We start from the raw sequence: 133,471 nt of genomic DNA, 5'->3' as shown, positions 1-133,471 counted from the left end.
TATACGCTTTCGCAGCCCGGAGCACCGACAAGCTGAGCGTAACCGCCAGGGACAAACTGCACGTCCTCAGAGAGGAGGGCGAGTGTGTCCTGGCCAGGAGGCTGCTGGGGGGACCGGCCACGGGCTACGTGCCTGCGAGCTGCGTGGCCAGTCTCAGCCCGGGAGCCTCCGCTCGCCGGCTGTAAGTACCCGGGCTCGGTGTGTTTGCATTTGCACGGGAAGGTGGGTTTCCAAGAGCAGCTCTGCACCGCGCTCCTCCGCTTGCTGCAGCCGGGAGCATCAGCTTCAGCCTGATGCAGCACCAAGCATCAGTGTGACCTGTCTCCGAGTTTCCTTGCTGGGGAGCGCCTGGGCTCGTGGTTATGAAAGGCAGCCTCCCCCCGCCATCCAGCCCCCGTGGCCGGGAGGCAGTGGCTGGGATTGCAGCCGGCAGTATCAGAGCCCCCTCACCCCCCCCCCCCCCCCCCCCCCTTTCCACGCGCTTTGGAGCAGGGCAGATGCAGGCGCGTTTCGGCAGGCTGGTTATCAGCCACTTTCGCAGACGCTCTGGTGGTTTATGAAGCTGCAGCAGCTCCATCACGTATAATTCCCTGTGCGGCTGCTTGGAAGCCTGAGATCCCGGCTAACGAGGGAACCTGACGGCCTGGCCCGCGCTGGGCTGCTGGGGCTGAGCAAAACGGGGCTCCCGCCCGGCGCGTGTGCGTCATGCTGGTGTCAGCGCTGAGCAGCCAAACCTGCCCTTTCTCACCGGGGACTCGGTGGGAAATCCTGGCATGGGAGCAGCACCGGCAGTGCCCTGGCCCCTTCCTTTGCTCTGGGTACCGCAGAGCTGCCGCGGGTGCACACTGCTGCTCCCCATTCTTCAGTGCTCCAAACCGGCGCCCACGGGCTCGGCTACCCCAGCACGGGCTGAGACCTGGCCAGCTCGAGTCAACAGTGACTGCACCCTGCCTCTCCCTGTGCCCCGTCTGCCCTTCCCTGCCCAGGCCAGCAGCCCAGCTCCTTTTTTTCGCCTCCCGTGGTGGAGATGGACTCGCTCGCCCACAGCGATGGCTTCAGGAGCCCCAGGGCTCATCCTCGCGCGGTTCGATGGCAAATGCCGGTCCTGGACCCTGCTCCAGAGACCTGGAACAGCCCGAGGAGTTGGCAGCAGGCAGGTGGAGCAGGTCTCAGCTGGCCGCGGCCACTCAGTCCGACAGCGGTGCTGGCCGCCCTCGTTAGAAAAAAACGAGGCAACGGGTTGCACGGAGGAAGCTGCAACAAGAGGCCATGTGTGCAAAGAGGCAAAACGGTCAACGCACCGTCCCCGAGCACCGGGGGGGGGGGGGGGGGGGGGGGGCGGGGGGGGCAAGGGGCTCCGGCACGGGGACTCCGGCACGGCAGCACTGGGGATGTTCCCCGGGATGTTGTTGCATCTCCCCCTTCCCCGCGGGTGGTTCCCACGGCCGTGGCCCGTCCCCGGACCCGCCGGCTCTGCCGGCCTCCGCTCTCCCCTCGCAGCTGGTACTTCAGCAAGCTCAGCCGCAGCGAGGCCGAGCCCTCCTCCTCTCCGCCCCACCAGCACGGCTCCTTCCTCGCGCGCGACAGCCAGAGCAGCAGGGGCGAATACTCCCGCGCAGGTAACGCGCTGCCGTTCCCCCAGCGAGAACGAGCACAGGAGAAGGAACCGGGCGATGCCTTAGGAGCAGCCTAAGGGATTCGGGCAGCACGAGGCGGGGGGGGAAAAAAAACAACTGCATTTTGAGGGTTTTGCAGCATCTTGTTGAAATGAATTACCAGCGGAAAGCTCAGCGATGCTGCCGCACGCAGAGCCTGAGCCTTCGTCCCCGCTGCACTCCTCTTCGCAGCGTGCCGCCACGCCGGCACCTCCAGACGGGACGGCCGCTCGCCAGCACGGAGCAGCTCCTCGCCTCTACGCGGCCGAGCGGAGCGTCCCGCGGAGCCCCGCGCCCCGGCGGTGGCAACTGGTTTCCTTCTTCGAAGACGCCCAGTTAAAGAGGAATGAGGGAAAACTCAAAAAGCAAAATTAGGAGTGCTTTAGTTCTCCCTTAAAAAAAAAAAAAAAAAAGGTGGGGGAACGGGGGTACGGACTCTGTCCTAAAAGATGAAAATCATTTGGTATTTTTTACAAGAAATGGGATTCTAATTAGTCTATCCATCTTCTTAAACCGGTCTTTCTTAAACCGAAAGTTAAAATGCACTGTTGGTAAAACTGCCAGCCTTTCCCTTAACCAGCCGTGCTGGGGCTGGGCACGGTGTCCTCCGGGTTGGGGCAGCTCTCTGCTCCTGCTTTTTGCCCAGTTGTCCTTCCCAGGACAAAATGCACGGGCTTTTCTGCAACGTTCGCTCTGTATCAAAGACTGGAAATCGTTTTTATTGCAGAGCCCTTCGACTCTGGAAATACCTGAGCTTCTAAATTTGTCCTAGGGTATAATAAGAACACATTGCTTTTATATACTTTTAGTGCCAATTAATGTAGCACACATAAATCCAATTAGAGTATTAATCCCAAATTGCCAGCTCGCTTCCTGATTAGAATGTCGTTCACCAGTTATGACCTAGAAATAACAATTAAACACATGAATAATTCAAAAGTGAAATTGAAAGGCATAAGATAAAAGAAATGCTTAAAGAACTGAACTCTAAATCAGCCATAACCTGCAACTGTATTTATTTACTTTTTTTGTCTAATTGGTGGAAGCACATGTCTGTGGGAAATGGAGAACAGCTATCTTTGGGGCTGATTTGGAATGAATTAGAACTTGAATCTCTCCTGAATGGCAAAGGCAGGTTTTAACCAGCTCCCTGGCTTGCAGAAGCAAATGAAATGGCCGCTCCTAGGTGGGTGACTTTGAAGCAAAAGCTCCATTGCAGCAACATCTGCTTTGCCTTTGTGCTTCTTATATGGCCCAAATCTTTCCCAAGAAAAAGCTAAGGCTGCCTAAATTCCTCATATTTCATGCAGCCTCCAAAAGCTCTTCCTTCGTGCACTCTCGGCTCTGAGATGTTTCCAACAAGTGGCCACTGCAGAGAGTTCCCCACGTCTTCTGCACCTCAAATGAAAATTTTAGGTGAGGGGAAGGCGGTGCCCACCTTGCAACGCAAGTGCAGCTCAAGCGGTGGGGCACCGTGCTCTGGTCGCTCCTCCGTGACACCTGGGTATTGGCTACCGTCTTCCCCGGCCGAGCACCAGCCCTGCCGAGAGCTACATCGTCATGCTGGAGAGCTGGAAGGGCAACGCGGAGGAAGGGCCCACCTCCTTGACGCTGCGCGAGAGGCTCGGCTTCTTTTACAGACGGGTGCTCGGTTCTCTCTCCGGAGGGTAACCTCCTCCCACCACCCTTCTTCCAAAATCACCCACGGGCCAGCTCATGCCAAATGGCTCCCTCCTCCTGGTTTGCCCTCAGACACGGCTCCAGGACTGCACGTCTCCGGAACGAGCCCACGGCCCCTCTTGGGGAGGATGCGGGGAGGTGGCTGCGGGGAAACGCAATGGGTTTCGCAGAAGTCCTGCTGTCACCTGGCTGAGTAGCAGTCTTGAAAGCAGCGTGTTAGCCAAGGCGTCATTCCGAGTTTACAACTTCCTTCAGCCGGTCGGGTGGGAGCTCCCCTGCCATCACCACATCCAACGTGAAGGTTTGCGGTCTGTGTCCACTTGTGGCTCCGCTGGATTTACTTACAGTGTGTCCTGTGTATTTATCAATAAATGCGTGTGCCTCCATCCGCACGCCGCACGCAGCCCTCGTCATGCTCCTGTACATTGCCACCATCGCTGACACTGGTCCTCGAGGCCTCGCGAGGCGTTGCACTGGTTTGGGTGGTGGTGGAGCCTCTGAGCTGCTTGGTGCTCTGCTCTCTCCTCTCTGCCCTGAATGCAATAATTTGCAGCAAATCCCACTTTTGCAGCCCTTTTGCAAGCACACAGATTTCTGTCGCTGTCACTGCCCTCTTCCCCGGCAGCTAAAGGCTCTGCAGCAGCAGCTCCCTGCCCCAGGCCGGCAGCTCAGCTCCGTGTCTGTGCCACCACCTCGTGGCTATGCCAGGTAGAGCTGGGTGGGATGAGCTAAAAGGTCTATGTCTTGCTTCAAATACTCAGGCGGATGCCCGTGTTTCCTTCAAGAAGCCGTCTCGGGAAGGCTGGGAGGTTTTCCACAGGTTCCTGCTGGAATTTGTACCCTCTTTTAATACAAAAACCTCAAATATAGGGAAAGGCAAGTAAGTTTTGCCCGTAGCTGCTGCTCATGGGGGCTCCGAGGGGTCGGGGTGGTGGGTAGCAGGCTGTGGAGCCCCGTGGGGATGCTGGGGAGAGCCGTGGGCATGGGCAGCCCGGAAGCCCCCTGAGCCGGGAGCCTCAGCTGGGGGTTGCACCCCGGGGAGATCTTGTGTCAAAGGGCTGACATGGAAATATCTCTGTCGGGGCTCATTGCCTGGATCCCGTTCTGCTCAGTGCACGGACAGGGCATGCAACCTCCCAGCCCAAGGTGGACATCTAAAACAGATGAGGTGATGTGGCCCGGAGGAACCTGCTTCTTGACCAGGGGCCGTGCAGAGCCCTGGCAGCTCTCGCTGGTGGGACACGTAGGTGGCCAAAGGCCGCTGAGGCACCCGCTCAGCTTGCTTTTGCCCCAGTGCTTGGACACAGCTGTGATGGGAACCCCTCGTCTTGCAAAGCGTTTCGCAGCCTGGTCAAGCGCCCGGCCGAGAGCGTGCTGCAGGGCTGTGCACGCGCGTGGGCACGTCCCAGGTCTCCTCCGACGAGGGACTGGAGACCTCAGCAGCACCGGCATAGTGCGTGCCGAGAAGCGGCTCGGACACGGAGGAAGGACAGCAGATTTGCAGGTCCTGCTGCCACCGGATGGTGCTGGGAGGTCTCCGTGCTGCATCCCGGCTGCGGCTCTGCAGGAGGAACAGCCTGGCCAGCGGCCACGCGAGCATCTCGCCTCGCCGTGCCAGCGGATACCCGACCTGGAAAAGGCAGCTCAGCTCTGCGGCAGCAGTTCGTGCTGCTGGTGACAGGGACCTCCCTTCGCGCGCCCTCCCGTGCACCAGCACCAAGCACAGCGATTGCACGCCGAAGCTAGATATAATGAAAGAAATTGGCCCTGCCGCGATTCCGGGTTTTTCCCGTGATCCGGCCTCCAGGCGAGCAGCCCGAGGCTGTTTACGCGGTTGCTCCCGGGGCGGCTACAGTGAACACGTGCTCTGAGAGGCATTTCCACACCCTCGTTTCAGTCTCATCTGTGCCGTGTTTGTGGATCAAACTTGGCCTGCCGACATTAGAAAACAGCATCAGTCTAATGCAGCGTATTTCAGCTGCAGAGCTGGGGTCTATTTTTAACACTGGCCTTTGCAAAGGTGGGAGGAAGCAGAGCTCCTGGAAGAAAAAAATCCCAGAGCAGCAAGACGCAGGAAATAAAAGCAAGGATTTTATCGGCTCAGGCTGCCGGCGAGAGCTCCTCCTCCGGCAAAGCAGCGGCATGAGCGCTGCTGCGGCGGCCAAGACCCAACAGAGAGCACGAGCCGTGTTTGCCCAAATACTGAGTTAATCAACAGTCAAAGCCTTGGCAACGGGCAGGAGGCGGCTGCTCCGGGAGCGGAAAGGAGGGCATTTGCCCCCGGAGTGCAAGCACAGCTCTGGTGGATGATTGTGCGTGCTGCAAGCCTGCACACGTGTGTGCATGCACATGTCTGTGCACACGCATGTGTGTGTGTGCATGCATGCACATGTGTGCACAAGCGTGTGTGTGCAGGGAGCCCCTTTGCTTCTCTCGCCTCTGCTGCCTAATCAGCCCCTTGCTCACCACCCCAGGGCTGCTCTACGCTCTGCCTAGGGCGCCTCAGCTTTTTGCCCTTTTTTTGGCTTGTTTTTAAACAACGGGAGCCTCCGGACCCGCCGGCCATGCCCAGCTCGGCTGTCTGCCTCGGTTTGGCCAGCTTTCGGTGGCTATTAGCTTTATCCTTGTCCCTTGCACATATCTGTGCCTCTGAAAACTGGGACTTTCTGCTAGGAATCAACAGCAGGTAAAACCCGCTGCTTCGCTCCCATCCCGGGGCAGGGGGGGCCGCGACGGAAGACCCAAATGAGAGAGCAGCACCGGGAACCTGCTGCTTGCTGCCCCCAGGCTCCCGGTCGGCATCGCAGCGGCCTCAGCCCCGTCTTGGTGCTAAGGAGGACAGAGCAAAGCTGGGGAGCCCCGTCACTGCGCTAAAACAGGGGCAAATTTTGCAAACTACATATGCAGGTTTTCACTAAAAAATAAGGAGGAGGAGGGCCGGAGGAGTGACGACTCACAGGCAGGACACCCCGTCTCAGGGCAAAGCTTGCAAAAGGCGTTTTTGCTGGCAGAAATGAGCTGCAAAGCCACAAGTGACCCCGGAGGCATCTGCAGCGCAGGCAGAAGCAGAACCGCCCCCGCCAGCTCTTCCTTTGGCCCGAAAGTCTGATGGGAGCTGCGTTAATGTTCAACCTCGCCCTGCGCCTGCTGCCCCGGCGTGATGTCACGGGTGCAAAGTCACCGCTCCGGGTGACCCCAGCCTCCCGTCAGCCACGGGCACAGCGCCAGGGTCAGGCACGCTCCCCGTGCCTGGGGGGCACGCAGCTCCCACGCAGACCACGTCACCGCATCACCACGCTGCAACCCGCCCTTGCACCCGGGCCAAGCGTGCACTGTCCTGCTCGGATGCGTTTGCCTCCTGCAGAAAGGAGATGGAGGGTGGATGCAGACGGCCGGAGCCCAGCTGCCCCCGTGCCGGGTGAAGAACAACTCAGGGCATTTTAAAAGGCTGCTCGAGTTTATTAGTTGCCGTTGTACAAATAAACAAACGCGTTACCGAGTCTGCACGGAAAGAACACAGCGTTACAAAACAGTAAAAAGGCTGGTGTAGAAACTTTTTTTGGTTTTTCTTGCTTTTTCCTCAGGAGGCGGCGCGGGGCTGGCTGGGCTCGCTGGCGTGGCGCTTCCTCCCGGCCGCCGGCACCGCGCCGCAGACCGGCCCGTCGCCCGCCGCCTGCACGGCTCCCGGGCTGCAAGAGAGCGGGCACCCGGTGAGGCCACCCCCAGGGTCTGCCCCCCGCCACGGCGGCGCTCCCCGTCCCCGAGCCCCACTCACCGCTCCGGGGACTCCGCCACCGTGGTCATGGCGGGGTGAGCGGTCTTCCCGAAGAAGAAGCTGGCCCACCAGTGCCCGGGGTCCGCCTTGGGGAGACCTAGGGCGCAGGAGGCGGCAGGTCGGGTGAGATTTGCAATTCGTTGAAAATGCAATGCAAAATAACGCTCAGCGCCTGGCACCTCCGTCGGGGTTTTTATATAACCCACGGGGATTTTTCCCGCTGCGATCTCCTGGGGAGGCAGCTCATCGCGGCTGCTAGACCAGCGTCATCCCAAGCTCCCGCGCGGGAAAAGCGCGGCGGCGGCACTCACCCGGCGGGTGCGGGATCACCTCCCCGGCGTAGTCCGAGCTGCCGCAGGAGCTGCTGCTGGACGTCGAGCTCAGGCGCCCTGGGGGCGAGAGCGGGGCCGTCAGAGCCACCCCCAGGTACCAGCAATGCAGGAGAGCAGGGAAAAACACGTCCACCCCAAGGATGCTACTTAATGGCCTCGCGTTTGCATGCGACGCTTGGGAAGCCACTGCCGATGCCCCGAGGCCAAGAGGACGCAGATTGCCGCACGTAATCTGCATGTAATCCAGGCAGTTGAGTCCGACTGCCAGCTCCCCCTCGAGGGAATATTTTCCTCCCTCCCTCCCGGCTTCGGCGACTGGTTAAAGCGGAAAGTCTCTCTCTCCCCGGAGAGACTCCGGGAGCTGCCGCTCCCCAGACCGGTTCTGCAGCCTCTCCGGAGGCCTTGCTTCCCCAGCGACAGCGTTTTCGGCTGCCCCCTCCCCGCACCCCTGACCTCGACACGGAGCAGTGGAGCAAACCGCCCCCGTCCCCATCCCCGTGCGGCCCCAGCTCGGTGCCCCCGGCCCCGCAGCCCTCGCTCTCACTTCGGTAGTAGTTGTGCGTGGCCATGAGCGAGCCGCTCGACGGGATCGCGGCCATGCTCCCGGGCTCCGGGCCGGTGCCGACCTAAAGCCTGCAAGCGAAGGGACAGCGGTCAGGGTTGCGCCCGCTCGCTTCGGTGCCGGCCCGGCAAAACCCACCGCCCCCGAGGTGCGGCACCCCGAGAAAGCTGCAAGATGCTTTAAGCAGCACCAGCGTGACTCTGCTGGGAGAGGTTTGGTGTTCGGGACCGCCATTGCAATGCTGCGCAACCCCCAGCACGTGCCCGGCAGCCCCTCTGTCCCCGTCCCCAGTCCAGCTGGACCCGTTCACAGCGCCCAGGAAGGCCCAGCCTGCGCCGGAGCTGCGCGTAGGGACTGTCCCGGCAGAAAGGCTTTGCTCTCTCTGCTGCTGACCCGCTTTGGGGGTCCCGCTGCTCAGCGCCTCCCACGCACGTGGGTCCCCACCGGCCGCCACCTGGGTCCCCCTGGCCTTAAGCGAGGTGGGAAACTGAAGCACGGGCTTGTCCCCCACCAAGGGAGCCCGCGGCAAGGCAGGCCCTAACCCAAAGGGCAGCCGAGCCCAGCGCTGCGGTCAAACCCCCAGACTCACGGGGTGCCCCGAGCCGCCCAAACCACGGCGGGACAAGAGCCCCCACCCCTTCGGGGTGCCCCGAAGGCCTGCTCGGCATGGAGCCACCCACACGCAACCAAACCCCGCGGAGGGGGAGGAAGCAGGGGGTGCTACCGCTCCCTGGACCGCGCACGGCGCTGCCTGCATTGCACGGGCGAGATGTGCAGCGCCGAGCACCACGAATGGCGTCCAGCACCGCGTGCAGCGCCGAGCACCGCGTGCAGCGCCCAGCAACCTGCGCAGCACCGAGCACCCCCGGCAGCGCCCAGCACCCCCAAGCAGCGCCCCGGCCCCCCGCGCACCTGGGTGGGAAGGAGGCGGCGGCGCTAGGGCCGCGGGGCCCTCGGCGGCGGCGCCGCCCGGGGAGCGCTGGCGTGCGCGGCCGCTCCGCACGGCCCGGGACGCGGCGCTGCCGGCCCCGCCCCCGCCCCGCCCCTTATATCCCCTCGGGCCCCGCCCACGCAGCGCGCCGCCGCCAATGGGGATCCGGGACGCGAGGCTCCGCCCCTTCCCTGGGAGGGGCGGGACCGCGGGGCTCCGCCCCCTGCCCCTACTCCCACCCGCGCGGAGCCTGTGCGCAGCGCCGAGCACCCGCGAGGAGCGGCAGTAATGAGAAAAAAACAGCAAAAAACCCCAAAACAAACAAGAGGAAGGAAAAGAAAAAGAAAAACATGTATACATATATATATATATATGCACACATATGCAAAAAAATAAACAGTAAAACTTGAACTGTTGAAATTTAGCATTTAAAGTTAAACGCTAAAATGCAGCCTAAAAATAGCGCCATCCCTAGGAAGTTTGAGAATTTAAATATGTGATGCCGTTTTGGCACTTTGTCGATATTTAGTGAAAATACAGTGCCGACAATGAACACGCTATCTGATGACCGTTTTATATAATGTTCGGGGCGGAGGACGGCGCGCAGAGGGACATGGCTCCGCATCTGTGTCTAATCAGCAAAGCAGGGTGCCTGTCCGGGAAAACCGGAAAATTGTCCTGCAGAAACCAGCCAAGGAGGACTGGAGGAGCTGACCAGGACTCATCTTCTACAGAGACCTCCTAGGCCAGCGCCTCCTTTATGGGAGGACGGGGGCGGTTTTGCTACCCATCGGTGATACAAAACATGAAAACACATCAGTGTCTAATGTAACTCCACAGGTTTTGATGAGGGTCAGTTCAGCAGTGAATTTGCTCATTAATTTCTCCCTCTGGATGCAGCTGGAGCTTGTGTTGTTGGCCAGATACGTCCATCAACAGCCCTTCACCCACGGTGATCAGAAGACACAGGCAGACAGGGCTCTTTTAGCTCGGTGGCCATAATTTAAAGCTGTCCCCTGGATCACCAGGGCCTTTTTCTGCCCCGCAGATGTGCACATCTGCCCAACACACTGCTGTGCAGCAGCTGGATACAGCCCTGGACTCCCTTGCTGTGTAAACGGCCCAGTCCAGCGCTGTGCAGCATCCTGAAAGCAGGACCGGAGCGCAGGGCTCTTGCCCTACCTGAGGAACGAAGCAGTGCATCAGGATGGGATCTCCTCCCGTCTCGGCACATGCTGAGGTTTACGGGATCGGCCCCCGGCTGCTGCAGGCGCGACGCCCCCCGCCCGCCCAGACACCCAAGCTGCCTGGTGTCCCTAAAGAGGCGCAGGGGGGTCCCGGCCCCCGCATGGCGTTTTGGGCAGAGCAGGCTCGGGGCGAGCCCGGTGCCCAGCTCCGCTCTGCTCTGCAATGACGCGGCCGGGAGCCGGGAGCCGCTGGGTGCCAGATGAGCCGGCAAGGCTGGGCCCCCCCCAGGACCACCCCGACCGTCAGTGTAAGCATGCACTAAAATCCGCTGGGCATTACGCCCCAAAACCCATGCCCTCACAGCTGATTTTTTACTCCATCGTGCCTGCTGCGTACGGGGGTGCAGAAAGAGCCCGAGCCCCTGCGTTTCTGCTTTTCAAGGCAAACATCTCTATTGCTTTGAAAGGCAAGGAGGAGGAGAAGAGCTTTGCCCTCGAGGGATGCTTGAAGGGGTCATCTGCTGCGGCCGGGCAGCGAGATTTTCTGGTCCAGGCCACAGAGACGGTTTGCTGCCAGAAACGCAGCAGCTCAGCGAGCCGAGCGCGTTGCTCGCGGGGAAAAAAACCCTGGAGGGAAGGCGAACGCGGGCAGCCTGGGCGCTCGCAGCCCGGTTACATCCCAGTGACATCCCGAATCATTCGGCTTTTTGCTCGGCTGGAAGGAGGGTGGCGGTACCGGCGGCTGCACGGGAACGGCTTCGCCCGCCACCGGCAGCCGCTCCCGAGCCAGATGGCTGGAGACAAGGCGCGAAACTTCCCGCCGCCCCCGGATTCGGGCTGTCCGGCTTCATCTTTTTGTGCAGAGCTGAGCGTTTGCAGACAGATTAGCAATATTTTCAGGTGCTCGGTCAAGCACTGCGGGGAAGCGGTTCCCCTCCAGCACGGAAATACCGCCAAGTGCTTGATGGATCAAATGCGTTTGATCCAAACTCTTTTCCTGGAGCCAGGAGGCTGGCGGGATGCCGCGGGCCTCGCAGACTGCTGTCGCTTTAAGCCTCGCAGGGGCTGGGCGTCTTGCGGCTCAACCTAGCCCGGCTTAGCCAGGTCTGACTGTACTCTCCTTTCCCAGCCCCGACTATTTATAGCCTGACGGCTTCATCGCAGGAATAAAACGCAGGCTGCGGGCGGGCGCTGGCCCGGTTTCCGCCGTGCGGGCGATTGCCAGCGAGGCAGGTTGGACGCCGCGGTGCACGGCCCGGCTGGCCGGAGCGGACGCGGAACCGCAAAGCAGCGTTCCCGACGGGCAAGGGTGCTGCACCGCGCTCCCTGTGGCACCGGGACCACTGCCCGTCTCGGTCCCGTGGCTCCCAACGGGCCTGAGGCTCCCCGCGCTCGTGGATGCGTCCTGCACGGTTGCATGCCTTGCTATTTTTGATGTACTCGCTCTGTCTCTTTCCCCTGTCTGGGGAAAAGGGTAAAAATTCACACCAGCTACTGGAGAAAGGAAGGACAGAAAGGAGGACTGTCACCCGCCTCCGTCTCCCCAGGCTTTTGCTCTGTCCTGTGACTGCAGCGAAGGCCGCAGACTCCATCAGCAGACCCAGCCCGGCTCCCACCTGGGGCAATTCCCAGGCTGGCCGCAGTCGTTGCATAGAAAGGGGAGATTATTCCTGGCCAAGCACTAAAATGGGGGCAGAAGAACAAGGGGCGCAGAGGCACGGAGCAGGCGGTGGCCCCCGGGTGTCCCCACGCAGGATGGTCCCCCGGCTCCAGGCAGCACGAAGGGGCTGGAGGAGCCGCAGTGGGTATTTGACCGGGAACGGCTCCAAGTCAGTCCCTCTAAACACTGCCTTAAGCCTTCCTCGAGGATGTTTCTTTTTACCTTTCTGGACTGTCAGTGCATTATATTTGCACAAGGAATGCTGCATAAAACCAAAGGATATCTTCCCTATCCCATTATATTTCTAAAAAAATGCCATGTTCAGAAAAAAACTGAGTCTCCCTTTAAACATTAATGAGAGGTTAATACGTGATGTGAAGTTTTCAGCTCCTAAACTAGGCTTTAGCTAGATTTAGCTGCTAAGGTCACCGAAAGCTGGTCTAGACCATAACATTTTTCTGGACTATTACACAGCTTAATTCCAAGTTACCTTTCTTTTGACCTATACTTGGCCTCGGGACACAGCAGATTCTGCATTAGCCTTTTAATTGCACAGCTGACACAGGGCTTGAGTTTTCTGACCATTGCATGATCCATTTTTATGCAAAGGAAGCATCATGGCACTGCAGAGGAGAAGGTTACTTCTGGTTCCCTCGTTCCCCTAGAAGGTGAACCCCATCTCACGCCAGCTGAACTGGTGTTAACAAGCCCCGGGTACTCGAGCAACCGATGCACACGCTGAGCGAACCCAGATGTGGAAACATGCTTCGATGTATTTGTTCCTTGCATGGCTGTTTGCTCCTGTGCACATTTGTGCCATTTTTTAAACAACAGATGGGGAATTTCATCATTCTGCTTTTTGCCTAACCAACCTGGGGGGGTTGTGGCGTTAGTTAAACCCAAGTCGGCTTTGCCCTCTAGGTGAACGGAGGCCCAGGGGAGGAGGACGACCTGCCCGGGGTTAGGTGGCTAAGGAGAGGCAGGGAGCGAGAGGGCAGAGCCCTGGGGCCAGGCCCCCCCCGCTCTAACATGGAGGGGGGGATGCAAACGCCAGCCTGCATCGGCCAGCGCGGAGCCCCCCTCCTCCCGGCACAGCCGGCGAGCACAGCCCTCGCACCTGGCCTCGCTGCGGGATGGAGCAAGGGCCGCCCTGGCCCCTGCTCCCACACCAGCCCCTTCCCTCCACCCCCTGCTGTCGTAGGGGGTCCAAGCCCGCTTGGCCTCCATCTGCCCCATTTTACCTTCATCCTTTCCCCTCCCCCGCCACAGCCCTTCCCTCCATCTCCCTCCCATGCCATGATCTTCCAGCCTTCCAGCTCCACCATCCCTTCATTTTCCTCCCATCCCTCCACTTTCCATCCTTCCACCTTCTTCCCATTCCCATCTTCAGTCCCTCCATCTCCCTCCCATCCCTTGATCTTCCATCCCTATATGTCTCTCCCAGCCCTCCATCTCTGCTGTCCCTCCATCTCCCCCATCCAGCTCCCTCCCATCCCTCCATCTTCCATCCCTCCGTTTCTGCTATCACTCATCTCCCGCCCATGCCTCCATCTTCTATCCCTATATCTCCCTCCCATCCCTCCATCTTCCATCCCTCCACCTCCACTATACCTCCATTTTCCTCCCATCCCTCCATCTTCCACCCCTCCGCCTCCCTCCCGTGCCTCCCTTTTCCATCCCGCTATCTCTCCCCATCCCTCCATCCTCCAGCCCTCCGTCCTCCCAGCCGCGCTGCCGCCGCTCCCGCTCGCCCCCAGCCCTCTCCCCTCCGCCTCGCCCTGCTCCCATCCCTCCCTCCCTCCCTGCCTCCCTCCTCCTCCTCCTCCTCCTCCTCCTCCTCCCCCCCGGTACCGCATTGCCGTAGTGCGGGGGGGTCACTGCATTGCGCTGCCGCCGTCAATAGGTGGACCCCCTCCCGGGGAGATAAAACCGCCGGAGCCCAAGCTGGCAGCCTCTGCCGCCCCGACCGCCGCTCCGGTAAGAGCTCCGGGCCCCCCCGCGCCCCCCCGCGCCCCCCCGGGCCTCGGCTCCCCCGGCGCCGCGCCGCGGGGCGCACACCGGGCTGCTCCTTAGCGGGGGGATCGGGGCTTGGGGGGGGCCCGCAGAGCTCCCCCCCACGGCCGGGGGGTGCGGGGCTGGGGGGGGCAATACGACACCCCGACACGCAGCCCCCCCCCGGGGTGGGGGGACCCCGCAGCAGCGCTGGGGCCGAGCCCCCGCACCCAGCAGGTGCCTGTCGCCGCCGGCCGGGAATAACCTGCCTCCCCCCCCACCCCAAAACCCAGCCTTTTTGCAAAAAAAAAAAAATATCCCCCCCCCGGATCCGCGGCGCCCAAAGCGGAGCCCCCGGGGCCGCCGGACCCTGCCCGGGTTCCCGGAGCGGCGGCGCTCGGCTGCGGTCGGAGCCGCCGGAGCCTCCGGGGCGACGGCGGGGGCTGCGCTCGCTGCCGGGGCCGCTGCTGCAGCAGCAAACTTTGCCTGCCCTCCTCCGCTTTTCTGGGCAGATCGGCGAAATCGGATTTTATTCGGTGTCAGACTGCAGCGCCCGGTTGCGCCCGGCTTGCGTAGCCGCCGCAGAGCCATGGTAACGGCGGGAGATGCCGGCGCAGCTCCCGGATATACTGATTTTCGTTTTAAGCCTCCTCCCTCTGTTTCGTCCCCATCGTGGAAGCAAAATGCAAGGAAATCCCCCACGGCAGGCTCCGCCGGCCCCCCGCCGCCCCCCGCCACGCTCCGGCCCCGGGCAGGGCTCAGCGGGGGCTATTTTTGCCCGGCCCGTTGTGCGGGCACCATGTTGTCATCGGAGTCGCGAGCAGCCGGGGCGATGCGCTGAGCCGCCACGAGCCCCGGGGGACGGGCGCCCGCGGCTCCTCCCAGGGCGAAGCGCAGGGAGATCCTCCAGGTCTGGAAAGACCGAGAAGGTCTCGGCAGCAGCCCCCTGCCCACGAGGTCAGGGAGCGCTCTGGGAGGGTTTTTTGGGGGGAAAAAAGGCCCTTTCGAAGCGTGGATGATGTAGCGTTGGGAATGGGGGTCTCCGGGGGGGTGGCGGAGGGGGGACACCTCGCCGTGGCCGAAAACGCGGCGTCTCGCCAAGCTTTGGAGGCTGGACGTGGTGGCCAGAAATAGCCCGGGCAGCTCGCGCGGGGGTGGGCTGGCTCCCTCCCAGCGCCGGGCAGCCGCGGCCGGTGCCCCCCGCCGCCACCGCGGGAAAGCCGCCGGGGCCGGGGTGGGGGGGGTCCGCGGGGAGGTGGGCCGCGGGGACGCCTTTGATGGGTCCGGCTCTTCCTCCGCAGCCCCCCCCGAACCCGCAGCCGCGCTCCCCCAGCCCTCCCCGCCGCCGCCAGCGCCCGCCCGCCCGCCGCCATGGGCAAGGAGAAGACGCACATCAACATCGTGGTCATCGGGCATGTGGACTCGGGCAAATCCACCACCACCGGGCACCTCATCTACAAATGCGGCGGCATCGACAAAAGGACCATCGAGAAATTTGAGAAGGAGGCTGCCGAGGTGAGGCGTCCGTCCGTCTGTCCGTCCCCGAGCGTGCCCTGCCCTCCTCCTCCTCCTCCTCCTCCTCCTCCTCCTCCTCCTCCCGGCTCCCCAGCCGCTGCCTTCCCCTGCCAACACAACCGTCCCCTTGGGAGTATTCTCTTTTCTCCTGCACCTTCCATTTCTCCCTTGGCTCCCTTCCGTTCCCATCCCTCCGCTCTCCTCCCCTGCGCCGGGGCCTTCCCCTCTCCTCTGGCCTGGGGAAAGGGGCCGTTTGGGCGCTTGTCACCCCCTTGCCCGGATTTTAGCTCTGGACTTGCGGGACTCGTTGCCGCAGGCTGCTAACGAGGGCAGGGGCGTAACGAGGTCTGGGAGACGGATTAGGTAACCACCTGCAGTCGCAGGGATTGTGGGAGAGCGAGGGGCCGTCGTGCTTCGGGGCATCATGTTCTCCCTAAATATTGCGGATGCGGAGAAAACCTCGGTAATCCTTCGCTGCCCGGGCAGGACTTGCTGCCTTTCACCCCAAACCATCGGCTTCCAGCACCTGCTGGGAAAAAGCTATAGGCACAGCTGCACTGCCGATTTGATCCACTTTATTGAAACCCGTGTTCCCGTTTTTCCCAAGCTTGCAGCCGGCTCTGTGGCTTGCCTGGCAGCCTGTGCTGCAGAAAAGCTGGCACGCAGCACGAGCGTTTAGCTTAAATTCTTTTGTTCAGCTTTTATTAGGAGGGTAATCGCCACAATATACTCGGGCACGCGTTTACCAGGCTGTCACACGGCAAAACGCTCCCCGACACGTAAAACGGCAAGCAGAGATTAAGGAGGAAGACATAATCTGGGGATGGATAGGAAAACGCTGCGAATTAGCAGCTCTCGGGAAGCAACAATGGTAAATTCTAGAGAAGCGAGTGCAGAGGAGCCATGATGCATTATTTATAGGGCGGATCTGGTCTCCTAAAAGGCGCCTTGTCGTCATCGTTCTAGGAATCTTTGCATATAGCCCTTGATTTTTGTGCATAAGATCCCACATTTATGAACAACAACAAAAAAATGACGAGGTTTTCAGAGCTGCCGGTCCTGATGAGACGTTTTGCCGTCTGTCTGTCTTAACCCCAGGGATTTGCTGCGATAAATCATCTCTTTTCCTACCGCATTGTCAGTCCCTTTCTGCAGCTCTCAGGTGACGGGCTTCTTCCTAAAGCTAAAGCGATGCTTCTCCCTCGTTCTTTCGAAACAATCGTTGATGCTTTTCAATATATTCCCCCCCCTTTACCTCCAGATGCGATACGGTGGCATTAGCTTTTTCTCGAGGTGATTGCAGCTATTTTAATTGCAGAGACACTTTCCCTGACTTGCCAGAAACGCGGGGACGGAGGCTGCTATTAATAGCCTATTGACGGAGCTTACAGCCTCCATTTTCTGGTGCAGGGCTGGGGAAGGGTTTGCTTCCATTAGGCAGCATTCGCAGGAAATGGAGGCCTGCGTGCGCCCAAAAAGCCCACAAAAACCAGGCCCTGATTTTTGGATATTTTTTTTTAAAGGGCCGAGAGAAAGGAGAAGGATTTATTTCTTTTGACTTGAGGGCAGAGGTAGCAGTATCTCCGAAAGAAGAGGGGGTTTTTGTTTTGGTTTGTTTTTAAGCGTTATTTGTGGGCTACAAATAGGAAGCTGTCCCTCTGCTGGGGTTTGAGCGAGAGAAAACAGGCAGTTTCTGGCATGAAACAGTGGAGGTATTGTGCAAAGCTAGATAATACCGTGTTTTTCCAACAGCAGCTCGGGGTAGCGGAGTATACCCGGTGAAAGGAGGGAAACTGTTTGCTAAATAAAGGATCTCGTTTGTCCCCGAGTTACGCCGGGCACCGAGTCCCGGGGCGATTCGCACCAGCCGAGCGGCTTCCCGCGCTCCTGCTGCGGGGTGGCCGGGAGCTGCTCCCCGGCTTTGCCCCGCGGCCCCGCTCCGTGCCTCAGTTTCCCTATCCGCAGCCAAGGGACGGGGCTGGGGATGACTGTGTGGTTGCTCATCGAGGTCCGGCTCGAGCATCACTGGGTATTTTTGCATCGCGCGGGATGAGCTGGTTTTTCCCGCACGCGGTAAATGGGCTCGCGCTGCCGAGGCCCTTCGCTTTCCCGCGGCGAGGCAGGGAGCGCGTGCTGGAAGGGGTTAACCCCCGCCCAGCTCCCTGGGAAGAGCAGGGATTTGCCTCTGGAATTTTCCCCCTGCCTTTTCCAGGCGGAGGAGCAGGGCAGGCGCTGGCCCGCGCACCGGGGTGGCCTGCCCGCGCTTCCCGGATTTTCCCCATAATCCTCCGCAGCAAGCTGCAAAGTCATCGCAGCGCTAAAGCACTTACGTAAACGACCCGACGCCGTTAATTGCCTGCGCGGCCCGGGCAGGCGCGTGGGGATGGCAGGGCTCGTCCGGGAGGAGCGCGGGAATCTGGGGCGGGATGCAGGGCTCCGGGGCGCATCCCGGCCGGCTGCAGCAGGGTCGGACCCGGCCCGTCCGGTGGAAGCCTGGACAGGCTGAATTCGGATGCGAGGCTGGTATTACCTTCTCACCGTGCAGCATCGCTGAGCCATTAGCTGGCTGCAATTAGGGAACGTTTCCCTCTGGACAAGGCATTTGTAATTGCCCATTATGAATTTTCTGTGCCAGCCTTTGGCACTGCAGAAGAAATTGCTGTCACAGAGAACGCTGGGCGAGGGGAACGCGGTGCAGCATCTCCTCCTTGCGCATTGAAGCACATTAAGTCATTGGCAAATGACCTATTTCTGTAGCTAAATTCAGCTTTTGATTCTAAAAGCTTGCAGTTCAGGCCGAGACGTGATGCTCAATGCAGACTAACCCCTTCCTGCGCCGTCAGCAGCCCCGGGGCCAGGCACGGCCGTGAAGGGGTGGTTTGCTTCTCTCCTCCTGCCTCGTTTCATCCTCACCTTCAGGAGCCACGTGCGGACCGGGTGCTCAGGCCTCCGGTCGCGGGGTGAAAGCCAGCATCTCCCGTTGGCAGCACTTCAAAGGACACCGGCGCAAAGCAGAAACTGGTTCAGGAACCGCATCCTGCTTTTACCAAGGAGTGTGCTTAATCACTATACTTAAATACTGTGCTTAATCTCGCCCAGCATGAGTTTATGCATCACGTTTTGTGTTGAAACACAATTTTGGCTGTGATTTTGGCCATTTGGCAACGACAGTTGGTCAGACTGTAGCTAACAGTAGCTTTTCCTGAGAATTCACACACTCGGTGGCAAAAAAATCAATCACACTTTTATTCTGATCTTAGCAACCATCTCGCATTTCGTTTTCTTTTAACCCATTCTCCTGCTACACGCCTGTCAGCTACGGATTCACTCACCAAGCAATACCCTTTTCTATTAGCCAGCTGTCTCACAGCTTCAGCTAATAAATTAAAATGGTATCATAAGTTTTCCAGCATTGTGCTTCGGTTCTTTAGCAGCATGATTTCGTAGCAGTAACAGCCAGCCAGAAGGCAGGGCTGGTGATGTTTCATGGAGACCTCTTGATCCATTGAGGCCAGCTCCTTGCCAGGCGGTCCCACTTATAAATTCATTTAAGAGCTTTTCTTCCAGCCTGTTCTTCTCCCCTTGAGGAATTTGTTGAGGACAGTAAAATCTCCTTTCACCTGAGTTTAGTAGCGTATAGACCATGGATGCCACTGAATTCAGAGTGGTTGCGCTTAACATTTGCCATGGGACCCTCTGTTTTCATCTGAGCTTGTGACCTGCCTGGCCCAGGGAAGGCGGGTTACCGGGCCGACTGGGCCCCAGCACCGATGCTGGTGCTCGGGTTTCTCATGAGGCTTTTGCCGTTGTGTCGCTCACCAGATGGGGAAGGGTTCCTTCAAATATGCCTGGGTGCTGGACAAGCTGAAAGCCGAGCGCGAGCGTGGCATCACCATCGACATCTCGCTGTGGAAATTCGAGACCACCAAGTACTACATCACCATCATCGATGCGCCTGGCCACCGGGACTTCATCAAGAACATGATCACTGGGACATCCCAGGTGAGCGAGCAGGGTGAGGAGAGCAGGGGGGAGGCGGAGCAGGCTTGCCAGCAAGCCCAGTGTCACATAGATTCTCTTGGAGTCCTTTCTGAGGTGGGTAGTTAAGACACCAAATAGCCATTGAGCATCCTTGAGAAGGGTCCACACGAGACACCACGTGGCACTGGGTCCTGGCTTGCTGCAGGGGTCCCACATGTCTCACTGGTGCCAGGGCATCCACGCCCTGCTCTTCCCCAGCCATCTGGGGGCTTTCTCAGGCACGAAGAGTCACTTCTCCATCCCATCTCCCCTCACCTGGATGAGGTGGGGATGGATATCCCTGGGAGGCCCTGGGGGGGATGCCTTTGTGTCAGGCTACCTCCCACGTTGTTCTGGTCTCAGCCAACTCAGATATGGAAGAAATGTCCCACAGTCCCTTAGGTTTTATTGGCCAAATGAGATTGCAAGGGTCTTTCCATCTTCCTTTTTCTCAAGACATTGGAAATATGAGGTGGTTTCTGGGACAAACTCCATGGTCTACCCCTCCAGGGCAGGGTGGCTTTCCCTCCTCACGCTGCAGAACATGCCTGCATCTCATTGCAGCTGCTGGGTGCAGGATGAGCCTCATTGCATGCTCAGAGAGGGCCCGTTGCAGTACCAGCTGGGGCTGAGCATTGCCGTCTATCCAACCCAGGCTACTTCTACTGTGGCCCCTGAGAACAGGAAAAATAAACTGGGGGAAACAGTTTGCATCGCTGGAGCGTGATCCAGTATGCAGGGAGACTATCTGAAAGACTCCCAAGGCTTCGCTGGGGTTTTAGATGAGGCCCTTGCTGTGCCTCCCTGAGTGGTCAGGATCAGGCCCTGCTTGCAGTCCACAGCCGGCAGGAACCCACCCTGCTTTCCAGTCCGTGCTGCAAAGCCGCGCAGCTGGCATGTCCGGAACAGCACAGTTAGCCCAGGTGAGGACTGAGGTGGATCAGCTGGGTTGTGTGGGCAGCAGCTGGCATGGACTCTGCCCAAGCCGTGCTTATTCCTGAGTAATGTTCATCTGGGGCTTATTCAGACCTCTCAAGGATGTCAACCGGAGCAGAGCCCTCTGGGAACAGGAGGAACTCATTAGTTATCGTCTTTCTTCCCAGGCTGACTGTGCGGTCCTGATCGTCGCTGCTGGCGTAGGCGAATTTGAAGCCGGCATCTCCAAGAACGGGCAGACTCGTGAGCATGCCCTGCTGGCTTATACCCTGGGGGTGAAGCAGCTCATCGTGGGCATCAACAAGATGGATTCCACAGAGCCCCCCTACAGCGAGAAACGCTACGATGAGATCGTCAAGGAGGTCAGCGCCTATATCAAGAAGATCGGCTACAACCCAGCCACAGTTCCCTTCGTGCCCATCTCGGGCTGGCATGGAGACAACATGCTGGAACCCTCTCCCAATGTAAGTGTGTGTGTTGCGCTAGACTTTTTTTAATTTCCCCCCCAACTATCTTGATCCAGGCAGAAGCCGACCTTCGTGCCACGAAATTTGCAGGCACATTTCACACACCGTTGTGCGTAATGACCCGTGCTGCCAACATAGATGGGTTTGTCACGTAGCTCTGGTTGAGCTGAACAAGTATGAATGGCCGCACTGTTCACGGCCCCGATTGCTGCTGTACCGTGGCCAGACACGACAGCAGCTAAACATGAACATTTTCAGGAGAAGATCCATAGGACTTTGCTTCTGGGATGTAATTTGAAGGTTTTGCATCTTCAGACCCATGGTGATGTTAGTCACCCACAGCGACTGTCACACTCGGCAGGAACATAATGCGTGTTTTAGTGCGTTGTTTTTCGAGGCGATTAACACAATCTGGTCGTAGGCTTGGAACGGCTCCCGCCGCACAGCCTAGTCCCCGTGTGTTAAGCACCAGGTGCAGTTTCCCAGCAGTACCTCGTGCCAGCGCGGCAGCCACACCTCCGGTTCAGCGCTGGCAGCCTCCTAATTAACGTGCCCTTTGCCTGGGGAGATAGCACGTTTCTCAAAGCTAGTTATGAGAAACCTGGCTTGCTTGAGCATCCATTTTGGGTTGCTCCTTGTCCAGTTGATTTGGAAATGATCTCCGCACTGTGCATCGTGATGAGGGCTATAGGGATACAGAGGCAGGGGCCTCTGGGTAGGCACTTGCCGTTACTTTGACAGCAGCAGAGAAAGAAGAGCCTGAGGGGTGCTGCAGTGCAAGGCCACAGCTACGGGAACCGCGGCTCACAGCCTGCCGTAGGAGAGGAGACCCGGGACTAGGTTGGAAGGGAGAATTTTTTCGGTGTTGGGGAGATTCCTGTCCCCTGCAGAGCAGAGCTGGGACAGAGGTCAGCCCTGGCCATGCCAAACCGAGCACCATAGTTTTTGGGTGCCTTCAAATCAGCCAGGCTCCAAATGTCAGCAGCTGCTGGGCTGGGAAGATGATCCCGAACAATTCTCCTATTAATAGGCTGGGGAGTGGAGGCACTGAGCAGGACGGGCCTGGCTGGCCTCGTCCATCCGGATGGACCTCGGAGCATGTTCTCAATGTGACCTGCTGCCCGTATGGAGGTGGGGGCAGAAATAACCCCCCCGCGCCGTGGTGAGGCAGCTGTCTCCGGGGTGACTCCGGGGAGCTGCGTAAGCAGCGGCCAAGGCTCGGGTGTCAGGAGGAAAACCCCCCAGGAGCGCTGGGCAGACCACAGGGGTTCAGGGGGTTTTTGGGGGGGTGCAGAGACCTCCCCATGCTGGGTGAGGGATTGCTGGGGTGAAAGTGCCACCTCCTGCCTTTGCTGGGACCCCGACTGGGGACAGATCCCCGCTTCCCTCCCTGCTTTTCCCTCCTGGGAAAGCTCGTGCAGGGATCTGGTGCAGATCTCTCTCCTCTCATTCCTTGCCCTAAAGAGCACTGGTTTTTTCACTCGCATTCCCTGGCTGGGTTTCATTAGAGCACAAGGCAGTCAAGTGACTTGTCTGTCTGTCGAGGGACTTGTCAAAGTCCTGCGGCTCGGTCAGGATTACCAGCCGTGGCGTCACCGCAACGTGCAGCGGCTTCTCTCGCCTCCGTGCACGGACGCGTTTCGTCTGGCAGGAACAGGATACGGCACGACTGCGTGTCACGCCGGGAGGAGAACCAGAACGCAGAAAATAGGGAGTCTGAACACAAAGGATGGGGCTGGATGCTTTCCAGCAGCGCCCAGCAGCTCCCTGCGGATCCAGGGTCTCCGGTGTCTCAGGGGCTGCATGTGCCGGGTGGGAGCCAGTCTCTGCTCCCGGAGCTTCCCACCCCAGTGGGCAATGGGCGAAGGGAATATTCCCCTTTATTGAAGGGAAACTGAGGCACTGAGCGATTTGTCCATGTTCACATAGGAGGTTGTAGAGCAAGAGGAATTGTTGAGTCCTCGTCCAGAGGCTGAAGTGGAAGGTCTCTTTTTTAAGAGCGATATGGAGAAACACAACACATAGCCAATGTGAATCCGTCCGTCAGGCTGTCAGGGCTGTAACCAAAACTGCAGCAGAGCCTCCGGGCCGGGTCCCCGTTGGGCCGGCGTGTAAGGCCAGCCGAAGCATGACTGCCAGGCTGCGCTCAAATCAAAGCCGGGCTTCTGAGAGCTTTTTGGCAAATGAGGTTTTATGTTAAGCCAGCTTTTCGTTGCGGCAGCTGACAGAACGAGGCCGCTGGATGTCAGTTTTGGAGAATTTTACTCCTTGGGACGTTGTGACCCAAATGGCAAAGATGTGGGGGTGGGAGAGGGCTGTGACCTGGGGGCTGCGCAGAGGCGCAGGGGACCGGCTGTGCCAGCCGTGCGTGGGATGGGTGCACGCGTGTGCGTGCATGCGTGTGCATGCGTGTGCGTGTTGGGGTGCTCACAGTCAGCTCTCTCACGGGACTCTCAGGCTGGGTAAAATCAGAGAAATGCAACTGCCCTGCAAAATGCCCGTGGTGTTCGTTAGGAGGCAGAGCCCATTCGTTAATTATGGGGGCTCTGAGCCTGCAGCGCCCAGGGCAGGTAGTGCAGGGTTCACAGGTAACCTTGGGGGTTTCGGTCAGACCCCGCTTCTGTCATGGGAGCGGTGAAATAGGAATTGCTCTTCGGGAAGCAGATACAGGGAACAAATAGCGGAGTTTTTGCTTGGACGGCCCTAGGAGGCAGCGCAAGCCTATTTTTGCCGATTCCTTTCAATCTCAGGCCGTGAGGTTTTGCAGAATGGATTTTCTCCTGGGATGTGTCAACGTGCTTCCGTATTAGTCTCTTGGGATGTCACACTGTGGCTGGGAGGATAACGAAGTTCCCAGTCCAACGGGCAGCATCGAAAGGGAGTGGGATGGCGCGGAAAGGCAGGCGTCGCGGGGGCAGAAATTGCCGTTTCTCCGCGTCTCTGAGCCGTGCTGGAAGGTGCTGCCGGCCGGCGGCGGGGGCTGAGGGCCGGGGAGCCCCCGGGGACACGAGTGACAGCTGCCGCCATGGGCGGCTGCCCGGCATTTGGGGCGGCGCGGCAGCAGGTTGCGAGGGAAGGTCTGAGTCACCCCGTGCATCACATGCAGCTCCGTCACCGGCTGCAGGGGTTTATAATTTCATCAGGCTCCTCGAGCCCCGGCGCTGGGCTCGGCGGGGGGCGGCCGGCTGCCTGGAAAGAGCCGCGGGTCGCCCCGGGAGGGAAGGCTCTCGCTGCAGACATGTCCCCCGGGCTCCCCCCACCATCACCGCCGGGGAGGACAGCTCGTGACAGATGTGTGTCTCGGAGGACGGCAAAGCCGGACACAGCTAATGCCGGCCCCGCCAAGCCCAGGCAGCCGAGCTGCCCCGCTGTCCCCTTCCCGGCCGTCCCAGCAAACAGTGTCCTCTGCTGAGCAGGCTTCCTATCCTCCTATTTTTTTTCCCTGCCCAATTTTTTTAGCCTCAAGGGTCACGTTAGGGCAGAGGCAGGGAAGCTGAAAGCATGGGTGCCAAGCGCTGCTGCCCCTCCTAACCCCGCTTTTCCAGCACCCAAACCATGAAGGCAAAACCCTGGAGGGTTGCGATGAGGAGCGAGCGGTGGGAAGGGTCTGTCCGCAGCTCCCCTCAAAGCAACCGGTTCCCAGGGCCGAACGTTGGGCTCTTTGTAGCCGGGACTTGGCCGGGGGCCCTGCCGCATCCGTGCCGCAGTCCGGAGGCCGCCGCGCCGGGGGCAGGAGCTGTGCTGCTGGCACGGGAAGGCAGCACTGGGATGTGCATTGGGAACAGGAGCGGCGGGTTTCCGGGAAGGGCGCTGAGCGTTGCTAGGAGCCGGGGGGTGGCTGCGGCGGGGCTGGGGGGGACGCCGCGGCGGCCGCGGAGCCATTTAACCACTTTCCTCCTTTGCCTTCTGTTGGGAGTGGTGGAGGGATTTAACCACTTACCTCCCTTTCCTCCTCCTGTTGATTTGCACATTTCTTGGGGAAAGGGGAGAACTGGGGTGGGGTTGGACCAAGCGGGTGTAGATAAGCCTGCAGGGACGATGGGGTGGGAGACCTCCTCAGCCCCCAGGTAAAACCAGGATGGGGCTGGACTGGCTCCATTAAGGCTGGGTGAGTGGGTCAGCAGCTGATGGGGCCCTCATGGAAATAGCTGCAGGAGTGGTCCAGGAGCAAACCACCACCTCTGCAAGAGGGTGGGCCAGGGTCGCTCTGGCATAGCCCCCAGGCTGTCCTCCCTCCTGGCAGGACACCTTGGTGGCATCAGTAGGGTCGGGCTGCTGAGGAGTGGACACTCAGCGCATCTTTTTGTGGCTCTGTTCTCCAGATGCCTTGGTTCAAAGGCTGGAAGGTGGAGCGCAAGGAAGGCAACGCCAGCGGGGTGTCCCTCCTGGAAGCCCTGGACACCATCCTGCCTCCCACCCGCCCCACAGACAAACCCCTGCGTCTGCCCCTCCAGGACGTCTACAAGATTGGAGGTGAGCAAAAGCCCTCTCAACTTCTCTCTGCCCTCTGCTTCAGCGGGAGACTTTGTTCCATAGGCATTTGGGAATGGCATTTCCAGATATTGTGAAAGTGGAAGGACTGGACTCCTCTGACTGGAGATACATTGGGGCAGAGGGATATTAGCTGCAGGGCAAGGACCCTATTTGGCCTTGTGTTGTCCTGGGTTGGAGGGAGATGTGCCAGAAGGTGCCCGGGGGCTGGAGAGGACCAGCAGGCATGTGAGTGCTCCCCAGGGAACCTACGATGCCACGACCCAGCTGCCAATTTGGACATCCCAGAGGTTAAGGCTGGAGAGACAAAGTGGGTCTTGCCGGGAATGAGGTCCGATGACAAAAACCTGCTGGGGCCCGGAATGGGGGCAAGGCAGCTCGGAGGCCACCAGAGCAGTGCTCGGGGACACTGCCCATGACGCGCCGGGGCTGGGATGAGCTGAATCCATGGGACAAGCGCCCGCGGCCCGCACCTGGCAGCAGCTGTGCCCGTGCTGTGCCCTCCAAATGCTGGTGTCAGTCACCAGCACCTCCGTCCGCTGAGCTGTACCGTGGCGCGAGCCATGTATGGAGGGCATCAGCCCGACCATCTCCTCTTCCCTGCTGAGGTGGCGATGGGGACACTTCTCTGAGCTATAAATACCGAGGGTGACCACCAGCCCACGCTTAGCTCTGTGCTGCCTCCCCACGGGCCGCGGCAGGAAGGCGCGAGGCCTTCCCAGCCTTTCTCCTCCCCTTCCCACGGACACGTGCCCTGCCGAAACCAGGCGGGGGGGATGTCGGTCCCTTGCTCTTTCCACAAGCGTTTTAACAGCGTCTGTTGTTTGCAAAGGCAGATCACGTGCTCCCAACGGGGAGCAGGTCTGTCCCCTGTGCTGGAAGGGAAGGCAGATAGCATCGCATCATGGGACCAGACAAGTCCTTAGAGAGAAGAGGCACCATGGGAAGGGGGGTAGCAGAGGCGCAAGGGATGATGCAAAGCAGCCGATCCAACCAAGCTCCCCAACCTCTTCTCATGGATGTGTCTCTTGATGCTTCTTTCCCCAACCCTGGGCTTCCCCAAAGTCTCCTGAAGACCCTGGGTGTAAAAGGTCCCCTTCATCTAATTAGCCACCCTAATGGCAGCATGTGTTTCTTGGTCTTTGGTGCAAACTGTCAGACTTATCTTGCCTGTACATCCAGCCAGACTGGCTGGGCTCCCAAGCAACGTGCAAGCCGGTTATGGTTTGCTCTGCTCTCTCCCCGTCCCCCACAGGGATCGGCACGGTCCCCGTGGGCCGCGTGGAGACCGGCATCCTGCGGCCCGGCATGGTGGTCACCTTCGCGCCTGTGAACATCACCACCGAGGTGAAGTCTGTGGAGATGCACCACGAGGCCCTGAGTGAGGCCCTGCCCGGCGACAACGTGGGCTTCAACGTGAAGAACGTCTCCGTCAAAGACATCCGCCGCGGCAACGTCTGCGGCGACAGCAAGTCGGACCCGCCGCAGGAGGCGGCTCAGTTCACGTCTCAGGTTGGCACGGGTGGTTTCGGGGGGTGCGTGGGCTGCCGGCCGTCGGGTCTTCCAGCATCCCGCATCACGGGGCTGAGCCGGAGGGGATCAGTCTCAGGGGCATATCCGTGAGGGCTGGACGTTTTAGGTTTCCCTGGCAGCTTTCCCGGGGTTTAAGCAGCAGGCTTGCAGTCTGTCACACGTGTGCATGTACAAATTGCTTCTTCTCTGCCAAAATGCAGCCACCTCCGGGATGGAGCAGGACACAGTAACCTCCAGGAACTGAGGACATGAACCCATGTCCTTCTGCTCATGGCGTAAATAAATAATAGCTTAAATAAAGCTTTAAATTGAGACTTCTGACATGAAAGCCGGTTTGCTTGCTTTTCAGTGTGTCTGCCGCGAGAGGGCATTGATGCACACCGCAGCAATCCGGGCAGTGCCAGACCCTGGGACAAGTCCCTCAGGGTGGTTGCCCCATGCGGGGTCTCGGTGGCCCGCAGCCCGCTCTCACGCCGCTGTGTCCCCTAGGTGATCATCCTGAACCACCCTGGCCAGATCAGCGCCGGCTACTCGCCCGTCATTGACTGCCACACCGCACACATCGCCTGCAAGTTCGCTGAGCTGAAGGAGAAGATCGACCGACGCTCCGGCAAGAAGCTGGAGGACAACCCCAAGTCCCTGAAGTCCGGCGACGCAGCCATCGTGGAGATGATCCCTGGCAAGCCGATGTGTGTGGAGAGCTTCTCCCAGTACCCTCCCCTCGGTAAGCGAGTGGCTCCTTGCTGGTGCAGGTGGGACGCACCAAAGCGTTTCGCTGCACGGGCGCAGATTTCACCGCGAACTTGCTGTGAGCATCTCCCAGTCCATCCCACTGGGTCGACTGGGGAGCCCAGTGCGTTCCTGCCTTCATCGCTCCTCCATGTGCCGTGGGTCCAAAATCCGGTCCATTAACTGTGCTAGGTCACCGAGGATCAGGCAGCCTTGCTGTTGAGCTGAGTAGCTATTTTCAAAGGCAGGGTCGGGTTTTCCTCTGGGAATAGCTGGAGCTGCGTGTAGGGCACCTCCCTCAAGGTTGCTAAACTCCGTGGTTGCTATGCAGTGACGTTTCCCCTGCAGGCTTTCACCTTCCCTGCCTCTGCCCGAAAACAAAATCGGTCAGGAAAAAAAATAAGGAAATCTGCTCAGCAGAGGGCACCTTTTGATGCAAATAACCCCAATCCTTCCTTTGGATGATGTTGCCCTCCTGGAAGCTTTAGCAATGCCTGGAGCTTGCAGAGAACAGATATGATTTAAATTTAATGAACAGCCATTTAAACAGAGGGGGACATCAGGGCTAGCTTGATGGTCAGAACAAGTGTTGATGGCTCAGAAAGCACTAATTCCTGCAGAAACCTGCTCCGAGGTGAGCGATGACAGTAGTGCCACTAGTGCTGCATGAGCTGGGCTTAGCTACGCCGTGCCGGAGGGATGAAAATCCCACCTTCGCCTGCCCAAAAGAGATGAGAGCTCAGTCTTAGGGAGGGCGAGGTGACATCGTCTCCCTCATCACCCCGCTCTCTGCCCCACAGGTCGCTTCGCTGTGCGTGACATGCGGCAGACCGTGGCCGTGGGCGTCATCAAGAACGTGGAGAAGAAGAGCGGTGGAGCCGGCAAAGTCACCAAGTCCGCCCAGAAGGCCCAGAAGGCTGGCAAATGAATCGTAGGCTCCCCGTGCGTAGCGCAGAAACCATCCCTGACACCAGGACGCTGCCACCGTCTCCCCCGGGCGCATGTGTGCACATCAGCTTGTAAGAGTTTATATGTCAACGACTGGATGCTCACCATTAAGGTCCAGTGGAAATTCTTTAAAAGGAAAAGCATGTTCCAGCGTTTGTGAGGCTTCATGTCAATTTTACCAATAAAACTGGTACAACATCCACAGTGGAAAAAAAAAAACCAACCAACCAACCCAAACGGTGTGGAGCTCTGTGTGCGTGTGTGTCATTGAGAGGGACAGGCTGGCTGGGGTTCGTGTGGTCCCGCGTACGGCAGACTTTGGTTGTGGGCAGCAGCAGGGCTGGGAAGGGCGTCTGGAGGCAGGAGAGCTGGAGACCCATATTTCGGTGCCGCAGGGTCATGTGGGCACCCAGGGCCCAGGCGTTCCCGAGCTCTTGCTTCTCGACCAGTGCAGGTGTCTGGACTGGTTGCCCCGGCCTAATGCAGAGGCTGCTCTTGTGGCAGCCAGGTCTTGGTGCTCTCGCTGACTCGTTAACAACTGAGCCCTTTAACACCAATTATACAGCCCTTTAATATCAATTTTTCCATGCAGAATAAGCTTGAGTTAACCCTCTAAAAATATATCATTCGAAGAGAGAAAATAGCACAGCCCAGAGCTCCTGGAAAGGTAGCAGCATCTCTTTTACTCTCGGTAATAACCCATAGTCCTGGGAGAAGTGGCCGGAGGATGCCGTCTCCCGGCACGGGAATATCCACCGCGGGGCGGGGGGGGGGGAGCGGGAGTGACCCAGCAGGGCGGTGGGGAGGGAGGATGGCTCAGGCTCCCCCAGCACATCCCCGGGCTGCCACGTACCCCCACCACGACGGTCCGCGGCCGGGGGGACATCTCCTCCCCAAAGGTGGGTTTAGCAGCGTGTTGGAGCATCTTGGGGCTCATAAATCCGTGCTCAGGAAAAGTGCCGGTGCCGGGAGCTGCAGAGCAGGGGACGTCGTGTGGGGGCTCCGGGGAGGACGTGGTCGTACGAGGTCCTTCCAGGGGAGCTTTGGCGATGTGCCTTTGTCATGCAACAGGCTGGATGTAGGACATGGGTGTCCCAGCACGCGGTGGCTGCTTGGCCGAACCGGCCCAGGCTGGCACGGTGCAGCGTGGCCGCGACGGAGGAGGGCAGCTCGTCTTGGGAAAGCTTGTCCCAAGCCGGGCTTATGCTGCGGGGAGCAATGCCCTGCTCCCACCGGGGCCTTGAGTCACCGCAGAAACCGCAAGGCTGAAACTCGAGCTCTGGGCGCCGCGAGAGGGAGTTCATGCCTCTGTTTATGCCCATCTGCCACGCTGCATGGTGATCCGAGAGGCTGTTTTCCCACTGATGGTTTAATCTCGTGTTCCAGCCTCCTCCTCCGTTTCCCAGCTTGCTTGGCTGACTGTCCCTGCGCCAAGCACGGGAGATTTTGCACCATCCTGGGTTTCTCCAAACAGGAAAACATCGCGGTGTGCAGGTTTCTCCTCTGTCACTAGCAGCAGGAGATGGCATTTCCATGGGGAACGTCCTCCCCGGCGCCTGTTCTCGGGTCCCCGAATGAGGGACCGGCCCTGGCTCAGCCGGACCAGGGACACAGCGCGCGCTTTGCTTCCCCGTGCAGGGGGGCACCAGGCACAAAGTTCCCCCCCCTTGTTTTGCTGCTTGGCTCTTGCAAACACAAGTCTGACAAAACCACGGTGACGTTGCCATAGAAATATGCCAGGGGAGCTCTGCGAGGTGCCTGGGGAGCGAGGTGCCTGTGGCGTGGTAATTAATGGTGCAGCTTCAGAAAAGGAAAAATTAAAGCCCCTGAGGATTTAATTCCAACTCGCTTACGGCTCAGGGCAGATCCTATTTACTCAGCCCGATCTCAGCGCAGTTCGTACCCCGAGTAACCTATAGGGCTGGGAAGGAGAGCTGGGGCCTGGCCAGAGGCATCTGCAATGGCGCGTCCCCCCAGTTTGGGAGGTCTGGGCTGGGCTCTGCAGGGAGCCAGAACAAACCAAAATGCTCTGATTTAGACCCATTTCAGAACTCGAGGTTCAAAGAGAATCAAGCAATCCCCCATGTATGCCAAATTCTCAGGATTTCAAATAAAAATCAAATGAAGCCGTGACCTAATTCCAGCCAAAATCTTTGGTCTGAAGACTCATTTGGGACCCAGCCAGATTTTTGTGCCAGGCCATTGATCTGTGATGTGCAAATCACTGCGTGACCCCACAGGGCTCGGGAGGTACGTCGAGGGCAATGCTTGCTTTGGTGGGGGGAGGTGACCTATTCTGGGTTTCCACCAAAACTGTAAGCACCCAACACCCCTCTGAACTGGGCCACAGATGGCTTTCGGGGAACCTCGCAGCAAACCTGAAAGGAGCCGAAAACCGTCAACGCGGTGCGAACGCAGGCGGTGCTGCACGGCTTGGCGCTTGCAGCAGGTGAGATACAGGGTGTGCTGGCGAGATGCACCTTAAAACGACGGCTTCTCCTCCGGTTTCTCCCTGCCACGACCCGGTGTCCTGGGACCTTGCAACTCCAGAGTTAAACAGGCATTTTTATCCTAGAGATTTTTTCCTTTTTTTTTTTTTTTTTTGGAGACACTTTCCCTGTCCTCTCTGCACACCACTTTTGCTCTGTATCAGTCTCAGGGATGCCACCTCGTGGAAGCAGGCACCAAGTCCCTCGGCCGCCCGGTGCTCCCTCCCCAACGCCCTGCCCGAGCACCCAGTGCACCCACACCGAGCCCTGCCACTGCTTCCCACTCTCCGAAGCTGGTGGCCCCGCGCTCCGCTGTGCCGGCCGTCCCGCATCGCCCGAGCCCAGGCACGCGTTGCCGCTGCGCAGGGCACCGACGCTGAAAGCCTGACCCGCGACAGCAGCCGCGGGAGCGGAGCGAAGGGCAGAGCCTCGGAGGCTGCCAAGTGCTTATTAGCGTCTCCTCGGGGAGCGGAGTTTGCAAACTTGGTTACGTTACATGACATTTAAAGCGCAGGGGGGGAAATTACTGGAGGTTACAGGGAAGTCGGAGAGCGCTGGGCCTGGCTTTCCCTCCCTATTCCCAATCAGCTTTTTAAGAGGGGGCTCAAGAAACTTATGGGCCTGGGAAGAGGGCAGGAGAGGCAGTGGGAGAGGGGAGGAAGGCAGAGAGGCAGCGGAGGGGCAGATTTCCCAGGATGGAGGACGTCTGTGGTCACTTCTGCACCTCCTGGCTGGCTCCCACCTATGATGGGGTCCAGGGGGGAACATCAGCTGTGAGATGAGTTCTGGCCCGTCCTTTGCTTTGGGGAACCTCGGGCACAGCCTCGGTGCTGGCGAGGGAGCAGGAGCCGAGGCCGCGGCACCTCCGGGCAGCTGGCGCTGGGCTCCCTCGCGGCGTTCACTGCAGAAGGGGAAACGAGTAGCTTTGCCTTTCCCACCTCCACCCTCCGGCCCCGTGTGGTTAATAATTTAAAGTAAGTTTCATTACTCTCCCGGCGCTGATTGGCCGACTCAGCAGGCACTTCGGGCTGCTCTGAAAAATTTATGAAGCTTTTGAAAGGCTGCAAGAGGAATCCACGCTGCAGCTGCTGAGCTGGGTGAATTCGAGCTGCCTCCTGCCCTTCCGTGCGCGGAGCAAGCGAAGGCGGCAGCCGCAAAATCCCCCGTCCGCTGGGCACGTCCCGGCGAAAGCCCAGCGCGGGGCAGCACGTGGCCTGGGAGGCTGCTGGTCCCCTGCACGCCGGCTCCGCGGCCGCTCGGCAGCGCGAGAAAACCTCTCCGGGTCGGCAGGAGTAGGAAATAGGGCAGTGGTCCTGCGCAAATCCACGCGGCTCTTCCAGAGACGATCCGTTGCCTCCTTGCTGCAGGGAAGGGATGTGGGGCACGTCTGGAGGCTGCGTGTCGGGGGCGAGGAGAAGGACACGTGGAGATGCGCTGCACCGCTTCCAGGCTGAGCTCAGCATCGAACTCGTTCCAGGGATGCCGGGAACAGCAACGCTTCCCGTTGCTTCCATCGATTACCGAGCTCCCCCGCACGCCTGGCTGAACCTTAACCCCATGTGGCCAGGGAGGTCCTGCGCATCTCATGTTGCCTCAAAAGGCATGGTGATGCCTGGATCATTTTGGTAGCCTTTGGAGCTGCACCCTGCTATGGATGAAGACCAAGTGAAGGTCTCTTGGCCTTCCATCCCATTCCTGTTCCCTTCAAAGTCAATGAACACATGGCCACTGACTACCGGGGAGGCTAAGTTATGCCTCCAGCCACTTGAAAGCCAGCACCGTCGTGGGACGTCACCCAGGCTGGTCCTGCCATCACCGGCTGCCAGCAGCACTGACCCAGCTGTCTGTGGTAGGTGCAGGAGTGATGCAGCACAAAGTCCGTGATGTGATCTTGGAAAGCGGGTTCAGCACTGACCAAGATCTTTGTCCTGGGGTCTGCACCTCCTGACAGCACCCTTCTGCCTTCCTTTTGGGCTGCTTCACCGCACACGGCACGTTTCGCCTTGCAAAGCCTTTCCAGCAGTAGGTAGCTCTCCATCTAACGCAGGCTTATAAATCACCACCAGACCCGGGCTGCAATCATTAGCCTGCCCAGACAACGCACTTCCAGATGATCCATCAAATACAGTTCCAGAGCGTCTCCAGAATTGAGCCGTGCTGCCGAGGGCAGCGCTCCGTTACCTGCCTGGCCCCAGCTGGCAGGGGTGGATAAGGGAGGCAGGGTGGGAAACTCGGTGCCTCGACTCCCTTCACCCGGCCGCGGGAACGGAGCCGCGCTAGCGTCTTGGTTAAATCAGTGCGGAGCTCTGCACACTTCCAGATGACGAAGCTGCCTGTGCTCAGCTCCAGCAAGGGCCTGGGGCACGTCTGGAGACGCCTCTCTCTCCCTAGAGGTGAATCTAGACCCTCCCGTCCTCGGCAGCGTGTCCCTCGCATCCCCCGCGGAGGGAGGGGAGGGAAGCAAGGGGCTGCTCGTCTCCTGGGACCACGCAGCCAGGCACTGCCTCCCTCAGAGCAGAGCCATGGGGTGCAAAGTGCCCCGAGTCTGAGCAGAGGGGTTGGGGCTCCCACCTTGTACAGCCCCCGGCACAGCGAGGATGAAGAAGAGCCGAAGGCAGGAGCTCTGCTCGCCCTGGTCTCTTTGTCCTTGGGACGGGTTTTCTGCACAGCAAGCTAGTAATGCAAAACCCTCAGGATAAACCTCCTTGGGGAACAGATGAGAGGCTGGATCAGAAGGGGGAAAAAAGGCTGGTCGGGGCAGAAAGAGAGAAAAGCCATCCCTGCCTGAGCATGCCTCGCCCCTCCACCTCTCCCTCCTGCTTTCACTCGCTGTTTGCAAAGCAGGCACCCCCGGGTGTTTTGCAGAGCACCAAGGACCACACCTGGGAGGGCATCAGCAGGTGCGTTTGAATCATTTCCTTCAGCCACCCGCCTCTGCATTCCCCCCATTTGAGACCTGCATTTTTCGAGCGAGTGCACAGCCGAGAGCCCCGGCCAGGGCTCGGCACCGCGCCCCGTTTTCCTCCGGGCCTGTGGTTTAGCCCCTGTGCTAAGATCCCATGGATGCGAGGGAGGGAGAGGAGCCGTGCCGCAGCCCGGTGCCCTCTCCTGCCCATGCACCCTCCGAAACCTCCTCCCCGAGCCAAGGGCTCGGAAACCCCCTCGCCGCACTCCAATGTCTCACGCGGAGACATTGCTGCAGCTTCAAATAATTCGTTTCAGCTTCGGTCCCAAACGCTCCCGCCGCGGGCCGGGCTGCCTGCGCGTTGAGGGTGGCCAGGTTTTGCCTAGTCTAAACGATTTCTAATCACCCCTTGCCTGGCACTGTTTTCCAGCCTCATATCCTCTAAACGCTCTCTGCCGTCCCTCCCAGCTGCGGTGGACGCCTGCCCGGCGAGCACTTAGGGGCGACGAGCCCGGGCGTGGGCGGCCCACGGCCAGGGCATCCTGCAGGCCCTGCTGGCAGGGGTGCCACAGTGAGCAGCGTCCCCTGAGGAGCTCAACCGCACGACAGCCGTTTCTTAGCGAACGCTGCAGATTTCTGAGCCCTTATTTTTAGGCAGCGGTCTCCGGGAGGAGAGGGATGCGGGCTGCCGTCGCTCCTGGCCTCGTCGCAGTGACAGAGCAATCGTCGCCGTGGGAAGATCCCCACCAGCACTGGGCAGTGACACGCGCCAGCTGCAAGGACGCGCCGTAGACTTGTCCCCCGGGACCGGACTGAAGGATCTCGGGGACGAGGGAGGGCATCCCGTGCCAGGCGGAGGCGGGGATGATTAATGAGCTTTGCCTGGATGCTCTGAACGACTCCCATTAGAGCGATTGCTGCAAGCGAGGTGTGCCGCTGCAGATCGATACGCTTCGGTGTCCCAGGACATCTCCCGCTATCAATCTCCACGTGGACCAGAGGGACCTGCAGGAGAGGGGAAACGTGGAGGGGGTGAGACAGGCTGCAAATTCGGGTGGAGGCAAAGCCCCTCTTGCAGCACAGCCCCGGTAACTGAGCCATTGCCGGAGCGACAGCCCATGGTCAGGCACAAACGCAGCTTGTTTAAAGCCCACCCTCCCTGTTCTGCCTAAGGGCTGCACACACAGGTGAGGACACGGAGACGCTGAAGGAGACATTTTGCAGGCAGAGCCAAGCGGCCGGGTGCCCAAAGGACAGTGAGATCTCTTGGACTCGTGTGTGCAAGACGGAGTTGCGAGAACGAAACAGAGGCTGCATGAAAATCAGGCTGGGGATCAGGAGATGCCGCCCGGCAGACGCAGCCTCGACGTGGCCCGCGGAGGGTCTGTGCCACCAGCTCTGCCCTGCTGCTGAGGCACTGGACAGACGCGCTCAGCACCTCCCTGGTACTCCCTGCATGAGCTCCAAAGTGAGTCAGCAAGGAAGGAAGGAGCAGCATGAGCAGCAGGACCAGGGGAGTCCAATTCTCTATGGATCTGGGTTTGGAGGTGGCAGGCATGTGTGGATTCTCTGATGTCTAATAAGGTTGTGCACCTCAGTCATCATCTCCCTCCCTGGAAGGACATCAAGGTCTCTGCCCTCTACCCGACTACATATTCTCACAAAACCTGCAGCAATTTGTGGCATCCCCCCTACCCTTAATGAGCTTCAGTAAAAATTGCCCATAGGTTCCACGATAGAGGAGGGAAGAGAGATAGATACAGAGTCTGATCACATGCAGCAGCTTTCCTTAGGACTTCAGGTTAAAAAAATAAATAAATCATAAATCCTTTTCCCTTTGTGTTCTTTTTATTTCCTGCATGTCCAGGCTGAAAGATTGAAAAAGGCCTGCAGCAAAAGCTCGTGGTGCAGAGAAACTACAAATTAAATTACTTCAGGGGCTCATGTTCACAGGTGACATCTGGGTTTGTGCTGCAGCAGAGGCAGCCCGGGAATACGGAGGCAGCTAGGTCTGTTTGGGAGTTTCCCCAACAAAATATGTATTTTTAAGTTTTGTTGCTATGTGACAGTTTTCACATCTGAAACTTGTATCAAAAGTGACCCTGTCAGTTTACACCAAAATTGCACTTTCAACATTTTGGAAAAGAAAAAGAGGTCAGAAAACAGGAGATATTTTTATATTTGGAAGGCTTTCTTTATCTCTGTTTCAATAACAAAGAGATAAAATTATTAGTTTTAAGGCTCCTCAGTACGTTAGTGATTGGATTTGGAAGTCTTGCCTGCAGAACCTGGAGATTTTATGCTCTGCCTCTCGTCATCCCACCCTCAATGTGCACAACCCCTGCACCCCCTCAAGCACCCAGCATGGGCCAGGTCTAAGCTCTCCTGCCAAAGGACCCCCGAAACCCAGCAGGCTGCTTGCCTTCCCCAAGGATGGACCCATTCTGCAGCCTCATCTCTAGAAGAGGATGCACTCTTCCTCTCCAAACACACAGCATTTCCCCTGCAATCCCTTACCAATACCCCAGGAGCTGTATGGCAAGCATCCTGCCAGCACCAACATCTCTCCCACCAGCTCCTAAATCTCCTAGATTCCCCCACCAGCTGTCTGCAGCTCTTTTATGTCCTCAGCAGCAAGCAGCTGCCTGCCAACGAGGGGCAGCTCCAGCTCTGCAAGCTCCTGCCCTGCTTAACCCATGACACCTGGGGCCATTCGAAGCTTACTTTTTGTTTCTCCCTCTCTCTCTCTTTTTTTTTTTTTTTTTGGACTTCATTGCCAAATAAAACGCAGAAATCTGATGCACTTCTGCACTGTTCATTTCTCAGAGAAAGAGATGTGTCAGAGCTGTTAGCTCTTGCAGCACAGGCTTTCTCTTCCCATGACAACCTCCAGGCCCTAAATAATCATGCAGGTTTCGCTTCAGCATTGCCTGACGAGGTGCAAAGCATTTAATGGTCTCTGTGAAGCTGGGCCCTAGCCAGGAGGCAGTTAAAGGCAGCTGTTTTACTCTTGTCCTCACTAGGAGCAAAGTTAATCCTGTGCTAGACTCTGTGCTAGCAAGGCTAGAAGAGCTACCAGGCAAAACCAGATTGGTTCTACTGCTGGAGAGCTGTAAGTTGGCTCTCCAGGGGTTATGGAGAGGTGGCCACGTGAAGGGATGGTGGTGAGACCATGGGCTCCAGAGAGGATGTCATGGAGCCGCCCCATCCCCAGGGACGGGGTCCAGAGCGCAGAGGGGACTGTGGCTGGAGCTGGCTGCCGTGGGGCTCTGGCCCTCCTGGTATGGGAGGAGGCAGTAAAGCAAGGAGGTCAGGAGGAGCAACGCGAGTGCTGTCAGACATGAGGAATGACTAAGAGAGTTAAATTTATAGAGTCTAGGAAAAGGAAGACTCAGGGGCGACGTGGTCACAGGCTAAAAATACCTTCAAGGTAACAATATAAATGAAGAAAGGGAATTGTATGTGGTCTCAAAGGAGGCTAGGGAAAGAGCCAGAGCTGGAGGCTAATGAAGGAAAAATAGAGGCTAGAGTTTGGGAAAGAGACCTGAGCGGTGGGGAATAGGTTGGGGAAGGGGCTGTGGTGGGGAGCTGAGCTGGGCAAAGGGGACAGTGCTGGCTGGGGGCAGGGGGACCAAGGTGGATGCAGGTCCCTGTGTGACTGAGGGGCCCTATGGTGGGCTGCCCGGCAAGTGCTGGGAGGGGTTCCCCAAGCCATAGCTAACTGGGTCCTTGCTGGGGGACAGGGGGTATTTTCAGCTCTGCGGATGCTCTGAGTGGGACCCTTCTTCCAGCTGCAGGTCTAGCCAATCTCATAGAGCACTATTTTGTCCCGATATTTGTTGGAGCAGGCTCCAACAAGCTAGGAGATAAGAACAGGATAGAAAGAAGGACAGTGGCAAAGAAACTTGCATCCAGTAAATATATAATATAAAAAAAATAGCTCTGCCAGCACCAACACTAATTACGCATGGCTTCTTATTAATGTGCTGAACATGAATTCCAGTTGAAGCATTTTAATGGCAGGGGGTATTTTCTCATGATTGCCTTTTCTGGTGTCTAGTGAAGATGAGTTCATACTTCAGGATCCCCTTGGAAGGAGAGGAGGAATTGCTTTTCTTTCCCATGAAAATTGACACATTTAATTAGCTTTGAGGCTGCTGTCTGTCAAATGTGATTGAAACTGGACAACAGTCTGGTATCCCTTCATTTTAGGCTGGCAAAAAAGCACTGATGTGGTGGCTGGAAGTGAGCACCAAGAAAGGCCTTTGCTCTGTGCCTAGTGCCCAACTCGAAACCTGCTTTCCCATGGTGATCCTCCCACGCCAGTGTGCATGTCTCATCCCACGGGAATCGCCCTCGCTGCCGCAGCCTGACCAGCGGCATGGGCTGGAGTGACCGTCCCCTCTGGGCCTGCAAGGGGTTGCAAACCCCACGTTCACCCACAGCAGAAGGCTCAGGCCGAACCGTCACTAGCTACAGGAGAGAAATTTTTCAGAGCTGAGAGACGATGCTACTGCACCTGCCATTAACCCTGTGTCCTTAGCAACTACAGATTTATAATGTGCTTTTAATCCCTTCCTCAATCCAATAAACAGGGCATGGATCTTCAATCTAATTTAAGCTTGTTCAGCCAATTTCTGTCTCTCACTGAAGGCCCATTTCCTTATGGCTCAATTAACAGCAGTGATAAGCAGGCTCTCTGCTAATTTACTTTACCATGTGCTCATCTTAACGCTTCCTTCTCCGCCACGCTCCAGGTACTCTGCAGCTGCCTCCAAATCTCCCCCTCGCACAGGATGAAACCGCTGAGCATTGGCTTATGCTCCAGCCAGCAGTACGTATCCCCCTTGTTATGGTCGTCTTTGCCATGAGTTACGCTTATTCCACCCCAGTGCTGCTCTACTCCAAAGACGGCAGATTTTGTAATGTGAATTCATCCAGACGTTCCTGGTGGGCTTTTGCATAGTCTGATGACCTCTGGTATTGATCACTTCCCTCCTTCAGGGAAAGGACGGTCCGTTGCTGTTAGGTGTCTGAAGCATGATGCCCTCTCAAGACGTGCCTGCCTCAGGGCTTTTGGAAGAGCCGTTGCCCTGCTTGAGGCAGTACGCTCCAGCAGGGAGAAGGGACTGCGACCATCTGTCTCCTTCGTGCCTAAATGAAGAAATCTGCAGATGACCCAAGAACTTCTCCCTTACACACGGTGGAATGGTAGAGGCATCTTCTGAAGTGGTGAAGTGTTTTCCCCTGCAGTCTCGAACCCTACCCCTTGGAAGCCACACTTCCCAGGGTGGGTCCCTCTGTATGAACTGAGCTTTCTTTTAGGTCAGGCTTCCTGGCTGCAAAGCCAAAAACGGTTTGGCATGGGTTGGCAAAAATCATTGTTAGCCCAAAAGTCAGCTCTATTGATCATCACAAGACACAGGTCTAATCAATAAACCTGGGTTCCAGGGGGCTGTTTGTCACTCGGAGAAGAGGGATGTGGCTGTGAGAGGTAGCTGAGGTGGAGAAGGGAGATGGGTGCATGTGGGGTGCGAAATGACTGATCTGTTTGCACCTTTGCTCTTGTGGGTTAGTGTTGCTAAGGTGGTATAGCCATCAGTGAGCCAAGCAAGGTGAGATGAAGCCATCTGCTTTGGGTTTTGGAAATAGCTCCAGGAGCAAGCTGTGAGTTAGCAAACCCAGGTTACGTTTGCACAGTTTGTGCAGATCTCCAATTGTTGTGCAGGCTTGAAGAAAGGGCATCAATTATGTATTTCAAATAGGAATATATCCCTGGAGTCATTCCACACATTTCACACTAGTCATTTCTTACTGTGTCTCAAAAACTGCCCAAGGAGAGAGCATGAACTTCCTCTATCTTCATATAGCTTGGTAGATTTCGTCGCACCTTCAGGGCCTGAGCTATCTGCCATGATATTCATGTTTTAAAGCTATCAGTAGCGTTGAAAGTAAAGAACTGACTCAATAATTCTGTTTGTTTGTGGTGACGTAATGTCCTTGGATCAGATAAAAGCACCTTCCCAGCACTGCTTTTATATGCTTCATTAATTCACGCAACGTTAGTAGCCGTGTCTTGTCTTCTGTGCCCCAGCAGAAGCTAACAACGTAACAGACCTCATCTTCAAAACTGCTCTGCTCCAGAGGCTGGGGCAGGACATCTCAGCGCTGTGAGTATTTGTATTCCGGTCATTCCCAATGGACCGCTGCTCCTCCTGGGGTGGTGACGTGCTCGGTGCTGGGCAAGCACGCGTTGAGGGTGTGCTCTTAAAAGCTCGCAGGCTGGAGGAGGGGGGAGGAAAGTGGGCAGTGATGTGGTCAGGCCCAGAGCGCTTTGATGGAGGGACCAAGGAGCAGCTCTCCTGCCGCCCCAGGCAAAGCCTCTTCCACTCAGCCAAGCTGCTTCTAAACACACCACTGTTCTACTCAGTGTTAAGCCATGAAGTATCTCTGGAGAAGGAGTCAGGGATACCTGAAGCACCCAAGGTGAAGCAGGGGGAAGGAGCAAGGCTACAGTGGGTCTTCATCTACAGTTTCAGGCCGTTTTCACCTCCCCAAGGATTGCTCTGTTTGTGTTTCCACCATCCAGGGGAACATCCTTGGTGCCAGTTGCTCACAGGGCCTCGCTTGTCTTTGCCTGAGGTCTTATCTCCCTCCCACGCGAAGCGACAACCCCTGAGAGCTGGTACAACCTCGCTCTTTCTTTTTTGGCATCTTGCTCAGCCCATCTAGGGCTCAAGAGGGAAGAAATCCCATCCCCTCCCTTGGCCCATCCCTATTTTTGTGATGGTCTCAGAGATAGGCAACCCTGAAAGCTGCACCGCAGTGCAACGTTGCAAACGACCAACTAATTAGACAAAGAGGAGCGAGATGAATTTAGATTCTTCTTTAGGGCTCACAGACTACTTGTAATCTTGAATTTGTTAATTGAAAATCGCTTCCTCTGTTTGTTGTTGGCCTTTTTGTGGAGGGGGATATTTCCTGCTTTTGGACTGTGTAGCTGGATCTATAATAATGCACTTTGTACATTAGTGCCAGGCACATTTGTAATTGGCTACCCTATTAAAGAACAATAATGATCTTACAAGTGTTCACAAATAATGAATAGAATGGCCCCTCGCTGAATTGAGTAATTTATTCACTGACATACTTGCAGATCTGTTTTTCTATTATTTAACCCAGCTTTAGTTTTCTGCCTGACTTGCAGAGATGACTTCTCTTTTAGCTCCGTGTTGGAGAGAATGTGGGTCACAGGAAACACACTGCTCATAAAAATGTAGGGCTGCTCCATGCCGACTCTTCTCTTAATGTGCAGGATCGGATTTGGAGAGTAAGTGGTGGGAATTTAAGTCTCAATGCTCCTCTAATCCATTAGATGTTGGCTTTCTCCTTAGGCATAAGAAGAGAACCAAAAGCCAAAACCAGGACTTGGGAAATGCACTCTGAAAGGTTTTGTTGATATTTTCATTTAAATATGAAAGTCACAGAAAAGCTATCAACAAGACAGTGGCAGGACTGGTTTTCCAGCTACTGCCCCAGCAACAGAGGGGCTGAACCACAGCTCTGCACTCCTCCTGCGCTTGAGGAAATCTTGGGCAGCTGTTTTGATGCTTCCCAAATAACCAGATTGTGACAAGGTACTTTGTGTTGACAGAAGAGGCTCATCTGGGCTTGTAACTTTATTTACGTATAGAAAGCCTTGTCCTGAAGCATCATTTGCTTATGAAGAAGAGATCATCTGTGGTTTGTTGGCTTGTAAGTGATAGAACCCCCCGCCCTGCAGCAAGTGTTGATCATCTTGGGCTTGATTCTGGCTGCAGGTCATCCCATTGCACTGCAATCATCACTTTTTGTGCAGTATAGTTCTGTGCTGCACATATATCTGCATTATCTCAGGCTTCTCCAGGCTAAATGTTGTCTTCTGACTCTTGTGAAGGTGCATGAGGAAATACTCCTTGGGGGCATGAAGCCAGCCATATTGTATGGGGGGAAATGGTAAAGCTGGACCATAACCAAAAGGCTACATTAAAGAGCTGATTTTGGTCAGTGTATCTGGAAACGGACTCCCTAAGTTGGAAGCTTGGTCCTCTGTCCAGCCTGGTGGCCACATCAGGACGGAGTTTCAGTGCATGAAATAAGCTGAATTTGAGCTTGAACCCTGGGGAAGTGTGCGCGAAGGGAATGGTTTGGGACCTGGAAATTTGGCTGTGTGGTTAAGAGGGCCTGGTGCCTGTGTGGTGATGCAGAGAGGGAGCATGGACCCAGGTCCCTCCTGCAAATCCACCCCATCATCTTCCAATGGGACCATGTCGGAGCCCTGGGGACGGGCTCCCCATCCCAGGGTGCACCCGGCTCGCACTGCACAGAGTGGAAAATAACTCACACGTGTTACCCAGCCCTTCTCCTGGGGGGCTTCCCTGAAGGAGCACGCCTGTGAGAATTTGGGGATGGGGATGTGGGGTCCTGATTTGGGGGGGGGGGAGATGATGAAGTGTGATTTTGGGGGAGGATGCTGGAGACGTCAAAACCTGATTTTTGGGGGGAAGAGGGAATTCCTGAGCCTGATTTTGGAGGAGGATGCCAGACTTTGATTTTAGGGGGCAATGCTGGATCCTGATTTGGAGGAAGATGATGGAGCCTGACTAGGCATGTGTGTGGGGAGAGATTTCAAAGCCTGTGGTTTTTTTTTTTTTTTTTTTTTTTTTGGGGGGGGGGGGGGAAGATTCCTGAGCCTGATTTCTGGGGAGGGAGTCAGACTTTTGGGGGGGGATGCTGGAGCCTGATTTGATGGGGGCAGGTCACAGTCCGATTTGGGAGTGGGATGCCAGCTCCCCATCTCGGGAGAATGGCATAGCCTGATCTTGGGGGAAGGATGCTAGAGCCTGACTTTGGGGGAAGGATGCTAGAGCCTGATTTCGGGGGGCGGATGCCGGAGCCTGATGGGTGGCTGAGGGCGGGGGGTGGGGGGAGCCGCCTCCCCCGCCTGGGGCCGGCGAGGGCCGCAAAGGGTTACGGGCGGGCGGAGCTGCGGCGGGGCCGGCGGTGGGCTGAGCACATTGCAGCGGCTGCTGCGGCGGCGGCGGCTGCGCCGGGCGCGGAGCGGCGGCGGGGAGCGGGCGGAGCCGCCCTGCCGCCCCCGGCCCTGCCCGCGGCCCCGGCCCCGGCCCCGGCCGCGACCCCCGCCCGCCCGCCGCCGCCATGGTGCAGAAATCCCGCAACGGCGGCGTCTACCCGGGGCCCGCCGCCGAGAAGAAGCTCAAGGTGGGCTTCGTGGGGCTGGACCCGGGCGCCCCGGACTCCAGCCGGGACGGGGCGCTGCTCATCGCCGGCTCCGAGAGCACCAAGCGCGGCAGCATCCTCAGCAAGCCGCGCTCCGGGGTCTCGGGCAGCGGCAAGCCCCCCAAAAGGAATGCTTTTTACCGCAAGCTGCAGAATTTCCTCTACAACGTGCTCGAGAGACCGCGGGGCTGGGCTTTCATTTACCACGCATACGTGTGAGTAAGGGGATGGGGGGCAGCGCGGCCGGGAGCCCCCTTCCCCCGGTGCCCGGCGGGGGCTCGGCCGTGGGGAGCAGCGGGGAAGGGGGCTGCTCCCCCCCCCCCGGTACCCTGCACCGTCCCTGGGCCGGGCTGCACCGTCCGGGGAAGGGGCGTGTGGTGGTGGGGGGGATGAAGGAAACCCCGGGGGCCCCCGCGGTGCCTTCCCCAGGGTCCCTGCAGCCCCCGGGGAGGGGCCGGGCACCTGCCCGGGTGCCCCCCCTGCCCGCCCCAGCTCGCGGGGGAAGGGGAGGCCCCTGCGGTCGGTGCAGGGGGCTGGAGCAGCGGCAGTGATGGGTAGCGCCGGTTCCTCCGTCTTGCTTGAGATCACCATAGCAATGCTGCGAGGAACAAAAAGCGCCGCTCAGGCACCGTCTCTCCTTCCCTCCCCCCCCTCCAGCGCTCCTTCTCCCCGTCCCCATCTTTGGCTGCGGAGGGGTTGGGGCTGGGGCTGGTTTTTGGCTCTGCGCTGGCTCCTGGAGGTACCTCTTGTCCCCCTGTGCGAAGCGGCTGCACTGGAGATGTGTCTAGAAAGAAATGTTAATCAGTGTCTGGGGCTGGGGCGGTAAACAAAGGAGCAGTCCCGGGGTGCACGTCTCCCCCCGCCACCCCCCTTTTTTTTTAAATTTTTTTTAAGCCAGAAACGGCTACATCTGACCCATCATTTGGCAGCCAAACGCTCCTATCTGAAGGCATTACTGCATGAGGAGCGCGTTGCCTTGCTGTTGTTTAGGGGATTGCAAAGGGAGGGTCAAGATGAATTGCTGTGTTACTGCAACTCCCTTCCCGCTGGGACTTCCCCCGGTCCCACCAGGCTCTCCTGCAGGCCTGGGCGCGACGGAGGCACCGGCTCGGGCGCTCGCTTCCTCCGTGCAGACGGTTTTTTTGTGTGCGTGGTTTTCAACCTGGCTAGGGCCTCTGTCAGCCCTGACAAGAGGATTTTTTGGCCTTTGTTGTTTTTTTTTTTCCCCTTTTGCATAACGATAGTCTCAGGAAAGGTGGTGGGAGATGTTTTCTGGTGCTCAGCCATTTTGTACATTGAGGCCTTCCAGGGAGGTCTTGAGGAGCCCAGGCTGAGAGGTGAAACACTGCCTGGGTTGAAGGGAGGTAGGAGCCTTGCCGTCCCCTCCGAAGGGCTTGGGGTATTGCAGGAGCTCGTCCTCCCCGAGAAGATGGGAGAGGATGAAAGGGAGCAGCTTGGTTGCTGCTACAATTAGTCCTAAGTCCAGCACCAGGAGTCCGGAGCGGCCTCCGTGCTCAGGGGCATCCTCTGGAGTTGTGGGTGGTTTGTGTTGTGAAATCCTGCAGGATTTTGCAGACGGGTGGAGAGTCTGCGTTGCTTGCTGGTGGTTGCACCAGGGATGGAGCCGTCCTTGTGTGCGACACGGGCTGTGTGCTATCAAACACAGGTGAAACCCCAGCTGGGGTGGCAACGAGAGAAGTGCAGAGGGCTGAAAGCAAAACAGCAGGCGTAGCCCAGGACTGCCTGGGCTTTATCAGCTTCTCCGGTGTCTTCAGCAACCCCGTCTCGACTTCTGACGCGTTCTGCGGTCTGGAGTGGCAGCTGGCAGTCGCTCGGGCCCGCTCCCCGGCAGAGCTGTCGCAGCAAGTCAGGCTCGCGAGGCAGGACCGGTCACCCCGGCTGCCTCCCGCCAGCGCTCGCTTTCCCGCACGAGCCCTCGCCTTCCTGCTGCGCTCGTGATGCCACGCGGAGCTGTGCCCTCCGCTTGGAGACCGCTGGCCGGAGCTGTGCCGGGAGCTGGGGCTGCCTCCTGCGTTCCCGTACTGGGGCAGAGTAACTGCTGCAAAACCCTCCCCTTACCCCCGCCCCGAGCACCCGTCGGGAAATGGAGGCTGAACTGCACCAGCCTGTGAAGCATCGGCGGCATGAATAGTTTTGATGGCATATGGGGAAGTTACGTGGACCTCAGTCTTCTGAACTGTTCATGTGATAGGTTTAGCCTCGGCAGTTTGCTAATATATTACTTAAAGAGGTGAAGAACATGATAAACAGCATGCAAAATTATTGGAATAAAGCGTATGCACCCGTTTTCCCCTTTTGCTGAGCACCAGGATTGCCCAGGTGAGTCTGGCACTGCTGGTGCCAGGTTTGGATGGGGGGGGGAGGCACAGTGTCCTGGGTTTCTGTTCCCAAAGGTCTGTAATCTGGACAGACAGGACAGGCAAAAGGCTTTAGTGACTGCTCACCCACCCATGCACATGCACACCAAAAAAGGAGGGTGAAGCGACTGGCTCAAGGTCATGAAGTTTATGTCTGGGAGAGCTGGAGTCAACCTGGGCGTCCTCGGTGCCAGTGCAGTGTCCCAGCCGTAGGGACCTACTGTCCCTGCAGTAGGTCACCCTGTCTTCTCCTGCCTGAAACCCCATTTTGTGCCAAAGCCTTGGACACGGACGCGTGTTAGCCTTGATACCGGGCGCTCGGGTACAGGGATCTTGAGGGAGACTCTGAATCTGGGAGCCCCGTCGTGCTGGCTGCCTCGGACGTTGCACCGCTTAATCCCTCCGTAACTGGTCCCAGTCTAAAAACAACCCAGTTCCTCTGCTCCCGCTACTCACGGGGACTTTTTCTGCACTAAGAGTTAGGAAGCGTTTCCAGCATGAATGAGTCCCTGACCCTGCAATGCTGGATTACAGCTTGTACAGACGGCTGTCTATAGACCCAGCTGTGTTTCCAGATGTGGACCTGTCTCCTCCTGGCCCCCGCTGCCCAGAGGCCTCCGTCCGCGGGCGTTGCCGCTCCCCGCGTTTCCCCGGGGCTCGCGGGCGCTGGGGAGCTGCCTTGGCCGTTGTGAGCATGCAGCAGAGCAGAGGCAGCTGCCTCCTTTGATCAGCAGCCGCTCGAGCAGCCTCCCTACATCCGAACGCTAAAGCACAAACAATAGAGACTCTTCCAGCAGAGACATGCTTTAATAAACACGAGAGGTGCCCTCTGGAAGTGCCTCCGTTGCATGCATGCCTGCAGAGGCCCATCGCCCGGGCTGACAGTGCGCGGCGCGTTTGGTGCGCTACCTTGGGATCCGGGTGCAAGTCGCATTTGTTCCCATTGCTGCATCTTGGCTCCAATTTGTCTGACTCCCCCCCGCTTCTTTCTGTTGCCCCTTTGCACCATTTCATGCATGAGAAAATAGGGAAATTCCATGCAACTGCCCCCCATGGCCCCAAATTCACCAACGCAGCCTCATCCCAGACATCACCTCTGTGAGCAAAACCAGTATTTTGTGTTCCCATGTTGTGATTCATTTTTATACCTCGCAGCTCCTCCCACGCTGGCACTCTCAGGTGACCTGCTCATGGTATGTGTGTGTGTGCACATATATATTTATATATTTGTATTTATATATGTACGCTAGGCCTGCGTGTCCTCGCCAGCTCTGCCTGCTCAGCCGCAGTTCTGCGCTGCCCCGTGGCTACAGGGGCGGCTGAGCCCGGCGGGGCCCCGTTTTTGAGCGTGGCTGGAGGTGGACCCCCATCGCAGAGGTCTGGGCCTCCTGTATCCCAGGGAGCCGGGGAAGATGGGAATCTTCCCTCCTTCTCTCAGAACCATTTTTTTCTTTCCTTTTTTTTTTTTTTATGGGCAGAGCCTTAGCAATGCAGCACGTGGCCTCATTCTGTCCAAGATGCAGCTGAAATTTGAAAAGTTAAGCCCTGCCTAAAGAGTAGCCCAGGCTTTTAGAGGGGGATAGTAGCACTTAGACCCTGAGGTAGCTCTCTGCACAGGGAGGCATTTTACCTCCAAAATCATTCCATTTTACTTCTTTTGATAGTCCAATATTTTTTTTTTCTCCTCGTCCTTGTACCTTGCTTATTGTAACCTGTTCTGTGTTTCATGGTGCTGAGCTCCCAGGGCTCCAACGCCTGGAAGTGATTTTTTTTTTCTTCCTTTTTTCCCTACCACCCATCTTATTTCAGGAGAGACTGTTAAGCCAGGTACTTATTTTGGCACCCACCTAACCTAAATGCGTCTGGAGATGCGTTTTCTGACCCTCTGGGTGAGCTGCTCCCGTTCAGCTCCTGAGCTGCAGGCAGGGCCGGGCTCGGGGCAGTGATAACAGAACAGAACATGTTCACGTGCTTAAACACTTCCAAAGCTGTATGCGCAGGGCAAATGCAATTCTTGCACTTCCTGGTTTCCCACTTTAAATTTACAACCTGAATGTGTCTTTTAGCTGAGTTAAAAATAGTTTGGGTGCATTTTTTAGCTGCATAGCGTGCACCATACATTCGGTCAATTAAGCATGGGCAGGGACTTAAATTCTAATGAAGAAGAAGGAGGTTTCCTCTCTGTCTGCCTAATTCTATTATAATTTTCTTATGCCATCTCCCTACCGCTTTGTCTTTTGCATTTGAGCCCGACGCTGGGTCTGTCTCCCGAAAGCCCCCTCGTCGCGGGCACCAGCGGCAGCGGCGAGAGAAGGAGGGAGAGGGTTCGCTTGCTGGAAGGTGCGGTGCAAAGGTGGCCTCTGTCATTGCTCCTTCTGTCCCCCAGGGCCTGATGAGAGTGGTTTTATTTCATGCAGATCCCTTTCTCAAGTGATTTTTTTGCACAGGCTTCAATTGAAAGATGCTGAGAATCTCCAGCTGTTTTTCTGCTGCCTTGGTTGGGTTTCTTGTCAGCTCTCACAGTTTTTTGCACTTGATTTTTTTTTTTATACTTGTTTTAAAGCATGCTCTAATTATGGGTAAATGTAATTTGACTCTGGCTCCTCATTACTCAGGCCCAGAGGGGTCATGGCTCGTGCCAAGCGCTCGCCCAAAGTGAGTTACGCTGCTTATAGTCGCAGTGGCGCCAACCTCTCGGCCTGTCCCTCGGTGACCGGCAGGGCCACCCTCGTCCCAGTGCCGCGCTCATTTGTGCGAGTGTGGTCTGCTTGCATGGGCCGCCGCCGCCGGCTAAAACATGCTGATGCTGAGCATGCGAGCTTGTAAGGAGAAAGGAAAATCAGTGCCAGGCTTGTGAAGGGCTCTGGGAGCTGGGATGCTGTTCTGCACAGGCTGAAAGGCTGTGCCGAGTGATCGGAGGCTCCTTCTTATTCCTGCCTAGCAGCGCCTGGGATAAATCTGCTTCCTGCAGGAGAGACGGACCCAGCCTGGGCTCCATCTGCATCTCCTTCCAGCCTGTCTCCTTGCCCTTTAGTGGCATTGTTTTCCCTCTTGACAGCGGGTGACAGAGAAGGTTGCAAGGCAGCATGCAGATCTATGGTAGAGCGTGAACTACAGTCATCCTCATTTTTATTTCGTTGCAATAGGCATGTATATTCCCTTGGTTGTACCTTCTCCTCCAGCACCAACCCTTGTATTTGCTTTTCTGTCAGGGAGAAGGAGACCTAGCTGAGACCACCTCAAAAGTGGGCAAACTCCTAGGAGGAGGCTGAGGCCAATTCAGAGCATCCTGGCTACTGGCTCCCTCGGAGCGCTTCCCCTCGGTCGCGTTCACCCCGTTTGGAGGCTGCGTTGTTGCTGCGGTAGGACAGGGTGGGCAGGCAGAGCCAGGGACAGGCCTTGTCGTTTGGGAATGAATCTTGAAGTCCTTAAATTGGTTGGTAGTAGCATCTGCGTGTTGGTCTGGCTCCCTGCAAAATTGTGCAGCACTGGCAAAATTCAGGGCTGAATCCACAGATCTCTCCCCCAGAGCTGGGAAATATTCCCATCTTGGACAGTGGGGTAGTTTCAATGAAATCTTGCTCTATTGAGTCCAAATTTGGGAAGTTATCTTATTTCTCTTTCTTTGACCGCAGCTATAATGATTATTTCCTCCTTGATCCAGAGAGCCCTGTTAAGCACATGGGACAGAGTTGCCCATAGAGACTCCTGCGTGCGTTGAGTTTAGTGGACCTGCAGGGCTGTTACCACCGTAGGGCTTTGGCCTCCAGCCCTGATGCCCTCAGCCTTGGCAGCGTGTCAGCCCCAGAGCCGTGCAACCCTGGGGAGCAGGGAGAGCTCCAGGGTATGATGTCTCACGACCTCCTCTCCTGCTGCTTAGTCAGAGCTTGGTGGGAGCAGCCTGATTTCACTTGCTTTAATGTGTCATCTTCCAGTCATCACATTCACCCTACACCGACTTGAGCAAAATGAAGAAACAAGCCAATCCTCCAAACGACCTCCTTTGTGTTGCAACACACCTAAGCGAGATGAGTCTTCCTTTGGCTCTGCTTATCACAAGAAGGAATAACCCCCAAAACAGGTCTCAAATTGTATACTTAAGGGAGGATGGGCATTTGCTTAAACAAAGAGATACAGCTGAAGAAAATCAGTGGTGTGTAGGGTTTTTTTTTGTTTTGCTTTGCATTGCATTGCATTGCATTGCATTGCAGCAGAGGGCAGGGGCGTAGCTCAGCATGCCACTGGTGTTGCTTTGGCCAGGCAGGGGAAGTCGAGTAGAGGGTTAGCCTGTCAGTTAGACGTCAGTTAGACGTCAGTGGGGCTTACCAGGATAACAAAGCGTGGAAGTTTCTATCTTGCATTTTGTGATTTAAGCGGCAAACACTTAGCCTTGCATAATCCCTTTTAAGGTAGCCCAAATGCTGAGCTGGTTTCTCTGTTGGTTCTTGAGGGACAGATTCCTCTCTGAAATTGTGGCGGCAGGGAGATGTGCCATTCTCTTTTTCTTCTATGTAATCTCCTATAGAGTAGATACAGGAGAAGCTGAGAGGAGTTCCTATAAAGAATTTAATTTTGTTTATGGCATGCTTTTCATGCAAATCTGAGCGTGATCTCACCTGGCATGAATGCCCCTGATTTCCAACGCATCAAAGAGAGATGAGGTCTTCAGCACTGAGCAGGATAAGCCCTTTCTTTCCGTAGTGATTCACATTGCTATAGGATAATGCAATGGCTTTTAGCCCCCAACAGTCAAAAAGGAATAACATTTCAAAACCAGATTATTGCCGTGGCCTTAACTGAGTTTCCTGAATGTATTTAGAAATGAGCTGTATTGCAAGGTGATTTGACTTGTGAGCGCACTATGGCAAAACTGGGTAGCACAGAAAGGTGGCCGGGTGCGATGCCGGTGGATCGACGCACAGTCCAGCCAGGGCAGCTGGGTCCTCCACCGCCATCTATTTAAATGACTCCTAACTGTGTTCCAGGTCCGAAACATTTGGGCTGCTCCAGCACTCACCTATGGCAAAGGATGTCCCCACCAGGACTGCAGGAATAGTTATTTAAATGTAGCCCCTTGGTGGATGTTCCCATCCACCCAGGTTAAAAGCAAAACGTCATGTTTCTCTAGTAAGAGTGAGTTATGTGATCAACTTGCTGAAGCTGCCCGGTGACCTCAGCTCCCCGCACAATCCTCTCGGCCTTACCCTGGGTAAACTGTGAATGCAGCATCCTATGATATATAATTTGAAGATGCTTCTGGAGGTCATGTGCCTTCTAAAGCACTGAATTAATTAAATATAGGGCTGTCTGATGGGGAATATCTCACGCGGAAGTCAGTGGCTGGGATGGAGGAGAGCTGCTTTATTAGTCTCTGGGCTTTTTAACTGTCTAGCTGCCAATAACCGAGGAAAGCTGAAGCATTCCTCCATCTATCTGTGATCCATCTTCAGTATCATTTCAACCTCTAATGTGCTTTTTGGACATCTCTTGGGTGGTTGGCTTATTTCCTTATGATTCTTCTGAACCAACTTTACCCATGCGTCAAAGCCCCACGTAATGCGTTCCTCGTTAGCGCCTCGTGCACGGTCCCACGGGAGGCAGGGGAGCAGCAGAGCGGAGCGAGGGAGACGGGTCGGCAGACCTGTGCTGTCCTGCGCTATGACGCGACGGGGGACAGCATTTGCGATGGAAGTGTGCGGAGGATGGAGGTCGGGGTGTGCTTGCCTTTCTAGACTTAAGGGAGGTGTTTGGAAAGGCTGGAATCATCCTGTAAAGCTCTGCTGCTGTTCAGCATCAGCACAGTGACTTCTTTTGGGTGGATGGGTGTATTGGGTGTCAGGCAAAGGACAGCCTTTTCCAAGGCATGAGGAATGGAAGAGAAGACCTGTGAGATCTCACCTGTCACTTCTGCTGCTGTAGGTAGGTGATTTAAAGTTACATCAGGCTCTTTGGGACTAGTGGGTGCAGCATCAGCCTCGGCTTTGCGAGTCCTGTGCCATAGCAGTCACTTCATTTGATTTTATACTGTAGTGTCCAGGCATTGCAGGCGGAATGGGCTTTCAGCTTGCATTCAGCGCCGAGTCGGAGATGCTCAGATACCTGCTGGGTGGAGCACTGACTTCTGGGATACTCACAGAAATCCCAGAGGAGGTTCAGGTCATAGGTGGGCAGATCTGCCTTCTGGGGATGCCCGTTTCTCTCTCTCGATGATGGCGGGGATCTAAGTTCCCTCATGTACTTCAGTCTTGTAGTGAAAGCGGGGTCAGATGAGCCCAGCCAACAAAAAGAGAAGACAGAGCCCGGCCTCAGTTTTCAAACTGAAAACCAGGGTGAGCTGAGGGGACTCTAAGCATCTCCCACCTTCTGCCATGGTCTGTAGGAACTGCGACACTCAGAGCCAGGACTGCAGCTTGGAAATCCCAATAGGTAAGGTCAAGATGAGAGATGGGTCAGATTCTCATTGAAACAGGCTGTCCAGGAGCTGGAAGGTCCACATTTACGCAGCAACATTTGAGAAACAGTTTTGAGAAAGGGGCCTCTATAGTAACCCCCAATCAACGAGTGGACCTTGCAACCTGAGCACCAGGGGAAGTCAGATGATAATCAAGCCTCCTAAACGTTGATTGCTGTTACTAAGTAACTACAGTTGTGCGTAGGCTTTCAGAAGTGTCCAGTGGGATGGTCAGTCTTCATTCAAAGATCTTCCTGTCCTAATGCATCCCCCGGGGGGATGGAACCGGGCAAAGGGACATGAGGACAGACAAGGTCAGAGGGAACAACTGCTCTGCCTGGTGCAGGGGAGCAATTGCTGCCCAGCTGCCTGCTGTAGGACTGCTGGCACTTGGTCTCCTTGGGACAAGCAGATCTGCAGTCGGTTGAAAGAGGCAGAGATTTTGCCTTTCGGACCTTCATTCCTAGGGATTCACAAATGCTTCGTTTGTAAACAAATGCTGATTTGCCTGGAAGTTCTGCGTTGTGGCTGTAGAGCTCCGCCAGCCTGGGGAGCTGGCAGCGTCGAAGCAAAACACAGCCGAGGCGATAGCTGGAGCTGCTGTCGCACACCGCAGCAGAGCAGCGCAGCAGGGCAGGCGATCCCAGTGCGGATTTTACGGAGACGCTGTCACTCCCTGGAGAGTTGTTATGGTACCCACAAAAAAATCCTGACTCAAGGGTGACTCACGTACACCTCTTCCCCATCTCTTGTATGAATGCAGTAGCTTGGGTCTAGGTACCTGCTGCGTGCGTGTGTGTGTTGCAACTTATGTTTGCTGTGGTTAGAAAACGAATGCATGGTGCAAAAGAGAAATAAAAATTTCAGTCAAATAATTGTTAAAATGAATACCAAAAGGAAAACAATATTAATATTACAGTGGTGTGCAAGCACCCCTAATGGAAACAGAAGTCTGCAAGCTTATGTTCTGTACTTCAAGCCAAAAGGAGACAGTCCCTGTTGTAAAGATGTTATTGTATTGCACAGACAAGGTGGATGAAAGGCATAAAGTAGTTGTTGGGGGACTGCTAGTGAATGTTATCTTTGTTCTACTTTTCTTTTTAATGGTATTCGCCCAGTTTCTTATTTGCTTTTCAGTTGGTGGGTTGGTTTCTTTCTGTTCATGTTCACCGGGTTTGCAAAAGAAAGCGGGGATTAGAGAGGCTAGTGGATGGGGGAAGAAAAGCCCAGGCAAGTGGTAAAAAGACCATGGAGTAACCTTTTAGATTTTCCAAACTCTGTGGAAATCATTGCCAAAAGATCCTACGTACCCTGCTTAGGAGCAATGTCACTGCAAAGCTTATGCCTGTGCCCTCTTGTTGCCCCAAGTGAAAGACGCTGGACCCGAGACAGACTGGCTGGTCCTCCCAGGGGAAACCTGCAGCCAGCTGGGCTCCCTCCAGAGTCCACATCTGCAGGACATCTGCCCTCACTGGATTCCCTTGCCGGAGAGAGCAGAGCTGTTCTGGGGTCGTCCCGGCTGCATCTCGTGAGCCTGGCGAACACAGCGCCCAAGACATGCACAAAGCTGGTAGCTGCCAGCTCTCCACCCTCTGTCCAGGCCTGGCAATCGCCGCTTCTCCCCACGGCAGCCTCGCTTGTCCTCTAGCATTTTCCAAGCTAAATGCCCAACCTGCAGGAATTGCCTGGTATCCTGGATGACCTCTTAGACCTTGCAGATGTCACTGGAAAGAGCATCTTAGGTCGGGGTTGGTTTTTCCTCTAACTGATCCCAGCTGGCCCAGATTTTGAGGCTGCAGCAAGGAGAGGCTTTGCACAAGAACACAGGTTGGAAGGAGAATTTGAGCATGGAAGATGGAAGGTTTTAGGCATGCCCTTGTGAAATATCCCGCTTTGAGGAGTGATGGGCCTCAAGCAGCACTGATAAAAGTTGGCACTGGGTGCATGTTTACAGACCCGGATGTCTTGAGTTTCCCTGGGAATTCTGAGGGACTAGGAGAAGCAGGTGTGTTTGGTCCATCCGGTGCAGGATAAGTAAACCGCTGCTTAATCTACCTGTCCGTTGGTATGTCTGTGTGTGAGGCAAGGCAGAGATGCCATCAACAGTTGGAGCAAACATGCCTTCAGTTTCTCCATCTTAGAACAGAAATACTGGGGAACCTACTGACGGTTTGGCTTTGGTTAGAGCAGGCTGTCAGAGACACGGACCCGCCTATCTGTTTTCTTAGCAAGAAATCCTGTATACTGAAGACCTCAGCAGAGCTAACTTCAGGCCTGCAGCAGAAAGGGGCCATTTCGCTGGGATATGGATCCTCCCATACGGTGGAGACTTGTCTGTTTGCTGTAATCTCACTGTTCATCACAAATACAGTGTGCAGAGGGCTGTGAATTAGGCTTATCGGTTTTCTCTCTGTTAAAGTGTTGTATGTGGCAAACAAATGACAACACAGGGAGACTTTTTCTCCTGCATGTTTATGGACCTTGGGCCTTTGCGCAACTCAGGGTCTCAAAGTGGCCATTAATTGAGTTTATGCTTGCTCAGAGGTTCTTTATCTGGCCCAAGTAATGTAATAAGGGTTATAAGAGTGTTCCATCTTTCACTCCAAAGGAGAGCCAAGGAGTTTAATATAAATATCTCTGTATTATAGCTGGACAAACAGAGTGAGGCCATTTTGCCTCCTCACCTCGAACCACACACTGGTTAAGACTGAATACTTGCAGGAGAGGCAGTGAAAGACAAAACCTCTCCCAAACAACGAGCACCGTTCTTTGCTCTTGGAGCAGGTAGGCTGCAGGAGAGCTCAGGCTGACGTGGCTTCTGCTTTGCTGGGCATTGGTTCAGTTCTGCTGCCGCTCATCCTTCTGCTTCCCACGTGTCTGGCAAGGCTGGAAGTGCCGTGCGTTGTCCAGCTAACCTCTCACTGGGCCTTCCTCCAGCTTTCCTTGGGTTTATTAGCACCGATTTGTGTTTTAAGATCCAGTGAGACTCCTGAGTCATCTCCTTAGGCAGGCAGCGATTTATTTCAGTATGTGTGTTGCACTCCCTGGGAGTGGGTGTCTCTCTTCCGCTTTCGGATCCTGTCCTGACTCTTTATATAGACTCCAGGCTTGAATCGGCAGTGAAACCAACCCTAAAACTGGCTCCATCGTTTGGGAGATTCCTGCTTCTGGCCCTGTCTCCCCTAGCTGAAGGGGCATGGCAGTATGGAGCAAGGGTAGCAGTTTGCACGGGATGTCTGTCCGCCTCAGGGCCACTGAGCTGCTAGGACAGACTGCTGGGAAGAGCTTGCTGGCTGGCTGGGTCCAGGAGCAGTCCTTGCTCTGCGGTGGCTCATGATCAAGGCAGGAGCATGGTTTGTATCTCAGGGCAGTATCTCAGGGCTGAGAAGCCCTGGTGCATCTCTTCGAGTTGAGTTTTTGGTTGGTGGGACTTTTCTTCTTTAGGAAAGATGAGATACATGAGTGGCTCTAGTTCTCTGTTGGCATCACGGCAGAGACCAGAGGTGCCATGGGCAAATGCAGACAGGCTCCTCAGAGATGTTTACAGCACAGGAGCTGCCTGGTTAGGAGGAACTTTGCTGCGTATCAGGCTCATTTCCCCCAGGTTGGCCCTTTCCAGACACATCCCACGTTTGCTTGCTGGCCCCACAGAAAGCTGCCTTGCTGTGTGTGAGTCTGGGAGTTTGGAGGAGCAGGGAAAGTTGCCCTCACATAGCAGCTTGCTGAAGAGCTGTGAAGAAGCCATAAAGCGTCCGTAAAGAGGACAGGCTAATAACAGTGTGCTTATCCTAAAGCTGTCTTCACACCCTGTTAAGCATCATCCTGAGCCACAGGGACAAGTCCTCATGTCATTATGTCTTAAAACTAAATTGCCAGCACTTTGCAAGGGCTCTGCCTCCAAAGCCTGAGGGATCCATGCATTTAATACATATCCAGCCCTAAACAAATTTTGTTAATGTGACTTCGTGGTTTGGTCCTTGTGGCTAGTGGATGCACATCACTGTGGTCTTCTCTTTTGTAGTTGTGGCTGTTCCAATATGGAAGGAAGAGACCTAGACAGAAAGAGAATTTCCTGAGCTCTTTAAGTTGTGCGACATGACATGCAGTCACATAGTCTTTTGTGCTGAATTTTCCTTGTTTTTCATGTTTCTCCCTTTAGCAGCTAGAGGTTTTTAATGCTGTTCTTGTTTAGCAGCTTTTCTCTTAACATACCAGCTAATGAAGAGTGGGAAGAATTCCTGCACTGACCTTTTGCTGCTGCTGCTGTTTTTCTTTTCTGCAACAGAAATCAGATATAATTTGAAATCTCTTCTGAGCTGCTCCTCTAGGCCCTGAGCCTGCACTCCCTCCCGTAAGGAACATTTGCAGGAGGTGGGAGCAGCCTGGGTTATCTCAGTGGTGCAAAACGAGCTGATGAGGCTCAGTCTGTGAATCAGTAATCTCACGTCTGGGATAAATAGCACCGTGTAAGTCTGAAGCTTGGTTTTAAGTCAATGGTGGCTTAATCTGGCTTAACGCTGGGGGGAATGATCTAAGATCGTGTCTATGCGGCAAGGTAAAGAGAGCATCTACACAGGACAGATGAACGGGACTTGCATGGTGTCTCTGTCTCTCCCGTGGCTCTGCAGGGAGATGGGGCTTCCTTAGCCCTCTACTCCAGATGTTGATATCTAAAAGCAGGCGACGTGTATCCCAACCTCAGGTCTCCACCTTGTGCTTAGGAATAGCCAAATTCCGGAGATGCACTAGTAAATCGGGCTTGACGTTGCCTGGGCTTGACCCATTCATGTGCAAGAACTTCAGCACCTGTGACGGGGCTGAGCATGCTGCAGGCCCCCTCTGCAGAGCTGGGGGCTCTGGCTCCCCCACCATCCAAGTGCTCGTATTTGCAGGGTGCTCGGTGGACAGGACTGGTCCTGTCGGGGGTTTCTCCCACCCCTGTTGTCTCAGGTTTCATTGTTTTCTTCCCTGGGGCTCTGCTGGTGAGGACTGGTACATCTCTGTCATCTTCGATTGCACATGGCCGTTAGGATCCCCTGGCTTTGCTGCCAAAGCCGCCTCCTCTCCTTGCTCTAGGCAGGTGTATCGCTATCGCAGCCGTCGAGATAAAACAGGCCCATGCAAGCTTCCCTTGTGAGCACAGATGTCGCTTTTGGTTTGCTCTGGTTGTTCCTGTGCACATAGATTTTCCTCCTTCCCTCTACCGTTTCACAAAAAAGATGATGAGAAGCGTAACTGCTGCCCCGAGCTTCTCGTGCTGCAGACGTGGGAAGGGGTAACGCCCCTGCGGGGGCTCTCGTCGCCCCCGGAGAGCACGTCCAGCTCCATGCCTGCCTCGCGGGGACAGGGGTGTTGCTTTGGGTTTGGAGACCCATGGGGACAGGGGACACCCGGATGAGCAGCCCTTTGGGAACCCCTGGGTTCCCTTCGAGGGTTTGTGGTGGGGGGAAAGCTCACGCCAGCACCGAGGGTTTGTTCACTCCCTGCTGTGTTGTGACCTGAGGTTAGTTCCCTGGCGTGGATGGGACGGAGCTGCTCCGACTCCGGTCGGTTCACGCCCCGACGCCTTGCTGCCGTCACGCTTCTCGGGGAGGTTTCATCATCTCCGTACCGGGAACATACGGATAGGGATGCTTCCCCCGACGGACCTGTTTCTCTTTCCTTGTAGAACTCTAGGTTGCAGGTGAATGTCTGTGGACCCTTCAAACAACCCCAGTTCAGTGCGGATGGCAGGAGACCTGCCTGCTCTGCCAGCCCTCGCCTTTGCACCCTCCCAGCTGGGAAATGGCAAGTTCTTGCGCATAAATCTGATTAATTGCCTGTGCAGAAACCTGCATGGAAGGGTAGAGTTAAAAAGCGCTGCGCTGGCTTGCTTTTCTGACCAGGCCTCGGCAGGTTGTCTCCTGGCTGGAGCTGGGAGGAAGATTCCCAGGAAGCACTTGCGTTGCATTTGCCCTCTTTGCCCCCCCTCTCCACAAATGCGCTGCAGAGGGGGACAGCGCGGGGCTGGCGGGACGAGCACCGTGCACCGTGTGCTGTGCACCGCTGCCCGGGGAGGGCAGAGCGTGAGTCAGCAGCCCTGCCGAGGGGCCGGCTCCGTGCAAACCTGATGGCACGGCTGTTATTTTTCATTTGCTGCAAGCGCAGCAGAAATTAAGTGAAGTTTAATTAAACCTTTTTTTTTTTTTTTCTCCTCCTTCCCTGCTTCCTCTTGCTGCTTTTTGAGGGAAGGCTGGAGGACTGGAAAACGTGATGGAGAGGCAGCTAAACTCTGCGCATCCTCTCGTGAGTGCGGAGCAGAGCCCCTGGGACTGCGGGAAGGGCCCCGTGATCCCGGCAGCCTCCTGCGAGGCCGGGTTGCACGGATGATGCTGTAACTCGGAATACTACCTGGCTCTTATCCATGCGTTGCTTTTATCCCTGTCGGTGTCCCCAGCACACAGCACAGACCGCTAGCGTGGCTCCGAGCCAAGAAGCAGCTAGGAAGGAGAGCGCGCAGGATCCTGAAAAGGGCATTTGATATTTACGGAGCCTGGTGGTGACACAATTCCCGGGCACGTATCGGGCTGGCGGACGGGTCGCCGAGGAGCTCTGGCTGCTCCGTCCTGGCGCAGCCGGGAGCAAAGAGGCAGCAAGCCCCGGCGGGGAAGGGTTGCGTTGCGGAGCGCTCGTGCCCTTTGCACGGGCTTTTCCGTGTGGGTTAAACCAGACCAGCCGAGTTAAAGCTGGGAAAGGGATTTAGTTCTGCAGTATCAAGTGCCCCGGTGGGAGAGGGAGGGTCCAGCACTGGTGCACAGACCTCAGCTGCGGATGGTGTCATGCGCGGGGGAATCGGTCCTGCTTGCTCTTGCTCGTCTCTGTGCTGTCCCATAAGATGCATTTTTTTGCCCTTTGGTCTAAGCAAGCCTCGGTTATTATCGTCCTGTGCAGGGCCTTCACGTAGGCTCGAGGTAGCTACTGTCAGAGGATTTATGTGCTCAGTGAGGGCTCTGAGTGTCTCGAGTTATGTCTGGACTGAGCAGCTGTGCCCCTGCGTGGTAGGGGAGAATCGTTATCCTCATTTTCCAGTTTGGGACCTGCGGTATGGAGGAATTGGGTGATCCTGTGGCATAGGATGCTGAACGCCGCGATGCTGCCCTCCCTCCTCCAGCAATGGTGATGGTCTCCCGCACGGACGGGGGGAACGTCAGCGCGTTCCTGTGTCCCATCAGACCTGCCAGGGTTGGAATTACTAAATAATGTCTCTGATCTCCATTATAAAATTGTGTATTTCCCTACTTTAACAGTTGGCTTCATCTGCTTGCGGGATTTACAATAAATGGAAAGAGTTTAAAAAACATATATCATCCAGAGAGACTGGGGTCAAAAGTAAATGTGTAGAAATAACGTAGGGCATCTTTGCAAATGGATGTTGAGTTTTCTGTCCTTGTACCAACGTGGTGGCTGGTCTGTATCCTCTACCTAACGCAAAGTGAGATGCCAAAAGCAGACGCTGGCGTGGCTCGTGTTAGCGGGAGGCTGCAGGTCTCGCGGCTGCTGAGGCCAGTGAGGGATTTAGGATTATTTCTGAGAGCAGGAAGCGGTGGCTGCGGGTTGCTGTGATTCCCGGGGTCGGATGTTTGCTCGCTCCCTGCGAGAAATCTGATGGCACCTGCTGGCTGGCAGGAGACGGGATTTTCGCAGGAGCAGCCCGGGCTGTCACTCTGCTGTTCGCTGTTCTCTCCGTTTGGAAACGGCTTTTCTGCATCGGCACCCGGCTGTGCGCAGCCTGTTTCACAGCCCACGGCATCCCCGAGTGGAGGGGAGGGAATAAACCACAGAAACTGGCTTCAAGATGAGCTGGAAATTGGGAATAGGGTCCCGCTTTGGCCAGGTCGGTTCCTCCCGGCGGAGGAGGCTCCGTGCCCTCTCCCTGGAGTGGCGACGGCAGAGCCCGGGGAGGCTCTTGCAGGGTGCTGGGCCAGCTGCCTGGGGACTCGGATCGTGCTGAGGAAAGGGGGTTAAAGCAGGTTTGTGCCAGCCTTTGCCTGCCATTTTAAAAGGGAAGGATGTTTCCTTGGCAACGAGATGGATGCTTCCCAGCAGAGCATATGGCTTCCATCGACTTTGATTTACCGGAGTGTTGAAATGGCAGCTCGATAAGCTCTCCGCAGCTTTTATGTGTCCGTGCCCCGTGTCCCTATTGCTCGCGAGCTTTAGACCGTGGCTCTGCCCCTGCCACCCTGGTCTTGCTCCCAGCCAGTCCTGGGCTGGAGCTGGGATGATCCTGGGCTCGGGGCTGTGCCGTGGCCTCTCTTGGAAGGTGGGAGCCGGCACAGGGGACCCCGGCACAGCATCGCCCGGAGCCAAGGAGTCACCGGGGTGGGCTAGGAAAACCCGCCCTGCCTCGGTCGCCAGCTGAACGGCTCCGTGCCGGAGGGCACGAATAACCCGCAGCCCTCTCATCCTCTGCTCCTCCCCATTTTAAATCTTTAGATGTTTTCCACCTTTCACCAGCCGGTGACCTGCCTCCTGCAGCTTGCTATTTATTGTGTTTACAGGCACAGGGAGATGAGGCCAGGGAACAAATGTGGTGGTTTCTGAGCAGGGCAGTTTTGGGGAGCTCGTTTCCATGGCTCATTTTTGCTCTCCGGCATCTGCCGGCGCTGCCGAGCTCACGCTGCAGCCACCTCTCCGAGGAGGGAAACCTGGCGTCTCTCCTCCTTGCTGCTGCTCCTCCAGCAGCTGCATCTCTGTCCTGTGTCAGATCGGATCAAAACGGGCCAGCAGGTCCCAATACTAGGTGAGGACAGACGGAGACGGACAGACAGGGCGATCACGTGCGCCTCATTGCCTTAGGAACCGGGCTAAAAATAGCGGGAGCGCTTCCTTCGCGCGGCGGGTGCTGGGGCTGGTGCGCGGCACTTCGGAGCCAGCATGTTCGAGCAGCAGCTTGTGCGAGGCCCGGGCCTTGGAAAGCAGCCGCTTCGGCTGCCTTAAAGGAGCTTAAATCACGGTGCCAGCCTGCGAATCCCTGCGCTGCGGGGATCGGCGATGACGGGGGCTGTTGCTCCACGTGCCATCGATGCTGCCTGGGGTTTTAGGGAGCTAAAGGTGATGCAAAGCCGCGATAACACCTCCCTCTCCGTATGTGTCCAGGTGAGCCCCAAAGCCCCTGTTTGCACACCCAGCGTTAGCCCTTTTGCAGCTCTGATTGCAACCAGCCCCCGAAGCCGGCCAACGTGGAAGGCTTTAAAAATGAGGCTTCCTTGCGCCTGAGGTCCCCGTACTTTCCTTGGGTGGGACAGCGGCTTTAGCCTTGGCTGCCCGGCTCTCCATGCATCCCCTTGCCCGAGAGCAGCTCTCGCTGAGCCGGGGTGTCCCCTCGTCTCGCTTCTGCGCCTGGTCACCCGCTTGCTGCGCTCGCGTTACGCCGGGGGGAGAGGAGATGCTCGCAGAAGCGGTTAACCACCCGCCGGGGCTTCGCTTCCAGCGCGGTGCCAGGAGGCTGCTCCGGCGCCCCACGGACCCAGCACCCCTCCGCGGGTGCAGCCGTCCCGACCTCCTTCGGAAAAGTGGCTGTAAATCCCCGTGGGCCGGTGGGTTCTCGTTTTTGGTGCTTTTGTGCTGAGCTTGGAGAGTTGAGGACCGGCCTCTGGAAGGTGCTGAGCACTTCAAATCAAAGGGAAGGCAGCAAGGACTCAGCACCTCTGGGGTCCAGAAAGGTGTTGAGATGAACCAAAGTGCCCGCTCCGGTACCCACAGTTAAGGCAGGCCCAGAGCCCCTGCAGTTGGGTTTTCCGCCCAGGCAAGAAGAGGCTGTGCCGGGGCTCAGCACCGTGTGCGGCCTCGAGCCCTCATCGCTCTTGTGCACCGAGGTATCCCGGTAAGGTCAGGTCTGGTTTAGGGGCTGTAAAGCTAGCGGAGGTTTGGGCTTTAAGGAGGCATCGGAAGTCCAAGGGATGCTTCTGATCCTTGTGCTTTTTTGCCCGTGTCCATCAGCCTGTGCGCCATGCACACCAGGACACCGGGAACACCCCCGGGCTCTCTGTGTGCAACTCTACCTGGGCATTGTGTGGATTTGGAAGGTTAAAGGTGTTATGGAAGAGCTAAGTTGTTGAATTTTACTGGCGGCTTCTTGCCAAGGAAGAGGCAATGTTATGGCCCGACCATCACCCTTGCAAAGCGGAGGGGAGATCTTGCTGCAGCTCATGGAAAACACTTCCAGCTGGAGAAGGCAGAGACTGATGGTGAAGGACTTCCTAGAGTCATGTCTCCCAGAAGACATGAAATAGTGATATTAGCGGATGAGGATAAACAGAGCTTGACAGGCTGTTGTGATGCTCCTTCCTCCCCGAGGCATACGGGCTGTGTCAGCAGTTTTTCCAGGGCTAAAGGGCGCTGCCCGGTTCGGTGTCAGCTCTCCGGAGGTCTCGGTTTGCTCTGCAGCCTGTCACTTAGCTGCTCCTCGGGGCTGCCTGTCCGTGCGGCTGCTGCCCTGGTCACGCTGGGGCATTCCCCAGCATCATTCCCGCTCTCCGGAGCGGTGTGATGGCCCCGGGGCCGTGTTGGGCCCCCATCCTGGGGAGGAGCACGCGGTCCCGCTATTCCTGGACCAACCTAATCACGTAACCATGTTGGTGGGGGAGAACAGGGTAGAGGGAATGTGGTCCTGCAGATTGCAGTGCACTTATTATCCTCTCTATCCCAAAGCCATCGCTGGGTCATCGTCTTCGGGGCACTAAAATCAATAGACTTCGAAGCAGCTCTCCTGCTTGTTGCCTCTGGGCTTCCTCCTAATTGCCTAGCTGCGACAAGAGAAGTAAAATCAAATGCGTGGAGAAATTACCAACCCTGAGACGTTATACAGGAGGCTTGCAAATACTTCTTTATTTCTTTTCCCCAAGACTCAGTTCATTAAGTAAACTCTCTGATGAGCAAATGAAATTAGCAGTTTGGGAAGGTTTGCGTTTGACACTTGGGTGCTATCTGTTAGCCCTGGCCTGGAGGTGCCACTTTCTTGTTCCCTCATTATCGAGGCACGGGGTGGGGACGGATGGACACCGGGAAGCGGCTGGAGCAGCCGCGGTCCTTCCCAAGGCACCCCGGCTCTGCAAAGCGTTGCCTTGCTGAGCATGGGGCGAGGTGCAAGGTGGAGAAGCAGCTTCCCGCGGCAGCAGAGCAAGCTGGAGGCACTGCCGGGAATCGAGCCCGTTTCCCGAGTCGGAGCCTGCTACATGGGGGCTCCAGAAGTTGCCTTCGGTGCAGCCTCGGACTAACTGCTTAATAGTCATTTGTAGCCTCCAGACACTGGTGTTTGCTGTTCTGCTATTAAATAATATCATTCTCTGAGCAAGCATGCATCTTTGGTAGAGCTTACACCGCTTTGCAGAAGGGAGCTCAGCTCTGCCAGCCCGCCTTTAAGGCAGCATAAGCCATGGGCTGAGGCGCATAGAAGCAGGGATTTTAAAGTTAACACGAGGATTTTGAGCCACTTAGTTGCCTGTCGTGGGTCTGGGAGGTTTAACACAGCTTCCGAGGCTGGGGGAGCCGTTGCAGTGCCTGCGCCTCCGCGGGAGCCGTGTCGGCCCTTCCCCGGGGATGCTCGTTTTTGAGGTGCAGGAATTCTTGTTGCTGTCAAAGTAGCACAAAGTCAAGCAGCGGGAAGTGATGCTAAAGGGGATCCAAGGGAAAGACCTTGTCCTTCATGGGGAGTAAACCTCAGGCTTGAGTTGCATAGTTGATTCTGGGGCAGATATTTGAAAAATCGGCTACTATTCCTGTCTGCAGCAGGAACCAGCCCTGCGTATTTTGAGACAATCTTCCTATCTGCAATTAGACCAGAGCCTTCGGAGACCCTATTTTTATATATTCCCTTTCCCTGGAGGAATGTTTAGATGAGATGCAGCATTACATTTTACAGGGCGATCTTGCTTTTAACCCAGTTTTAGAGGGCAGTTAAGTCAGGTCAAGTGCCTTGTCCAGGCCTCTCAAAGAAGCTTGACCTCAGCAGGATGATTCTTATGCCGTGTTCTCAAACCGCGTAGCACAGCTTGCGGTTTCTTAAATTTATTCACTTTTTTTTCCCTTATGAACCTTTCTGACAAAGCACTGCAGAAAAACAGGGCTTTGCTCTTAAGAAACAGAAATAACTTTATCCTCATATAACGATAAAGGTTTGATTAAGAAGGCTCGTATTCCTCTACTTGCTGCTAATACCTCCTCAGAGGGAGGGAGGGAGCAGAGATTTTGGGGAATGCCCTGTGGGATCAAACACGGGCAGCGCTCAGATTTCAATCTGAATAATACTGGTATTGCATGAGACAGCAACTTTCCCTTACATCAAAATCAATGAGCATGCTCTGAGTAAATGCCTGCACAGACATTTTAAGAATTACTTAAATATTGGATATTTTATACTCTTAATTTACCTCCTGATGCACCACAATTGCACCGTGGTCTTTAGGGTTCTCTCGTATGAACTATTTATTCAGTTGCGCGAATATATTTCTCCCCACAAAGTTCTTAAAAGAAAATCTCTGCCCGGCGGTGCTGAGTTGCAGCAGCGGCAGGCTCTTTTGGCAGGTGCGCTGCCTTGATTAATACTGAGGGTTTTCCTCCAGACAGCCGGCTCCTCTGAGGCTGCGTGCAGAGTGCACGGTGAATGCGGAGACAGGCATTACCCAGTGATTCATGGTAGCTGAGGACAAAGAGGAACATTTGAGCTAGAACTTTGCATACATTGATTATTATTAATAAGGCTTTTATTCCGAGTTGAGTTGCCTTGAGTAAGTTAAACGATTAGAGCCAGGCAAGCCTTTCATAAGGCTTTCCTTAAATTTAACCCCTTTCCCTGCTGTAGATGTTCAGATCTCCATTATCCTTCTTCTCCAGCTTGCTTTTGTTCTTTGAGGCTTCAATCCAGGAAAGCTCTTAAGCTCGCTCTTGCTTATAAGTGTGGAGACACGTAATACTTTGCTGGATCGGAGTCAAAATGTGTCATGCAAAACCATTTCTGCTCAAATTCCCGCAGACTGTGAATTCAGCTTGGCTCTGTCTTTGGGCGGTCAGGGCGTATGATGCCGTTTCTGCTCTCCGACTGGGTTAGAAGCAGGAGGGAAAGGCTGAGAAGCTCTTGTGGGAACCGAGCTCAGTGGTGATGGACACTGAAGAAAACGTGTGAGCCTACATACTGCCATTTTTCTAACTGAGAAAAGCTTAAGGTGAGGAACCGTGAATGCTCCTTATCTGCACATAAAACAGAACGGAAACTTCTCAAAACTCTGCGCAAATGAAATCTCATTCTCCCCTCGATTCCCCGGGGACATAAACGTGCAGGCGTGTTTCAATGGATGCAAGGAGATCTACTGCTACACAGAAGAAAGACTTTGTGCTTGGGCATCAACATTCCTGTTTCTGGTCGTGTTTTTGTGGAAGACCCTAGAAAACCCAAACTGCTTCAAAATATCCTCCCATCGTTGCCACAGGCTGCCGTCGCACAGCAAGGAGGGCAGGTCTGTTCTTAGTCTCTGCAAACCTGATCCAGGGGCACAGCCCTGAGCTCGCAGGTGGCAGTGGTGGGATGTGGGATAGGGAGTAGGGCCAGCGTGGGCTGGTCGGAAGAGCAAACCCTCTCCTTTTCCTTCCCATCCCCGTGCCATCCCTAAAACACCGCTTGGACTCTACAAACCAATGTATTCCCTGTATTACCTTACTGCACCTCCCGGGCCTCCCTTGCTGTCCATGCCAGACCTCCTCTGGGGACACCTGCTTTCAGCCTTAGCGATGCTTCATTGCACGCTTTGCCCTGCTGTCCTAAATACAGTTTATGGCACTGTGCGAACAGAGTGCTCCTTATCGAAGATGTTCAGCTGGCAGGATGCACAGCGTGCCAAGAAGGCACAGAAAATTATTAACGTTGTCCCAGAGAGGTCTTGGCTGAAGATTTATTTAAGAGTTTATAGACCATGAAAGTTCTTGCCCCAGAGCCAGCCTTTGTATTGCCCGTAAGCAACGTTTTCTGCCCTCCTCGGTGCCTGGGGGGACTGCAGGGGTTCAGAGGAGCGATGTCTCGGCTGGGGGTTACGCAGCCTTTCCTCGCCACCCAGCTGGGCTACGGCAATGGGAAAGAGCTGGGCGCACTTAAAACTGTCATAAATGAGACACAATCAGGAGCTATATTTGGAAAGGAGAGCGTATATTAAGGCACAGGACTGAAAGCCAGGACTCCCAGCTTCTATTTTCAGCTTTGCTAGTGACAGAAGTCGCCTTGGGAGATGGTTTTGGCTGAGACTGAGGAATGTGGAAACCCAGAATGAGGCATCAAGGCTCATATTTAGCCTTGTAAATAAATAGCTGGGTTGCAAATCATGTCGAGATTGCTTACTTGAATAAAGATGATGGGTGCTCCTGGTTAGGAAGAGGTGCAACACAGCGTCCCCTTTACCCCTTGTAAGATCATGGCATTATCGGTGTTTCCCACTCTGGCACGTGTGTTTAAGATTCATTAGAGATTTAAATTTAGCCATACATACCTCAGTTCTGATTATGATGCTTTCTGAGTGCTAAAAGGCACTTTACAGTCTCTGTTCGTCTTCAGTATAGATGTCCTTTCACCTTGGTTTATTGTCATTGCTGCATTTTCACGGTGTCTAATTTACACTGAAGTTTAAGATAGTTGGAAACCAGCATTTCGTAGCAGCCACAGCAAATGGGTTGCTGGGGTTACAGATGGATTGCCCGTAAGCATTTGGGTTTTATTTTAGCAGAATTATCAATGCCTTATTTATGTGCCCAAAGTCATTTTCAAGTGTTTAAAATGTTTTAAGTTGTTTTCTATTGTGCAGATTTCAAATGCCTGTAGTAAAATACTCCTTCCCTTCCAGCTTTGCTCTTTCTAATTAAACGAAGCATTAATTGCTTTCCCTTTTCCAGTGAAATCCGACGAAGCTTGTAATGAGTGTGGTGGCTTGTGCTACTTCCTTCTGTCATATCCATCCTCATTATGTCCAGGAATTCAATTGCTAATTGTTCATTATCCCATTGGTGCTCTGTCAGAGGAAGGCCAGTATTTCTGCATGTCAACAGACATTATTTGAAAATATTTCAGGAATAAATTAAAGGGTTTTTCTATTATTATTCATATGTAAATGGACAGGTAGATTCCAAGGGTGTTTCTTCTGGAAGGCAAATTAGATATTAGCCTCAAAAGCTTTAAAATGATTCTATCATATACTTTTACCAAAAACAAACAAAAACCAACCAACCTTTCCCATTGACAAGTGATTTCAAGTATTTATTTTTGAGGGGGAGTTCAGTAATTTCTCTTCTTCCTTTGCTGACATGGAGCACAGTGGGTGTGAAATCTGAATATGCAGACTTTGTGCCTGGATTTATAATCGTAATAGGAAGCTTGCATGAGTGTCTTAAGTCAACGTAACCTTTGGTCGTAAAGCCAGACTTTGGAGGACTTTGGATTTATTCGTATTAGCTGTAGTCAGATTTGCACAGATGAGTCTTGCCTGAGCTTAAATGTCTAGGCGAGAGGCACCGGGAGGTCTGGAGCAGCAGCGGATGCCCGGTGCCCTTTACAGCCTCGCGCAGGAGCGGGTGGTGGGCGAGAAAAGGCAGCATCACGAAGTGTCCTGCCAAGACCTCCCAGCTTCCTCCGTGCTGCTCGTCTGCGTAGGAGACAGCGGTCCGTAACTGCGCTCTGGGCTTTGCATCCAGCCCAGGGTTTGAGAGAGGCCGGTGCTGTTTGCAGCCGTACATCACGTAGGACCGCGCTGTGTCTGCTCTGGAGGAGGATATTGTCTTCTCCAAAGCTCTAAGCAGAATTGGCATCTTTAATGTAAAAATCATTAGATGGGACATAATTAATGTTCCTCATTGCACATTAACATTACCCAGAGTCAGGCTGTAGACATAATTTGCTTTAATTAGATATGTAGCTTTAAAAATTAGATTCCTCCCAACCTCTACATTATTTATTGGCCTGTTTCCCTTTCCCTAGCTATCCGTTATTATTTGGAGCCCTTTCCTGCACTGTCTGGGTGCATTAGGGAAAATCAAAGCAGATTCGGCCTTTCTGTTACCGCTGCCCTGCTCCGTGGGAGTGCAGCGGAGGACATGGCATCCCCAGTGTGGACATACCTCTCATGGCTTCCTCCTTCCGCTCCACCTCGACGGGATCTGAAGCTCCTGCAAAGCTTTCCAGGGGACATGCAGCCTCCAGCTCTGTGGATTCAGTTTCCTTGCAAAAAGGCTTCATTTTCTTAGTCTCCTTTTCAAGCCTCCCAGGGGTTCGTGGCCCACAGGGCTCAACGCAGCAGCTGTACGTCGCTGAGGAGCTCTTTTGGGATACTTGGGCAGACAACCTTGCGAGGAGCCAGCATCTGCGTTCCTCCTTGGCAGGACAGCTGGCCGCGCATCCCCATCAGGCCTGAGGCAGAGTGAGCAAGCGGGGGGACATTTCTGCCCCACGTGGGGCTTGGTCCTGGAGCTCCAGTGGTCAATTGAAGTGCGGGAGCTGGGAATAGGAGACGGCACTTCCCAACTACCTGCCCGTGGAGCCAGGAGCCGGTGCCTTCGCCGGCACCTCCCACACTCGTCAGCACTGTAATTAATGTTGGACCCACGAGCGCAATCTGCATCAGGTCTTAATTGGGCTCCCCAGCAATGGGGGCCCTGGGGAACGTGGAGCCCAAAGCACCCGGGGCTGGAGCTCGCCTCAATTACAGCAGCACCGAGGTGGCCCAGGGGACACCCAGGAACGGGGCTGCTGGTTCGCACTGGGGGAAGAAAGCAAGTGGCCAAGTCTGGACTGCAGAGAGCCAGTTGGAGGTGATGACTCTGCTTTTCCCTCGTTCCAGTGCTACTTTGTGCTGAGTCCGTCCGAGGGGATCCCCTTAGCAAACGCTTTGTGCAAGTTGGTGTTAACCCTGGCACTTGGCTTTCAGGATGTCTCTGAGCGTTTTAGCTTTTGGTCCCAAGAACACAACCCATGTTCTATTGCGTTAATCAGAATATGTAGGCTTTTCTTTTCTCCCGATCCTTTTCCAGTATCTAATTTTTTTTCCCTTCTCTTTCTTCTTTCATTGATTATTCATTTGTTTCTCACTTCGAAGTAGGACTTTGCAGCAAAATCTGGGCCATGCTGAGAGCAGGGCTGGCTGACCCAGTTGCAGCTCCTCTCCGTCAGCAGGCACAGGCTTCACTCCCCTCTGCAATGGTTCGGGCAGCAGCTTTTGCTGCTCCCGGAGTGGAAGGGCACTAACCCACACGAGTTGCATGGAGGGATGGATGGAGTCCATTCAGCTGCAGGGCACTTTGTGGTGGGGCTTGTGTATGGCAAGGTCTTTAAAATGGAAATATCACCTTAATTTCACTCGCACCAAACTCAGGGGTCCCCTGGTAACAGGACCGCCAGACAACTTGTCACCTTGGGTAGTTTAGGGGAGAAAAACTGCTTTTGATGAGACCACAGATGACAAGACCAGGGCATCGTGGATGAAATCGCAAGGGACATTTTATTACTCTTTTGGAGTTGTCCTAAGTGCCCGGGTACCAAAGCAGTGCGAGAAGAGGAACTTGCTCTGAAGTGAGCAAGGAGGGACCTGTCCTTGTCTTGTCTGCGCAGAATTTGGCTTCTTACTGGCAAAGTGCAGCCTGCGTCGCGATTCATCTGAAAGTGCTCTTCCCTCCGCAAGGCCGGGAGCTTTCAGCCTTGCCTGTGGTTCAAATGAAATGCTGCAAATCCCTCTCCTTTTGCTTGTTACCGTGAGGTTAATGGTCATTGCGAAGCCACAAACGCGAGCCGGTGGTGTGAAACGCCTCCGTCTAAAGCAAAGGAGCAGCAGCCGCCAGCTCAACCGTGCCTTATAAATATTCAAAATCCAGTCTGTAGGAATGTGAGGCAAAGCCAGACAGCTGAATTATTTAATGCTTTTAAAGAATGCAGCTTTTAGTTTCTCCCTGCGCTGGCCTACTTTATTGTATCAGTAAATCGATCTTTAGTAAATTAATTTCCCTCCTTTTGTTTGAGCGTGTGGTGGTCGCTGCCGGTGGATGGAAACCGCCTCCGTGCACAGATGCCAGGACACCTCCGGAGCAGGGGCTCAGGCATCAAATGTCAGAGCAGAATCAAACTCGTGTCATTCATTTTGTGGCTCTTGATTTGTGTTGGTGCATCCGACATTTGTGAAAAGTGCAGAATGAGCAGTTTTGATGGGGGATAGCCTGGCTGTAGCTGCAGATCCGTGACCGATGGGGTGGCCCAGCGCTGCAGGGAGTGTTTTGGGGCCATCCCGCTGGGAAAGTGGGCTGGGGATGTGTTGATACCTGCTTCGGACCTGGGGTCATCCAAGACTCACTGTGCTTATACAGCTTCAGATGGGGAATGCGAGTAGTTAAATGTACTTTATCTGAGATCCACCTTTATTTAGTCCCTCTGTCATGTAACCTGTACTTGGAAAGTGCCTGGCTGAGTTAGGGGCGCAGGTCCCTGGAGGAGCAGAGAGTGACGGGACCTGGAGTAGAATCGTAGGGGGCTTTTGGGAATCTCCTCCATCGTTTCCATGGCAAACACAGGAGAGGCTGAGCGAGCGGGCATCGGAGCGGGATCCCCCAAGACCCCTTCTGGCAGGGTGGTCTGTGTGGCAGCTGCAGAGCCAAGCGGTCGCTTGCGCCCAGCTATTTCACACCCAGCCCAGTGCTAAGAAAACATCTCCTGGACTTGAGCAGAGCCCTGCTGCGTCCTGTGCCTGTGTAGCTACGCAAGAGCCACCCACCTCTCGCAGTTGCACTAGAGCAAATGTTAAAGCTTGCCAGCCCTTCCAGGCGATAAAGTGTTAGTCTGGTACCTGCCTAAGGAAGGAGCATTAAATCCCTCCGAGAAGGTCCCACCCTGGCAAGGGCACCTGGCTGGGAAGCGGAGTCTTGCCCCGTGCAGCCTTCCGTGGATGAGGAGGTACAAGCAGAGCAGGAGAGGTGTTATCTGCGTTCCTGTTCAGCCTGCGTTCTCGCTCTCCTTAGCCACTCTGCTCACCTGTTACGGTGTTAATAAATGAGTATTTCCCTGCTTGTCTGCATGCCTGTTGAAAGCATATTGCAGGGAGAGCTGACAGTTCCTCAGTTACTAGTCGTCTGCTGGCAGGGGAAGTGGATCAGTATTGGTGAAGCTGGGAACAGTCCTGTGGGCCCTTCCACTCACAACCATTCCAGTTAGGAAAATCACAGACCTTGTTTTCCCTTTTTACACTCAAGTTCTCCCTGGAGATTGAAAATCACATGTGAAATGATGCAGACTTTGAATTAACTGAGAGTAATAAACCCAAAAGATGTGGCGAATGTATGGCCGTGATAAAATGGACTGAATCAGCCTCGAATGCAGAGCAGTGATTGATGCAGCTTCAGCCGCTACCCAGAAGTTTCTGTCACACCCTGCAAGAGCTCAGAGTGGCCGAGTGCCATGGAGGAGCAGTGGCTGTTGCCTTTCTCAGGGATGTCCAGAAATGCTCTCTGGGTTAGTTTGATCAAGCGTGCAGAATTTCTGCTCTGGAGACTGACGTTCTCTCTTTCCTTTCTTTCCTTTTCTTTTTTTTTTTTTGTGTGTGTGTTATATAGTTTTCTACTAGTTTTCTCCTGCCTGGTGCTGTCAGTCTTTTCAACCATTGATGAGTACCAGAACAGCTCTGAAGGGGCCCTTTACATTCTGGTAAGTTGGGATTTGCAAATGAAACCATCAGTAAGACATTAAAAGAAAGTCAAAAGCAAACACACAAATAGCTGAGGTTGAGGGTCTGTAACTGGGGTGAGAATTTAAACTGTTGCATGTTTGCAGGGGTCCGTTGGGAGCCACAGCTGAGGAGTAGGAAAAATGGAAGAAAGAGAGGAATTTTATCAGGATGCACAGGAATAATTTGAGCATAGTTTTTAAAGGATTCTTTAAAAACTCTCTTCCTGACGTTTTTCTTTTTTTTTCCCCCCAATTTATCTCCAATTGCACAGTGCAGTAGCAAGACGGATCCAAACTGGAAAGCAGTTTGATGTCCATTTAGCAGTTCCTAGCATTTAAAGCTGCCAACACGCCGCAGTGGAAGCAGCCAGCGTCGTTACCTCGTCTCCCACACGACACGTTTCCGCAACTATTTCATCTGACATAAAGCTGGAGAGTTTTATTCCTTAAATAGCCCGGCATCCCTCGCGCTGACAGTTCGGCTCCCGCTGAGCGAGAGCCTGCCGAGTCCCTCCACGCGCAGCTACGGTGCGGGGCTTCCCGAATTCACCACGTTGCCTTTTCTTTGGCCCTTTCTTCCTCTCCCCCTAGTCCCTACCCTACACAGGTATCAAAGGACAGCTCAGCCTCATTGGGGCTTGTCAGGCCAGAAAAGGCTGTAACGGCGGGGGGGAAAAACCAAACAGCTTCATTATTAGGAGCTTTTCCAAGGCACTCAAGCTTTTGCATTGAACGGTGAAGCCCGTTCCCCAGCTGGCCGCTTGCTAGCCTAACCGCCTCGTCCCCTTCGCAGGAGATCGTCACCATCGTGGTGTTCGGCGTGGAGTACTTCGTGCGCATCTGGGCGGCCGGCTGCTGCTGCCGGTACCGGGGCTGGAGGGGAAGGTTAAAATTCGCCCGCAAACCCTTCTGCGTCATCGGTAAGCTCTGCCGCGCCGCCCGGGACCGGGCAAAGCAAACCGGCTATTGCAGAGAGGAGCGGGAGAGCCCACGGGAGCGGCCGGTCGGAGAGCAGCACCTTCCCCGCGGGGGGAACGTGCCGGGCTCCTCTGCGGGAGAGCCGTGCGAGGGGACAGGGGCTGCACGCGGAGCTCTGCCTCTCGTCGGCACTTTGAGCGTTGGTTCTCAGCTACTTCGTGGTCACCTCGAGGAGGGGAAAGAGTGCGAGGGCAGAAGCGGCTCTAACTCACTGCCGTGGTTTTCCGTATCTTGAAGCTGCACGGGGCCCAGCCTGTCTCTGCGGACCTGGGGGACGTCCCCGGTGCTCGAGTAGCCCAGGCATCGCTCGGAGCCCGCCGCAGCGGTGTGCCGGGAGTGGGAAAGGGGTTTAGCCACGAAGAGCCGGGTGTAGCGCTGGGCTGCTGTGTCCAACTTTGACACCGAGTTGCTCACAAGTCGTTTGAAACCTGTGTCTCAGTTTGCCTTCCCTTGTGTTAATGAGATGCCTCACGAGGGAGCTGCGAGATTTAATTAATTCTTGTTTGCAAAGTGCTTTGCGATCCTCTTGTGAAAGGGGCCGTCTGTGCACGGCAGCTATTTTTAGTGGCGTAGGGAGTGGGCAGAGAGGCCGTGCCGTTTGGTGTGCAGCCTGCTTTTAAATGTCCAGGGAGTAGGAATGGCTATACGCAGGATTTTAGCTTATTCCACGGAAAAGCACTCCTATAAAACTTGGATAGAAAGGCAGGAAAGATGGGGGTTTTAAGGATCCTCAGATTTGGGATATATAGAGAAAGGCTTTTTTTTCTTGGCCTCTTTTTTGGACTTTCTCTGTCCATGAGCATCCTATGATTACCACGTTGGACCTCTAGCTCTTCATTAGGCAATGGGAGTTCACACCTCCAGGCAGTGCTGCATAACAGGCAGCTCTGGTGGGTTGAAAAAGGTGTCCACTTTGGAAGAACTTAATCCAGTTTAGCAATGTTACTACTGCATCATATCAAAATTCAGGCTTTGGAGTACTGGGCATGTTTCCTCTCAGAAGGGCTTTTGTGGAGGAGAATAGGAAGTTTCCATAAGCTGCACAGGTTAAGATTTGTGCTGTGTCTTTGCACCACAGGATATGGGTGATACAACACCACTTTCACGCATGTCCTTCTGCTGCCAGTGGCAGTAGGAATGCCATCATATTCGATGGTAGTTCAGCAGCTGGAGCTCAAATCCAAAGAGGAGGGCTATAGGATAAGTGGAGCTGAAGGCACTGGTGGGATAGATGGGTCAGAGGAAGAGATGGTCCTTCAAAGGTTGTGGTCGAGGGGATATCTCGTGCATGGAGAAAGGAGACTCCCTTTCTCTGATGACCCCAATGTGCCCTGTTCTTGCAGACATCATGGTGCTGATTGCTTCCATCGCCGTGCTGGCGGCCGGGTCCCAAGGGAACGTCTTTGCCACCTCGGCGCTCAGGAGCTTGCGGTTCCTGCAGATCCTGCGCATGATACGGATGGACCGGAGGGGAGGCACCTGGAAGCTCCTGGGCTCGGTGGTCTACGCACACAGTAAGGTGAGCAAGTCCTGAGCAAAGAAACGGAGTCACTCTTCACATCTCCCCCCATCAGAAACACTGCTTCGGTTCCCCCTTCTTTCCCCCAAACATTTCCCGGGCGGGGAAGGGTGCAAAGACATGGTACGCTCAATGTGGAGTTAGAGAGACAACGTCCAATGGGCTTCTCCGACCATCAGAGAGAAGGGAAGGATGTTTCGATGCACATTGGGTCTCTGTTTGCAGGAAATAACTTTAATATAGTGACTATCTGCACACTGATGCAGCTTATTGCAAGGGGTTAGAAACTAGCCAGCAACTTCGTTAAGTGGAGGTGTTGTCCAGGATGTGCACGTCCAAGAGGATGCGTTTCTGTAAACGTGCCCCCCAGCACCAGCTGTTAGTGGACGTTACTCCTCTGCCAGTTTCCTCGTCCAAACATGAGATCACGTACCAGTGGCAGAACTGATCCCTAGTGTAAGTCGGTTGGGCCTTCCTCCAGTTTTTGTTGATCACTTTCCTGTTTCCTGCTGTTGAATTTATGACAACATTTCTCCTGATTCCTGTACTTCTCCCCATGAAAACTTTAACTTGTCCAAAGTCCTATAAAAATCTCAGAAAAACTGTGGGTCTCTTGCACCCGCCCTTGTATGAATTTGATCTAAAACTAAGACCTCCTGTGAACTGCAAGTTAAAACTTTCCTGAAATTGGGAAATACAAGATTCGGATTGCAACTTTGTAGCTCCTCCCTATTTGGTAGGAGGGACCAGTTCTAAGCAAGATTCTGAGCATCCTGAGTTCACATTTCGGTTTCAGCCCCAGGTCCTGGTGTGATCTGGGGAAACCACTCGCCTGACAGTTCTGTATCTTTAAAAAATGGAGCCAATAATACTTCCTTTCCTTCTCCATTTAATGTGTCTGCGTACATAATTGGCTCTTCAGAACAGGGTTGCCTTACGTGCTTTGTAGGAGCACCACCGAGACGTGGTCCCACCTCAGAGGGCTCCTTTCTGCTTCAGGTTCAAAGTAACACTGCTAATCTCAAAACCAGACCCCGAAGCTAAATGTGTACAAAACGCTGGGAAAACTCAGATCTGAGGCCGACCGCAAGCAAGCAACTCTGTGCTTTCGGAGATGCACAACAGGATTGCAATTATTCTCTTCTGTCCTTTAATGATCTTGCAGGAGCTGATTACTGCCTGGTATATTGGCTTCCTGTGCCTCATTCTGGCCTCTTTCCTGGTATACTTGGCCGAGAAAGGAGAAAATGAGCACTTTGATACGTACGCAGATGCACTCTGGTGGGGTCTGGTAAGTAGTTTTCATAGAACAGCTGCTGGTTATTAATATAAAATGTCCATTAACCCTCCATCTTCTATCACTTAGGTGAGGAATTGACTTACGGAGTGCTTAGTTAACATTGTTGTTCAGTGGTTTCGGGCTACTCTACCTAGCTGTTTTTTTCTTAAATAATCCTTGTAGAAAATTTTATAGAATTGCATTTTTTGAATTAACCAGAGTTGCAAGGCAACCACGAACTTTCACGCTTTTAATCATAGTATTTAGCTCCATCGCAACAATTGAGCTAGATCTAATAAAGACCCCACACTGCTGCGTGCTTTGATCATCATTTTGACAAGTATTGCTGGCTTTAAATTATTTATAATCATGCTTGGATAGTGTGCTTTTAGACACACTGGAATATATTTTATAAAATTAATGCGGTCTAAGTAGCCAAAAGACTTTGCTGCTGAAAGCACTCCTCTTTTAAATCTTTGCTGACAAAGAAAGAAAGGGCAATACTTGTAGTTTGCTCTGCCTGTGCGCGCGCATGTGAATTATTGGATTACCAGATTAACAAAGGGAGAATTAATGACGTTCTAATCTTCTTGGGTTATTGTTCCTCTGCTCCGACGCTGCGCAAGCTAGTTTGGCCTTGATTACAAAGCATGTAATGAAAATCCCCGATCTGATCAAATCCCAGTAACAGGCTTGGGGAGGAATCGGCCGATCAAGCAGCTCCTCCGTTCCGACAAAAGCGCGGAAACAATGTGAAGGCAGTAAATTGCTTTTCAAGCCCCTTGGTTATGACAGAGAATAAAAACAAAGCGCAATTTGACATAACTAGAAAATAAACAATGAGGTAGAATTGACAGCCAAGATCAGAGCTCTGGCTTGAGAAAGCCGTGCTCAGGTTTATCCTCCCTGCTTCGCCGCCCCGGGAAGCCCTGGGTGGGGAGTTACCTGCCCCGTCGCGGGAAGTGGAGGTGCACCGCACTGATCTGCTGCTCTCAGCAAAGTTTCAGCTTTGTTCAAATCAACAGGTTTTGTCACTACCCAGCTCTTGGGGCTGGTGCAAGCCGATGCTAAGAGATGGGCAAGAGAAATCAAATTCCATGTTCAGAAACTCCTCCTGGATCTGAGCTTGGTGACTCCAATCCTTGTAATGAGCAATAGAAATCATAAAAAGTTATAAATCAACTTTGCAGCGGTTATGGGGAGATTATTGTTTCAGGTTTGTGTTTCAGTAAGGAATAGCCGTTTAGATGCCTTTTGCTAAATGCATTGCGAAAGTGGCATCTAATTGATAGTGCTTTTAGTGCGTCCAATTAAACAGCGCTTTGGGATCGAATGTCCATTTGTTTAAAGATGATTTTGCTCGATGCCGAGCGTGCAATGTTTCCAAAGCCGCAGCAGGGCGGCGGCGGGGAGGCACTGCCCTCCCTTGGAGGCCGCAGAGGCTACGGCGGGGGGGGACAACCCCCTATTTTTTAGGGGATCATAGGGATCCTTTGGGCAGACATCTCAAAAAAAGGCATTCTTAATTGGACCGTATGAAGCAGCCGTAATTCATACTGTCAGGCTAATGCGCTGGTTTTAAATAGGAAGGGAAAACAGTTAACAGGCACTGCTGGGAAGACTAGGAATATCCAGCACCAGATCTTTATGCACGCAAATAACCCTGCCTTCTTTGAAGAAGCGCCGAAAGTGAATTTCGGGGAACTCTGCCCGAGCGTTCCCCATGCCGAAGGAGCAAGGCCATCTCCCGCGGGGAGCACGGAGCTGACGCAGGCGCCTGTACCAGATGGCAGCTCTGGCTGCGTCAGCCCGTTGGCACGAAGACCCTCCTTCTGCCTGGGGAATGTCAAGACTCCCAGCGCCGAGCGGGAGGCTGGAAAGGGCATCGGCCCCGGGAAAACGGAGGCTCCCGGCACGTCCGTCCCTAGCAGCCTGGCGTGCTGATGTGGTGGCCAAATCGTGCGTTGGAGTACGTCACCTCGGGCGCCAAGCCGCGGCCACCCAGCTGCAGCGTCGCGGGAGTTTCGGTTGCGTTATCCGAGTTTTGGGGACAGGGCTGAGCGAAGGGCGAGCGACTGAGGGGCTCGCGGTGCTCCTCTCCCTGCAGATCACTCTCACCACCATCGGCTACGGCGACAAGTACCCGCAGACCTGGAACGGGCGGCTCCTCGCGGCTACGTTCACGCTCATCGGGGTCTCCTTCTTTGCCCTTCCTGCCGTAAGTAAAGGCCGCAACACGTCGCTGAGAGTCGGGCTTGGGTTTGCCGATGGCAAGGCGACAGCTACGTCCACGGCTTAACGCACCCAAAGGCTCCCCGAGTCAACAGGAGGGAGATGAGGGAAATCCCTGTTGCACGTCCGCAGCTCGGGCACTATGAGTGTGGGAGATCAGGGGCACGGTGGGAACAGAAAACTCAATTTAGCTTGACATAAATGCAGGGTAAATAGTTACTGAAGTGAAACTGTATTTTTCCGCAAAGTGCTGATTCTCTGTTCTTGGGGTGAATAAGCCATTTAGCCACTGTCCCTTTTGCAATGTGTTTCGGTGCATTGCATCAATCTGTTTTTTTGGTTTTTTTGTTTTTTTTTTTTAAGGGAAAATCTTGAACACCAGCACAGCGTGACTCTTTTGTGTTTTATCACCCAACTGGTTTGGGAAAACCAGCCATTCCAGTGACTTCCAGCAAAGTCCTCCCACCAGTGCTGCCCCTTCCCTGGGAATTTGCCCTCCGGGGCTGCCTCGGACGGAGGTTCCTCCTTCCTTCCCCACTTACCTTTGAAGCCAGAAGTGGGGCAGAAACTGAGGAGGGAACAAACCATTGGAGGCAAAGCTGGCTCCAACTTTTTAGTGGAAGCTTAGCCTAACACCCTGCTAACTGCAAATATCCCGTTCTTCCTCCCAGGGCATCTTGGGTTCAGGGTTTGCTCTGAAGGTTCAAGAGCAGCATCGGCAGAAACACTTTGAGAAGAGGCGAAACCCGGCAGCGGGCCTGATTCAGGTTAGCAAGCTAGCCCTGGGGCCTGGTAGCGACGGGAGCGGTGGGCTGGAGGTCCTCCTGGGCCTGGAGGTCCTCCCCGGGCTCCGGGGAATCTCAGAGATGGGAGATCCTTGCTCGGGACCACGAGAGGGTGTTTTTTAGACTATATACGGAGATACTCCAGTTCTGGTTCCCACTTTTGCTATGGGTTTGATTCAGCTGCCTTCAAAGCCTAAGGGAGCCTTTCCCCTGGCTTAATTGGATGTAATTAGCTTGGGCCATAAGGGCCCCATGATGAGCCTCACGATTTACAGAGTCTTCTGGTTCTCACAGTGAAGAAATCCCACGGAGGGATCAGAGTGCAAAATGGATGGAAATGATTTTGACTGAGTTTTACAGACATTGCAGAAGACCGGCTTCACAACCAAGGAGGCTCGGTGTTATATCTTTCCCTTTTGGGGGGTCTTAGACTTTGAGAAACCGAGGAGGAGAAGGGAAGGTGAAAAATGTGGCAGTGTGTGGAAGGTGTGAGACAGCAGCTGGTAACTGGTCTTGTCTGGAAATAAATGCCAGGAAATCAGCCATGGGAAAATAGCATATGTGGTAGGCAGTCTGGGGGAGAAAAGGAACAAAATGCAGCCCGACTCAGTAAGACAAATACATTAGGACAGTTTGTTTTCACCATTTTTTCTTTCTTTTTTTTCTTTTTTTTTCCCAAAGGGAATATTTATACTGATATAATGTTACAGTTGGGAGCATTTTCTTAAAGATAGCAGATGTCAGCACAGAAGGCTGGCCTTAGCGTGTGTCTTAAAGATTTGAAGGATCAGAGGCGTTTAGCATTCCCCAGATCCTCTCCCTCCAAATTTTTTCGCTCCCGAACACACGTTCGCCGCGTGCCGCCCTCCTGGCAGCGAGGGGCCGGTCCCCGGCGCGGTCTTCGCTGGTGCACGCGGCCAGGCTGCGGGAGGGTCGTGTCACCATCGCCACTTTGTCACGTATTAAATCAAGCGAAGGCAGAGCAGACGGAGGCCTCTGCGTGGGCTGCGGATTACAAAACCGTGCTCAGCCCAGGGAGGAAGGGGGAGACCCTGTATTTGCAGAGCGATAGCTTAAGCACGGGACTGCGGCTTCAGGGGAATAAAAGACCTTTATCTGTAAATAGGCAATACCTTTTGTGATCGGGTTAAAAAGGCACAGGGTAAAGAGAGCCTAGGACTTCTTTGTGTGAGGTGGTTTCGCTCGCTTGGGAACACAACCTTGGCCGAAGTAGACGTGCATCAGCATATTAATTGCATTTTACAAAACTCGGAGCAGATCGGCTGTAGAAATCCTTCCTGTGTATTTTTGAGGCTTGTTGCCGGGAGTAAATCCCACATCACCTTTTATTAAGCATGTTTGTGGCAGCCTTCAAGGAGCTCAGCCTTTTCCAGGCCGGGCAGCACGTGCTCCCCGTTGGAGACGGCCGGTGCCGGCGTCCGCCCAGCCCGCTCCCGTCTCCTCCGCAGGCGGCCTGGAGGTTTTACGCCACCAACCTCTCCCGCACGGACCTGCACTCCACCTGGCAGTACTACGAGCGCACGGTCACCGTCCCCATGTACAGGTACCTCCGCCTCCAGCGCCGTCTGCCACTGCCTGCTCCGTGGTGCTGCTGTTTCCATATTTATTTTCGTTACCTGGATACCTAGTTTGGTTTAGTTGCTTTTTTTTTTTCTTTTTATTTTAGCTTAAAAACATTGATTTCAAGAGCTCTTAAGGGCTGGTGTATGCTTTTTATTTTGAAGCTTTTTGGTTTTTTCCTGTGTGTTTCTTTTTGACTCGATTTTAATTTCCTCATTATGTTTTCTTTCCGTGTCCATGTGTGTACGTGTTCTTGTTTTCACCTTGATTTCTCCACGTCCGTTGGTAGTTGCGTTGTGTTGTGACAGTGGCCGGGCCAAAGCGTGAAGACCTCCCTCCCGAGCTGCCCCGGATCGTAGGTAAATGCCTCCCTCGCCCGGCGTGCAGGGCCTCGCTCCAGCTCGTGCTGTCTTTGCTGGTGTAACTGGTTTCTAATGGTTCTTCTGCCTTTCAGCAAAGTGCTGTCCCTTCCTTAGCTGGCCCGACGCTCACCCCAAATGCAGCATTTAGTCCTCAGACAGCTGCCGGCACGTGGCCCGGGGCCCCCTTTCCCAATCTTGGCATCGCCTTTGTTTTCTCCTAAAGGAGAAAAGTCAAACCAGGATTCAGCGAGGATTTTCCTCGCTCTCTTGCATTTCATTTATCCATCACAAACTGTTAATGCAAGTAGGGAAGGGTGGATTTCTCAGCCTCGGTCCAGCTCTGCTGAAGCTGAGGTGACTTGTTGTTGTGCCCGGGTTGTCCCCCTGGGCGGGAGCGATGCCGGTCAGAGCAGGGATGCAGGAATTCCCTGCCCTCCGGCGTGGGGAAGCCCCACTGCCGCTGTCCCCGGGGCTGGCAGCATCGCGGAGGGACTTCCCGGGATGCTGAAGTGCACAGCGTTCCCGTCCATCCTCCGCTCTAGGGCTCAGGCCGCGCGGTGCATCCCTGCGCGGGGTCGTGCATCCCTGGCCTTCCCGGGGGCTACCGGGGCGCGCTGGCTCGGCGCCCGACTCGGCCGTGGTGGCTTCGCAGGGTTTTGCTGTGTGCGGTGGGGTTCCCCGCGGCCCCGGCTCCCGAACGGGCAGAGCTGCTGTCCCGTGCCGCGTTGGGATGCTGCAGGGGTGTTACCTGGCAGCAGGCGCGATCCGTGCTGGGAATCCAAATCCCACTGTTTTTTTCCTCATTATTGGTGCGTTTTAGACCTCTGGAAGTTGAGCTGAATGTATTTCCTAGGGTAAGCGTCAGATCGTGTTCAAAATCCAGCAGCCAGTCTCGTAATCCATCCTAAAAGCCCCTGGAAGTCCCGTTGCCCTGGTCAGTAGGTTTTCATTGGATTCATCCCCAGTGTGTGTCTGATTGGTTGCTCTTTCCCCCAGAGATAAACCGGCTTCAAGGTTTTGTTTAAAAAACAAAAAAAACAGAACAAAACTGTTTCCCAATAGCATCAAACCCACTCATCGAAGCTCTGCCTCAGCATTTGACCTTGCTGCTTGCACTCACTGCGGATACGTGATGCTGGCTGAGATCAACTGCTGCAGAGGACGAGGAGCGGCGCCTGACCGAAAGCCCGCTGCAAAACCCAGCAAGGCAGATGCTGGTTTCAGCGGGCTTTGTCAGGTCTCACCGCTGTTTGAAAGATTAAACGTGCCACACAGCCAGACATGCAGTGACACCCTTTTACGCGAGGACCTTCCAGGGTAACGTCTTGCTAGAGGAGTTGACTTGTGAGAACCTGGGTTCACAGGGAGCTGATGTGCAGGAAGAAAACTCGGCTAAAGAGCTCCAGAGGGAGCTGGATAGAGATTTTGGGGAAGGCAAAGAGCAAAATACCTAGCTCATATAGAGCTGAGCTACTCTGAATAAAAAGGCAGGACAAGGCGCGTGGTTTGGCTGGCTGATGCTGGTCCCAAGCAGCAGCGTCGCCTCTGACCTTCCCCTGGGCCGGAGGTGCCGCAAAGTTTCTCTCTTTCCTCTTAAATCCCGACTTCTCTCTGTGCGTGGGGAAAGGGGACGTCACCCGGGAGAGTGAGTCCTACCGAAAGAAATCCACGGCACACCAATAGGTTAAGCCATTGGTCAAAAAGGAAAGTTTTTATTGAGAAAGCAGTGAACCCTTTTTGTGTATATATTGGATTTGCTCAGCTAAATTAATTGTAACTGAGATGTTTTCCTCTCGGAAAAAGAAAAAAAAATAAAAAAGAAGGGGGTAACTCTATGTTCTGGCTGTAGCTTCCATCTCCCACACCGCCCATCTCTCCGTTTCTACCCACTTCGCTAAGCCAGCTGGCCGGGCTCTCGCCACGCGTGCTGCTGCCGTGAGCCACGTTCGCGTCGCAAGAGCCAAAACCCATCAGGTGACGGCTTGCTTAGGAGGCGGGCAGGAGGAAGACGGTGTTTCCGTCTGCCTCGCCGGTGCCCAGGTGATCTGCAGCCCCGGCACCGCTCGGCTTCGGACTGCTTGTTCCCCCGAGCTGGCCATCAGCAGGAGCCCTGTGACGTGAGCTTACGTGTCTTCCCAAGGCATTTCCCACGGGACCGGCTGGTCACGCATGCCTTGGAGAAGCTCCTGTTTCTCCAGAGCATCACTCGGATCGCTGCAGTAGAGCTGGTCTCACTCTGTTGGGGAAAATGTGTTGGCCTCTCAGAGAATCCAGTGTTTCATGTTTAAATTGAAATCATGGTGGAACCGAATCTGAAATGCGCAGGAGAGTCCTGTGTGCACAGGTGCGTTTGGGCTCGCGCTGGCAGCTCGTGGCCGTTCGCGCTGGAGCGGCCACCCGAGGCCAGGAGCCGTCTCCGGCTGACGGAGCCGAGGGCCGGGGGTGCCTCACCAAAGGCTGCCTGGCGGCCCCCACGCTTTCCCCGCGCAGTGATGCCCATCTGCTTTTGGAGCAAGGTGCCAGTGGTCTGTCACCGAAGGCGGCAGAGGCACGCGGTGATTCCTAAGCCTACTGCAGCGGAGAAAAGCTGAGCCAGCGGTCCGGTGCCGGTGGTCCGTAAGCCTGGGTCACAGCGCGTCTGCGAACTGGAGTACACGTAGTTCATGTGCTAATTTTCTTTACTCTGTTTCTTTTCTCCTTTCCTTCCCCCCCCCCCCATTTTTCTTTCTTTTATCCGTTTGGTTTTCTTTGGTGAAAACACTTGAAAAGCACGCAAACGCAAACGTACGGTGCCTCCAGGTATGAAGTGCATGTGACTCTGAAAGTGTGTGTCATGTCACTCCTTGTGCTTCATTTGGGACTGTAACATGCAAAGCCTCTAATTAAAAAAGAAAAAAAGGAACCTCTGAAGATCGGTTTTTTCAAAGGAATGAACGAAAGCCCAAACCAGGTTCCCCATCCTGCTGCCTGCAGACTAACTCCATGCACCCTCATTAACAGTTTAGCTATTGGTACACACAAGTTTTGGGAAACTGTCTGCCAAAAATGACAATTTAAGGAAAGAGAACGGGAGAGTGCTTAATAAGCTTGCTTTCTTAAGGATGATTTCTTGATGGTCTAACAAACCTGCACCAAGTCATGCACCACTTAACAAGAAAATTTCCCCTTTCCTACTTCCATTTTCCCATTCCTGTCCCTCATCCGTGCTCCTCTTCCTCCAGTCCCCTTTCTCATCCATCAGTTCATCATTTATCTCATTTCACTCCATGCTGTAGGAACTGTGCCCACCAGCAAACACTAAATATGCTGGATTTGCTGGTGTAAGAGGCAGCGTAGTGTGGTGGCACCTTGGGAAACACATCAGCGGTAGTGTGGAGTAAAATCACAAGAGCAGCCAGGCCTGCTTGGGAAGAGAGATCTGAAGGAGGGAGAGATCAAATGCAAATCTGGTATGCAAAACTGAAATAATCGGTGAGGATTTCACCTAGTAATCCAGTCTGATTTTTGGAAGAGAGGAGTCCCATCTCAGCATCATTTTAACATTTCAGCTTTTCCTTCAAAGACTGATCCAGAGCTAAGCAAGAAGTTATTAACACCAGTTATTCACTCTGTGACTTAACCTTTTGGGATAGTTCGAATTGAAAAGTCCTATATACGGTCAGGTAAGACTTACTATAAATAATATTACCCCAGGTTCTACAGAATAGAATAGACTTTCAAATCTCAGGCATATTTTATGAGGTGGGTACCTCAAGCTGTAATGAAGTCAATATTTTAAGAAGGGGAATGGCCTTGAATTTCAAGACTGTGGGCCAAGCTCTGCCCTTAGTTACAGCCGTTTAAATCCTCGCTAGAGGCATTAATACCATTAGAGCAGACCTGATTTAGTGCCTGATTTCCAAACCTGCTTCCAGTTTTCACAGCTGCAAGTTTTACAGCCTCAGTAAATCACATTCACAACTTTGTCCTTGTGGTTAATTTACAGCAAATACCAACAAAGAATTGCAAGAATAAGATATGAATACATTTTGCTGTTGTGCAGAACAACAGCCTGGTTTGACAATCAGGCATTTTTGTACTGCTGAAAGTAAAATAAGAACGTGACACTTCCATACCAGCTACTAAAATAAAGTATTTTACAAGTTTCATAAGAATAACTTAGGCTGGAGATGCAAAGTCCCAGGTAGGATAATTATTGTTTTTACAGAAAAAAAATCCCCTGAATTCTTAGATTTAAGCCTTTTGTGTACAGGGTTTTTATACAGTGATGAAGAACCTGAGTTACGATTTCTCTTCTGAAATAACAGCCTTTCCGCCGTGTGCACCAGGGGCTGGTTCTCTCCTCAGGTACATGAATGCCAAGGATGTGTAATTAGGAAGGGCCGGCCACTGCTCCCATTGCAGGCAGTGGGAATTTGGAGCCTGACTCCTCCAGGTTAGGATCAGGCCTCCATAGACTCCTTGAAATCAGATCTGTGTCGCAGCATAGCAATAGATGGAAAAACATGCAGCGACTGGCGCCGGGTCCCTCTGCTCTGAACACCTTCCCAGGCACGTGCAGCTGTGGTCGTGACCGCTGTGCTGTGCTCAAGCCCGTGGGCCTCTGTGCGTGAGCCCGGGCTGCAAGATCAGGCTCATAATGGCTATTTTGTCCTTGCCTTACGCAGACTAGATCATCCTGCCGAAGGGGTGGGAGGGAGCTGGAGGATGGACTCCTTGCAGGAACCTGGCACAGTACGGAGACTTCCCTTGGAGTCCCCATCTCATCCCAGCATCCTTCTCCTTGCCCCCCCTTTCCTATTCACTGCTCCAAAAAATCATCGTGGGCTCTGTGCGCGTGTTGTTCGCGTTACCCGTGTGTGCTCCCACGCACTGTGTTGTGCTGCTGCCCTCCCTCGTGTTGTGGTTTTTCGGTGGTATCCTGGCCGGAGGCATGATGTCACCCTTGTCCCCAAATGCTTGAGCGTGATCTGTGCTAGTCGGAGTAGCAAATTCCCGTTTGCTGGGGGGAGCCGGTGTCTGGAGCGCGCGGGGCGTTCCTCCGTGCCGGTGGGCTGGGGGGACGGGAGGCGGCTGTAGGTCCCCCGGGCCCCCGCAGCAGCCAGCGGCTCGGATGCCTTGCTGCGGTGGGTAGCATGAGCTGTGTGTGTTCCCGTGGCGTGTGGGTTGTCTCTCCCAGCTCCCCTTAACCGAGACGTGCTTCCCTTGCTAACACGCAGCACGCGGACTGGGAGGAGAGAGAGAAAACGTGAAATGCCTCAGTCGGGGGGTCCTTTCTCTGCGTCTCCAGAGGACGCAGTGGCACCTGCTTCAGAGTCCCTGAACACACATCCTCGTGCAGGGTCGTCTTCATCCAGCGTTTTGTAGTAAAATTCAGTTAATCTGCTATGTGGAGCCCTTAGTCAACAAGCCCCGTGTTTCCTCTGAGGTTTTAGTGAATTAAATGCTGCCAGGAATTGCTGCAGGACAGTGGTGCTGGGGCTGTTTCCCAAGCTGACAGGTTAGACTGAGCACAACGTTCAGATTAAAGTTTTGGTCAGGCCTTTGACTGAGCTTATATGCAGTCTCAGTAATGCTCTTGTCAGGAAAACATTCCCCTTTTCACCGCACATGTACGAGGTCCACGACCTTCCTGCAGAAATGGTGAATTTGTGTATTTGCTTGTGCTTCTTCGCCTTTGCATGGAAACACCTGTGGTGACCCAAGAGGTTTCCATTTTCAGCACCATGCAAACCTTGTGTTATGGACTAATGCAAAGGGAGGAGATCTTTCTGGGATCCTGAATCCTCCAGCTTAGTGAGCTGTGAGTTCTTCAGCCCCGTGACTTGCATCGTTGGGAGTCCTGGGTTTGTGATCCCTGCTCTTGTCCTATGTTTTGCCGGGCATGAACCTCCCTGAGAAACTAACTCACCAAAGAAGAGTAGTTGTGTGCCTTTTATTAACTTCTGAGTACATTTTGTGCTTGATTTTTATGCACCACCTTCTCCCATCTTGGCATGAATGTGCACAGCCGTGCAGTGGGTTTGAATGGCAACGATAGCCCAGCGCTCCGTGCGCTGCTCCGCTGCACCGAGATCAGCTTCTTCCTGACGGCTTGAGTGAAGAGGATCATTAATTCATCAGATCAGGATGTGCTCTTCTCTGGGTGGAAGCAAACAGAGCTGGATTGGGGAGCTGAGCCAAAATTTTCAGGCCTATTTTTATTCTTCTCTCCTTGCTTAGGACTGGAAAATTTTCCGACTGCCTCCATTTTGAGAACACCGAACCTGTCCTGTTGAACAGCTGCGTTTTGAGTTTGGTTTTGTGCATACAGAAGAGAGGCTTTTCCAGTTGTGTTCAGTTAGAGGAGATCTCTGAAGTATTGATCATGTAACGGCTGAAAAACCCTGGGCATAATTGTCTGTGCCTTTATTTTACAATAAACAACGGTCCCGTTTTTCACAGCACCTCAGCTGCGACCAGTCTGTCAAGCAAGTGCAAGCGCTTGTAGCCCTTTCCTTCCAGTCCTAAGTTGCCGTCCTAGGACAGTTTGCTGCTTCACCTGAAGATGCCAAGAGTTCCCGTAGGGTCTGGCAGATTTTACAGTGAGCAATTGGCTATTAAAACCATTTATTGAGGTGGGCAAGAATGCACATGTTCAGAGAAATCCTTCCTGAATAGGCTGCTGAGCTCAGAAGCAATGGCCCAACCAAAGGAAAAAGCAGCAGATAGCTGTGCAGTCCCAAGAGAAGAGTGAAGTTCTCTGAACCTCTTTGTCCTCCTCTTCATCCTGGCCGCAGAGACTAAATCAACCTGCTGTTTGTCGCAGGCGTAACCAGAGGGGATGGCTACGCTGGCTTTGCACCCTCTGGGCACAGCGATGGATGTTGCACTTCTACGATTTGACAAGGATGCGCTGGTGGCCCAGAAAGAAACTTGCAGGAAGCCACGGGGATGAGCACTGTCAGCCTTGACCCCGAATACGGAGTCCCAGAGCTCGCTCTTAAGTAGCTGCGTGTAGCTTTCTCTGTCCTTCCCCTGACATCTCCAGTTCACTTCTTGCTCAGTTGAAAACCTGACTGAATATCAGCGTAAAATATTTATGGAGCAAGCCCCAGCCCCTGGGGGTTGAACAGAGGCACGGATGTGGTGTGCTGTAGTGCCCCGTCTGCCCCATGCGCTTTGATGCTTGCTCTTCTAAAAGGAAGAAACCGAAGGTGGATGAGGGAGTTAATTCAGTGGCTCTTACCACAATTCAAGCAAAAAGCAGCTTAGGCAACAGTTTTTTGGATTACCCTTGTCAGGCCTGAGGAGAAAAGGAAACCTGTTGTTTCTCCCTAATCCGCAAGGCAATGGTACATTATTACGCCTCTTTTGGGGGCTGAGCCCCCGAACCCAGCACGGACCACCAGCGATCAGCTGAGCTTGACCCCAGACCACACTGCCATTTTTCCTGGGATGCTCCCGGCCTCTGGATCCCTGTCTCCTCAGCAGTGCAAGCTGCTCCCTCCCACGCGTCCCCCCTTCCCGAGGGCAGCAGCGTTCCTCCCAGCATATGCCGACTTGTTCCCTTCGCGTTCACCAGAGCTTCTCTCCACTAAATACACAGCAGAAACACTGACCTCCAAACACAGCTATCCCAACTGCTAAACTACAGGCGGTGAAACAGCTCTCCTGCCAAAACACTGCCATGGTGCTCGGAAGCCCTGGCAGATGCTTGTCTTCAGGGGGGTTAAAGACGTGGTGATGCAGACAGGTTTCTCTCTTTTTCTTACCATCTCTCTCTCTCTTCCCCCGTAGCTCTACCTTACGGCACTGGTGGAAGTAGCATCCCAACCCCTCTCCATCCTTCCCGGCTGTCTCCCAGTTGCAAATGGTGGCACAAAGCTGGTTCTAGTTGAAAGAATGGGGCAGTGGGCGATGTTTCCAAGACAGGACGCTCTGCTCTCAGCTCTGCCTGAATATTAATTGTCTTTATTCTCTCCCTCTAGACTCATCCCACCTCTGAACCAGCTGGAACTCCTGAGGAACCTGAAGAGCAAATCGGGACTGACTTTCAGGTTAGCAGCAGAGTTAAGAGAGCTCAGAAAGCACCCACTTTGCAACTTTTTTTTTTCCTTTCCCCTTTCTGCCTTTTGCACATGGACAGCCTTGAAGATGTGAGAGGTTTTGGCAGCTGGTTCCCCATGGGTCATTCAGTGATCTCCTCCCCATTCCTCTCCCATGTTGTACATGCATTTCTTCAGCCCTTCCCTAATTTGTCTCTGGGGTAATGTCATAGTGCTTGGCTGAAAACACAGTCGTATTTTCAAAGGGTCTGATTGAGGTAGCATTCCTGATTCTCCTCTGACGTATTTCTGCTTTTCACCACTCTCGGAAGAGACTCCGATCCACGTTGTGTTAATTCATTCCCTATTTCCTCCAGGCCACTTGCCTTCCCTCGGCTTCCCTCAAGGACAGGCAAGGTAGAAGCAGTAAGAAAAAGGAAAGGGACATTCCTGTGGCCACTTGCCCCCAACTCACATGTCACGTCCTGAATTCCCATAGCTTCATCACCAGGTAAAATAATCACAGATCCCCCTGAGCCAGAGTGGGGCTTTGTGAGCACAGCGCGTCTTGGTAGCACCTTGAACGTGTTGCACTGGGCTGCCCAGGCTCAGGGCAGCTGGGAGCTGCCTCCCCTTTGGGAGCTGTGCTGGTTTGAGACCGTGTCTGCGCTGTGAACTGGGCAAAATTATCAGCCCCAGCCCAGATGCACGGCAGCGTGTCCAGACAGCCCCCAGGCTGGGACCGCTGCAGTGCCGTGCCCTGTGCTCTCTGCTGATGCCTCAGCGTCAGTCAGAAGCGTTCATCTCCGTCACTTCTGCTGAATTTTGCAAGATATAGATTATTGCCCCAGAATCCCGCAGCTTAGGCGGGCGCTCGGGAGGGGTCACTGCTTGCTTTTGCCCTCGTGGGCACTGGATAAGTCGAGAGCGTGCTGAGCCCAGGCAGTGCCAGGGGAGAAGCTCACCCCGTGCTGGGCAGCCGGGGCCAGCGCAAGGACAGTGGGGCCGTCTCGGGGCTGTGTCACTGTCCAGGTAGTCGAGATCTGGAGACCAATGGGTCTGCCTTTAGGAGACATCCTTTAAAATGTGAGTATTCAAGCTGGCGGCTGCACCTGGGGTTTCTAGCCCGTCTGAGCAAGGATCAGAGGGTACAAGGACATTTTTTAGCCTCTCCAGGCTGCTACTTTCAGCTGACGGGGAAGAGGGCAGGGGGCTGTGCGGGTCTCAGTGTCTAAATGCTCACTGCCAGGCAGAGGCAGGGTCAGGGCTTGCACCTCACCACAGGCAGAGGGATCAGACTCTGCCCCCATCCAGTCCTTCTCGCCGCGGAGGGATGCTTTGTCCCTTAAATTGGCTGGTGTTTGGGCTAGACAGACTCCTGTTTGCTGAGAAACAAAACCTGCTCCCTCCGGGGCTGCATGGACAAGGCTGGTTGTAGCCCCACATCACACGCGTTTTCCAGGTGTGCAGAAGCAATGGATCAAACTAGTTTAAGGCAGAGCAGGTTTTGCTGATTGCTGGAGGGAAATGCCACCAAACCGCCTGGTCAGTGACGGTGAGATTGCTTTCACTGTGGCCTTAGCTTGCCTTGCAGCGTTGTGCCCACCCTTTTGCAGGTGTTCAGCTAACTGTGTCCTCAACATCAATGATTTTCCAGGGCAATCAAGTGATTTGAGATCTCGGCGGTTTACAGGAAACTGCCTAGAAAAATTGTGGCTCCCTCCTGCCACTCTGTCTCAGCAAAGTAGTTGCCAAAGGCGCTGGAGCCACAGCCAGGGAGTCAGGACACGAGGGCAGAGGTCTGCGTCCCTCCCCAGCCCCAGCACCACTTGTTAGCACAGAGGAGAGAAGGCAGCACCAAATGATCCGACGTCGGCTCGGTGCTGCTGGCCAGAAAGGAAAAGCAGACACGCCAGAGTCATGGGAGCCATTCCCATCCCCTGCTTCGTGCAGGAACACCTCGGGGCAGTGCATTTCCAAAAGACGGGGGCCGTTCGCTGAGCCCACAGAAGTCCTCCTGTGCTCACACAAATCACACGACCGTGAAGTGTCTCAGTCCTGCGTAGGCACAAAGATGGGTTGGGATAACTTCTGCAACCCTGTACGTTGTATGTGTCTTCTCTGAGGTTGTGTGAGTCTCCAACGATCTTCTGTCCGGGCCAGAAACTCCAGGAATAAGGTGCTCCTTGCCCTCTCTTTTGTCCACAACTTCCACTTAGTTGTATTGTTTGGTATTGTCCTCTCGTTATGTTTTAACAGTGAAGCAGCAACATCTTTTGCCACCTGACACCATGCTAATGTACTATTGCTTCTGTTTAAAGGAAAGAGCAGCAGCCCGAACCATCGCCAAGGTCTGTATCACTGCCGACATGCCATTCCCATGCATTCCGTGTAGATTTCTGTGTACGTGTGTGCGTGTGTGTACCGTGTCGTGGCCTTTGAGGGACGCAGCCCAGGTATCACGTGCTTGTTCTGTGCTGTGGCAGTCCAACGTGTCTACGTGTAATGCTGGGCCTTAAATCATGTCTTCCTTCCAACCTGCCTCGAGCTGCCGCTCCGAGGATGAGGAGGTTCTGGGGGTAGAGGGGCGGCGAGGCTGAGGAGGGCAGCACGGGCAGAGCTGGCAGACCCTCACCCGGGGCGACGGCAGGGCGTTGGTTTACGCTGCTTTTTTCTTTTGTTGCTGGAGTCGTAGCTAAAACATACACTGCAGGCTCAGTGAATGCCGACGGATGGTTGATGCTTTGCGTATGTCTCCACCACTCAGTGCCGTGCTGGGCGGAGGTGACGTGGGCCGTCAAAGCTGTCACCACGTCACCGAGTTAGCAAGTCCTCCCGAGCGGCTCCTCGGAGCTCTTGGAGCTGCAGGGCACTTGGCGGTGCAGGCATGGCCCCGCTGCTCAGCTGGGCACAGAGGGGTCCCTGACGTGGCACGACGGTGTGTGGTAGAGACGTCCTCTCCCGATCCCTCTCCCTGTTGCCTCACAACCCCCGGATAAAGCACAGTCGCTGCTTTGTCTTTCTTTCACGCCTCGAGTCCGCGACGCAGGGCGTGCTCAGCCAGGCACGCTCTGAGACGCGGCGAGCGCCTTCCTAGGCCAGCCGTAATCCTGACCTGATGGGGAGTTTATCTATTCAGATGTCCCAGGGAAAGCAATGAGGCTGGTATTTGGGATACGCTTTTCATCCATCTGGACATATTTAATTCTGGGAATTTTTCCTATATTTTCCCAGTTCTTTTAAGAAGTAATTCTGGGATTGGATCTCCATTTTTTCTTGGGAAGCAAGACACAAAACTGATAATCTGTGGAGATCATCTGCTTGGCTTTTTGATCTTCCATCCCATACTACAAAACTTAGCTTACAGCCTAAATATGTTAAACACTGACTATGTTTTGCCATTTGCCAGGTTTTGAAAGTATAACTGAAGGCTGGCATTTCACAGATGTAACTTTCTGCTATGTCTTTTAGCTTATAAGAGGCTAGAAACTGATTTTTTCCTGGTACAAAATCCAACCAAAGATACCTGGGCAGATATGGTGCCAGCTAAAGGGAGGAGATGTTCGACCTCCCTTTTTTCTACTCTTTTTTTTCTGTCTTTCATTTGAGCTTTTCTTTGCAAGCAGAATTTCCATAGCACTCCATCCACTTCCTGCCAAATAAACTTAATCACCAAGATCATGTTTCAACTACCCAGAATTTGGTTTTTTCCTACTTGGGGTCTCAGCCGGTGTAGTGAGAGGGAAGGCAGCCTCCATCCAGCATTACTTAAACAGGGAACATTACGTGGGAAGTGCTGTCCTGGAGCAGACCAGCGTCTTGGCCACATGCCCTTGGACACCTCAAAGGATAAATCCGCATTTCTCAGCGGCATGTGACTGTGTAGTGAGAAGAAATCTCTTTTCAAACCAATCAGCTTCACAGCTGAAGACATCTGAGGACTGATGGTCCCATGTAGGGATGCACCAGCCAGCTCCCCTGCGGTTGCAGGCACTGTCTTTACTTCTGTGCACATTTCCCTTTGAACCTCAGTCCTGTCTTGCAGGGTTTGTTTTCACTAGTTAATACACTAGCTAAAATTTCATATTTCTTCCTATAGGTTGCAGATTCTTCCCTGTTTATTTTCTACATTGTTTTCTTAATCTTATGTCACGAAAAGAAGTAAAAATGCCCTTCCACTGCCCTTTTTCATCATATTTCTTACTACATTCAGCTCCTTGCTCAGGGTCATTTCCAAATACTCTTTTCTTAGTCCTGTAGTGCATCTCCTGCAACGCTAATGGGTTTTGTTGCCCTCTGTCATAAGATGCTAAACCTGAGCCGAGGAGTGCTTACTCTGAGGATCTGCAGCTGGCATGTCTATGGTGTTAGAGGACTTTCCAGATGGTTCAGTACAGCGGCCATAGCACAGTCAAAGCTGTTTCCTTCTGCATCTTGTTGGGGCAGTATCACTTCTACCTTCTCCCACTGCTCTTGTCTGTCTGATCATGCCTCAGACCCCAGGGAGGCATTTCGCTCAGAGGACCCTACCTTTACAGGGTCCCAAATCTGAGATTCCTTGAATAAAAGTTCCTGGATCTTTTGCAGTCACATCCCGACATCTTACCCACTTTGATTTTCGGCAGCCTCGCGATGATACTCAGTGTGTCATCCGGCTGTAGTTTTGATTAGATTTAGACTGTCATAAGATGAGAAAATGCATCCCTTTTGTGGAGCTGTAATTAGCAACCCACTCGATGGTTAATCATCCAGCCAGGGCTTGTCACTAATGACTGTTTCACTAAGGAAACTCCTCAGTGTGAATTAATTCTCATAGCAGACCCCGGCACCGCACTTCTGCTGCTGCAGCTGGTGCAGGATTCAGCACTTTCCATTTCCCTCGGTGTAAGGAAACATATCATCTCTGATCCGGGCATGCGTAACTCTTCCATCTGCTGTAGTTACGTGCAGGGAGTGGCTGATTTCCTATATCCCTCTTTGCATAACTGATACACCGCAGAGTCCTTAGAGCAAGCAGAAAGGGCTCTTCTGCTACGTTACGTCTCAACAGCTGGTTTTAAGTTGAGCAGAGATGCCAGCACGGCTCACGTGAACGTGGGAAGCAAGCTTTGCCTTGCAAGGTCCGAGCACGTCCTGTGCATCCCGTCGACCCCGAGCCCGCAGGGAGCCTCCGAGGCCGCTCCTGCCCCGGGAGCTGCTGCCCAGGGAGGGAGGTGCGATGCAGGGAGGCCTCGCCGTCTCCCGGGCATGGGTGCCCGTCCCAGAGTGAGCACGTTAGCATGCCATAGGCTGGGGTTCATCTGTTTTACTCCGGTGGCTTTTGATTTGGTCTTGGAGATAAATGGGACAGCCTATCTGGGCAATGGGTTATGTCCTTTCTCTCTCATTTCTGTTTTGTTTTCCACTGCAAGCTTGTCTACATCCATCTATGCCCGAGTAGCGTGAAGTCGTGTGCTGATCTGCTCCTGGGAGACATGAGCTCATTCCCCGTGACATGGAGCCCGGGCTGTGATGAGCACAAAAGATGCTGCCCTTCTGCTACCTGCTACGTACCCTCCCCCTTTTTATTTTCTCCCCTTTTTTAAAAACCGCTTACACGGTTCCCTCTGTGGCCGATGGCTTTGGGTGCTGTCTGTGTGTCCACCCCACGATCTGCTTTGGCCAGGAGAAGTGGCCGGCTGCACTTCCCAAGGGCGAGTCGTGCTGCAGAAGTAGTTACCCCCGTTCACGTCTGCGGGACCACACTTGAGCGGGGTCTGACCTTGAGTCCTGCCTGCCTCGTACTGCCAGCCAAGGAAGGCTGCTGGGCGGTGGGGCTTTTCTCACCACTGCCACTGTGGAAAGCTAGCGATTCGGAGTGGTTAATGGGCTTTGCTTACTCGTATGCTAATCAGGCTGAAAATTCACTGTGGCACCTTGTCTCTGTTTATTTTGTCTTCTGATTGTAACACCAAAAGGACAAACATATGGTTAGCCAGGACTATGGAGACTCCTCTGTGAAATGTGCACTCCAGATGTGCTTTAACAAATGGTTTGTTAAACATCTGAAGGCATCTGTGACCAGATTTGGTCCACTGGTACTTTCCAAAACATGATTGGGCAAAAGTGAAAAAAGCGGTGACCCAAATGATCATCGTAATACATTAATATCAGAGAAAAAGAAACAGAAGGATTCCGGGGAACTGGGAAGCTAAAAATCAGATTACTTTGTCCAGCATGAGTTAAGTCTTGTAGGTAACGAGGGGAACCTTTTTAAAGGTTGTCCTCATGTTTGATTTGTCCCTGACCATAGTGAACTCAGCAAAACCTTGGCCATTACCTTGAATGAATGCTGGACTGGGCCAATTTGTAACCTGTATGTGTATCTGTGTGTGTGTGTGTGTTGGTTTTATATACATATGTGTATATGTATATAAAAGTGTATGTATGTGTCTGTCCGAGATACACACTAGATCGATATTTCTGTTCAGGGGTGTGATTCAGGCTTTTGTATGCACTGGAGGATGCCTCTGGTCGACTCAGTGGGCCCCTGGTCACCCAGCGTGGGGGGTCAGAGGTGGGACTCCAACCACTGCTGCCTGTGGAAGCTGATGTCAACCGCAGGAGCCCAATGGGCCACGTTAGCCTGGGTTGGCGTTCGACCTTTCAGCTGATTAAACTGGTATCAGAGACTCATGCTGGGACTGACAGTAATCTGGAAATAATCAGTTGCCTTTAGGGGAGCGGATTATTTGCACAGAAGGGACTGCTTCTTTCTGTAGTGTAGAGACTGCGGAGGAGACTGAGCAGCCGGGTAACCGATGCGTCTCCCCAGGGCTCTGCATGCCGAATACCCCGCTCCCATGCCGTGAAGCTCAGACCCCAGCTCTGGAGCCACCCCGGTAGCCCCGCTGGCCCCGGGGGCTCCCTGGGGACGCGGGGGCTCCTTGCAGGTGCCTTAGGAGTCCTAAGGAAAGAGAGGGTGGTACCAGCCAAACTTGCACGGGATGCTGCGAAGCAGAGCGAATACTTGCAAATTCCCTCCGTGAGCAACTCTGCAGATTGCCAAGTTCAAATTTAAAACCAGACTGGGTTTTTACACCCTTCAGCCTTTTCAGTCTCTCCGTGAGCTCAGCAAGTAACACCCGCTGGTGGCTGTGCGGATCCTTTCCGGGTGGGGTGATGTGGGCCACCTCATTACCATCACGCAGGTAGAGGGCTGCTCCATGGCGTGGAGAACCCTAGTCGCGGTGGCAATCGGCTGGTAGGGGAGTGCCTGAGCAGTGATTCGGGATGGGTTCACGGGAGCCGAGGTGGTGCCTTAACAAAGTCAGTAACTCCCCACAAGTGCTAGCGGCCTGTCTGACAAGCGTTGCGAAAAACAGCCACGTGAACGTCGACGTTCACATTCCTTCCCATAGGGGACTGCACCACACTCCATTTATGTATGTATACGTTTTTTAATGCCAGGCTTAATCTAATGCTATTGCCTGTATGGGAAGTGCAATTTATTCACACATTAACTAGATCTTTTGGTGAGTTTTTTTTCTGAAAAAGGAGAAAAAAGGAAAAAATTAAGATTTTTTTGGATGTTGTTGGAGAAAACAAGTTAAATTTTTGGCTCTCCGTGACTTAGGCCAAAAAAAAAGTTCTTTTTTATCTGTTTAGAGGAAGAAGAGAACACTTTTTATTCCCAACAAAAAAAGAAAATCTTCCTGCAGAACTCAGTCAAGTCAATTGTAGATGAACTGATGCCACCAATTCAATGCAGAATGAGTCATTCTGATAATGGCATTTGATCACAGACAGACTAATTTCAGGAATCCCCATGAACTTTTTTTTTTTTTAATTTAAAGCTCAAATGGAAAAATCCTGTCATGAACCCGGCCCTCAAAACACCTGTCTTTTAAACCTAGAGTCAGTAATCAAGTTTCCTGTTTGGCATTTGCTTCCAGGTCTAATTTTTACTCTCCCCTCATTTCCAGTAAAAGCAAACCGTGCAGAGAGTCACTATGCGGATGCTGCTCAGGAAACTCTAGGTACCACGGGAAATGCGTCGCACGGAACTAATCAAAAGCTGCACGGCTCATTCTCCCTCTACCCTGCTACCACCCGTTCTGATCACTTCTCTGCTTAATAGAGGTACTAGATGAGTAAAAAAAAAAAGAAAGAGCCTCCCCATTGCCTGCACAGAAATTAGAGGCTTCCCTGTCTGCCAATCATGCAGAGCACACGAATCAAAGAGACGAGGATGGGGAATTTGGTCTGGGCTAGCAAGCCAGTGACTGCTCAGCAGTGAAGGAGGCCAGGAACTGGAGTTTCATAAATGATGGAAAATGAGAGAAAAAAAAAAAAGACCCCTTCCTCCCTATCGCTCCATCCCTCCTCAAGGTCCAGGGAACCCTTGCAAATTGAACTGCACTGTGCAGCAATATCAAGTCAGTAGCCTCAGAAATCCCAGCGTCCCACCTCCGCTCGATCACCGTTCCTTTGGCTCTCTGAACACCGGCAAATTGACCTTGCCTGGTTTTGTGGCATTTGGAAGCCATGGCTTGCCTATCTAGCACCTCTACTACGCAGTTAGAGAAGGACTAATCTCAGCCTGTCCCACTAGACATAGGGATACGTGTTCCCCTTAGCGTTGACAGTAGGACTGGGAATGGTTCTGTATCTAGATCCAAGGGGAAACAGAGAGATAGAGCAGAGGGCTTCGTACGTGCAGTCATTACCTTTTTCATCAAGTTGACAATTGCTAGGCAGCTTCAAAGAACACCCAATGTGCGTCCCTTAATGCACCCATCTGATGACCATGATGGTACACAGATATATATATGTGTGTGTATATACATATATATATATAATTTTCCTTACGTATAGATCCATCTATTTTCATGCCTACACTGGAAGAGAGTCTCTTCCCCTGCCCCAGACACTGCTCCTCAGCAGCAAACATGCACTTTCTCAAGTTACTAATGCCCAGAGTTTGCATGCTTTGAATGCTGACAGGTAAACCCCATGAGCCAGCTTCCCCCCGAAGCGAGGGCAGGATGGTAAGCCCAGGAGTGGCAGGGCACTGAGTGATGCAGCATGTTTGTGAAATCGGATTTTTGCATGCTCTTTTTTGGAATCCATTCTAATTCTCAAAATCACCAGTCTGTCTCTGTCAGAAAGCCTATAAACTACAGTTAAAAAGTACATGTATCTATGGTTTTCTCCATTAATTGTTCCAACTTGTATCTTTTGCTTTCCTACTATTTTTTTTCTTGCTGGCTATTTTTACTGTCCGTCAGACTAGAGGTAGGGAGGCACACCTGAGCCTTGCGTGTAGTGTAAGGTCAGAATCAGCCTGGTAAATCCCATCTCTGAATGGGTAACAAAGAGGAAGGGGGCATGATCTAGGTTTCATGATAAGCAGTTTTCCCTCCAGGCAGCTCCTCTGTACCTGGGTAAATAGCCTGAATCTTTGAGTTAGCCTCCTGCTATGTGTTTGATGGTGCTGTGACCTCCCTCGGAGTTTATCCTTGAAAGTACTGGCTTAAATATTGGGTGATCATCAGCTGCACAGAGAGTAGTTCAACAAATTTCCAGGAGGCAAAGATTTGGTTAATAGTCTAGCTGAAGAATTTATCATGTCATCTGCAGTGTTTGCATTTGCCAGGGGAGGTTGTTTTGTCCTCGGAGGCAGAGGCCTATTGCAAGCAGGGACCCCTCCCCGGAGAAGGGCTGCTTTCAGTTGCTTAGCATTGGAGTTGTTTTTGGCAGAATTTAAAACCAGCAGTGACATTCATGATGCTGTCCTCTCACCTGTCCACGTCCAGTTCTGTTCTCTGGAAAATCAGCCACTCTGATCTTAACTGGTCTGTTCCCAGTCTTGTGTTTGTTAGCAAAACGGAGTTGCATGTCTTCCTAGGCATGATTTTTTTAATTGATAAAGCCACTATAAATTTTCCTATTTTCTACTGAATTCCTTCCCCCTGTGGTCCTCATTTCATCTCCCCCATCTTGAGTTCTACGAGGGAAAGGGAGGATGAAACAAATCGTTATCTAAACATCTTCTTCCTCCACTGGAGATCCTGAGAAGGAGGACTACACAGTGCAGTTCTTCCAGGCACGAAGAAGTCTTGAGCTTTGGTGTAGCTACAGGGGCATCTTTGTTACCTGCATCCATCCTGCATACAGTGTCATACACACTGTGCTTTAGCAAAACTATAGATTAACCTTGAATTTGCTAGACCCGTTGGGCTGTCTGCCTGCATTCACCCAAAGCAAAAATTCCTCCGTGTTGATGTGAGTGCTAAGGCACCCGCAGATAAGATGCACATGATGAAATAACTGAACATTACGGCACAGTGGGGCAATCAGGGAAAGCTCAATGTAGGTAAATTAATAGAAAACTCCTTACGAGCAGTGGTTCCTTAATGTACTAAAACAATGATCTCTAGTCAATAAATGCAATAATGCGTGCATTTTTAGTCAATAATGTAACTATACCAAGCCAGTTTAGCAAGTCTATTATATTCTGCTTTGTAAAAGACCTATCTGGAGTCTACCCAGGGACGCGGAGGCACCACAGATTTATACCTGCCAGTAGGAAGGAATGGCACACGGACCCGTAAAGGAAAGGTAGTTGCAGACCCCTTGACTGGCCTGTGGGTCTGGGTGCAATGTGTTTCTAAAAGCCTTGTTAAAAGAATAATTGGCCAGGCTCAAGGATGTAATCTAGCTGTTTTGCTTTGCTTACAAAATGCAAAACAGCCGAGCTGGAAAATAGCAAAAGGTTTCTTGAAAATGCAGGGCATGTGCGGGGTGGCATTTGACAGCAATCTTCCTGACACCGGTTCAAGCCACTGCAAAACCGTGAGGGACAAAAGCCGTGTGATAAGAGCAGGGGGGTGACAGCACAAGGCACCGATCAAGTTCTGAGCATCCAGTGATGTTGAAAAATGCCAAAAGCCAAGGTTAAGGGCTGGAGCCAGGCACGTTTCTGTCTGTGGTGTCCCTTCACGTGCCCTCCCCGGGCACGAGGCCCCATGCCCAGGCTGGCCCCAGGCTGACGTGGTGGCGTGGGGACGGTGCGGCTCCAGGCTTCCCAATTATCACAAACTCAGTGCTGTCCTTCACCCCAGGTCTAACACTGCTGCTGTTGCAGGAGGAAGAGAAGAGACAGTTCTCCGTGACAGCAATCACTGGCTCTTTTTCTTTATTTTTTCCCTGTGCCCAAGCTGCCTGTTTCTAGAAACTCCATCCTTGAAGCAATGGCTTTTCTGAAATCATGGGGGGTGGACCAGGTATGAACCCGGTCCTCTTGATTTCTGCTCTAGGCACAGCAGGTGTTGCACACCCAGGCATATTTTCCTTTCCTTGATGTTTCCAGTAATTGATTTCTGTCTCTTATTCACACCTGCAACCAGACAAGAGCCCAGTGACCCACAAAGGCTAAAATTCACTCCTAGCACTTCTGCCTGTTTCTAACAAGCTGTTCTCGTGTGCCATGAGCTGAGCACAAACTCTGCATCAAAGAATTATTTACCATTTACCTCATTTACCAGCGGGAGGTAACTTCCTCCTCCTGGCCATAGCTTTTCAGAAGAAAAAACACTGGTTTTAGTTGAGTTTGTGTGCAGAGATGGATCTGAATCCATGATAGTCTAACTCAGTTTGGCTAACGTTTGCTGCCTCTAAAATAGAAGGAGAAAACAGAAGAATTGCTTAAGTGTAGTTTAAAATCAATGACAGGAGATTACAAGTGGTCATTTTTATTGATCCAAAATTACTACTAACATAAGGAATCCACATTTTAAAGAAGTGCTGATACAATACAGCCAAAAGCTGAATGTCCTGTAAACTTTCCCTGAAGTCAGTCTGCAAACATAGTTTCCATTTAATAAGTTTTCAATAGGTACCCACTGAACGTAGCCGTGAAGATCTGGGAACTAAACCATGTCCCTATTTGCAGTTCCGACTTCTCGTAGTCTGCGTCTCCCGTTACAAAGCCACGCAGTTTTCTTTGCCTTCCCTTCCCCTTAGGACGAGCAGGACGCGTGCTCTGTGCTCACGCCGCCCTTCGTCATCGTGATTGCCAGCTTCCATTCGTGGTGTGGTGTGTGGCTGGGCTGCCGCTTTCCTCATGCTCATGTCACCAACACGTTCACTTACACTGACTTGAGGCCCATCTGCTTGATTGACATCTAAATACCACTTCTCTGAGACACTCTGCGTCACTTTGCATGACTTTCTGGTTGAATGAGAACATGATCTTGGATTAGCTGACAACATATATATATATATGTGTGTATATACATTTCTTTTGGACTCTTTCCTACCAGCTCCTGCAGCCCTCCAACAGCACTCTCCTCTGCAGGGATTACACTTGCATGTGAATTCCAGCTGTCACTTCCAGTGAAGGAATTGCATGGCAGAAGGAAAACTTCAATGAGTTGTTCATGTTGTCTCGTGTTGTCTTTGTTGAAACAAGGGAGTTATATCAGCGGTTGGGGGGGGGGGTCTGAGGAGTGGATACTCAGGGAAAAAAACATGCAGATCTCAATTGTTCATCTGATTTATAAGAGATTTTTTTAATGAGGAAAAGTATTGCACCTCATGCTATCAGGCTTGAAACCTCTCATTCATATTCCTTGCTGAGTTCAACGCTTTCTTTTTTTGCCTTTTGTGAATCTCGCAAACATTTCCAGCCCATCTATTGTGAGAGGGGAAGAGGGGCCACAAAGACCCCGCTTTAATCATTGATAGGCAACTGGGTTTTCGTATTGAGGATGTTCAGTTGTCACTGAGGTCAGTGATGGGAGCAGCTCGTCGGAGGATGAGGCATAAAGAGATTGCTTTGAATTCTGAATATTGGTGTTGTGTTGATTTATACAGAACTTGTTTTAGAAAAGACCTTGTTGTTCAAATCATTAGTACTACTAAAATGCAGTAGATTTCAGGAATACTCTCCTTTAAAATCAACTAAAACAAAGGAAAAGAAATCTAAACGGCCTGTTTAGAGGCAAATGTCAAATACAATTTCAATCTGGCTTCTGCTTCAAGAAACTCAGGATGAGAATTGCTTTTAAGCATTTGACTCATTATATACAATGATTTGGGTAGCATCAGGGCCTAAGGCTTACGTCCAGAAAGGTATTTAGGCACATGCTGTTCATAAACTCCTATTCCAGTTTGTACCTCCAATCTGCTTTCCGAAATGCTGGACATCTGTTAGTCCCATGGGCTTCAGCTATACTTTGGAGGTGTTCAGCACTCTGGGAAGGAAATCTCCAATACTCTACGCAGTTTCATGAAATTAAAAATATATCATGCATTGAGTTAATTCTGCCGTTTCTATTTATAAATTGATCACAAACTAATTTTATTTTCTCTCAAATGTTATCTTTCGACTTGAGATTGTTGTCCAAAAAATGGCCACGAGTAATTGTCGGTCTGCAGGGCAGGAAGGGATTTTCCTGCCGAGCTCTGCGGGCTTTGTGTGGGGCCGATGGTCCCTCCCCGGGATCAAGCTGTGCAACGCAGAAAAATGCTGCCTAAGCACCTTTCTCTTTGTGTAACTGTTCAGTGTTTCACAGTGTAACGTGACTTTGTAAAAATAGCACCTTCTTACTCAACAAATCTGCTCCCCGTGTGTCTCCAAGTCACGTCTTCTTCCTTTACCGACAAAAACAAGTGTCTGTTCCTGTCAGCACAGTACAACTGATACGGCTGGGGAAAAGGCAGCTAGGCTTGACTTTGCCTCAAATATCAGCAGCTAAATTCTAATTGGAGAAGCTTAGTTGCCAATTTTGGAGGCAAAGGAGGACTGTTTGTATATGAGTTTTAAGGTGGCATTGCTGAGAGACAGAAAAAAAATCAGTCTTTGGTTGGTGACCTGGAAATTTGATGTGGAAGTCAAAATTGCTGCAGTGGTCTTCCCTCGGATTGAGTCAGATGATTTGCACCAGAAGGATGAGTGGCTATCGCAATGGTAGAGAGTACTTGGAAATTAAATCCTCGTTTTGACTCAGTTTTGATTTGCCCATATTATAAGCTAATAGCTACATGCACAAGTGTACTGCAGTAGTTGTCTAACCTCAGTTAATATATTTTGATAATCAATTTCTATTTAGAAAAGATCAAATTATCTAGAACTGTTTGCAATTTGGTTCTGCCAGTGCTGTCTCTGTAAAGTTTTCCCTTTCATAAAGTTACGCAAAATCTTTTTTTTTTTTTAATTTTCACGTGCAAGTTCATCATCTTCATTTGGGTGAAGGTTTTAATTTAAATTTGGGAAATTTGAGAATAATCGAAGCTGTCTCGGAAGATCATTCCTCAGTGAGATCATCTCTGTTCCAAGAGTGATCTTCTTTTCAAACAATAATCTGCATATTATTAAAGAAATAGGATTCTAACAGAGAAACAGCAAGGAAATGTAATACTCTGAAGTAGTAAAATTTTGCTTGAAATATTTATGACACCCATACTAGACCTGCAGATCAATGTTAGTTAACTTTTAGATTGAATCTTTCTAGGAAATATGGGACTTGCATATTTTAGTATTCACTTAAGATTTATGACTGGAAAAAGACAAACTCTTCTGAAAATATAAAAAGGTCAGATCGTGTTTTTGGAGGGAGGAAAGACTGGCTATGAAGAAGGGGAAAGGACAGGTCTGAACACTAGAATTGGAAGTGTTTCCAAGAAAGGTTAAAAGTTGCAGGTGAAGGCTTTTGTTAGTATTTTATTGGCTGTAGGATTTTGGAAGGCAGTTGTGAAAGAAAAGCTTCCTGGCTCCTGATCGGCCCCGATCAGTGATTTAAGGAATCATAACCTCATCGTTTGACGTCATTCTGTCCCGCCAGCCCTGGCATCCCACGAGGGGCTTCTGTTTAAGTCCTCATTACTTTTTCTCTCTTAATAATCATTCCCATCTCACTCATTATGGTGGACACATTTCCACGGCGCTTTCTCAAAAAGCCAAAATCAAATCAAATGATCAAAATTAATAATTAAAAAAAAAAAAGTACCGACGGCCAAGCTCCATCTCACCGCTGCTTCGAAGCGCTCTTGGTTTCTGATGGCTGGTGGGGAAGGACTGCGTGGTTTCCAGAATGACTCCTCCTGCTGTCTCCTTTTTGTCTTTGTTTCACCGTGTTTCTCTGAACAGTCAGAAGGTCAGTTTGAAAGATCGTGTGTTCTCCAGTCCCCGCGGTGCTGGCACCAAAGGGAAAGGCTCTCCACAGGCTCAGGGCATCCGGAGATCCCCCAGCGCTGACCAGAGCATCGAGGACAGCCCCAGCAAAGTGCCCAAAAGCTGGAGCTTCGGGGACCGCAGCCGAGCCCGCCAAGCCTTCCGCATCAAGGGCGCCGCGTCGAGGCAAAATTCGGAAGGTGAGACCTTGGGACGGCCCCGCGCGGGACCCCGGGTCCCCAGCCAGTCCCCGGCCACCCTCTCCTGTCCCACCTAGAGCTGGGAGCCGTGGCGTTGACGTAGGACTTCCCCCTTGCAGCCCTTTGGCTTTGAGGATGGCAGGAGTATAAACAAGAGGAAAAACCACTGCTACCACCTATTTTAAGCGTATAGGGATGGGGGAGAGGAGTGGTCAGGCATCCGAAGCACTTTGAGACAGAGCAGCTGGGTGTCACCTTAGCCCGGCCCAGGGAAGGGTGTCGGGGGATGCTCAGCAAACGCGCCCCGGTGCCGTCCCTGCGGTCGCTGTTGGCCAGCCGACGCGCTCTCCCTTCCCGCGCAAGCCGTGACGCCTGGGCCCTTATTCCTCCCCTTTCGAACCCAGAAGCAAGCCTCCCCGGAGAAGACATCCCCGACGAGAACAAAAGCTGCAACTGTGAGTTTGTGACGGAAGATTTAACGCCGGGACTGAAAGTCAGCATCAGGGCAGTGTGGTAAGAGCGGGAGAGGAGGGCGGTGGTCAGGAAAAGTGAAAAATAGGGGAGGGAAAAAAAAGGAAATTTAAAGTGGTGGAAAATGCTGCAATCTCCATGTCGCTGGCTATCTTTCCCCTGGGTGGGCTGCCCTCCTTTGCAGAAAACTCTGCGAGAAAGAGTAATTTTTGCTGAGGGAAGGAATAAGTGGAGAAACAGGAAAATCCCCTGCAGCGGTACATCCCGATCCGTGTTCTCGCTGGCTCTGTTTAATGCTGACACTTGCAGATGCGGGGCGGCGAGGTGGCTCGCGCAGCCAGACCCGTGCCGCGAGACCCCCGCGGATCCCCCCCTTCCTCCTACTGCCGCATCCTCTCCAAACCGCAGTGCTGGGATTTGTTCCATTTTCCGCCCAAAGGAGCTCCCCGCAGTGTTTTTATCTATCGCGAAGCAGCTCAGGCTCCAGCCCGGAGACTAGATTTGCCTTTTCCTCTCTGTCTCCCTGCAGCATCATGAGATTTCTCGTCTCCAAGCGCAAGTTTAAGGAGAGCCTCCGGCCCTATGACGTGATGGACGTCATTGAACAGTATTCAGCTGGGCACCTGGACATGCTCTCCCGGATTAAAAACCTTCAGTCCAGGCAAGAGACTCCTCTGTTTGCTTCACTTTTTCACTGCTTTTGCTAATCGTGGAGGTATTGCCGTGATAGACACACTTTCCTTTGCAGCTGCGACTGATTTTTTTCTTCCTAAGAGAAATCCTGGAGGAAATCCTTGGTGCTTGTGGGTGGGACCTGCAGGGATGGCGGTGGCAGGGAGAGTAGAGCAAGCAGTGGTGCTATGCCAATAAAACTGCTTTACTGCCCGCTCTAGGACTGCCCTGGGAGCCCTAGAAAGATTCCTCCCTCCTCCCCGTGGTGTCGGTACCCGCACGAAGGACGGCGTTCGCAGCGCATCCTCCCACAGCGTTTCCTTTAGCAGCTCCTATCATTATAGTGCATCACGTAGGTAGGACAGGGCGCGGGCTGGTGCGTATCTGCGCTGCAACGCACTGCTCCCTGCAGCATAGCAAGGATTTGGTGCCGTGGTCCAAAGGGGAATATGGCTTATTTGCCACCTTTCTAGGAGCGATACAAAATAAGTCTGATATCCTGGTGTTTTGAGGCTCCTCTAAGAGCAGAGGTGGCAGTGAGGATGCAGTGATTTCTTGCAGGGGTTAGGTCCTCTGAGCTGTTTTAGGAGGAATCCAGCTGGAGCCTGGCCGGCCAAGCATACAGGCAGAAGGGAATTTCACATCTGGGCCCACCGACATTGCTGTGGTTTAGCAGTGCTGGATTTCAGCCTTTGCGCTGAAATGTTAAGGGCAGACGAGTTAGTTTTAATAGGGGAAGACGTGAAAAAGAGACTCAAGACTGGGCAACTGAGAGAGAACTGAGAAGGGCATTTTAGAATTTCATTTTCCATAAGGATCACCAAATTATTTCTCCCTAGAAAGAACAGGTGAATGCGATCCCCTGAACAGAGGATCTGAGCTAATTCTTTTAATCTGACAACTTGAGTCCTCCATGTCCCACATTGAGAACCAGACCCCAGATCCCTGCCAACCCCACGGCTGTGTCCGTTGGGCAGATCAGTGGTGGGAAAACAAGCAGAGCCAGTGCTTGCCTTTGGATGCACTGACCATCACAGCTAAATAGGCACCAAGAGATGTCCTAGCCATCCATCGGGTACTAAGATGGGAAAGGGGCAACCTCTAGACGAGGGGAGGTGCGCGTGGGACAGCTGTGGCACGATCGACCGGCCCTAGCGTGAACGTGGGTTGTGTCCATCAGCCTTGGCTTGACCCTGGCCCGAAAGGCAGCAGCGGGGCGCAGGGAGGTTGTCACAGCAAAGCTCGGAGGAGGGCGGCATCTGTTTCTCTCCCTTTTTTTCCAGCAATCAGGGCAATGTGTTCTCCCTGCCAGCTCGGTTCCGCGGGGCTGGTTTTGACCTCCCTAAGCCAGGGCTTTGTTGGATGAAAGCTGTATTCAAGCAAATTTCTGGGATGTTTACATGCACTTTCCTCTTTAACCATGAATGCCTCTGTCACTGTGGTCTGTGTGTAATGTGCTCTTTTCAGTACTGTGCCTGTCTTGTGTCTCATCCCGACACCTTGCCATCCATGGATGTCTTCCACCCATTGAATTACACAATCCTGCAGCCTATCTCGTTGACTCCAACGGCTCTTGCTTTTCTGCACTAGCTGAGGATGTGTTATCTAGCACTGTAATTGAAAAGAGAATATATGCTCTATATCCAGCTGTTTCAACGGGATACTGCTACATATATGCAAATATATTCCAGAGGGTAAAGCATGTTTCCTATTACATGTCGGGGGGAATCTCCTTTAACGGGCAGCGGTGTGTGTGTGCTCCTAACCCTCCGAATCTTGCCTGGGGTCGGGGAAGATTCTGCCTTTCACCAACAACCAGGCGATAGAGGAGTGCGTTCTGTTTCGAGCGGAATATATTTTCAAATTCTCTCTCTTTCTCTCTCTGTCGTTCTGTTTTTCAGTTGTTTCTTTCTGCAACTTTCTGACCAACTTTTCTCTACATGTTGCTTCATTATGCATTTTGCTGGTGTCTTTTTTCTTATTTACTTTGCCAGGATAGATATGATTGTGGGTCCCCCGCCCCCTTCAACTCCCCGGCATAAGAAGTATCCAACCAAAGGACCCATGTATTCTTCTAAAGAATCTCCCCAATACTCGCCTAGGTTAGGATTCACCAAAATGCCGCTTTCTCTGGATTTTTGATTTGCTTAATGTCAAACCCCTTTCATGCCAGTTATATGACGGCATTGATCGCTTAGCAATGCAGCTTGCTAAATCATGACTCAGAAGGGCTTGCTACACTGGATACACTCTGATTTACTTTCAGGAATGGGCTCTCACACTAGGCAAGCCAAAGGGGAAAAAAAAGAGACATTTGTACAGTCGTCAATAACCATCACTTTCTTCAGTAGCATTTTTTTCAGTCTTCTTCTAGGTGTTTGATAGGAAAATCATATCTTTTTATAATCTCATATTTTATCAGATTGTCCTCAAATGTAGAAAGATGGAATATTTCCCCACAAAGCCAATATAAACTAAACCATCTACTTTCTAAAAGATGAAACACTTCACATCATATGCAAGCAAAGGAGCCTCTTTTTGCAGCTCTTTGTACTTTGAAATGAGTTTATTTCAGTGGGCAAAGTAAGAATGAAGTGTTTCGTACCTGATAAATGTAGTGGTCTCTTTTTCTTGCTGATGCAACTCTACTGACCACGGAGAAAAGATTGTGTTAAAAACACTGCAACCATGTATTTGATGTTCAAAAGAAGACCCTGATTTTGCATGCAAAAAGAAAAGCAGGAGTCAAACCCAGCCCTCAATCAATAAGCGAGATTTTTTCTCATTGCCTATATCAAGTCCTCATGCTAGGTAAAACCATGCCCCTGACTTGACTTTGAGAGGAGCATGTTCTCCCCTAAGTGCCCGTTGAGGGCATTCCCCGGCGAGGCTGGTCAATGGGGCCACGACAGGCAACTAGGGGCTCTGAATTTCAAAAAAGGGTCTATGTACGCTTGGAGCTGCATTTTCACCTTGTCTCAAAACCCCCGGAGCCCAGAGGGGGATGCAAATATTTGACAGAAAGTCATCTGCCATGCACAAATAATAGGTGGCTTTTAAATGCAGCAATCTTAGCCTCAAATATTTTTTCTAAATATACTTGTCCTCGCTAGGAGCTAATACATGACAAATCTCTTGATTTTCATTTAAGCAGCTCTGAGTAATCTTCACCAAAGGAATGTGAGTAAAAAGAATATTGAAAGCTTACTTCTTGCCACTCAGCTGGCTCAAAGATTAAATATATATACATATATATATATAGACAGAGAGAGAAAATTTTCCAGAAGCACCAAGCTTTATGCTTGGAAAAAAATGCTTTGAGAAATTGAGGAGAATGCATTTCTTCTCCCCCCAAATGATGAGACCCAAAACTAGTCTTTAAAAATGAAATAAATTTCTTATTTGTAGCAAAATTTTGATATTACAATAAAAATATAAATTCAGATGGATTTTGTTATATCTACCTATCAGGTTAGGTGTGCAGCAAGCCTTCATTAGAGGTGAGATTTCCATGTGAAACCTTGCACCTCGCACATGCTAGGAAGAACTCCCATACAGCCTCAAACAGGAGTATTTATTCTGTTCACTCCAGTTCTCTTATAGTTTCAGATTAATGTTAATGCCTCTTCTTTTCTTCTGTTTTTGCAGTTTCTAATGCTTAGAGCTAGTTTAAAAATCTGTTTTTTACATGCCCACTAGGCTCCGGGGACATTAGGGCATTTCCTTATAATTGCTCCCTTTTTTAACAAATTTTCTGATATCTTCTTTACTGAGCTGTGGCTGAGAGGCTGTGAAAAGGCGCGGAGTACAGGAGGTTGCAGCAAAGGCCCCAGTGCATGTGCCATGCGGTACCCGGGCGCTGCACCGACCTCTCCCTTTTCGATCGCACCCCCCAGTTTAGCCAAATGCTGCCCAAATCAGAACAAAACATCCAGTGAGGGAAGAGAAACAAAACCGAGTGATGTCCCTGAGCTATCTCAGCCCCGGGGGCTGCACCAAGGGCCCAGCTCAACCGAAAGCTTTATGTGGATAACTTGCAGCAAAGGCAGCTCGATGCTAATGTCTGTCCGTGGCCGTAACTTGGCTGGAGGTGTTTGCTCCATGCGGTACCCACGGAGAAGCTGGAGTAAATTCTCCGCTCCGACTGATTTAACACAGACCCGTTTTGAAACAGATGCAACCTCAGTAATATTTAGACATCAGATATTGGTCAAAACATGTCTAGAGCAAACTTTATTGCCAAATAAGAAGGTAAGTAGCCAGTCATGTGACCTGGATGAAGGGGGTTTGGCTTCAGTGCTTGAATTGTGTAAAAAATTATAAAAGAAAAAGAAAACGGAAAAGAATTGAATATATATTCCCAAACACTTCATTTTTATCTCATTTGAGCCGTTTGACCTTTTGATGTCTGCTTCTGGCCCAAGGGTGACATACTACACCTCTTTGCATGTACTGTTAGCATGAAGCATAATGAAGCATGAGAAAACCTGCACTGTGGCTGATGCAAGATTTATTTTTATTTTTTGTATCATTAGAAAGAAGGAAAGATATCAAAGTCCACATCAAAGAACAACCCCCTTCTCTCTCCCTCACAAACTAGGGGCACAGCAGAGCCTGTCAAAGGCAGCAGATGGGACAGTTTGTCATGCATCGTTAGAAATCTTTGAATCCTCTTCTGCCACAACAGGAAAAGTAGGGGGCCGATTCTTCCAAAGCCTCCACTGAATCCTTCCCTACACGTATGTGTATTTGACACAGCCGAGATAAGAGTTGGGAATGCAGAAGGCTCCCCATGGGATAGAGCGCATAAGTGGGATTTGGCATCTTTGGGGAGATTTGTGGTCCCTTGTCGTGCAGTAGGAACATACATTTTCCACCACTGCTTGCAGAGGTTGACTCTGTTCTATCTTCATCTTTTGAACTTTGCTCCCCAATTTAGACAAAACCCCAAGCTCTTTTCTAATGGCTAGAAGGATCTCCTGCTCTTTGCTGACGGCTGTATCCTCGTGGTGCCTAGGTAGGCACAGATGGGTTGGGATAGCACAGGGAAATGCCTCTCATCTCCTCTTTTATCAGACAAGGCACAAATGAAATCTCTGTATGTTGCTGAAGGTGGGAACACTCTCCTCTGGTTTCTCGCTTCTGCTGTGGGAAGCAAAGAGGAAGGAGACCTTGAGCCTGGTTTCTCCTTCTGCCCTGCTCATGAAGTGGGCCAGAAACCAAGAGAAGTGCTCGGTTCACCTTCGTTTGCCCCTCTCTACACTGAAGTCAGTGTCCTGCAGCTTCCCGCTGCGCTGTGCTCGGTGTGGACCATGCCTCTGAGGTGAGATCAGGTTCTCTGATTTCTTAGCTGCTGGAGATGACCGCTTTAGCAGTCAGGATGGGCAAAAAGCATAGACATGAAGTGAATGGTCCTGTCAAGCAGGGTTGCTCCTGCGAGACTGAAAGGCTCTGGTTTCAATGGCACAGGGGCAAGGGCTTCTGAGTGCTTTAAGGATGAGGTCTGTGGAGGGCTTTGGCCCGGTTATATCACAGTAGGTCTACAGGCAAGTCATGATCAGGCTCAAGGTGATGGAAGAAGTCAGCCCTTCTGCATAAGATACCAGTGATCACTCAATCTGTGAAGTGCCACCAGGTCTACTGTGCTTCACATGGGTCATGTGAGGCCCACTTGCAGCATAGCTCTTCTCTTAAGGACACAGAAGAGAGTAGAATTTCTTCGTCAGCTTCTGCAAGACTAGAAATAGGGTTGCAAAAGAGTATCTCTACTATTATGATACACCACAGCATGGCTATGTTCAGGTTTACTCTCTCTGTTACAGTCTGTCCTACCTCCCTTCTCTGCTCAGCAACTGCTGAAGGACATTTCATTCTCATTAGTGGACACATTTCAGTGTTAGCACGGTGCTAGATGTGACGCAAGGACAGAGAACCCTCTGTTTTTTCTCAGCCTTCCCAAATATCCAGTAGTGATAAGACTTTGGGCCTCTTTAAATGCATGTTCTTTGTTTTACTAGTCTACTTGCTTGTGCATACAGGAGAGGAGTTCGTACAGTGGCTCAGCTACGCCTTGACTTGTGATTCCAAACCCAGGTAGCCCGAGGTATCCGATTTAATACCTCTTTGCTTACATAGTAACAGTATTGTTGTAGGATTTCTTGTGATGTATGTCATGTCAGTAATTGCATTCCTCGTGGGGAGTTCCTATAATTGTGAATAATATGCTTCTCCCATTACAAGAGAGAAATAAGGCATGCATATTCCTCACGCTTGTAATTATAGCACTTGGTGCTCCTTGCACTCCTGCGCTTATATTGCTAAGCAAAGGATCAAACATGACTTTTAAAATAGAACAGTATTCTGTCACATCCCTGCCTAAATGAAGTATCTTCTGGGATCAAAGATAAACTCCAAAATAATCGTTGGCTTGTATTTTCTGTCTTTGGTGTGCTATGTTCATCCACTCCGTCTCTTTGAGCCAGAGCTTCTGGTGGTGTAAGCTGCTGTCACTCTAATATAAGCCAAGGGAGCCACACTGGTCTATACCCACTGATTTCTGTCCTTTTTTGTCAGCAGCGAATGTGTATTTTAAGGCCCTGTTAAATGTAAAGAAACTAGATGGCAGTTTTGTTGGAAATGGCCTCACATCTCATTCCTTTCCTTGGTTTTTGTTTGTTCATTTTCCCTTGTCTGTCTGTGTTCAGCTCCTTCCTTTTCCTCCTTCTGGTGCATGGACCCATGGCCCACACGGCAGAACTGCATAAGAAGCATTTTGAGTTTTCCGCTCAAGATACCTCAACTTGGTTTCAGTCAGATTAATTAACCCTTTCTTCCCCTGCCACCCTTACCTTTGGTGCATTATGCAAGAGTAAAGTTTGCCTGGCTTAGAATTAGCTTGTAAATTGGGCTACCATTAAGAACACGTTCCAAGACTGAGTTGCTCTCCTGACTTTTGAAGGATCAGGAAGCTCCAATATTTACTCTCCAGAAAATCTAGATTTGAGGCCTCAAATAAAATTGACTTCCAGCCTCCAGTCCGGCTCTGCCCTCTTTCCTCCTCTGAAGACGGAGCTAAATATCAACCCAGGTGTTCCTAGACTGGGAACGAGGAACTGCAAATGTAATGTGTAACTAAGCTAGTGCTAAACAATGTGCCCAGTAGCTTTGGCTGCTGGTTTGACAGGTGTGTCTTCTGCTGTTACTGGCTGGAGTCCTGCTGATAGAAGAATTCCCTTGATATAGCTGCAAGTTGATAAAAAAAGACAATTTGGTAATGCTTGGTACTTAATGACCAAATTTGGCTGATGTAATTCCACTGCGACGGTTAGCATTACACCTGTTTGTCTGGGGCTTAGGGCAAGAGTCTCGTTTACTTGGACATGAGAATTACACATTTACACTTGCATTGAGGAGAGGAAACTGCTGCAGAGATTGAAAAAAACTCATTGACATATGCTAGGCAGAAAACTTGATCTTCCCCCAAAACAACAATTCCTGAGTACAAATAAAAAGTTAATTGATTTGGAAGAAAGCCAGTTAAAGAAACTCTTTGCAGTGGGTAAATTTACTGTGCATAATGTGCCAGATTTTATCTGTATAAACAGAAATGGATCATTTAAAACTCTGCTAATACCGCTCTGAATTTTGCATCTAAATTAACACTTCAGTGCCACTCTGTGTCTGTGAGTAATTTGGAGTGTTAGTTGGGAGAGAGGCTGTCGCTCCGTCCCACGGAGGGGCGGCGAGCAGAGCCCTCCTCGCCTGCTGTCTCCGACTGACTCCAGGTCCTTTTCCGGGGGTGGGGGGATTTTCTGATCCCGCTAGAGTTGACCAGATCGTTGGGAGAGGATCCTCAATGACGGACAAGGATCGGACCAAAGGGCCGGCAGAGGGGGAGCTGCCCGAAGACCCGAGCATGATGGGCAGGCTTGGAAAAGTTGAAAAACAGGTACTTTGGGGCTGGAGGGGGGTCTTATCAGAGGGTATTGCGTGTACTGTGTCGCTTTGATGTTTGGGTTTTTTTTCCCCCGTGGGGATATTGCCATTCAGAAAAAAAGTAAGAGCTAAGAGTATCTTGAAAAAGAAGCAAGTAGGAAATTATGGAAGAGCACTAAAAGTTGTAGAAACTTGATACTACTTGCAAAACAGATTTAGGCACTTTGGAATCTGTCTCTTACAGACTTGTTTTGTGAGCCGACCAAATGTCTAAATTATTTTTGAGAAACAGCTTTTGTTCCTTTTCCACGTGGGCGCTTTTGGACACCATCCCCTTAAACAAGATGTGTTTCACGTGTCTGTGAGCCTGACTGCTGTAGCAGGTGAAATTCCTCCCAGAATACAAGGCCGAGAAATCCCCATGACCATCTGAGCCCAGGCAAGCACCAAAGACTGTGAGGAGCTGACAAGCACTGGACGGATGTGATCGTCCTCCAGCTTTCCTGGAATTCGATGCATGTCACAAATATCACAGGAGCTTAAAGAAAACACTGCAAACAGGTGGAGAATTAGAGGTGGTTTCAGAGTAAGACAATTAAATATTTACTGAAATTCCAGTTTGGTGTAGGCCAGTGTGGGCAGAGGTCGTCCAGACCCATGTTTATACCTAGATGTGGTTGGAAGTTGTCAGTTTGCTTCAACCAGAAGTGTGTAACACTGCAACGGTGGTGTTTTGCAGGTTCAGTCGATGGAGAAGAAGCTGGATTTCCTGGTGAACATTTACATGCAGAGGATGGGTATCCCGCCAACAGAGACGGAAGCCTATTTTGGGTCCAAAGAGCCAGACCCAGCACCTCCCTACCACAGCCCTGAAGACAGCAGGGAGCACATTGACAAGAATGGCTGCATCATCAAAATCATCAGGTCCACCAGCTCCATGGGTCAGAAGAACTTCTCTGCTCCACCAGCCCCGACCAACACATGCCCGCCTTCAACGTCGTGCCAGCAGCAGGCCTACCAGCGGCAGAGTCACGGCTCCTCGCCCGTTGGAGACCCTGGCTCGCTGGTTCGAATCCCACCTCCGCCTTCACACGAGCGCTCCTTGTCAGCGTACAGTGGTGGGAACAGGGCGAGCATAGAGTATCTGAGGAACGAAGACATTACAACCAAACACCACGAGAGTGCCATGAGAGACAGCGACACGTCGATCTCCATCCCCTCGGTAGACCACGAGGAACTGGAGCGCTCTTTCAGCGGCTTTAGCATTTCCCAGTCCAAAGAGAATTTGGACATCCTTAACAACGGTTGCTATGCAGCCGTGGCCAAAATCAGACCCTACATTGCGGAAGGGGAGTCGGACACCGATTCTGACCTCTGCACGCCCTGCGGCCCTCCTCCCCGGTCGGCCACGGGCGAGGGACCCTTCAGTGACATGGGCTGGTCGGCCCCCAGACAGTGAAGCCTCCCAGCACCCGCCGAGCCCAGTCCGAGCAGTGGCCAGCTGCCCACTCAAGCTGTCCACGCGCTGAACTGCTCAAGGGGATTGACAGCTAAGGTTTTCCTCCACCTAGGACATCCTTAGCTGGCGGATACGCTCTTGCAGGTTACTTTGGGGGGGAGGGAGCAGGTCCGAGCCTGCATTTTGTGGAAGAGGCCACTGTGGTGAGCTAACTGGAGCCTTGGAGAGTCTGGATTTCTTTCATACTGTCTTTCTAAGATCACTAGGTGAAATTCCTTCATGGTGCAGGGTAGGCAATTTACATTTCTTCGTAACCTTTTAAGATGCAGGGCACAAACGAATCACTCGGCCAGGGCTTTTGGAGGTCACGGTAACTGGTGGCTGACTAATGTCACCGGTGATTACACCTTTACACATTTTGGAGTTGCAGAATGAACACCTGGTTGTTTCTGGCTTAGATTTTAGGTTATGCGGTAATTACTGGAGGACCGTTAGGCTATGATTCCTCGCTGACCATCGGGAAGGTGGTATAATTCCAATATAACGCATGAAAATGTGAGGGCTGGTGGGTAGAGGTTGCAGTGGGGGTGAAGCATAGTTGGGCTGTGGCCGGCGGAGCCACAGCTGCACGGTGCCGGAGGGAGAGGGCGATGTGTCAGATGTGGTCCCCGCGCTGCCGCGGGCTCAGTGCTGAGCTCCGGCCGTTCGAAGCCGTGCTGTCCAGAGCAGTGCCCTTCTGTTACGGTTTGCATTGTGTCTGAACACTTTTGCACACACTATGCGCCACGAAAATCTTCCCTTTCTTCTTCTGCCCTGCCAAAACTCTCACACCCGTGTCCTCAGGACATCCTTCTGGTTTTGTTTTGATCCCTCAAGCTGAGTTAAGAGGTGCTCCTTCGTTTCTTCATGGTCTTTTAGAAGCCTCTTACCTGTGCTTGCCCGCAAGTGGTGCCAATCCAAGTCTGCCCAGTTGCGTTGTTGTTAAAGTACTTTCCCGTGGCAAGATCATTGTGTCCTTCCTGGCAACCTCAGCAGCGCGTCCAGCTGGGGGAAGGCAAGGGGAAAACGATGCTCAAAGTTTCTTTTGGGACCAAAACAAAGTCACAAAGTGATCCTTTAACTATCAAAGACCTGTATAGGTTTTCTTTTTTTTTCTTGCAAGGGGATGGATTAAGAAAAAACCTGCCATTGTGTTTCGGGATCCATCTCCCGGGCTGGGCCACCACGGCCAGTGTTGTGCCTCTGACTCCTCCCAGGCATCCACAGCCCAGATCCCGCGTGTGTTTTGTGCGGTGGAGTCAGGGCCATGTCCATGATTTCAAACCCCGTCCCTCCACATTCTCCACGTGACGTGTCAGGAGCTTGTTAAGGATAGTTAGGTGACAAGTCCATTTTGGTGTGGCCTTTGAGAGGCTGAATATTGACTTGCTTGGGGCGAAGGGAGAATCATGGAGTTTTTCTCTGCTCCAGTTTCCTTGGCAAGAGGCAGCAGCCAGGGGAGACGCGGGACTCCTGTGACCCCTGGGGAAGATGTGTGTGCAGGAAAGGAGTCTGAGAGCTTGTAGACAGGAAATAAAAATGTCCTTTTGCCCTAGTTAAGGACCAACACACAGATCTTCACGTGGGAGTGAGGAGTGGAGAAAGGCTCTGCGTAATTTCTCCTGCCATTTTTTTCCATTCAGGAGGGGAAAACATTCTTCCTAGGGGGAACTTGGACTTCCAGTCCTGCTAGCTCCCTTCCTTCCCTTTCAGTCCATTCTCCCTTCTCTGCTTGTGCTCCCAAACTCCCTTTGGCTCCAGATTGCTCCCTGCAGAGTGAACGCAGTGATACACTTCCATAAAGAGAAAGCTTTCATTTTGGAGTGCAAAATGGTTGTAAACTGTGCAAATCTGCCCTTTGTGCATTGCAAAATGAGATGCCTTTTGGTAGAGCAAGAAATGTCAGCAGGTCCCAAATCAGACTTGGTGACATGTTTTCTAGTGACCCCAAGAATGGAAATGGCGTTGGGTAAGGGAAGAATCCACATTGCTCCAGGCAGCTGCTCACTGCTGATGTTGCCCAAGTCAGAGCGAAAAAGTGTTTGCCTTTGCACATGCAAGTGCAAAGTGCCTTTTGGAAGGCCTGTTGGAAATTTGGCACAGAAAGCTATAATATAGAGGCAGTAACTCTAGCTGAGGGTGAGGATGATGTTCTGCAGTGCTGTTACAGCATAGGTACATGGCAGGATTTTAATACAGCCCCTGAGACTGGAGGCAAAGTCAACAGGACATCGAGGCACAATTTCTGTGTGGTGCAATTTTCATCATGTCCTAAATTTGAAGCCCCATTAACTCTATTTTGAATGGCCATTTACGGTTCTTATTGCAAAGTCCCTTTCCCTGTGTAGATGGTCTAACACCCTTGAAAGCAGGTAATGCCACGTGTGTGCATGTGTCCTGAGGCAAAGCAGTCCCACTGTATCCTCCCCACATGCTGAAATCTGGCTGTCTTTTACCTCATTAAAAAAAAAAAAAATCCAGATTCTTATTTCCCAGTCCTTTAAGGATTGTGTTTTCCCTCTTCAAGTAAATTAGTACGCTAGGATTTATAAAGTTCTCCTATTTTGTAATTTTAAAAGGTATTGGACTTGTCGCACAATCAGTGCTAATAGAAAACAGGTTTTGTGTATGTGTGGCACAGATTGTGTCTAGTTGTTGCAGATTTCACAGAGAATTTTTTTTGAAGATGTAAGAAAAATTCCACCTTTTTCCCCAGCATCATTTCATAGAAATTCTCACATGCACGCACCCCTCCATCCACAACCACGTTATAAATCATCACTTCTCATTCATCCAGACAAAAAGGCTTTAGCTGGATTTTGGGGTTAACTTACACCAGAATTAACAGCAAATAACGCTCCTTATTTCAGTGAAATTGAATTATGCCTGCATAAACGAGAACAGAGCTTGCTCGAACTGAAGGATTTGTTGCTTATAAGCATAAAGCTTTTTTTCCTCTGTTCCAAATTGTAATGTAATCCTCCCTGCAAAGTCTTCCCTTTCCACCTCTCGCCTCTCCCATGCCCGTAGGACATACTCCAAAGAAGTCCTAACCGCTAAATTAAAATAAAATACTAGATTTTGGCCTAATAAGGGAGTCCCAACATGGAAGATGTTTAACAAAAAAACCTGCCAGGCAAACCTTGTCCCTCTGCTGAGCCTCTGCCAGGCTGGGCTTTGCTCCCCTTTCCTCCCATGTCCCCATCTGTATTTTTTGGAAAATGCCAAAGGACAGAAGCAAGTTTTAGGTAATACCAAGTTTGGACACAAGCTGAGGGAAGCTGAAGAGCAGGGGTGAGCCAAATTTGCAGCAGGCCGTTTTGAGCCGCTCCCGGGCTGTTTGGGCACCCGGAGCCCGGGTTTCGGCGCGCATCCTCCCCGCAGAGCCCAGCATCTCCAGAGCTCCGGGAAACCTGGGAGTTTTTTTCAGACTCTGGGTATAGATCTGGCAGAAATATTACAAATGACCCCACCTCTGGGATGGGGCCGTCCCTGAAATCCGGATCTGGAGCCACAGTCGGGTGTCGGGAGCTTTGCATCCCAGTGCGGATCCAAGCCGCCTGGTCCGCTCCCGTCTCCGAACGGGAGCCGCGAGCGGGGCCGTGACCAGCTCTGTGCAGGTGGAGGAGACAACAGAGGAACAGCGCGCTAGCAACTAGTTGAATTTCCCAACATTTGGGAAAGGACTTTAATGTTACTCAAGTGCAGATTTTGTATGTGAATTTCCTTGTTGGCTCATTTTCCTATTAATAATTTTTAAAACCAAAAATGTCAAGGAACTCACCGAAAAATAACTCTCGTTCAGTGCAGATGGCCATTACATTTCTTTAAGCAAACTATGTGATAAATCAGGTTTTTTAAAATATATTTTTTTTAATGCTGCTTAGTAGGTCCAACTAAATTCAGCAGGGTCATTGCTATTTACAAACAAATAGGTGTGTTTTTACTTTTTTAATTGATTTTTAAGATTTTAGATTATGTAAATTTTTAGAACAAGTTTGTATAATCTTCCTGAGAAGCCAGAGCATCTCCACAGATAAAGCATTCACTTACCTAGCAGTTACCCTAGAGAAAGGAAAAACATGTTTGCTAACATTTTTCTCAAGAGGGAATTACTGCAAACCTCATTTCCCTTATATCCCTCGACCACTGTGGTCACAACGACGTTATTGCCAAAATCAAAACACAGAGCTGCCGCGGAATAACCCTGCTCCTCTCCCGAAAAGGTTTCCTCCTGCCTGAATAACAATTACTGTGGCCCTGTGGAAAATTCACTTTATAGGAAACCAGAAGGTGATGTTAGCTTACACCAGGACTCCCCTTTATGAGAAATTCCCAAGGAATTCGACCAAGAATTCTCCCGTATAAAGATCCATAGCAGTGAGTTGCTGGTTTTGTTTTAGGTTTTTTGGCCCTCATCCTCCCTCCTGAGGTGATAATTTACTTTTTCTTTGTAAGCTTCCTTTTCATGAGACCAAAAACAAGGAAATCAGATACAAAAGCTCCTTCAGCTGCCGGTAACAGTGAGGGCGGGAGGCGGCGGGGCATCGCAGCCCCCCCGAGCCTTCCTCGGTGGTGTGCGACACGAGCACCCCGGCTCGCCCGAGCCGCGGCGCGGACGCTCTTTGGAGCAAGGCTGTGACTTGGTTGGCTTTTTTTTTAAATAACAATAGGGTTTTTAAAATAACAATTATAATAATAATCCATAGGAATCTTCTTTAGTATATCTTAGTGTTTGATGCCCCAGTGACACAATACTGCTTGCCTTATACTAGTGTCTAGCGGGAGGGATTACACACGTTTTTGATACCGTATTAATCACGCTCATAATTTAGGTAGCAGCAAGGAGCAGCTGCTGCAGAGGAGCAGCCGGTTCCTTTTTAACGTATGAATGTGCTTTCCAGACGCTCTCACGGACTGCACTCTCAATTTTGCCTGCTGCTGCATGCAGCCTGAGACGAGTAGACGGCGATATGCTCCAGCTGTATCTGCACTCCCAGATTGCTGTAGTACTTAAAGAGGTCACATTGCCAAAAGCGTCACTTCTGGGCGAGGGCTTCCTCTCGCCGCCCCGTCCCGTAGGGTGCTGCGGTGCTTCTGTAGGTAACACTGCTATAGCAAGCGTCTTCGATGCTGCGACTGACCATTGCCCCGTCCCTCTGATACAGCATGCACAATTTCCACGGCTACTACATGTAACTAAGGGGCAAAAAAAATCACGTTTGTAACTAGTGGTTCGTAGAAATGTGTACACGGGGAGGAAGAAGAAAAACCAAGAACTGTGTTGGCTGTATATAATATAACCTGCTTTCCGCCTGGATGCCTCCGCAGATGAGCATCCTGGACACCCCGTCCTGAGGGCTGGAGGAGCAGGCAGAGCAGGGTCGGCAATGTCATGGGCAGACGCCTGGACTTCATTTGAGAGATGCTGTTTTAGCCCACGTGTGTGGGCCTTGCCGTGTCTCTGGTTTAGTTCCCGTAGGGTTGTCTGGTGTGCATCAACCTGAGCAGCCCAAAGAAGCGTGTCTGCACCGCGCTCGGGCGTGCACGCGCATTTGTGCCTGCCAGCCCCAAGGGATGGGGGGAATGTGACTCCCAGACTCTGGGAAACCCTCTGGAAATTCCATCCACTCGTGTCTACGGTACTTGGGCATCTTGGGGACTTGTAGCTGTGCCATATCCATTCATTTTGGAAGCGTCCTCTACTCTTTTCACCGGGAGGTGCTGAGCTACCTTCATATCTCAATAAATGTTTTGCCACAGTTCTCTCCTCTGTAATACCAGACTGTCATGAGACCTTCGGGGTTTGCCACTAGTTTGCCACTGGGCCCGTGTCCTCATGTTCCTTGTCTGGCCTATATACGAATGAACATACAATGCCAGAGCTCTGCTCCTGAGACTTGCTTTTGCCATGGCATCGCTAGATGCCCCAGGAAGCCTTTGCATTTTGTTAGCGTGACAGTTTTGCTTTTTATTGGCAATTTATTTGCTTCTTCACTGAGCCATCATGGGCTGCACACATCCCTAGTTTGTTCTACTGGAGCCTTTCAGTGTGGGGATGGAGCCGTTTTTGCCCGTTTGTACAGCACCCTGTGAGGGTTTGCTCCCTTGGCTATAGCTCATTGCGGTGAAACAGTGATGAGGGTTGAGTTCCCATTTTCGTGTCAAACTGATTGTCTTGGAGAAGAGCTCACAGTGTCGATGCTTTTGCTCCCTGAGAGCAAGAGCTGCTCTCGAGAACCCAGTCCCCTTGAGCAGTGCATGAATGTGGCTGCACATGCCAGACTCCGTGATTAATCTTGATCATGGGGAGAAATGTAAAGCAGCTAGTCCAAGCTGTGTTATTGCCAAAGTTGCTGGTGAGCCTGGAATCATCTTGCCTTCTCCTGACTTCTGTAAATACAGCTTCAAATGAATTGTTCAAGCAGCATCTGCTTGCCTAGTCCTGAGAAACTTGAGCTATCTGCAGCCGCAAAGCTTTCCAAAACACAATGCCAAGCTTAGGCTAGATTTCACTGGCAGCTCAGTCTATAATTTTAAGGCAGGGTTAATGATATCAGGCAGAAACCATGCTAACTCTTCAGTTTGGATGGTTCTGGCCCAAAGCCAAGGCTGAATGTCACGCTGCTGGTGAAGTCTCCTTGGAATTTCAGGTCCATTTGACACTGCTGGCTCTTTGGGCTTGGGGAGTCACGCTCCTTTCCACGCAAAGCAGAAGCAGCATTTCACTGCAATCTTTTAAATCTGACCAACACAGTGACTGTGACCGGCATTTCACACGTGCAGTGGTGGTCGTGAACTGGATCTGTTACAGATGTCGGTGTGGAGGGCTCGGTCCTTGAGTGTGCTCTGTGGACACCTGCTCAGTCCCTGCTCATGACCCAGGGAAAGGTCTTGAAAGCGCTGGTAGCCGGACTCCTCTGTCCTGCCCGGTTATCCGCCCTGGCTCCGCACCTCACCTGGAGCTGGAGATGGCCCATGCTGCTGTCAGCAGGCAGCACGTGGACCATTCTGTGGGTGATTATTCTTCCCCACGACCTGACCCAAACCCCTCAAATCTGAAGTAGGAATTTTCTTCAATTTTTTTTCCTCCAAAAATTCACACATGGCGCAAAGAACCTGAGACTTGCGGGTAACATTGCGGCAAAACAAGATAGAGCTGAGACATGACAGAGGGTTTATGTTGGTTACTTTAAATCAAGAGCAGACTTTAAATATAGTTACAGTTGCTGCGTGGTATATCAAATGCTTTAGGAGATTCAATAAATTATTCTTATAAATGTTTTATTCTTTTATCAGTAATTCGTATAGGTGGGTGCCACTGTTCTTACACAGTAATGCCCCTTACACTAAAACTATACACCTGGTTCTCCAGTTTAGACATGGTATTTACGAGATTTATCTTGCGTAGTGTCACTTTGGCACAGTATCCACATGTACCGCACACAAATTGCACATTACATGCCAAATGCTGACAGATACCATTACACGTAATAAGCGTATGAGTGTTGACTAGACACCAAAGTGTTACCTGCCTATTTCGTATTGTGACTTAACTAGGGGAAGAGAAAAGAAGGATCCTGGTTTGTTAAGAAATACCTTGTGTTTGATTGCTTCTGAAAACATATTTTACTGGGAAGCAAAAAGAAGTGAGATTTTGTTCTGGTACTTTTTAAAACGACACTCCAGAAACAACAAAACACACACAGCCCTAAAATACCTAACTACTGTATTTCTAGATATTCTTCATTGCTATACATCTGAACTGTAAATTCTGTACAGATTGAATGAAATACACAGTTTATCTTTGTCATAACATGCGGGAGAAAAGGACAACACAACTTTGGCTGCAAAGGTGTGTGTATGGTGTTTGCATATATGCTCGTACACATTGCTGTATGTGGGTATATACATACACATGCACACACAGGCTTTAAGGCAGAAAAATGCATCCAAGATGAACTGGAGAAAAAAATTTTTTCTTTGGCGGTGGGAGAGTAAGTAAAATGAAAACAAAAGACTATTTTGATAATATATTTCTTTCAAAAAAAGAAGGTTTGCAATAGGGTTTGATACATAACTGCCACCCCAGGGGGAAATCCCACCTCTGAAGGCAACACAGCCCACTTCAGAGTGATGCAGTTGGTTTAGACGATTATTTGTTTGGCTTTCTTAAAAAAAAAAAAAAAAAATAGCAGTATATGCAGTATAGTGGCCGAGGGCGAAGGCTTGGCTTGCTGTGAAACGGCATCCCACCTGCGGCAGGTGCCCGTCAGGACCAGCCACTGCCAACGGGGCAGATCCTGCTGCCCTTGTGGGTCCTGGACTTACCCTTACCCAGGTATTTAGTTACATACATCAAAGTGTCTAGTTAGGAGTCATTAAAAAAAAAAAAAAGAAACGTAGCATCATCAAAAGCCCATTTTTTGATCTTAGAGTTGCAAAAGAAATGAAGTTATACAGCCAAAGGGCCTGATTTTCCAAGCTATTCAGCCCACCAGACTCCAGTTGCCCCTATAATGAAATCTTGCCATTCTCATCAAATTAATCATACTCTAGGATTTAATCTAGCTTTAAAATTTTACCTATATTTTGACAGATGTAAAATCTAGATTGGGTAGAACTTATCCTTCAATGCTCAACCTAGATCTAATAATGCCATGAAAAATTGACTTTTCCAGCTGAATGCTGCTGGATACAATTAAAAGAGCAGTAATCAGATTTTTGCATTGGCCTGAAATTTGTCTCCTGGACCAAGGTTGTTACAGTTTTAAGAGCCACTTAAATCCCCAAAATGTTTCTGAGCAAAATGTATGCTCACTGCTGGAGTATGGCACAGTTTCCCAGAGATACCCTCAAGATCCCACAGTCTATAACAGGATCTGGCTTTAATTCTGATCCTGGATTTGCCCTCATCATGAGCTAGGATGTGAACTTCATCCTGGGAGAGGCTATTTTGGCTTTGCGTGGGCGCAGGTGGCCGCACGCTCCGGCCTCCCGGTCATACAAGTCTCGGGCTCAGTTGAGCGTTGAAGTTTGGTTGTCCTTTAGAAAGCAAAGACAGCTGCTGCTTTGCTTCCTTTCGTTTGCTCTGTTGCCTTGGCTTTTTTGCACTTTTGTTTCATCTCCAAAGAATCTCTCATAATGCCTTTGGTACTTATGTACAATTTTAAAACATTTTGTATGTATTGAATGGTACACACTTTCTCTTGTAAAATAGCAATCGGACTTTTTTTTTTCCTGTGAATGTGTAATCTCCTCTGTACATTTCAATCATGACTTTGTGCAATGTACATTTTATAGGGACAGATGCCAAGGGAATGACCTGTAGTTTTCTAACGGAGTAGCTAGATGCTGAACAACACAGTCACAGATGGTTTTACATTAGCACCACTGAGAAGCAACGTAGCCCAGACTTTTGCACAGAAGCATTGAGCATGATGCAGCGTGTACCTTCACACAAATGACTGTGGCAGCTGCAAAACTGTATATGTGTGATATTAAAAAAAAAAGTTGCAATCGGAAAGGAAACGGAGGAAAATTAAGTAATCACAATCATTAATTTAAGCCTCAAAGCATCAGAATGGAAAATTTGCATTCAGTAAAAATGCCAGAGATTTAACCTTCATGAGATGAAATACACATTTATTTTTCTTTGCACTTCTTCAGTTCCCTTTGTTTGGTTATTTCTGATGACTTCTTAGTGCTCTGGGGACAAAGACTCATTCTTAATGGCAGCAAAGGAGGAGCGAGATGGTGCCCGAGGGCCTGACCATTCCTGGCATTAAACTTTCACACCTCTCTTCTTTATTCCTGAGTTTAGACAACACTCTTCTTTCTGATGTACGAAATCAAGCTCAGAAATCTCAAGTGCCATCAGTTACAAGGATGCTGCCCCTTCAGAATCCTTTAAAAATACTGATTTTATTAAAGTTTTCACATCAGGTGCTTCCTGGCAGATACCTGACCATTGCTGTAGCTGATGAGAAGCCAGCGCCTGCGTTTTGGAGAGCCTGCCAGGCATTCAGACAGGACAGCAAAACAGGCTTTGCAGAATAAACAGCTTGCTTCAGGCAAACCAAACCCCTGGTTATCTCTGATGACTTGGCTCTAAGCCCTTAGCAATGGCCGGTCTTTGCAGAAGCTATTAAAGAAACCCAGGTGCAAGCATTTCCCCCATGGATGCAGCACATCCAGGTGTACTTAAATAACATCGCTGTATTTATCTCATTATACTTCTCACCAGTGAGATAAACAGGAAAATTCTCAGCTTGCTAAATCCCATTCCCCGTCGTTTGAGCAGGCTTAATGCCAGGCTTTTTCCCAACATAGCTTAAAAACCCCTAGTAAAGCAGATACAATATGCTCATAGTGGGCTAACTCATGCTTTCCCAAATAATGCTGTGTCAGCACACTGTGTACCACCCTTTAAATACCCTGCGAGCCCCTAGAGCTGCTCATCACATGCACTGTTAAACCTGCCAGGTGTGTCTGTGTTTGTTGGGCCACAGTGTTGTCCCCCAGCTCTGCTTCCAGGTAAGCTGCAAAACCCTGGTGGGTCTGGTGGCTGCACGGGCTGTGCTGGGAGCTCGATGCTCACGCAGAGAGGCAGCATGCGGAGCCCAGCTCTCTGGGGCTGGCAGACGGCACCTTGATGTGCCTGTCCCCGCTGGCTCTTGCGGTGGGGATGCGGCTGCAGTCTGCAGGAAGCATTGCTGTTTCTTGGCAATTCACCTCCAGCGTGCTGGTATAGTGCTCCTGGGGAAGGGCCTCATGCTTCCCCTGCGGTGGAAAACCTCCCTGATCATGGAGCAGAAATAAATGCTGGAGCCTTATACGAAATTCATATGACTGCAAAACATGCAAATTCCTGGTGATGGCAATTGCACGCAAAAGTTGCCTTGGCTATCATATCAACATATCTGCCTGGTCTTCTCGCATCTGAAGCTCTTCATGGGTAATCCATTTTTATTCAAATCCTTTGGGCAGGGATATCTTTGCTCCCTGTGCTTTTGACCACATGATATGTCAGGCTGCTGGGAATTGGGTCCTGCAGAGCTGCGGTAACACAAGTAGATTACACCAACTCAGGGGGACACTTAAGCATGAGTTTAGAGCCCACGACTCCAGCTGGGGAAAAGCAGCCATTTACAGAGTTGGGTAAAAGGTGCTTTGCTGAATGAGCACTCTTATTTGGGACTGAAGAGGTATATGCAGTGGTAGGGCATCGACTTCTGCAAGGGGATGGCATTGGCAAAAAGTCTGCTGAGGTTTAGACTATGTTCTTAGGCAGGATCCCAAATATTGCACTGGGCACTCCTCCTAATAGAGCAGTATTGCTACTGCTGCCTCATTCACTAATTAAAATGTACCCCATCCCTGAAAGGTAAAGAAAGATTTATCCCTTAGTTCGCTGGAGGGGTAAACATGAGTTGCCACAAGAGACTTGGGTTTTGAAAACTCAGTCCTAAATTTGAGTCCAGTTTGAGACACCTGGAGCTTCTGTGTCCAAGGCAAAAAACAGCCAGTTTTGGCCTAGATGTCAGCACCATGCCTGACTCCAGCAGCTTGGTTTCCAGCACCAGTGTGCTAGTGGCCACACTTTTTTTAAGTTTCCAAGAGGATGCAATAACTTAGTGCCAGAACCATGAATGAAATGGAGACATTTCCTCTCAGACCCATTTAACTGGCTACTTGAGCATCTCTATAATTTACATCTATTAAGTTCCTGGCAGCTCTCTCTGATTTCTATCAATAGTAACGTAATGGTGGTTTTGGAGATAACGTAACTTTCTGGAAAGAGAAACCTTTTCAGCAAGAGTGGCCGCAGGTTCTTTAGCCTGCACTCTCCTTTTATATAGGGAAATTAATAATTTATGGCTAAACAGAAAGATGGGCATAAAATAAAGTTGAAGAAAGGAAGAGGGCACGGAACATACTTTAAAGGATTAGGTAACTTGGCACAAATAAGGAATTTGATGAATCACAGAACATAAAATTTTTACAAGAGACTCATGAGCATTTTTTTAATCTCCTTGCACTTGACATACTTTTAACAGGAGGAAAGTCAGACACGCAGACTTAGGTTTTTTAGATACAAGTAAGCCCCAGTAAGGTTATGCTTTAAACCACCAAGTTTAGATGTTAAAGAAAACAAACAAATGCCCTGATCTCTTTTCTCCCCTTGGCATTTGGGGGTTTCTCAGCTTCAGTCAAGTCAGCCCCATTCTTGCCAAAACATCAGGTGCTCCGCTATGTCCAGACCACTTAATTATACGTTTCCTGGTGATTTATTGAACAAATGATTTAGCTGCATTGGCACATTTTACTTCTCCAACTTTCTAGTACCAAAAATAAGTATATATTCTTGCTGTTTCTTTGTCTCCCTCTGACTGGAGCAATCAGCATTGATGTGATATGAGTCTTTTGTTGATATGATACTTGTTTAATTTTTGTAGCTTTCTGTTCAATTAATTTTTTAAACAGAAAAATCAGTGTGTGGGTTTTGGTCTGGTGCTCAGCACTGAGATGCAAACAGGGTCTCTACTACTTTTCAGGTCCTGATTTCTTCTTTAGGACCCAAGCGCTTAAATGTGCTCTTACGTTTCTTTCCTGGTCCTTAGCTCAAGCTCTTACTGAAACCCGAGCGTGAAGGAGCCAGAGAGTGTGAATCAATTCAGATGGTTTTAATTGCCGACCAGAGGGGACGGGAAGGGGCTGGGACGAAGGGTCCAGACAGCCGTGTGCCGCTCCTTGCAGCGGCGTTGCAGAGCCCTGCCGCCAGCCGCGCCTGGACCCTAGATGGCAGAGCGAACCCGCGCTGCAGAAGCGCCCGCCGCGGCGGGGCCGACATGCTTCTTGCTTCCCATTTCCAGGAGCTGCTGACGTGATTAAGTAATAATAATAAGCCTCTTTGTTTATTTTAACAGATGGCAAAATTGCATTACTACCAGGCAGTTCAAGGGCAGTGTGGATTTCCTCTGGGGATGCCTCAAGGCTGCTCGAACAAGCAGCAGAGCATCCCCAGAATGGGACCAGACGAACCTGCTCTCTTTTCCAGCTCAGTTTCTGGGTCATTGGGAGTCCAGAGAGCCATCTACCACTGCTCGGTAACTCAGTTAAGTACCAAGTGGACAAACACAAAGGAGCTTCCTGGGAGTCCCGGAAAACCCTGCCTTAGAGCCAAGTCGAGCTGCTTGTTCCTGGGCCAGGACGGGGCACGTGCACAGCCGCAGGCTGCGGTGCCAAGCAGCCGGGTTTCATTGCTGTGCTTCACTGCAGAGAGCTCATTGGCAAATTTGGGGGTTTTCTCAAGTTTTAGGAAGTCTCTCAGCTCAGACAGAATGAACTTTGTGTTTTTCCACCCCAATGGAAATGTTTTAAGAACAGACATCCAGGCTTTGTTTTCAGCAACAGCAAACACTCAGCATAGCTGCTCTGTCGCTGTTTGCAGAGTGAAAACAGCTTTGTTGACAAAAATACAGAAATTCAGTTACACTTGTTTCCTAAATGGGGCAAAACACATACAAATGCATTCTTGGATTATTCTGTGAAGTGCACAAAGCTGCTGGATGAGGAACTACCAAAGACTTGAGGCTTAACATCTCCTGGCCTCTCTCTCCCCAAGCCAAGGGCAGCAGGGGGAGGAAAAACCCCCTTTTGTTTTTATTTCATAATTTACTGATAGCAGCGGATGTATTATTCAAAGCTGCCTTCAGGACCAGGGCTGGCGGGGAGAGGGGTGGGCAGAGAGCCTGTCCTTGCTCCCCTGGCTGAGTTTCATGCCAGGTATTATTGCAGGTGCCTTGGTGCCTCCAAGCACCCAACAGCCACGGACACTTCTGAATGGAGGGACAGGTCTCTGCATGTTGAATTGGTGCCTGGTCCAGCTTTGGCAGGGCCAAACTTTAGTTTGGGGCTGCTGCACATCATCGGGGCTGCACCAGTCTGATGGGTACCAGAGCAGGGACTCAGGCCCGGGACCTGCACAGGGCTCTCCTGGTTTTCATTTTCACACAACTACACTGTTTTCTAGTGTTAGGAGCTGGCAAAAGTTGAGATGAGAAGATTAGGGCTTTGGAGCGCTTGGCTACACATCTACAAACCTCTCCCCAGCAGAGGGTGCAGGAGCTTTATTTCCGTAGTTGATCATGCCTCGCTTCATTAATTAGCGATATTCAACGATCTAGTGGTGTTGATCTGTTCTTGCCTTCTCATGTGCATCATGTCCTGCAGAGCACAGGGGTTTCTGCTTTGCATCTGCATCCAAAGACTTGCAACACCATCTTTTGAAAGATGAACGAAGCTTCCCGCTGGATTCAGTTGTATTTCGGATGTAGGAGGAATGTGTACTATTCCCCCCGCCCCCCCATCTTGCATTACGGTCTGCCTGCTCGCCTGCGTTGAGCAGTGCTATTTAGCTAATGGACACACAGCTCTTTGAAGATGCATGGCGCTTTGTAAATTCTTAGTGTGATTACTCTGCGTTAGTCATAAAAGGCAATGATGCAGTTTGTCCTCCACTGCAGCGTGGAAGCCTTCAGAGCCAGCCGGGGAGCTGATTTACCTCATTTCTTACTAATGGAGGGCAGATTGGGAGGCTGATGCTGGTCTTTGAAGGAGATGCCCTGTGATGGATCTTGGATTCAGCTGATAGCGTGGTTTGATGAAGAAATGGGATGGCTTGGGGAAGAATAGAGGTAGTTTTTTGCAAATCAATTTTCTGCAGGTCTCTAAGGCACAAAGCGGGCAAGACTGTTTTATCTGGAAAGCGAGTGAAGCTGTTGTAACAGGGGCTGGAGTTTTGTGAAGAGGTGAGTTGATACCACTTGTTTTGCAGAAATACAAGATCTTGAGCTATCCCATTTCCTCCCTCAGCCACAGCATCCAAAGCTGCCTCCTCCATCCACAAAGTACACTGTGAAATCGCAGATGACACCTCTCAGGGAAGTCTCGCATCCAACCCTTGACACACGTTGCAGGAGGTCCCAGCCCAGCGTGATGTAAATGCTGGCTGAGGTGCTGTGCACCACAAAAAATCAAACCAATATTAGCACAGACCACAGCTGGTCAAAAAGCCGGCAAGGAAATTGCCAGGAAAGTGGTTTAACAGAGCTTTTGCTTTCTTTTACTGAGTGGCAATTGGCAGCTTTAGTCTATAAAAGCAGCCAGCCTGGGGCAGCGTAAAGGACTTGCTAGGTCAGCTGCTGGGCTCGGCAGCAGGTCATGGCCCCGCATCCCTCTCCCTCCCGCTGGTGGGAATGGGCCCGGCAGTAGAGGCTTACGTCGGAGAGCACAGGGAAGAGCTGAGCACTGGATCAGTAATGCGAGTTCAGCAGCATTTGGGAATTTTATCTGCCATGTGGTGTTTATTTTTGAAGAGTAAATCTGAACAGACAATGTACAGAAAAGCCTAATTAGCAGGAGACCAGCTGCATCTCAAAATGCACCTCTAAATTTCAGGAGATGGCAGGGAGAAAGCCAGAACCTTTCCCATTCTCTTCATTTCCAAGATTTCCAGTAATCAGAAACCAGGCTGTTGCAGCTGCTGAGATGAACACTCTGGGTCTTCCTTGAGTCTCAGACCACTCCGGTAGCAACCTGCTCTGCCAGCTCCTCGTTATTCCCGGTCCTGCACCACACAAGGAGAAAAGCCATTTGGGATGATCCTTGTAGGTAGGGGAATGGAAGTGCTGGGTGCTGAGCTTCATCGATCACCCACCCTCTGGCTGCATTGGGAAGAGTGGAGGGACATGAAAGGGAACAAAGGAAGGAAGGAGCAGGTTGAAGAATGACAGAAAAGCCAACCTTGGCCTGGGATGATAAATTCTGTGCCTTAATAAAACGCAACTGGGGAGGGTCATGTTCTTGCCCTGCTCTCCAGTAGATAAGATTTGCTTCCCAAAGTCTGTTTTCTCCTTCAGCCTTCAATCTCAGATATTGATCTGTATAAAAATGGATTTTACAAAAGGGAGGTGGGGGAATCAACCCTGTGACCTTCACATTTATTTAACAGTCTCAGTCACTTGAAAAATATCTTGATTATAGCCTGGCAATTTTCTTCAGCTGCTCAGGAGTGGAAAGGCACGGGAGCTGACGCAGGCAGGAGGGAAAAGCACAAGCAGCAGAACTTCTTTCTTTAATCTGAGGGGACACTTTTTCCAGAGGGCAACACGGAATGATTTCTTTTGCCTTCCTCAGCCACCTGGACAAGGAGTTCAGATCACTGTTTTTTTTTCTGCCGTGACTCTCGGTTGTCAGCTGGACAACGGGTGCACCTCTGCTGGAGACAAGAACTGCTCTCGTGGGTAAGAGCTGCTGAGTTCCCCTGTTATCGCCTCTTGGATCCACTCCTCTAACCCACGTTGGGTGGGACCCCAGCATCCTCCCCAGGAGCATCACCACCGTGGGCTTTGCCAAGGGGCACCGTCCCCATGTTGCATGGGGCTTTCAGGACAGCGGCAAAGACGCTCCCAAGCGCTGCTCACATCCCACTTAATAAACCCAGACACATCCCTAGTGGACAGTGGTACATGATGAGCATCACAGTCACATGCATTGACTGGAGACCTAGCGATCATCACTGGCCATAGACATGGTTTGTAGCTCCTCCAGGTAAAGCATCTGTACGTCCAGAGTCTGTTGGAAGCAACACTCGGACTGCTACTCACCAGGCTTTGGAGGAAGTCTTCAAACCTTTCTGCTTACGGAAGATGTATTAAGGTTCAGTTGGAGAAATTCCTAGACACCCCTCAGATGTGGTGACTGACGAGATTTGTAACAGATTACTGGAAATTCTTCTTCTCATGAGTTCTTACGCTCTAGTTTTCATTTCTGTGCAAGGCATTATTTGTGTGGAACAATTTCGGCAGAGAAAAAAGAAGTTCTATTCTCTTGCCTTGAGCTAAAGTGTCTCTAATAATGTTGGAAAAATAGAAGAAAAAATAAAAACAAGTTTTGTTGTTCACGGACAGGTGGGCAAACAGCCAAAGGGCTTGTGAAGAAAGCTCCGAACCTACTCGTGACCTCTCACTCATAGGCGCAGACTTTTTCCCTTTGGTTGGGGAAGCTGCTTTCTTTACAAGAGTTCTTTAAAGTGTTTAATGAGTTCCCCGTGCAGAAATTGAATGCCAGCAGTGGCACCACAGGCGTTCGGCAGGCCTGCTCCTCACCACTGAAGAATAACGTTTGTGTTCACTCCCCAGCGTACCTCCTTCGCTGGAGCAGCAAATGGGGCATACACAATAAATAAATACCATATAGCCTTCCGTTAATTCTCATATGGCCAGCTGTATCTACGTTTGAGCAAGCTTCCTTTAGGGCGTACCCAAGGATGCTCGCTGCAAGAACAGAAAGAAATATTTTGCTGGAGATACTCTCATAAATTTCCCGTCTTGACAAGAGCTTAGACAGACTCTAAATGGCTCTTCAGCTGTTGAGAGCCCTGGTTCTGTGCGCTCTGTATAGCTGCAGACACAGAGTCCTGCCAGGTCACTGTCATACTGTTATTTGCCTAGTCAATTAATAGTCTATGCTTATAATGGGCACGCACACACGCATAAAAGTTATCTAAGTAATCAGACTGTTAAAACACAGTCAGCACAAGATACAATTTCTCATGAAAATAAAACAGTGCATTAATGTAAGTCGATCAAGAGCAGATATTAAAAATAATTGGTTTAGATTTTGAGCACATCTGCTTTGGTTATTAATTCTTGCACACTTTGTTTTAACATTTTCTTTGAATTGTCCTATTTATCTAGTGCCTTTAATCTTCCTTCAGTAGAAAACTTCTTTTAAGAGAGTGCTGTGAAAGTTTGCTTTTCTGTAAAGAAGTGTGTGTGTAAATATGTATGCAATAACAACAGTTACAACTATTATTAACTAATGTTAGCCAAGCTGCATGACTGAAAGCAACAGAAATTGGGTAGCATTTTTGGAAGGTTTAAATTCGGTTCTCCAAGCTAAAGCTGGAGATGCTTGGAGAAACCGAGCATCTTGCATCTCATAGTTTCTTTGTACACTACAGATGTTGTTCCACATGAGGTGAAATTTCTCAGAGTGGTGCCCAGGAGTCTCCCGTGGGATCACTGCCCCGTGTGCTCAGCACCGTCCCCACACCGCAACGCAACGCTGATGGCCTGTGCTGGAAACCTGGTATCTCCTCCTGCACAGCCGAGAAAGAGAGGCACAGCGACAGAGTGAGCCGCTAGATACGACCCGTAAAGTTTTCTGTTACAGCAAACGGATCACATGGCCAGAACTTCAATTTAGCAAGCTGGAAATACACACCAGATGGAAGAGACCCGTTTGTGCCAGAGCAGAGCTTGGCAAGCGGAGGACTGAAGCTGTTGAGATAACATCAGCTTCTTTCTCACTTGAAAGCCATGCTTATTTTTCCTTTTCACCAAAATCCTGTCACAAAAGAATTGAGAACAGGCGAGATTTTGAAGCACAGGAGGGCGAAGGATCAGGTCAGAAGTGGAGACGAGACTCTCGAACCTTCCTCTCCATTGCAATGTGGATACTGGCCCATCCATTGTGCTTGTCCTGCTGCTTTTCAAACCAGAGCCTTTTGGCATTGCCAGACATCTCCTATTCTTCTCCTACAGTTTTTCAGAGCATCTGTAGCCCAGTTCTTAGGTCACCCTGTTTGTGGCTTATTTTTTTGTATGTTCCCGCAGAGTTGTTTGCCCTCCCCACCGCCGCAGAGGCGAGAGCAAGCACACGTGAGCTGCTGCTGCTGCTGTCCTGTGACGGGGCACGGGCTGGTTTGCAGGGGCACTCCCACAGCTAGCACAAACGACTAGACAACTTTTCACTTCTGGAAATAGCAGCCTGCCCACGTTTGGACACCTTGCCTGAAACAAGGCAGATGAAGCCTGCAGAACTTTTTCCTTGACATTCAGAGCTGCTAATTTGTAATGAAAACTGTTGCCTTGGTATTTGCATTTGAAATGAGATTTGAGTTTCTTTAACTCTGTTGCCACCCCTCTCTGCAGCTACATCGACTCTGTAATTTTATAGGAACATTCAGGACACCAGGTTGTCCCTGGGAGCTTTGCCTGGGTCTCCAAGACGTGCCATTCTTGAATCACATCAGCGAAAGGACAGCACTGCCCTCCTCCCCTCTGCCGAGATTCATGC

General features: G+C 52.2%; 3 protein-coding genes across 6 annotated transcripts; 2 read left to right on the top strand and 1 right to left on the bottom strand.

The window, feature by feature from the left end:
* Positions 1 to 6,773: 6,773 nt before the first annotated feature.
* Positions 6,774 to 9,048, bottom strand: PPDPF (pancreatic progenitor cell differentiation and proliferation factor). Its single transcript, XM_064521624.1, has 5 exons — positions 8,917 to 9,048; positions 7,987 to 8,075; positions 7,422 to 7,499; positions 7,111 to 7,207; positions 6,774 to 7,024 (listed from the first exon to the last, which is right to left on the bottom strand). The coding sequence occupies exons 2-5, from the start codon at positions 8,039 to 8,041 to the stop codon at positions 6,916 to 6,918; spliced, it is 339 nt and encodes a 112-aa protein (XP_064377694.1). The 5' UTR covers positions 8,042 to 8,075; positions 8,917 to 9,048; the 3' UTR covers positions 6,774 to 6,915.
* A 6,027-nt stretch (positions 9,049 to 15,075) lies between these two features.
* On the top strand, positions 15,076 to 28,659 carry EEF1A2 (eukaryotic translation elongation factor 1 alpha 2). The gene is made up of 7 exons (XM_026092900.2): positions 15,076 to 15,289; positions 19,112 to 19,291; positions 20,413 to 20,709; positions 25,035 to 25,185; positions 26,459 to 26,715; positions 27,226 to 27,460; positions 28,266 to 28,659. Exons 1-7 carry the CDS (start codon positions 15,146 to 15,148, stop codon positions 28,391 to 28,393), a joined length of 1,392 nt encoding a protein of 463 aa, XP_025948685.1. The 5' UTR covers positions 15,076 to 15,145; the 3' UTR covers positions 28,394 to 28,659.
* A 14,284-nt stretch (positions 28,660 to 42,943) lies between these two features.
* Positions 42,944 to 123,985, top strand: KCNQ2 (potassium voltage-gated channel subfamily Q member 2). 4 transcript variants are annotated; one of them, XM_026092916.2, is made up of 16 exons: positions 42,944 to 43,301; positions 71,518 to 71,608; positions 72,423 to 72,549; positions 73,951 to 74,126; positions 75,292 to 75,417; positions 77,513 to 77,623; positions 78,309 to 78,404; positions 79,892 to 79,986; positions 83,135 to 83,164; positions 88,336 to 88,404; positions 90,714 to 90,743; positions 103,562 to 103,749; positions 104,157 to 104,262; positions 104,750 to 104,881; positions 112,717 to 112,840; positions 113,567 to 123,985. In XM_026092916.2, the coding sequence occupies exons 1-16, from the start codon at positions 43,006 to 43,008 to the stop codon at positions 114,284 to 114,286; spliced, it is 2,517 nt and encodes an 838-aa protein (XP_025948701.1). In that variant the 5' UTR covers positions 42,944 to 43,005; the 3' UTR covers positions 114,287 to 123,985. The 4 variants fall into 4 exon arrangements, with proteins under 4 accessions (XP_025948701.1, XP_025948698.1, XP_025948699.1 ...); XM_026092913.2 differs by having other exon boundaries at positions 103,526 to 103,749; positions 104,154 to 104,262; XM_026092914.2 differs by lacking the exon at positions 83,135 to 83,164 and having other exon boundaries at positions 103,526 to 103,749; positions 104,154 to 104,262.
* The last annotated feature ends 9,486 nt before the right edge of the window (positions 123,986 to 133,471 follow it).

Source organism: Dromaius novaehollandiae, chromosome 16, assembly GCF_036370855.1.
Source record: "Dromaius novaehollandiae isolate bDroNov1 chromosome 16, bDroNov1.hap1, whole genome shotgun sequence".
NCBI classification, from domain to species: Eukaryota; Metazoa; Chordata; class Aves; order Casuariiformes; family Dromaiidae; genus Dromaius; species Dromaius novaehollandiae.
This window is presented reverse-complemented; position numbering and strand designations above follow the sequence as displayed.

Coding starts and splice junctions, on each gene's coding strand:
- PPDPF (XM_064521624.1), bottom strand. CDS start 8,041: ATGGCCGCGATCCCGTCGAGCGGCTCGCTCATGGCCACGCACAACTAC. Junction 7,500..7,986: donor CACGCACAACTACTACCGAA/GTGAGAGCGAGG, acceptor TCTCGCCCCCAG/GGCGCCTGAGCTCGACGTCC. Junction 7,025..7,110: donor GTGGCGGAGTCCCCGGAGCG/GTGAGTGGGGCT, acceptor GCTCTCTTGCAG/CCCGGGAGCCGTGCAGGCGG.
- KCNQ2 (XM_026092913.2), top strand. CDS start 43,006: ATGGTGCAGAAATCCCGCAACGGCGGCGTCTACCCGGGGCCCGCCGCC. Junction 75,418..77,512: donor ATGCACTCTGGTGGGGTCTG/GTAAGTAGTTTT, acceptor CTCTCCCTGCAG/ATCACTCTCACCACCATCGG. Junction 79,987..83,134: donor GTCACCGTCCCCATGTACAG/GTACCTCCGCCT, acceptor ACACTTGAAAAG/CACGCAAACGCAAACGTACG.
- EEF1A2 (XM_026092900.2), top strand. CDS start 15,146: ATGGGCAAGGAGAAGACGCACATCAACATCGTGGTCATCGGGCATGTG. Junction 15,290..19,111: donor TTGAGAAGGAGGCTGCCGAG/GTGAGGCGTCCG, acceptor GTCGCTCACCAG/ATGGGGAAGGGTTCCTTCAA. Junction 20,710..25,034: donor TGCTGGAACCCTCTCCCAAT/GTAAGTGTGTGT, acceptor TCTGTTCTCCAG/ATGCCTTGGTTCAAAGGCTG.